This window comes from Microplitis demolitor, chromosome 2, assembly GCF_026212275.2.
Source record: "Microplitis demolitor isolate Queensland-Clemson2020A chromosome 2, iyMicDemo2.1a, whole genome shotgun sequence".
Taxonomy (NCBI): domain Eukaryota; kingdom Metazoa; phylum Arthropoda; class Insecta; order Hymenoptera; family Braconidae; genus Microplitis; species Microplitis demolitor.
This window is the reverse complement of record NC_068546.1, coordinates 4,235,757-4,348,138: the sequence shown is the minus strand read 5'-3', so window position 1 is coordinate 4,348,138 and position 112,382 is coordinate 4,235,757. Positions and strand designations below refer to the sequence as shown.

The following is a 112,382-nucleotide window of genomic DNA, read 5'->3' as shown; positions in this document are numbered from 1 at the left end:
GTTAGAGATAAATCAGATACTTGCATCAAAGTTGAAGACTGTCCCAATGTATCTGAAAACTTGGAGTTCTCTGAAACAATCATCGGCATGTAGAGCGTAACATATAAATGGAAATTGGACTAATTAACGGACTGATAAATTACTAATAAACAATAATTTTGCATATTAACGTATTCGTATTATTCTTCACACCCTCATTTAAACTCTAAATTATTTAAGTACTCAGACACTGCCAAGATTAGGAAAATGCTGATAGTTAATCACAGAAACACGGATTCATTGGTTGAAGAAACTGCCGCTAGGGTAGCTGGCTGCAGTGACCCTGTTGTCTTTTGCTTTCAAAGATTTCAGTCGCATGGATTTAGCAGGGACACTTGGTCAGAACTAAAGTAGTATAACTATTACTATTTATCTGACTCACACTACCTAATGGATACCAAACCAGGAAAACATGACTTCGAAAACTCATACCGAGAACTAATGTTAGCCGCTATCAACGTCCCGGCAGGATATAGGTATTATGATAACACTAATTTGAGTCACTGGTTCAAATTACCCTGATTAAACAAAACGATTTGTGACGATTAAAACTGTTTTAATCGTCACAAATCGTCATGAATCGTCAATTGATGATTAAAAACGATTAAATTTTTAATCGTTTTAAATCGTCGTGAATCGTCAATTGATTATTAAAGAAGATTAAAAACGATTAAATTTTTAATCGTTTTTAATCGTGGTGAATCGTCAACTAACGATTCGAGAGAATTTAAAACGATTAAGTTTTTGATAGTTTTAAATCGTCGTGAATCGTCAATTGACATTTTTGACATTTCGGACTAGTTCCTTAGTGACAATATTAAGCAATGCTTGCGTAAGATTTGCTTACAATATTATTGCGTCATAGTGTTCAAAATTAACTAAAATTCGCTGTAAGAAATTAGTAACACATATCTTGCATATGAATTGTGCAATATTGCTTCATATTTTGATCCAGAAGCTAGCGCCAGAGTATTGCAATTTTAAACCCGAAAGATCATCGGTGAAAGATACTGCTAATGTAACTTGTATAAGACTGCGAATCAAAAATCTTCGTGGTATCGTATGGTAGCGGTGTTACTGTATGTTCATCTCCCCTAATGTCAATCTCACTTTGTATATAGTGACAGTTTTGTAGTTAGAGTTGTTTACACGGCTAATTTGAGTATCGATAGAAAAAAATCCTTTTTTTTCTGTAGTCAATAGGTTTTACTTGCATACAGAGTATTCGTTAACTCGTATATTAGACATAGAACTTTATTCTGCTCTATAAATTATTATTTTACAGAGATTTTTTTGTTAGACAGTTTGGATTCTTCTGACTTTTTATCTCTAAAATACTAGATAATGGAAAATTAAACAAAATAGTAATAGTTGATACTTATTTAATTTATTTAACCATCCAATTTTTAGCAGATAACTGAGAACGAAAGACATACACAATAGCATACATGTTCACGATATATGACATAATGTAACTGATACCAACGACTCCGCTGCAAATAATAAATACAATGCCTTTGCCCACTGATTCACTTCTTGAGGAACTGGATCCATTGGGCACTGGAACGCAGTCTGAAGCTTTAATGCAAACGTTGGCTGAATTCCGCATGTAACCATCTAAGCATCCACAATCAGGCGGAGAAAGCTGGAAAACATGACAATTTATAACGTACGATGTATGAAAATATATAACGGGCGCCACGAGGCGTCAATAGTTTACTTTTATCGCTTTCCGCTTCAAGGTTATAATGACAATAGAATTTATTTGTTACCACGCAGCTATACAACTTTATTTCCGAATTAATAATTAATAGGTCGATGTGAGTTGGTGGCAACAATAGTTAAGGAAAATAAAGAGTTTTACCTTGTATTCGGGATCTGGCTTGTTGTCGTAGCAACGAACTTCCAGAGCTCGCATAGTTTTATTTAAAACTGCATATTTTCCACACAGTAGATAGTGAAGTTGAGAAACTGTCTGCAGTGGTACCCCTGTGGGTCCAAATTGATTCGTCACTCCATTTTGACCAGATTCAGCCGGTAGCGCGCCAATAACTTAAGAAAAAACAACAGTAATGTTAAATATTATCTATTTAGTTAAACCTCCACTAGGAATATAAAGAAGTCAATTCATTGTTCACCATAGAAGCACTGGATGTTTAGATTCTTGTCCTATTTAACAAAGGCAAGCATTTAAACTTCCAAGTGCAGATCTGGTAAAAAACACAATACTCTCTCTATTGGTACAGGTAGGCAATTACACACTCGGATCGGAATGTCCCACTTTTTTTCCTTGGTATGTTGTATACTATTGTTACACACATGATCTATTTATACTTACATGTAATATCAATAGCAGCGAATAAGAAAAACAATATATTTCCGTTTAGTAACATGTTATGATGAGCTTGACGTCCACACAGAGGAATAAATGAATGTTACTAAGGCAAACCCGGTTATGCGGGGATCCCATATCGAGACGTTAATGACGCATGCGCTAGTAATTACGGATTATTAATAAGTTCTAATTGTTGGTGTTAGGCGTTTTATGTGCAAGTGAGTTGACTACTAGCAAATTTGCTACGAAATGAGAAGTTAATGTAATGCTTAAACGCTTTGACCACTTTCTGCTAGCGTAATGATTTACTGTAATATCTATTTAATAGACTAGTGACCAAGGACCTATTGTCCAATGCAGCTGAATAATTATGACCTTTGAGATCCATAAAATTAATGTGTGTATGCATGTGTGTGTATTTGGGTGGGTGTTTACCATAAGAGATTTTGTTGGATGACTGGGCTTTAAATCCTCAAAAATAGACGTAGAACTATTTTATTCTGTCAAATGATTTATTGACAGTGGACCTTCTGTTAGAAAACTTGAGATCCCCGGATTTTTCATCTTTAAAATACCGAATAAAGGACAATCAAACAAAGTAATGATCGATAATGATTATTTATTTTATTTCATCATTTATTTTCTTTAAAAAAAAAAGGCCTTATACCGCAAATAATGGTTGCAATAACCAGAAAAAGTAGGAATCCTGTTTAACAACATGCTGCAGTATGCTCGTAGTCAACACTGAGTTGCTAATAAGTGTAGTTATGGTAAATATTATTATATATGGATTCGATTATGCGACTTCAATCACGCATACAGTCTTACTTTTATAGTATAAACAGCAGCTAACATTAATTTTAATTTTCTGTATTCGATCCTTTATTTAGGCATTCAATGTGCATAAAAACATGTGCGGTTATCCTGTTATTCGTTTACGGTATAGGTTTAAATGATAACGATGCCTACTGGTGGTTTGGACTGACGTCAGCGGTACCAGCTTATCTTGCCTATTTACGTTCTCATTAAAACTAAACAAAAGTTTTCTCTCTTCTATATGTTTTAAAAAACGAAGACTATACTTCTCGTCCTATAAGCTGAAAAAGGAAATAAATTTTGAGTGAAACTTGTTACATAGATACAATATTTTGTAAGAGACTTAAATCTTTTTGGAACACACAGTAATACTATTCTCATTTTATTTGAATACGAGTCCATGACGGTTTTTGATCTGTCTTACTTTATTTAGTCTTACTTTACTGAACAACCATGTTCAAATTCTTCTACACTGAAATTTTCGACTTGACGAACATTACTAGTACCCTATAGCTGGAAATGTATGAAGATTCCATACATATATTGTCAAGCCCTACTAGGAATGGTTGCCAGGCAGAAATTTTCAACATTACAATCTAGGCATCATAAAACAACTCTAACAGATTCCAAATAGATTCTAGTAGAACTCAAGTTTGACGGAAATGTGTTGGAATGATTCTTCTTCATACATGAGAATTATTCTATGGATAATGATAAGAGAAGTCCATGTAGGATTGCATGTTGCTAGAACCTTCCACAGTTCTTTTTGATGGACTACTTATAGGGGTAGTAATGTCAAATACAACAGAAAATCAGATGTCAAATACAAATTCTACTTTTTAAAAACTATTTTTTATTTATCTCTCTTATTGTATTACATGAATATGGTATCGTAATCGTACATTAGTTTACTTATCAACTAGGAAACATTACACTGATTTTAACGAATGATTCTTATTACTATGTTATTTAGACTATTTTACGTCGATTTAAACTTCTGCTGGTGGTTCCTCAGCCGAAGAGTTTTCAGGTTTTCCAAACAGCTAATCAAGAGTTTCTTGATCGATTATTCCGTTAAACTTCTGTGCTTGCGTTTCAGTTTCTGAGGGTTTCTTTTCAGCCGAAGAGTTTTTAGGTTTTCCAAACACCAAATCAAGAGTTTCTTGATCGATTTTTCCGTTAAACTTCTGTGCTTGCGTTTTAGTTTCTAAGGGTTTATTTTCAGCCCAAGAGTTTTCAGGTTTTCCAAACACCAAATCAAGAGTTTCTTGATCGATTATTCCGTTAAACTTCTGTGCTTGCGTTTTAGTTTCTAAGGGTTTATTATCAGCCGAAGAGTTTTCAGGTTTTCCAAACACCAAATCAAGAGTTTCTTGATCGATTATTCCGTTAAACTTCTGTGCTTGCGTTTCAGGTTCTAAAGAGGTATGTGAAACCGAATCATGTGAGAATAATTTTAGATCATCTTCAAGCCGTTTTGAAGAATCATTGTTGGCACTGGATGCTAAAGTCTCTGATTTCTGTTCTTCGTCCTTAAGGCAATCTTCAAGTTTTACACAAATGTGTGATGAATTTCGTATGTAACCCTCGTTGCACCAACAGAATTGCTGGAACTGTAACAAAGAAATAAGTTAGAAAATAAAATTAAGGTAAGACTATAATAGGTATTGTATATGAAGTGAAGATTAATGACCTTATGTTTATCTAATTTTTAATACTTTGATCTCTATGGACTTGTTTTTGGAAATTACTTGAGAGAAACGTACGCATACTTGATTAGTCGTAATAGCAGTACAAAAAATATCTTACCCGGTAGCATAGTTTGTTATTACGATCGTTGCACTCATCTTCACACTCTATCCGCGTGCTGTTGTAATGCTCGTTTTCTCTGCATGTAATGCCTGTGTGTTCTTGATCTTCGTAATCCACGTCCCAGGTCCCTTCACTTCCTTTAGTAGGCATTGCTTCAATCCCTTGAAACAAAAAAATTAAAATAGTTTGTGCTCATCTCTATACCTAAAATATTGTTAAATAATAAAGATATATTTATCACACATATTATTTGTACTTACGTGTCAAGCCGACGAGAGCGAAAAATGCAAACAGGAAAATGTTGTTCGACATGATGCCAGTGTCAATGTACATGCCACTCTGGAGTAATTTAATTCGTCAGGCTATTTATACATGGCTCTTATCAGTTTGTATGAAATCATCAGGCATTACGGTTAATGGTGTGGGGTGCAATCACCAGGGAACAAGCTCGTATTTAGTATACTTTTAGGTATTGTATATTGGTTTGCATGTTTTAGGTTTCCACTATATTAAATTGGTGTTAATACCGTACGATGGACGGTGTGGCTCAATAAGTTATAGATAAAATTGAACGGAATATAGTATAGTGCCGGATAGCTCAACTGGTAGAGCACTCGGCGCGATACCGACATGGTCTGGGTTCGATTCCCAGTTCGGGCTATCTATATTTTTCTCAATTTATCTATAAATTGTCTTATTGAGAAGGTTTGCATGTTTTAGGTTTCCACTATATTAAATTGGTATTAATACCGTACGATGGACGGTGTGGCTCAATAAGTTATAGATAAAATTGAACGGAATATAGTATAGTGCCGGATAGCTCAACTGGTAGAGCACTCGGCGCGATACCGACATGGTCTGGGTTCGATTCCCAGTTCGGGCTATCTATATTTTTCTCAATTTATCTATAAATTGTCTTATTGAGAAGGTTTGCATGTTTTAGGTTTCCACTATATTAAATTGGTGTTAATACCGTACGATGGACGGTGTGGCTCAATAAGTTATAGATAAAATTGAACGGAATATAGTATAGTGCCGGATAGCTCAACTGGTAGAGCACTCGGCGCGATACCGACATGGTCTGGGTTCGATTCCCAGTTCGGGCTATCTATATTTTTCTCAATTTATCTATAAATTGTCTTATTGAGAAGGTTTGCATGTTTTAGGTTTCCACTATATTAAATTGGTGTTAATACCGTACGATGGACGGTGTGGCTCAATAAGTTATAGATAAAATTGAACGGAATATAGTATAGTGCCGGATAGCTCAACTGGTAGAGCACTCGGCGCGATACCGACATGGTCTGGGTTCGATTCCCAGTTCGGGCTATCTATATTTTTCTCAATTTATCTATAAATTGTCTTATTGAGAAGGTTTGCATGTTTTAGGTTTCCACTATATTAAATTGGTATTGTATTGTATATTTTGATAAACCTTATCGGTAAACGAGCACTGGTTTTTCCTTTGTCGGTGATGAGAACTTTTAGTTCAAAAACAATAATACATGTCATTAGTCACGTTTTAATATTATATTTACCGAGCGTTAATATGTAGGTCAAAAATCGACAATTCGAAGAATTAAAGTTAAAACAAAATAATAATTTAGCTGACTTCAAATTTCATCATCCTTATTGACTTATTTGGATGATGTCGGTATTTGTTGAGCTGCAATATGTTAAGCAAAACTATCAAAAAGAAATATGTTTCTTTTAATATCACTTTTCATTCTAGGTCGGTTGTTGAAACATAGTTGGATTTTGAAGATATGAAATATGGCATTACGTAAGCAATGCTTTGTAAAAACCTATCAGCTCGATGAGGGGTAGAATCGAATAGAGTGCGGGTTGCGTTTGCATTGAGGTTATGTAGAATAAGTCAAAAAACACGTTCTGAAAAAATATCTTTATTTAACCATAACTTATAGATAATGTTAATAATAGGTATTTCTTGGAGTTACACTCTACAAAGTAAGCAATTTATATTTAAAAAATTTCTACAACATAAGATACAGATTACATATTGGTTAATGTGAAAAAGCTCTTGGAAATTATGACTAAGTTTCCATGAGTGGAGTCTTGAAGAGTTTTAAAAAAACAATAATGAAAGTACTAAATGATTACGGATCACTCGTAAGAACTATTATTTCCAAAGCCGAATGAGTTTAATGGAATTGCTCTTTCGGATTGACAAGGCTTACGCATGGTACGAAAAACTAAGTATATAATCATTCCAACCGTTACAATCTGGAAGGTTATTAGTATAATGCAATACGGAAAGGCAGGTTTCTTGATATCATTTGCCGAGGAAGTAGTTACATCTGCTTCTTTAGGTTGAATAGTAGATGATACGTTTAGTTCTGCGGACGATGCATTGTTGGGGACATAAACTTTTTCAGTTGGGCTGACAACTGCGTCTTCATGGTGGGTAGTAGTATTTAAGTTAGAATTCGTACTTATATTGAATTCGGATCGACCAGTAATATTTTCATCTTTTTTTGATGCCATTATTTTTCTTATTGCAGAACCTTCATCATTTCTTTCCGGCTGTATAGTACTGTTCAATTCTTTTCTTGTAAGCGTTGAGTTCGTAACATAAGTGGTGTTTGCAGGGTCTGTTAGAAGATTCTGGGAAAGAGAAGACATATATTATAAAATTGTAATAAATACATAGCAAACTCTGTAATAAAAGTCTTTGGTCCTTAACGTAATTGGTTTATGCCATTATTTTCGAAATTGTTCTTTGTATAGTTGATTAGTGAATAAAAATCAAAATAAAGTCTTTCCAATTTCACAAAACTGATCTCAATCGGTCTCTATCTGTTCGAATATTATAGAATCAACACAATAAAACATACACACAAATAAACTACGGACGCTTAGACAAAATCCTGAAAACAAGCAATTATCTATAACATTAAAATGTCACCACTTCATTAAAAGCCGATTGTCGAAAATCGAACCAGGGACAATAACCTCTAGTTATTTAAATCATCAATACTTGCATTAAAAAGTTTAAAATAAGATGTTTTTACCTTAAGATCAGTTCCTGAATCTTCCCCGTCACGTGTAGAGTTAATTGGCTGGCTTTTGGCACTTGTATTGATTTCGGATTGACCAGTAATATTTTCATCTTTTTTTGATGCCATTATTTTTCTTATTGCAGAACCTTCATCATTTCTTTCCGGCTGTATAGTACTGTTCAATTCTTTTCTTGTAAGCGTTGAGTTCGTAGCATAAGTGGTGTTTGCAGGTTCTGTTAGAAGATTCTGGGAAAGAGAAGACATATATTATAAAATTGTAATAAATACATAGCAAACTCTGTAATAAAAGTCTTTGGTCCTTAACGTAATTGGTTTATGCCATTATTTTCGAAATTGTTCTTTGTATAGTTGATTAGTGAATAAAAATCAAAATAAAGTCTTTCCAATTTCACAAAACTGATCTCAATCGGTCTCTATCTGTTCGAATATTATAGAATCAACACAATAAAACATACACACAAATAAACTACGGACGCTTAGACAAAATCCTGAAAACAAGCAATTATCTATAACATAAAAATGTCACCACTTCATTATAAGCCGATTGTCGAAAATCGGACCAGGAACGATAACCTCTAGTTATTTAAATCATCAATACTTGTATGAAAAAGTTTAGAATAAGATGTTTTTACCTTAAGATCAGTTCCTGAATCCTCCCCGTCACGTGTAGAGTTAATTGGCTGGCTTTTGGCACTTGTATTGATTTCGGATTGACCAGTAATATTTTCATCTTTTTTTGATGCCATTATTTTTCTTATTGCAGAACCTTCATCATTTCTTTCCGGCTGTATAGTACTGTTCAATTCTTTTCTTGTAAGCGTTGAGTTCGTAACATAAGTGGTGTTTGCAGGGTCTGTTAGAAGATTCTGGGAAAGAGATGACATATATTATAAAATTGTAATAAATACATAGCAAACTCTGTAATAAAAGTCTTTGGTCCTTAACGTAATTGGTTTATGCCATTATTTTCGAAATTGTTCTTTGTATAGTTGATTAGTGAATAAAAATCAAAATAAAGTCTTTCCAATTTCACAAAACTGATCTCAATCGGTCTCTATCTGTTCGAATATTATAGAATCAACACAATAAAACATACACACAAATAAACTACGGACGCTTAGACAAAATCCTGAAAACAAGCAATTATCTATAACATTAAAATGTCACCACTTCATTAAAAGCCGATTGTCGAAAATCGAACCAGGGACAATAACCTCTAGTTATTTAAATCATCAATACTTGCATTAAAAAGTTTAAAATAAGATGTTTTTACCTTAAGATCAGTTCCTGAATCTTCCCCGTCACGTGTAGAGTTAATTGGCTGGCTTTTGGCACTTGTATTGATTTCGGATTGACCAGTAATATTTTCATCTTTTTTTGATGCCATTATTTTTCTTATTGCAGAACCTTCATCATTTCTTTCCGGCTGTATAGTACTGTTCAATTCTTTTCTTGTAAGCGTTGAGTTCGTAGCATAAGTGGTGTTTGCAGGTTCTGTTAGAAGATTCTGGGAAAGAGAAGACATATATTATAAAATTGTAATAAATACATAGCAAACTCTGTAATAAAAGTCTTTGGTCCTTAACGTAATTGGTTTATGCCATTATTTTCGAAATTGTTCTTTGTATAGTTGATTAGTGAATAAAAATCAAAATAAAGTCTTTCCAATTTCACAAAACTGATCTCAATCGGTCTCTATCTGTTCGAATATTATAGAATCAACACAATAAAACATACACACAAATAAACTACGGACGCTTAGACAAAATCGTGAAAACAAGCAATTATCTATAACATTAAAATGTCACCACTTCATTAAAAGCCGATTGTCGAAAATCGAACCAGGGACAATAACCTCTAGTTATTTAAATCATCAATACTTGCATTAAAAAGTTTAAAATAAGATGTTTTTACCTTAAGATCAGTTCCTGAATCTTCCCCGTCACGTGTAGAGTTAATTGGCTGGCTTTTGGCACTTGTATTGATTTCGGATTGACCAGTAATATTTTCATCTTTTTTTGATGCCATTATTTTTCTTATTGCAGAACCTTCATCATTTCTTTCCGGCTGTATAGTACTGTTCAATTCTTTTCTTGTAAGCGTTGAGTTCGTAGCATAAGTGGTGTTTGCAGGTTCTGTTAGAAGATTCTGGGAAAGAGAAGACATATATTATAAAATTGTAATAAATACATGGCAAACTCTGTAATAAAAGTCTTTGGTCCTTAACGTAATTGGTTTATGCCATTATTTTCGAAATTGTTCTTTGTATAGTTGATTAGTGAATAAAAATCAAAATAAAGTCTTTCCAATTTCACAAAACTGATCTCAATCGGTCTCTATCTGTTCGAATATTATAGAATCAACACAATAAAACATACACACAAATAAACTACGGACGCTTAGACAAAATCGTGAAAACAAGCAATTATCTATAACATTAAAATGTCACCACTTCATTAAAAGCCGATTGTCGAAAATCGAACCAGGGACAATAACCTCTAGTTATTTAAATCATCAATACTTGCATTAAAAAGTTTAAAATAAGATGTTTTTACCTTAAGATCAGTTCCTGAATCTTCCCCGTCACGTGTAGAGTTAATTGGCTGGCTTTTGGCACTTGTATTGATTTCGGATTGACCAGTAATATTTTCATCTTTTTTTGATGCCATTATTTTTCTTATTGCAGAACCTTCATCATTTCTTTCCGGCTGTATAGTACTGTTCAATTCTTTTCTTGTAAGCGTTGAGTTCGTAGCATAAGTGGTGTTTGCAGGTTCTGTTAGAAGATTCTGGGAAAGAGAAGACATATATTATAAAATTGTAATAAATACATAGCAAACTCTGTAATAAAAGTCTTTGGTCCTTAACGTAATTGGTTTATGCCATTATTTTCGAAATTGTTCTTTGTATAGTTGATTAGTGAATAAAAATCAAAATAAAGTCTTTCCAATTTCACAAAACTGATCTCAATCGGTCTCTATCTGTTCGAATATTATAGAATCAACACAATAAAACATACACACAAATAAACTACGGACGCTTAGACAAAATCCTGAAAACAAGCAATTATCTATAACATTAAAATGTCACCACTTCATTAAAAGCCGATTGTCGAAAATCGAACCAGGGACAATAACCTCTAGTTATTTAAATCATCAATACTTGCATTAAAAAGTTTAAAATAAGATGTTTTTACCTTAAGATCAGTTCCTGAATCTTCCCCGTCACGTGTAGAGTTAATTGGCTGGCTTTTGGCACTTGTATTGATTTCGGATTGACCAGTAATATTTTCATCTTTTTTTGATGCCATTATTTTTCTTATTGCAGAACCTTCATCATTTCTTTCCGGCTGTATAGTACTGTTCAATTCTTTTCTTGTAAGCGTTGAGTTCGTAGCATAAGTGGTGTTTGCAGGTTCTGTTAGAAGATTCTGGGAAAGAGAAGACATATATTATAAAATTGTAATAAATACATAGCAAACTCTGTAATAAAAGTCTTTGGTCCTTAACGTAATTGGTTTATGCCATTATTTTCGAAATTGTTCTTTGTATAGTTGATTAGTGAATAAAAATCAAAATAAAGTCTTTCCAATTTCACAAAACTGATCTCAATCGGTCTCTATCTGTTCGAATATTATAGAATCAACACAATAAAACATACACACAAATAAACTACGGACGCTTAGACAAAATCGTGAAAACAAGCAATTATCTATAACATTAAAATGTCACCACTTCATTAAAAGCCGATTGTCGAAAATCGAACCAGGGACAATAACCTCTAGTTATTTAAATCATCAATACTTGCATTAAAAAGTTTAAAATAAGATGTTTTTACCTTAAGATCAGTTCCTGAATCTTCCCCGTCACGTGTAGAGTTAATTGGCTGGCTTTTGGCACTTGTATTGATTTCGGATTGACCAGTAATATTTTCATCTTTTTTTGATGCCATTATTTTTCTTATTGCAGAACCTTCATCATTTCTTTCCGGCTGTATAGTACTGTTCAATTCTTTTCTTGTAAGCGTTGAGTTCGTAGCATAAGTGGTGTTTGCAGGTTCTGTTAGAAGATTCTGGGAAAGAGAAGACATATATTATAAAATTGTAATAAATACATGGCAAACTCTGTAATAAAAGTCTTTGGTCCTTAACGTAATTGGTTTATGCCATTATTTTCGAAATTGTTCTTTGTATAGTTGATTAGTGAATAAAAATCAAAATAAAGTCTTTCCAATTTCACAAAACTGATCTCAATCGGTCTCTATCTGTTCGAATATTATAGAATCAACACAATAAAACATACACACAAATAAACTACGGACGCTTAGACAAAATCGTGAAAACAAGCAATTATCTATAACATTAAAATGTCACCACTTCATTAAAAGCCGATTGTCGAAAATCGAACCAGGGACAATAACCTCTAGTTATTTAAATCATCAATACTTGCATTAAAAAGTTTAAAATAAGATGTTTTTACCTTAAGATCAGTTCCTGAATCTTCCCCGTCACGTGTAGAGTTAATTGGCTGGCTTTTGGCACTTGTATTGATTTCGGATTGACCAGTAATATTTTCATCTTTTTTTGATGCCATTATTTTTCTTATTGCAGAACCTTCATCATTTCTTTCCGGCTGTATAGTACTGTTCAATTCTTTTCTTGTAAGCGTTGAGTTCGTAGCATAAGTGGTGTTTGCAGGTTCTGTTAGAAGATTCTGGGAAAGAGAAGACATATATTATAAAATTGTAATAAATACATAGCAAACTCTGTAATAAAAGTCTTTGGTCCTTAACGTAATTGGTTTATGCCATTATTTTCGAAATTGTTCTTTGTATAGTTGATTAGTGAATAAAAATCAAAATAAAGTCTTTCCAATTTCACAAAACTGATCTCAATCGGTCTCTATCTGTTCGAATATTATAGAATCAACACAATAAAACATACACACAAATAAACTACGGACGCTTAGACAAAATCCTGAAAACAAGCAATTATCTATAACATTAAAATGTCACCACTTCATTAAAAGCCGATTGTCGAAAATCGAACCAGGGACAATAACCTCTAGTTATTTAAATCATCAATACTTGCATTAAAAAGTTTAAAATAAGATGTTTTTACCTTAAGATCAGTTCCTGAATCTTCCCCGTCACGTGTAGAGTTAATTGGCTGGCTTTTGGCACTTGTATTGATTTCGGATTGACCAGTAATATTTTCATCTTTTTTTGATGCCATTATTTTTCTTATTGCAGAACCTTCATCATTTCTTTCCGGCTGTATAGTACTGTTCAATTCTTTTCTTGTAAGCGTTGAGTTCGTAGCATAAGTGGTGTTTGCAGGTTCTGTTAGAAGATTCTGGGAAAGAGAAGACATATATTATAAAATTGTAATAAATACATAGCAAACTCTGTAATAAAAGTCTTTGGTCCTTAACGTAATTGGTTTATGCCATTATTTTCGAAATTGTTCTTTGTATAGTTGATTAGTGAATAAAAATCAAAATAAAGTCTTTCCAATTTCACAAAACTGATCTCAATCGGTCTCTATCTGTTCGAATATTATAGAATCAACACAATAAAACATACACACAAATAAACTACGGACGCTTAGACAAAATCGTGAAAACAAGCAATTATCTATAACATTAAAATGTCACCACTTCATTAAAAGCCGATTGTCGAAAATCGAACCAGGGACAATAACCTCTAGTTATTTAAATCATCAATACTTGCATTAAAAAGTTTAAAATAAGATGTTTTTACCTTAAGATCAGTTCCTGAATCTTCCCCGTCACGTGTAGAGTTAATTGGCTGGCTTTTGGCACTTGTATTGATTTCGGATTGACCAGTAATATTTTCATCTTTTTTTGATGCCATTATTTTTCTTATTGCAGAACCTTCATCATTTCTTTCCGGCTGTATAGTACTGTTCAATTCTTTTCTTGTAAGCGTTGAGTTCGTAGCATAAGTGGTGTTTGCAGGTTCTGTTAGAAGATTCTGGGAAAGAGAAGACATATATTATAAAATTGTAATAAATACATAGCAAACTCTGTAATAAAAGTCTTTGGTCCTTAACGTAATTGGTTTATGCCATTATTTTCGAAATTGTTCATTGTATAGTTGATTAGTGAATAAAAATCAAAATAAAGTCTTTCCAATTTCACAAAACTGATCTCAATCGGTCTCTATCTGTTCGAATATTATAGAATCAACACAATAAAACATACACACAAATAAACTACGGACGCTTAGACAAAATCCTGAAAACAAGCAATTATCTATAACATAAAAATGTCACCACTTCATTATAAGCCGATTGTCGAAAATCGGACCAGGGACGATAACCTCTAGTTATTTAAATCATCAATACTTGCATTAAAAAGTTTAAAATAAGATGTTTTTACCTTAAGATCAGTTCCTGAATCTTCCCCGTCACGTGTAGAGTTAATTGGCTGGCTTTTGGCACTTGTATTGATTTCGGATTGACCAGTAATATTTTCATCTTTTTTTGATGCCATTATTTTTCTTATTGCAGAACCTTCATCATTTCTTTCCGGCTGTATAGTACTGTTCAATTCTTTTCTTGTAAGCGTTGAGTTCGTAGCATAAGTGGTGTTTGCAGGTTCTGTTAGAAGATTCTGGGAAAGAGAAGACATATATTATAAAATTGTAATAAATACATGGCAAACTCTGTAATAAAAGTCTTTGGTCCTTAACGTAATTGGTTTATGCCATTATTTTCGAAATTGTTCTTTGTATAGTTGATTAGTGAATAAAAATCAAAATAAAGTCTTTCCAATTTCACAAAACTGATCTCAATCGGTCTCTATCTGTTCGAATATTATAGAATCAACACAATAAAACATACACACAAATAAACTACGGACGCTTAGACAAAATCGTGAAAACAAGCAATTATCTATAACATTAAAATGTCACCACTTCATTAAAAGCCGATTGTCGAAAATCGAACCAGGGACAATAACCTCTAGTTATTTAAATCATCAATACTTGCATTAAAAAGTTTAAAATAAGATGTTTTTACCTTAAGATCAGTTCCTGAATCTTCCCCGTCACGTGTAGAGTTAATTGGCTGGCTTTTGGCACTTGTATTGATTTCGGATTGACCAGTAATATTTTCATCTTTTTTTGATGCCATTATTTTTCTTATTGCAGAACCTTCATCATTTCTTTCCGGCTGTATAGTACTGTTCAATTCTTTTCTTGTAAGCGTTGAGTTCGTAGCATAAGTGGTGTTTGCAGGTTCTGTTAGAAGATTCTGGGAAAGAGAAGACATATATTATAAAATTGTAATAAATACATAGCAAACTCTGTAATAAAAGTCTTTGGTCCTTAACGTAATTGGTTTATGCCATTATTTTCGAAATTGTTCATTGTATAGTTGATTAGTGAATAAAAATCAAAATAAAGTCTTTCCAATTTCACAAAACTGATCTCAATCGGTCTCTATCTGTTCGAATATTATAGAATCAACACAATAAAACATACACACAAATAAACTACGGACGCTTAGACAAAATCCTGAAAACAAGCAATTATCTATAACATAAAAATGTCACCACTTCATTATAAGCCGATTGTCGAAAATCGGACCAGGGACGATAACCTCTAGTTATTTAAATCATCAATACTTGTATGAAAAAGTTTAGAATAAGATGTTTTTACCTTAAGATCAGTTCCTGAATCCTCCCCGTCACGTGTAGAGTTAATTGGATGGCTTTTGGTACCTTAAAAAATAACCAAAATTATGTTAAATTACCATTTATGCGATTGCAATTTAATTTGAAGTATTAAGAACTTGGTTTGTGATTTATATATGATTTTGTTGCTAACATCTATATATTCTAGGTGGTAAACTAAGCAACGAATTGTCACACGAGAAATCAATGGTCAGAATCAGAATTATTACTTACATGAGAAGCCAATGGCCAGGATGAGAATTATTAAAGTAATTTGCGACATTTTTACAGAGATGGTACAGACACTACTGTAATTATGGTAGCGATATCAACACTAATATGATTTACTCGGTTCGACAGCGCTTTATATACTCCACCAAACCGGGATTAAAACTAGATAAGAATTTTCTTTATCCCCGCATTGTTTTATTGACGAACATGCAAAATAATGTGCAAATTAGGGCAGGGTGGGCCCCTTAAGGAAAATAATTATTATATCGTATATACGTCGAAATATATGTCTACATACATGCTGACATATAATTACGCATCTATTTCTGCATAGATATGTACTTATATGGATGCATATATGTCTTTTATATTCTTATATAAATGTCTAAATATATGAATGCATATACGTAGGTATATATTTTACAATTATCAAAATATATATTTTTTTAAATAACGTAAAAAAATATTTTGCCGCGAAAAAAGAAGTTTCAATGAAGTGAAAATAAGTATCAAGGGTCTAAAAATAAGTAAACGCGATGAAAAAATTAACGATATAATAATTATTTTTCTTAAAGGGCCCACTCTGCCCTAAACTCCCCTGCTACCTATTACTACTTTTAGATACATGCAATACAGGATAATCGCAACGGGAAAATATATGCAAACATATCTGTATTATATATGTCACTTATATAAAAATATACTTCTCGATCAATGTCGGCATAAATGTCTATATTTTTACTATATAGCCACATATATGTCAGGGCTGGCAATAAACTATCGAACAAGGTACTTGCTTACTACAGCGTTGGACCAGGTTCGATTCCGGCATGCACCAATGAATTTTATTTTCACAATACTATTTATGTGCATTACATTGGCAACCCCCTGGTGGTGGAATACTGACGATTTTTCGAGCGAGTGGAACTATAAAAAATTGTCCTCAATGTGACATATATGTTGCATATAATTTTCACATATATTAAGAACTTGGTTTGTGATTTATATATGACTTTGTTGCTAACATCTATATATTCTAGGTGGTAAACTAAGCAACGAATTGTCACACGAGAAATCAATGGTCAGAATCAGAATTATTACTTACATGAGAAGCCAATGGCCAGGACGAGAATTATTAAAGTAATTTGCGACATTTTTACAGAGATGGTACAGACACTACTGTAATTATGGTAGCGATATCAATACTAATATGATTCACTCGGTTCGACAGCGCTTTATATACTCCTCTAAACCGGGATTAAAACGAGATAAGAATTTCCTTTATCCCCGCATTGTTCTATTGACGAACATGCAAAATAACGTGAAATCAGTTCGAATTTCAATACAAAATTATTATTTATGGTATAATAAGTAAAATTCCCGCTACGATTATACTGTTTTAAATGTATCTGATAGGAGTCGTAGGTTACAGGGGAGATTAGGGCAGGGTGGGCCCCTTAAGGAAAATAATTATTATATCGTATATACGTCGAAATATATGTCTACATACATGCTGACATATAATTACGCATCTATTTCTGCATAGATATGTACTTATATGGATGCATATATGTCTTTTATATTCTTATATAAATGTCTAAATATATGAATGCATATACGTAGGTATATATTTTACAATTATCAAAATATATATTTTTTTAAATAACGTAAAAAAATATTTTGCCGCGAAAAAAGACGTTTCAATGAAGTGAAAATAAGTATCAAGGGTCTAAAAATAAGTAAACGCGATGAAAAAATTAACGATATAATAATTATTTTTCTTAAAGGGCCCACTCTGCCCTAAACTCCCCTGCTACCTATTACTACTTTTAGATACATGCAATACAGGATAATCGCAACGGGAAAATATATGCAAACATATCTGTATTATATATGTCACTTATATAAAAATATACTTCTCGATCAATGTCGGCATAAATGTCTATATTTTTACTATATAGCCACATATATGTCAGGGCTGGCAATAAACTATCGAACAAGGTACTTGCTTACTACAGCGTTGGACCAGGTTCGATTCCGGCATGCACCAATGAATTTTATTTTCACAATACTATTTATGTGCATTACATTGGCAACCCCCTGGTGGTGGAATACTGACGATTTTTCGAGCGAGTGGAACTATAAAAAATTGTCCTCAATGTGACATATATGTTGCATATAATTTTCACATATATATTTTTCCATGCGGGCTACTCAGTAGTTCAAAATACTTTAGGTATCATTGTACTTATTTATTGCTCATATCTGGATAATCTGATCAGGATTTTTGTTCATTATTCAGAAAGCTATTAGATTTATCTATCAGTTAAATATTACGTTGGCATCAAATAAGTCTGGTGAATAGTTATCTTATTTGTATGGCAATGGGTTATATATATATCTTACCAATTACAATTGCAAGACCGCAGATTTTTTTTATAATGTGATAAGAATGTCCCTTATGGTTTCCATTTCTGGTTTGATTGCTGTTCAGTAGAACGTTCAGCTGAAAATTATTAGACTTGATCTATCCATTCATTTTATTATGAATTTTTTTTTAAATATCCATCCTTTTTCATAGTAGTGAAATGGGAGGAGTATATATATATATATATATATATATATATATATAATCAATTGCATGACTCAATGCATGAGTTCTGATGTCAGAATATCATAATTTATTATTACTCACCTAATTGTTAATAAAAACTAGGCTTGCTATCAATCCATAATTTTTCTCAATATTTTCTAATTTTTAGGTCTTTCGAAATAGTCCAGTGAGATATTTTCAGCAGTTAATTCTTTTTTCTTTACTAAAAATTACTGAAATTAGGAAAACTAAATAAAAAAAAAACATTACACACTTCATGTTGAATGTGCATTAGGTGTTCGCTTCAATTTCAAAGTAACAATATCAGGACCGGTTAATAATTGGGACATGTGATTATTAAATCATTTAAATATGGTATTAATATTAACTTTATTGTAATATTTATACTGACGAAAAATTGAAATAGTGATAATAACTTTTAATGCATTATTCAAGTTGTCATAATAGTTTCAATTTATTTTAGTAAAATTTTAGATGATTATTTCTTATTTATCAATGATATCTAAGACTCATGGCAAGTCTATTTATTTAATAATAGATACAATTACTAATCAACAATAAAAAATTGCGATATTTGAGACAGTTTAAAGTCTAATTAACTTTTTAGCGCTTGGGAGTCTCGAAATGTCTCAGTATATGTCAAATGGAAAGCACGCGTATCGCATGTAGCAGCAGTACCATAGTTAAGAATGTTTATACACTATGGCCACTATAGTTCTACAACGACCCATCTTAACATGGATTAGAGTTTCAAGACCAAGTGCTAAAAAATTAATGGGTGTCTCCATGAATAATTAGAAAAATTGTTTGAATATCACCGATCACAGTCCGTAGCTGAATGCGAATAACCTCTTTCCACATCACTAGCTCGGTAATCCACCGTTTAATCTCTTAATTGACTCTCACAAATTATTTTTTCAAACGCCAATCTCTTCTGTCTAGTCGCAATTACGCATTTAAATATTGAGGGGCAGAATCCCATCACCACTCGATAGGAATTTTTAGCAAGTCCAGGCTCATTTATTGAAACATCATTCTTATAACAGTGCTTCTCTATTAACGTGACTGAAAGCCCTAAACCGCACACCTACGCCATTAAACTATGATGCGCATGTGCAGATAAATGACACGCGCAATGTATATTACACTTAGATTCTGGCGCGTTTTTCAAAATAACTTTGAAATGCATAAAGCCATTCAATGTAAATAAATTATGATATAATTGTTCAAATATACAACCGATAATAGAGACGATTTAGATGGAGACTCAAGAAAGCTTTAAGAACTTGGCATTTAGTTAAAAGCAAATCGTCTTTAGAAAGCCGCATAATCAACAGTAATACGCAAATATAATTCAACCGCGGAAAATCCAAAAAGAAAACATACAGACAAACAACTCATATGCGACTGATTATTCGATAAGGTTATTGCAACCTTCGCAGCGTACGGTCATCACAAATAACGTTGGGGTTATTGATCCTGTTTCTTCCAATATAAAGGTAGACTGCGTTATAATGTAAACATTAAAGAAAAACTCACTCAACACATTGGACGTCTTTGTTGTGATAACGTTGTGCAAGAAAATGAGTAACTTAATGTGTATCCTGCCAAAGGAATGGGAGTTTTGCCCTCCGCTGTTGATGAAACACGTATTACACACGGACCTTGAAGATTACTTTTCAAAACATCACACGCTGGAGGGTGCCGTGATAACTATCGGTGATACAACAGTTGTTTCGAAGATGTATGAAACCTTCTTATGGTTCCGCAAAATAGAGGATTGGAATGATGCTCCAGTCCCCAACGACTACATTCTTCTCTGTATCAATCGCATTCAGTAACCCATCAATTCTTTCCTGCTTGGTGTTATGAGAGTGATCAGTGTACTTTTTTTTTTGTGTTTTATCGTGAGCTAAGTGAATTTTATGAAATAATGGACTTTTCCTTTTTATTTGTGTAACATCTTTTAGTGCGTCTGTACTAAATTTTGTTGTTGCCCTACTGAAAATATTTAAATGGAAAACTTCTTTAGACTCTGATTGTACACACAATTAAAATATCTACAACAATCAATCTCGATTTACTAAGCCCTGGTGTTGAATTCCTTCTATCTAGAAAATTTCGTAATGACGAACGCTCCTAGTAGCTGAAGACAGAAATCGTATGAAGATTTCATACAAACTTCAAAAAACGGTACTAGGAGTGATCGTGATTAAGAAAATTTCTTAAGGTATCAATTAGGTATTATAAAAATACTCGGAAATATTTAATGTTATTTTTTTGGCCATAATGTGACTAGCCATCACGGCTTCAGTGGCAGAAACTTACGATATCAAGAATAAAATACTCCCGACCTTGTTAACTCATTTATTTATTTCTATTCAATAAACATAGAATTGGAATCTTACACCATTCCGCTTATTAAGTAAATATTATAAAAATAATTTTCAACATCATTTGTATTAGAACTACGAAGTCTTACTGACTAATGTGATTTAGTACGTGAAAAATTATTAGATCTGTTCTTAGAGCGAATTAGTATATTACACACCTAGGGAGGAAAATAGAACATTTCGACCCATGTATGCAGTTTCCTACCCGAACCGAATGCGAGTGTAGCAAACACGCTGATTAGGACGTCCTCCCTTCGTCTATGGTGTGCATACATTTTTTCACCAGACTTGCACCTGAAAATTTACATTTTTGCCTCTGTTTGTGGAAAGAATTGCGTATGTGCTAATTTGTATCATAGGCATTCTCATAAAAGAATAGGACGACTTTTCTTCGTCTAAACAGGGCAGGAATTTGAATTTTGGGTGCAGATATGGTAAAATAAGATATCGTGTGACAAGGGATGAAGCAAAATGATTTGAGAGCAGGGTGAAGTTGGCTGCTATTTACGGGTTGTCATTTACGTTAATGAAATTAATAGTTAATGGTAAGACTATTAAACAAACAACTAAGAGCTTAAATTGCGAAATACTTTTTCTCAAGGGGCGAAACAAGTTTGTTTTCGCCCGCTGACTGAAGGTATCTACAATTCACGCGTTTGCTAATATTAATTCATGGCATTAGACTGAAAGTAGCTTGTTTCGACTGGCTATAAAGATACTAAAACTTTGTTTCGATGCTGGTATCATGAATAAACACTATACAGTACATCAGTTTCTGACTGTACTTTAGCCACACGAAAATTGCAGTTGATTATTAACAAATTAAGTTAAACGTAGACATGCACTATCGATCCTAAATTGACTTGTTTCGATTGACAACTGACATTCAGATCAGATACAAAATATAATATATGATATGGCATTATTACAACTCTAGATTTTGGGTGAAAGCAGCATACCCTTCAGCTCGGACTGTCAACCTCGCTTGTTTTAGATCGTGATGCTTTCTTCCTCGCTATACACTATACTATTTATGACCGTGGAACCTTCTCAACAAAACGGATGATTTTTAGTGCTATATTGGGCGGAGCTCTGGTTGCCTCCAGCCATTGATGGAGATTCCGAAGTCTGAAGATCCACTGAAAAACAAATTTTAATGATTAGCATAAATTTTAAGGGTGTGATGGGTAATAGGTTATGTCTGTCTATGCTAATAGGATTTATTTACCTCGAGAATACTGCGACCCGCTCGAGTAGGGCGATCTAGGATTCTCCATGGTAAGATGTTGAGCATCCAAGGAATCTCATCGAGGTGTATGCTCCACAATACAACCAGCAGAGGATCGAGAAATGGGATCTCCATTAACTGGCTGTTAGAACGCATTGGACTAGGAATGAATGGTAGATTCAGTAGTTCCCGTGGTGATAGTTGTTCTACATCCTCATAGAGATCAATGGCTTGACACAGTAACTCTTGACTTGTCATCTGGGCTACGTCCGAGTTACCAAGAAATGAACGAGAGCTCAAATCATTCAGTATTGCAGTACTCAGTAACCAGCAATGAAACTCAGTTAAATGATTCTCTTGAGAAATTTCGGTGGCCACACGAAATCCAGACACATTCGCGAGATTTTCTAATGATTGTGAAATTCTTCTAGATATCGTAGGAAAGTCTAAGGCTGCCGGTGATGGAGATGCTGGTATTGGTGTGACGGGTGAATTAATCGAGACATCATTTATGCACACATAATCTGGATTCGATGAAGATGCAGGACGTTCTTCTACTCTTCTTCTTTTTGCCACTTGCTGACTCTCAGCGTCGTTTGAATTTAACATCTTCTCAAGAATGCTTTTGTTTCTTATCCGTCTACTTGGATTAGGCTCTTCAATACCTTCCGTACCATTAGCGTCCAAACGTACATAACGAGAATTCTCGGCCATTTCTTCGAAATTTCAAATTTATTGCAGTAAAATATGTAGCAGCTGGGCGTTGCAAAGTACTTGGCAAAGCCGCGAATGCGACGAGAATAAATGAAAATGAATAACACGGTGCTTTATATACTTTTTCAATGCACCTGAATATAAGTATAAATAAATGATAATCCGAATTTACAAACAAGTGCTGGAACAATATTGATAAATTTATTTAAATAGAAACAGATGCTTGGAGCTACTCGTGGTAAACAAGATTAATGTTATCAACGGTTGCCAATGTCAAAGACAATAGCTTTTTTGACCTCAAAGTTGTTTGTGTAAAATGAACCGCCGAACTATGTCAGTTTAATGCAACACTGGACAAGTTTGTAATTAGAAAGTATTATGCAATCTGCAAATTTTTTTTTTTTTAACTCATGAGTAAGTACAGGATTTCATACGACGAATTATAGTAGATTGTTCAGAACTGTCTTAGTATCTGCTTGTTGCTTTAGCAAAATAACCAAGATAATAAAATAAAAAATATGTGACGATAGATACCAAAAGTAAGTTAATGTTATGAGCCAAAGTCTCTCTGAAACAAAACACAACAAAAAGTCAACCGATAAAGACCAATTAACAAAATAGGTTAAACAGAAATGGAAGATCCGAATCATTTTCCAATTTTTTGGGTTGTTGGTTCATGTATATTTAGGCTTATGATGGCTTCTAAATAGCCTTGAGTATTGTTTTCCAGAGACCTGAAAAACTCTATTATGGTCTAAAAGAACATTTGAAAGTCAAGGTATCAAATATTTATACTAATCTATACGCCAACTTACGTCATCTGATCTCGCAGCTACACGAGCTTCATTGGCTTAGTTTATCGTCATAAAATCTGTATTTGTGTTCTTGTAAGGTCATCCTGAAAAAAAATTTCCTTATCATTGATGTATCTTTATAATTCTTGTCTATATTATACGCATTTATATTTTGCCATCAGTAAAAACAATATTTGGTTAAATGTTCTTATCGTTATTTCTGATAGCACATGTGTTTGCAGTAATGGATACGGGACAAGTCACTAGAGATAGGAACAATATTTTTGTACGGTCTAATTAGTAAAACCTAATACGACATATAGACTGCTATCAAGTAAATTGAAGATAATCGGCAACTTACTTAAGTAATGGAGGCCGTAGGTAGCAGGCCATTTTCTTAGATTGGATACACGGCCCTCTGTAGCCTAGCTCCAGTACTTCGTGATAACTACTTCCGCTGATTATTTTTGCCGTGTTGTTACTTCCATTCTCAGGGATCACTATTTCGTAAATATAAACACCAATTGTTTGTCTGGAATAAAAAACAAGTGGGACACTATGTGTTAAGAAAGTGTTTGTAAACACGTCGCAGTTATAGCTATAGAGGTCGCTCGGAAACACTTACTCATTGGACACTTTTTTAAAAATATAACACATCCCATTTATGGCTTCACGTCTGACCAACCGGGCTGGTATATTTGTCACTTGAAGAATGGGGTTCGTATGCTGGCAATGATTTATTAATTTTTCAATTACTTTCAAAAGAAATGTTTCTATCCTGCATATAGGCCATTCTTGAGGAACTAGAATATTAGGTGCCAATTCGACGTACACAACATTTTCACTTTGTTCATCCACCATATTAAATAACTTTAATATGTTATTAAAGTTATTTTGACACGAAGTAAATAACACGACTAGTATTTAAAAATTGTTGTAATTGAATACAGGTCTGAAAATGAAATAGTAGCACTTACATCCGTCTTAGGTCACGATAAGATACAAAAGGTGAGACATTAAATACAGATATCTACGAACTATGCAAAACATGCAATAAGATAATGCTTGCGCAATGAAAAAAACAACATAATTATTTTTTATTACATCATTACCTATTTTAAAGTAGTTTTGAAAAACTTAACCCTTTAACCGTTGGCCTAAAAACCCCGTTCCATTTTTCGGCGGATTGCTGTAAAACTAGAGTAAGTGCGTAGTACTCGCGGGTGGGAATGTTACAGAAAAAAAGATTTTTTTCATTCAATATCCAACTTAGTCATTTTAACAATCCTAATAACGGCGCTGTTGCTGGACACAAAGAAGGGTTGAAAGAAGTGAGAAAGGGCGTAAAGTTACACTACTACTCTTACATTGAATGCATAAAAATCCACGACACTTTTTGATTCGCGCTCTTCCCACTTGACGACCACTGATATACTTCGAGACTCAAGCCCAAATGGGTTAACCCTTTCTTGGTATTTCATCTCGAGGAGTATCGTTGTAAGCTGTTTGGGTATAAAACTAATCACAGTTCTTAGTAAGGCTGTTTGAGTAACGGTTTAATCGTAGAAGTGCATACATGTACCTCCTTCTGCTATTTCTCTTGATCCTTTTTTACTAAGCAGGCTAGCGCTCTTTCATTATGACAAAGACGTACAATTCAAATTAAGAGTAGGGGCTCAACCGGGAAAGGGTTTACTATATCACAAATTATAAGCCTCAAATGCATTGATCCTTTGGCGTTTGAACTTGAAACTCTACTCAATGTTCAGGTGGGCCGGTGCTAAACTAGGTTGAGCGCAGCTTATATACCGAGACGCCCGATGCTAAAGGTTTAATTAGTAAGGTATCGTTCTCAAACATGACCTATGTAGGATTTCATCATAGCGTAGGTTATATTTGATAAATTTCGTTTTGTCGCCTTTCATATCTACGTTAGTAGACCTCAGTATTAAACAAACGAAAAATCACTAAAAGCTAAACCAACCTCAACATATAAACTGTAGTCCATTAGAGCGCTTTTGACCTACTCCACGCACAAAAAATGAGCTGTGGAATCCATTATTAATCACCTGTTTAAACTATCGCGCATAAATATCTAGCTTCGTAACCTTGAATTCATATTATAATGACAAGAGTTCGTTGAACGTTGAGCAAAACAATATATACTTTAATAAATTCTATACAACGCGTTGGCGCGCATTAATATTACCGAAAACATGTGACGGTCGTTACCCCGTTGTTTATTGCTGTAGATCAGTTTAGCGTTATCTTTCGTTGCTTTTTATACACATTACTCATAGACTATTGCGACTAGACATAGTGATCTACATAACCTATCGTAACAATTTATGGTTATCTTTTATAAACAATGATATGAATAAAAAATTTTTTAACGTGGGCGTTTACAACTCAGTGCTGACGTACGCTCCATCGTAACCTTGATGATACTTGAGGGCATGAATGGAAATCAGTAATAGGTTTTTATAGCCATCGCCTAGCGAACGATATTGTACAGTGTTTAGCAAATAAATTATAACAGAAAAAATTGCCGCTAATATTTACATTAAGATAAGAAATAACTGCATTTTTATTACCAAGTGTTGACATAAAGATATGTAAAGGGTATCATATGATTCCAGATACGTAGTAAAATGAGCGATTTAATGGCGGAATAAAAAAAATGACCTAACCACTATCTGTTGAAAATGTAATATTAGGTGCACGCTAACGACACATGAAACATATTCTTTATGACTGTATCAAAGTAGGGGAGGGTGGGGCAGAGCGGCCCTCCTAAGCCAATTATTTTTTTTTGTGGCTTTCAACCATCAGGTCACTTCACTTTTGTCGTATTTCGAACAAATTTATGGACACTTATTTTTTTTTTTAAATTGTTTTCATCATCAAAAATATATTGTTTTCCCTTGACAACTATTTTTAGTTCATATTGCTCAAAAACAATTTTTTAAGGTGTAATAGATCGTTCTCTCGATTAGCTTAATTACTAATTGTTATATATTAAAAAAAAGCAATTCTATATTTCTTATTTGTCATTATTTTGAACCCAAAAAACGTGTTTTTTGATTTTTTAGATTACATATTATTTTGTATTATTTAAAAAATTTTATCAATTGAAAAATAAATTATTATTATTGAATGTTGTTAGTGGCTAAGTTTGCTTCAGCTTTAGAAAATCAGTCGAAAAATGGATTAGTATATTAAATTTTTTTTTTGATTAGAATTTCAGGGCCGTCTCGGCATCAAGGGGCTGCTCTGCCCACCCTCCCCTATAAGAGTTTATTTTTACAACTCTTGGCTGTGATAAATCTGTTATAATATGTTATATCGGCTATATATTTGTCTTTTTATGAGTAACTAACAAATCTCAGATCGAAAGCATATATGAAAGCTTAAAAACATCGGGATAATAAGAAAAATAATCAAATGTATGATATTTGTTTTTATAAATAATTTTAGGATTATCAGTTACGGTTGGCTCTCATAAGATTGCAGACGGTTTTCTAGTTCGCAAGTGTGCAACAAAGTAGCGATGGCGGAGAATGAACATTTTCGGAATGGTATAGACTACGTAGAATTAGTCAACCAAGAAGGACATACTTTCCACTATATCTGCCGCGCGGGGAATATGAACGAGCTGGTGGATATGGCGCCTGTCATTCTTCGAAACCTAGATCTATTGTTCCAGTACGATCACGAGGGAAGACAGTGTACTCATATTGCTGCGGAGTACGACGTTTCTAATGCCGTGATGAAAATTGAACTACTGGTGATGTTGGGTGCAGATATAAATTCACGGGAACTGAAGTTTGGTAATACGTTGCTTCACATTGCTGCAGGTACTGAAAATTACCAATTGGCCGAATGGCTGTGTAAGAAACCCGGTGTTGAACTTGGAGCGATAAACTTCCTTTACAAAACGGCCTATCATATTGCATATGAACGTCAGAATGCAAGAATGATGGAGATTTTGAGGGTCAACGGCGCAGTTTGTGACGATCCTATCGATATTGACGAATCTGACGAAACTTCAAGTGAAAGTAATGAAGGCATATCAATTTAATTTTTGTAAGTGTTAAATGCTCAGTTACCTATTATCTTATTTAACGTCAACTAATAACAAACAACATGAGTGGACAGTTCAAATCTTACGCATGACGTCAACATTGATACCATTTGCCAGACCCCAAATGTATTTCAGTGATAATATTTGATCTGTGAACTTTATAATAATAATCCGCATTGGGTGATAACTTGCTGCTGAGGGATATTTAATGGAACAATAACTGACCAACGAGTCATTTGAGCCAGTGTTCTCAATACGGTATCTACTACTGTATATTGACCCATAACGCAACTTTAATTAGCAACATGTTAGCAAAGTCTGGATTCAAAATTGTATTGAACGGCTGTTTAAACGATAGAGGAGATAATTTAGCGCACTACTTTAGTCGTCAAGGAGACGTCATTGACTTAATAGCCTTGAAAGAGGTTATTAATGACGACAATCGACATCTATTATTAGATTACAATTTCAGTCAGAGACAGTGTGTTCATATTGTCGTCTGTGAAGACAAAGTAAATGCCATCAAGAAATTAAAAGTACTCTTAGAAATGGGTGCCGACATCAATGGCCAGGAAAGGAAAGGTGGCAACACACCTTTGCACCTTGCTGTGCATTCCAACAACTATAAATTAGTTAAATGGTTGTGCAAGCAGCCCTCAATCAACAAAACAGCTCTCAATTATGCTCAGAAGACACCCCATGATATTGCCATTGAACGTATTGAAAAGAAAATTAATAACGCACTGATGGAGCAGAAGAAGTGGTACAAAATTATGCATCCATCAGGTGCTGATTTATCAGAAGAAGAGTAACGAGCACGGTATGAAGTTCCAAAATTTTAAGAGACCAGATTATTTAGTGATGAGTGAAAATGTGTTCTGATGCTTGATTGTAAAGTGACGTAACTAGTTTTTTAGTCTGTTAAGTATTTGTTTTCTGGTTTTCATATGATTTCATGTAAGTTTTGTTGCTCATCTGTGTCTAGTGTAAATGTTTTGTAAATTAACCATGTAATTAGGTAACTGAATATTTCATGCTATAATTATGCTATGTTGTTTGTATCTTAACTCTTTGTGTTTTCGATTATTCTAAGAAATTTAAATATGTTTATTATAAGATTGGTCTATTGCCCGGAAAAAATCGTGGCTGCTGCAGCTGTTGTTAAAATTACTTCAAATTGGTGTAAAGAAATGCTTTTACTCATTTGAAATAACTGGGACTACACATGTAGTGACGCCAACTACAGTTATCATGTTTACTAGAATATTTAGTAGTTAGAGCTGCGTATAATATACCTTTTACTTCATACTGGACTACCCGCTACTACATTGTTTTACCCCAATATTATGGTTTTTAGGCACCACAATTTTTTTCCGTAGTCTTAGTAATTAATTACTCTATAAGAATCTTTAACAACATATATATTTTTTGTCAAAATAAACTTACTAATAACCATTGTTCACTTATTATTTAAAATAATGTTTTATCTTTTTGACATAATTGGGATAAATGGATAAACAAATTTTTGTCCTCCAATTTTGCCTAGAAAATTCGGTAGTTATGGGATAAAGCAGGTGATGTTTTTATTATGACCTCTCAGCGGTCAACTCACTGCACAATTTTTTGCTGCAATTAAAAAACTGGTAAATTGATACTAAGATGGAGTGAGTCCAAGAATATAGATCGACGTCTTACTCACATGTTTATCGCAAGACGCATATAATAAATCGCTTCTATTATTAACTTCTATTATTATTTTGTTTACATTGAAATGAACGATGACAAAACGGGTGTAATTTTTTTTTAAATTTGCATTACTAAATACTTATTGCCCGATTTAAGTTATGGTAGATCAGATTATTGCTCTAAATTAATTAACTTAGAACGCTAATACGTGAGGTAAAAAAAAAGTTGTCTTAAAGGTTTAATAGCTTTTGGAGTTTATAATTAATTTATGGACCATATGTGGTTGGTTAAAAGAAAATATTACGGAACGTTGACTGATTTGTAGAAGGTTACATAAATAAAACAGCTTGTGTAGGGTTATTTTCAACTAATAGGGTATTGAACTGGAACGCCGTCGCCGAGCAGTCTCGGGCGCCAGCCGTGAGAGATTATTTGGCGCTTTAGACGTCGAGTACATGGATTCGAATCTCCACAAGAACAAGATTTTTTTCGGTACATCTCGGGTCCAATGCTTCGGGAAGTCACCACAAAGGGGTTGCCTTTACTCGACCAGGTTTTCTAGGGTTTTTCTGGTCATTGTGGTGGGTTCGTTTACATGCTTAACACAGGCATATGCAGTACAGTATAGAATGACCGCTCTGACTGTAAAAAAAAGTAAGGCGTTAGGTAAAAAAAATTAGGGCATCAAAATGTATGGGAAGAATAAAAAAAAGCAATTTGAGGCTCGAAATCTCTAATTTAAAGATTTTTTTTAAGTCATGCCTATTGCGTAATCCTAATAAATAATTCGAGACAGAAATCTTCTAAGTTCTTTGGTTTTGTTTTTGGGTCTAATAATAGGAAAAGACAATTGAAGACAAAGGTGTAAAAGGTCTCTACAGAGACCGTATACTGCAACTCACTAATAATAATTAACAGGGCATTATCTTTGCGAAATGGATTTTTCGTGATAACGAATAACAATTTAGCGTTATCTCAAAATTTGACAACACATCAGCTATCAATAATTTATTTTCCATTAATAGGTACTTCAAATCTTGCAATATTGTAGATCCTATAAGGGCCGACGAAGGGACATTTTGATTTTTTGTTCCTTTCATTGTTATAATTATAATCGTAGTTTATGTCAACAAAATTTGTTCAATATTTTTTATCATTATTTAGAAAGCTTTAAGACTTTTCAATGACTTAAGAAGATATTGTCGTAGTAATGTAACTTGGATGAAAATTAATTGAAAATGTATTTGATAAGTATCGCGGTTAGCGCAATGGAAACAACGTTGTCATATTTGTTATTATAAATTTGACTGCATACAAAATTTTTAAAAATCTTTAATCTTTTATTAGTTTCAATGGGGGGGGGGTATATATATATATATACTCCCCCCATAGTAACTAATAAAAGATTAAAAATTTTAAAAATCGAATCATTCTATTGTATCATCTTATTATAATTATTCTATTGTCGATAATTCTATATTGATAAGGCTAGTAGTGACATTATTATAATTACCATCTAACACGACAGTCATTAAAACAATTCAATTTGCGGTATAGGCCTTTATTTTATGGAGATCGATGTGGAATTTATATAAAGAATTATTTCATGATTGATAAATAAATTTAATTGTTTTGTTATTTGTAAGCTTCGTTGCAAATACAAGTCCATAAAAAAATACACGTAAACACACACATGAATATATGTGTGTATAAATACACATGAACCTGTACGTGGTAAGAAATAGACAAATAATTAAAAGAAGGCAGTAATAATATTACTTGATAACTCACGTTTAGTCGGATGATTTCATAAATCAAAGTAGAAAAAAATAGTGATAACAGAATAAGATATCTAAGTTTCATATGTCAAGTATGAAAAAAATTTCCCCAATTTGAAATCAATGAATCATCATTTTTTAACTGATTTCAATGTAGCTTAAGAAGAAGGCTTATTTTTTCCTACAGAAACAAGTCTTAACAGCTCTTGCAATATAAGATTGAATCATACGAAAAACTAATGGATGTTTAGTTATTAGAAGAAAGTCTAATAGCTTTCTTAATGGTGAACAAAAATAATGAACAAATATAATTCTGCACAAGATTATCCAAATCAGTAGACTACGTCACTTTGTTAAAGAGTATTAAGATCTATTTCCCGAAACTTACTGAGTTTACAATGCCTTTCGCTTAAAATTTTCAAACAAAACCTGTTTCGCTTCATTTTGCTTTCTATAGCATATTTTATTGCTCATATTGAAAATTTCTTATTGACAACCATTCCTGGTGCGATTTGGGTGATATCCCATACAAATTGTTCGAGTCTCTCGACTAGGAGGGATCGTTATCATGAAATTTTCTGCGTTGCAGATCATTATGGCTAAATCGGTGGTAGAAATTTCCCCTTCCAGGATTACGCTCGATGGTATTGCACTACAGAAAGTAGAAATTTTTACCCACGATCTCTCCATATTGATGCAGATACTTGACGATCAACCTGTCTCCGTTAATGACTTAGTCGATGGTAATTTCGTTTTTCATCAAAATACTTCAAATATAATACACTTTGATTTTTAATATCTATGACACATGTATATATAATCTATCTTAGGCGCTTATCAGGTCACATGTTCTTGATTTTTTTGAGTTTTTATAGGATCAGATAGCCGGTCATTTGGAAAATAACTCTGAAATAACGATAACACCAAATTAAAGTCCAGATTGCGCAAAAATATTATTGTTATTTTTGTTTAATTACTTTTTGTATAAATTGAGCGTCGACATTTAAAAGACCACTTTACTGTCTTCCGTTCGTATAGAAACACACATCTGATTTATTCTTTACGAGGTATGTTTACATTTTTTTATTGCTTCCTGAGACAACCTATCGTTACCATGTCCCCAAGGGTGCTATTATTCTAAGATCGTTGTTAGCGAAAATACAATCCAGGGTTCTGCTTGCTAACCAAATCAATGGTATTAGAGATTTCACAGCAAATTAACCTTTTAGCTTTAGGGGGTCTCGAAACATCTCAGTGTGTGTCGAGTGGGGAGAGCATAAACCAAAAAGTGTCGTGGGTTGACATGCGTGTAATGTGAGAGTAGTAGTGTACTGTGCGTCCCTTCTCACTTATTTTAACCCTACTTTGTGCATAGTAACAGCGCTGTAGTTAGAATTGTTAACATGGCTAAGGTAAACACTGACAGAAAAAAATCAGTTCTCTATAATATGCCGCCATCATGGGTGTTACAGTCCCATTCTAGATTCACAATAACTTGCCTGAATATAGAGTGGGGTTTGAAGATCGAGCATTAGAGGCTTAAGCTTAGTATTTCTTTTTATTCTCAGGGAAAGAATCGCGCGCAGACTCATCTACTGCAGCATCATCTCCCATGGGTAATATAGCTACTGATGTAGACGACATCACACTATTGGTCACAGTCAAGCCAATTATAGAATCTCTACTCAAATACATAAATATTATCGCTGACAATATTCATCATAGTCAGCCCATCAACGTTCAAAATGATGAGAAAAGTAGGGTAGCTAAACTGCAAAAATACAGGTCACTTCGTGATGTGTATCTCAAAATTCTGCAGGACGAGATGATGCCGTACCTTGAGCTCTACAAACAAAAAGTTGAGATTGTAGAAGATCTTGAAGGACCAGTTATTGTTAATAAAAGAATTTTTAATAACGTCATTATTGGACTGGCGCACATAATGATGATGTTGAAAAGAGACATTGAATGAAGAACAAACTCTGTTGAAATTTATTAGTATGTTTATAGACCCGTGTAAAATAGCATAGTTAGAATTGTCAACTCGAGATAAACTGTTTTAATAATAAAAAAAAGTCAAGATATTTTTTTTTTTTTTCGATGTTTTTAATTGTAGAACTCCACGAGTGCAGATTTAAAAGTAAAACAGAACAAGGTCAGTACTGCTAGTTCACTTGCAATTTCGTCGTCGGAACAAGCGAACGTAACCTCTCTTAATTTTACGATATGTCGCAGTCATCTTCTGATAATAAGTGTTTTATGGTTGTGAAGTTTCTTGAATTACCTTTTATGGATGAAAAAAATTTGTATTATTGTGTTCATAGCTCCTGGATAGTTCATCGTACACAAGAGTATGTAATGGTTGCATTTCCATTGCAAAATGAACTATCACCATCGCTTTTTGATATGAAGTACAGACAAGTCCGTATTGGAATAATGGAATACAAAACCGGTAAGTGCCCGTATGAAAAAATCTTATATCCTAAAATTATACTGAATAATATAACACATTTTATATTACAATATAACTATTTATATAAGAAATCATATATATTAAAATAACTATTTTTTTGCCGTTTTAATTATATAATTATATATATTCAAAGTATACAAACATGATACATAATATTATATGTTGACATATATTCAAGCTATATGAACTCCATATATTGAAAATTATATTATAAACACATAAGTCATTTTATAATGTTAATATATAAGCTAATATATATTATCGACTTGTAAAATTTAAAGTCTAAAAGATTTATTCCAAGCCTATATCAAGTTGTAAACCCAAAAAAGCTTAATACAGTTTTTTTAAGTCAGAGTTGTAGATTGAAATCCCCTGATTGAAACGCACACTTACATGTAAACATCTATATGGTCAGATCTACTTAATATGTACTGAGATATCCGATCTTCCTTTATTAATCTGTACCTTTATTTTCTTTCCTGAGTTAAACTGATAAATTGAATGTTCATTTTGCCGATTGAAAAAATATTTATATTATATATTTTTAAGTATATTATCCAATATATAATGCGATATGTTGGAAAAATATAATGAAAATTATTTTTTTTTTATAGCAGTTACTATACTTTAAAATATATGTCTCAATTATATTTCATTATATTGGAATTTATAACCAGCAAATTATATTTTGAAAATACACAATGCTCTATAGTAAAATATATATTTTCTTTTATAGATTATGTTATAAGAAAAAATATACTTTCAAGTTATATGAACACTATATTCAAACATACATAAATTTTCGCCGTTTTATATAATTATATATTTTCCTATATAAAATAAAAATATACATTTTTTTCATGCGGGTGTTTATTTCATATATCACCCGTGGGCACATCCGTCATTTAATGATGTCTGTATGTTAACTTTTTTTTATTATTTTTGTTGCAGATAAATATAAAGATGGATTGAAATTCATTCAGGATAAAAAATTTGGACATCAACTGAAAACAGCTTTGACGTCCCTGCAGCGACTTTCGGAGACGAAATTATCTAAGTAGCCTAAAGTTTTGCACGTGTTCAACATTATTTTACTGTTTCAATGTATTCCTGTATCATTATACTATCAAAATATATGGTAAAATGGAATTTGAAACTGAAATGACTGAAATGTTTTATTTATTTTCCAGTATTTTTGAAATATTATGCGCTACTTAGCATATTCCATAAACAAAACTATAAGAAAATCAAGTTGTCTACATTGCTAGCATTATTCACAAGCCAGTAATATCCTGGACAAGTCGTCTGATCTTAAAACATTTTTAAGTTCTAAATAACCATGTCAAAAATACTGGAAAATAAGGTACGGATTTTTTACTCAGTTACTAGTGTACGTGTTTCGCGCGCGCGAGTAGTTTTTCATATATTTATTTCAATGTATATTTTCGTGTCGTTTGCATATATTTTTTTTGCTTTCGACCAATCAAGTAATCGGAAAAGAGGCTTTATATATTTCACGCCTTTTTTATTTAAGGATCGTGCACTCAGGAAATTACATGATCATGGTTATTATCAGGCGGATAAGCCATCTCTGCAATAATTTATGTAAAAAATTGATAGAACAATGTCCTGATGACGGTCATGGTCACATAATTTTTACGGATTAATTATTTTATTAAATTTAGTGGCTCATCCAAATAATGGTGTTTTTGTATCTTTAGAATACGCCTGATATGATTCCAACAAAATACTTCGTTATACAATTCATTGGAGAGCTTGAGGAATACGGACTAGGATACGTTCCAATTCGTTGGGTAAAATGTCGTGATCCTGAGTATATACTTACTTTATATCCACCAAGGGGTGAAATAATACCGGAAAATTATATTTATAGTAACGAACGACCGTTATCATATTGGAAGCCATATTTAGGAATAATAATGTATGAAACAGGTGAGGTCTTATAATAATTTTAGCAATTAGTGTTAATTACTAACTTTTTGTGCCTTCTTATTGTTATTCTATTTTTGTTAAATTGCACTGCGAAGCTGACCCTGAGTAAAAATCTTGCTTAGTCAATGTCCGTAGTTGTTATTGGCGTCGGGAGCAAATCACAATAAGCTGGTAGTACGGAAAATAATTGTGGTTGCTATCCCAGTAGCTGTAGTTGAGGTTATTAAAAGTTGGAGCTTAGAAATATCACCACCAACTTGGTAGACCTGAAATAACCTCGCCCAGTAGTAGCGCCAACTACAGTCATTAGTGTTTACTACAAATTTAGTTGTTAGTACTGTTTATGTATCACTCTTTAGATTTGTCCTAAAAGAAGAATATACTTCCTGTTTTCACCTTTCTTCAATTAATTATGAAAAGCGCATGCGCTTGCCTGTTTTCGAAACCCTATTTTATTAGAGTGGGAGTAAAAATATAAAACAGATAGTATTTTTATCCTATAATTCAACCGACTCATAGATACTAATTTATGCTAAAGATTTTTTCGATATTGTTATTTTATCTCATTCTCACTCTTTGATGGCCATGCAACCGAGGTCACCTTATTTAAATATTCAAATATTGACATTTGCATTTATTTTTAATTGTATACATTTGGAACTGATAGTTATATATACGAATACATATTTAATACCACTACGTCTTGTGTGGAGAACTAGTTGTTTACTCAGATGTGAAGTAATATCATTGGAGCAATTTGCTGCTAGGAAAAATATATTATTGTTAGAATTTTCTCTTTCAGATATTTTTGAATACGGAATAATCTATATCTTTCACTACAATTATCTCCGTCGAACGAATCTACGGTCATTATATCCCGTTCACCATTAATGTCAGTCTTAGCTGTGAATGTTGTTGAAACAATGACGAAAAACCATTAGAAATTAACGTATACGTTAAATATTTACTAAATTTTATAACTTAAATTTGAGTCTTCAATGTTCACTACTACGTCTTAAGTATCATTAAATCATTGACATATAAATATTATTCGTTTCATTTGACTGACCTTTACATTATTTGCATGCTTTGTTCTGTTGTTACTGCATAATTAAACGAACATTTTGTATTATAAATACCAGTTCCAGTGAAGAATAGTCACTCAGTTATAAATGCTGGAGGAAGAATATTGTTAAAGAAACAACGGTATAATTTTCAAATATTTTTCTGTTTGCTTTACTTTCTGTGCTACATCTAAATTACTATTCATAAATAACGTTAGACTTCGTCAGAAAGGAATAGAGGGACTGCATCGGTCTCGTTCGAACACAGTGATAAAAATAGTTTAGTTTAAATAGGAGCGATATGGAAATGTCTACTCACTGGAAGCCCGAGTCCCTGACGAAGTGAACGTATTAAGTTGCCATAGTATTGCGAGATAACAGCCGATACTACGTAAATATAATAGTAGTATGAAGATAATGTAATCAATCGTATAAAGGAACAGGAACTATTTAATTCTTTTCCACTAACAAATCAGTACTGATGTTCAAGTGTATGAATGGTTTCTTGGACTATTACATCAGGACTATTACGTCAGGTAAAAAGATATTGTGTTGAATACTTTAGTTGTTTTTCATCTAAATACATTATATACCTTTGTTTTTCATTTTTTCAGACAGAAACGATGCAGACTTATCAATATCACGTGGCGAAATTCGCGGAAACACATTATGATAATCTAGATAAATATGTATGCGTGCCAGATTCTTGGATAAGACGGCGTAGAAAAACGAAACAAAAAGTTTCCGTTGTTTACTTTGAAGGAAATCGGTCACGTACGAAGAAACGCATCAAAAGTAATGACAATTGATAAGAAGATAGAACTTATGCATAGATGTTGTGAAATATGAGACAGGTTCGTAACATGTTCCATAAAAACTTATCATTATTACATACTGTTTATGGGCAAAGAATACGCTTATCAAATAAATTACTTATTATACTGTTTTATATCTATCTAAAAAATTGTCAACAAGTTCAAGGTTTATTACTGTCTGACATTACTTTTGAAACGGAAATACTTTATCGGTGCGGCTAATAGTGTTCGGCGTTATAAACATGCTAAATTGACTGTCGTACGCATGCGCAGATCGATAAAGCTTGCGCAGAGAGCGTCCTATTTAATTACGCCACCATTTTCCTTGTGTTTTCATATTCTTTCGAACAAAATAAATACTATTATGCATTCCGAATCTTAATGGCTGACTATTTATAATGTAAACAACTCTTTGAGCTCGATCGTTAATGGCTCTTTGCCTCATTCGAAGTTAAAAACAGGAAAATGATATGATAAACTGAAGCATAGGTCGTCTTATTTTTAGCCTAGCGTAAACATCTGGTTAACAAATTGTTTCTGATCTTTTCCAGATTTCGATGATGATGCAATTATTTATATTAAACGTTACAAGTACGATGGATTTCTAGAAATGAAGTATTTAGACATTAACGAGTGGTAAGAGTTTCGGTATTTTATAATAATAGCTATTCCTAGAATTTCATTGCAACATATTATTTTACAAGTCAAATCTACGAATAAGTAGCAAAAAAAATTGTGTAAGACTATAATTGTATATTTTATGGGCAAATTGATACTGTCATTTGTTTTTGTTAAACGACTGTTAATAATTATCGCAATAACTTAAGATAAGACCTCTTTGAACCCAATGTCATCATTAGATTGAGGTTAGTCACAGCTAATTAATACCAACGCATGTACATTTGTAAACATTATAATTTTAAGATAATGTACTTTTTAATGAAATGTTTACTGACATTAGTTATTGTAATGACAAATATTGAAATTGTATCACAGCAAATTATTTTTTTGGTACAGTTATTTAACTATTGGATTTATATAATTAAGGTAAGAAAGTTATTCTTATATTTTTAGGTTAACCCTTTAGCGTTTGGGAGTCTCGAAACATCTCAGTGTGTGTTGAGTGGGAAGAGCCCGAATCAAAAAACGCCGTAGATTCGTATGCGTACAATTCGAGAGTATTAGTGTTATTGTGTATCCGATGCAACTCATTGTTACCCTACTCCGTGTACAGTAACAGTGCCATAGATAGGATTGTTTACAAGACTCAGTTGAATATTGAATAAAAAAATCCCTTGTTTTCTGTAATACGCCCCTGCCGTGGGTGCTACGCGCTGTCTAGTTCTACTACGACTCGCCTAAACATGGAGTGGGGTTTCGAGGTCAAGCACTAACGGGTTAACTTAGTTGAGTTTTATTATTGTTTAGATTACGCATTTTGAGCCTATAAAACTCTAAGCTTAATTTAATTATTGTTTTTAAGTTGCGTTAATGTTTTAGTTGTTAAGACTTATCACAGTTCGATAATACGGGTATTAATATTTGTTTGTAAGTTTAGAAAGTAAAGATCTATGTTCTGATGTTACCTGGGCATCTTCTAAGGAAGCGGGGAAAGAAACTACGTTTTCTCTTGACCAACCGGCATGTCAGTTGAAACATGGATATAGTGCTATGCACGAATCCTCTCTCCGACATAGAGGAAACCGAAAACTAGGGAATCAATGGGTTCGGATGTGTAGTGGCTGTCGGTTTGGCTCCACACGCAAATGGATTTTTGATCTGACTATTGATCCTAGGGTAACGGCAATGATAAGCTTCTGCTTAATGTTTCGCTTGTCAATTTTATAATGATAGAAGATAAGGATGTACGAAGCGCTTGCGTACTTCAAAGGGTTAAGAAACCATCCCTGTTAAATAGGAGCATTGAAAAATGTCGATTTTCCAATTATGTCTACTACATCCATTAGTTATTCGCATGCTATATTTAAGATATTAAACATACTGTTCTAAATAGATTGATTTCTTTTAATTTATTGACTCCCGAGACCGATACCAATTAAGGTTAACTGAAAGGTCATCGCCACCAATTTATCATTTGAATGTACCAAAATATGATTGGCCTTCACTGGCTGTCAATTATGGCCATAAAGTAGTGAGTTATGGATAGAGCTTCAACAATGAATGGGTTCTGTAGATTTTCGGTACTTTTTTTATTACAATTATTTTAGAACAGAAATGCATGTATGTACATTGGCTGTGCTCTACAAATCGAATCATTTAACCCAAAAACACTCCTAAGCTCTAAGCTTTCTTTATCGTCACTGTGTGTTTGATAAAAAATGAAATATTTTGATTGGTAGTTTAGAGATTGGAGTATTCCTGTTCTTACGGGACTCTAAAACCATCTTTCTCAGAATATTGGCATTAAAAATTAAAATTTAAAAACTGGCTTAGCGAGTCAATGCAAATTAATTATAGACCCATGCGAAAGATGAAGGACCTTAGAAGAATGTTGTGTGTTGTTTTATTCTAAGTCATAGAATATATTATTCAAGGATATTCAATAAATGCAAACATGATTTTTAACATTTTATTGATAATATAAATGCAAACTACAAAACGGTTTTTCCATTATAACATACTAGGCTTTAACTTCTAAATCCTTAATTGCGTCTATATAGGGGCTTGTTGCTGAAACAAAAGAAAAATAATTATTTATATAATTTCAAGAAAGTACAAGAGACATATTACAGTTGGCGGTTCTATCATTCAAAATTGGGTCGTAGTCTAAGTATTCGCAGGTATGTATGAGCAGGAAAATAGTGATCACTATATGATATATCTATTAAATCTTTGAGTGTCTTTTCAGAAAGGCAGGGGAAGGAACCACATTCCCTCTCAGCCTAGTGGTGTATAATAAATGTCATAGTAATCATAAATAAGCATATTTGACTTACAATTCGGTGCAGTAAATACAAGGCATGTAAATAGGATAATATTCTTTGATATCTGGCTTACTTCGTTGATCCTGACATTTGCGCAGCCAGAATTCTTCATTGCAATATTGAAGATATGTCGTTACGCCTTGAATATTAATTTTTATGCCATCAATTGTTTTATATTTATAATAGTGACTGGAGATTTGGTTAAAGAGTATATAACTCAATGACTCCCTCGAGATTTCTAACCACTCACGAGGCACTAGATATACAGGTCTATAAGAGATGTCCATGATCGGTACACACTATGCTCAGTATAAGATGTTGTTTTACTAAATGTGAAATAGAATGGATACCGGCTTTTATAGATTCTAGCTCTTATAATTATTCATAACTATTTTAAGATATTTATGACTCAGATACAAAAAAAAAAACTAAATTGCAAAAAACTTAGCGGTTCAACTTACGGTTCGCGGCAATGGTTACAAGACATGTACACTCCAAAATACTCTCTGTGATTTGGCCAGGTTCTTTTGTCCTGATCCTTGCGCATCCAGGGTTGTTGGTTGTGGTACCGAAGATGTGCTGTCACACCTTCTACGTGGATGCGAATGCCTTCAACTTTCTTGGTTATTTGTTCGCATGATATTTCTTTTTTGAGTATAACTTCCAAAGTATTTGAGTCATAGTACGTTCCCCATTCATTTGGGACAAGGCACACATGTTTAGAAGACATGATTCTAAGAGTCACGTTTTAACGGGAATCAAGGACTGTTTAAATGCCTGCACTGAGTGATGGGCACTCTTATTTATAAAGCAGATGCTGATATTTGAGATCAATTATTTCCAATTGACAGTTATAAGGGTGTGATCACAAAGCTTATGACTAACCTAGAATAACTAAAACTAGAAAAATAAAATTTAAAGGTTTCTAAGCGTTAAGTTAGGCATTTATAAATGGGTTATTAATACTACACTTTCAACTAGCTTTACGTAGTTCTAGATGCAAGTAAACATTGTAAAAGTGTACTTTTGGATTAATTAAGATTTTCAGATGTACCGGCAACACGGTTTTCTGAAAGAAAAAAAACAATAAGGTGCATTAATTATCAATATAGCTTTTGAATTAACTATAAAATACGAAAATTGTACCAACGTGTTCTTGAACCAAAGTTGATTGTTACAAGCTTGTAATTTGGCCGTAGTTTCGTCAATGGAAATATCGGCTCCTAGAATTTTTTTATTTTTATGGTAATAAGACGAAATTTCTCGATGAAGGACGAGTCCCATGAATTCTGATGGATACTGGTCCCATTCAGAGGGAACTAAACAAAGATGCTTGTAAAACATGGTACTTGAATTATTTCTTAAGCACCGGAGACAATAGTCCAATTGCCTGCACTGCTTGAAATGTATTCAAATGTCAAGGTATTGATTAACACTTTACAGTCTCTACAGTCTCAAGTGGTACTTGATACAATTGATTCCCAATTTAAAAATGCGGACTTTTATACGGACTACTTATGTAAAGCTGTTCAGTCTTCATGCGATTCCTACTCCAGAACATCGTCTAAACGTGCGTACTATTAGCCTAGTGAAAAGTCGTTTCTAGAATTCCTAACTGCGGAGCTGGGTAACTCAGTTACGAGTTCCGTTGCCGAATCAGTAAGTGTTTCAAATAATTTCTCAAATAATAGTTCCACTGATTAGTCCAATAATGATGGTTAACCTCCAATGGACATGACAAGGATCCATTTCTATCACCAACCTAATTACAGTAATATTTGTGAGATGTTCGTTAATATTCTAATTGTGAACTATGTCAGATGTGAGCTATGAATAGAATTCCTAAGATATGAAGTTAATTCTACATAAAATAAATCCCGCTCCTTGTTTGTTAATTTCGTAGCCCAGCAACTAATATATTTTAATTAAGCGCCATCGATTTTGACGAAACTTTTATTTGCAGATATTTGAGCATCACCTGAGCTTCGAAGAAAGTCTACCTCCAGAGAACTGCTGATCCCTGCGAAGACTACAAACAATGGCCGATAATCGCAAACCTTCGTCTCAACAAGCCATGACCGGACTAATGAAAGCCTTCCAGAAACTAAGCCCTACCAAGCGACAGTACGCCGAGATTACCCAGTCCAATTCTTCGATATCGTCATCTTCCTCTGGCTCCAAATACAATGATTCTAGTTCCGGAAGATACACACCATTGTCAGAAGAAGGACGAACTTCAGCTCGTGCATCAACCTCAACCCAGGCTCAAAAACCAGCCTCTTCTCAACAGAAGGGAGGAACGTCTTCACGTGAAGATGAACAAAAGCTTCTACGTAAGCTTCAGACAACTTTTGGTGAAGCATCCAACTTGCTTAACGAGTATGTCGACATGCGTAGCCGCAAAAAGTAATCCCTTGTTTTGGATGTCAATTATTGAAAATAAACACTGTTAACATTGACTGTGATTTCATTAGCTATGATCATTAGCAGGTCAATAAATAGATAAACAAGTAATTCGCGTGCTTAAAGGTAAAAGAGCTTGTAGCAATTTATGCGCCCTTTTACCTTTGCAAAGGTAAAAGGGCGCATATTTTTTTTTTATTGCCAATCGAGTAGTAGACACATTCTACGCTTAAAATTGAAAGGTAAAAGGGCGTATGTCTTATATCATTTTTTTTTCGGCCAGCTCACAAAAGAACATATTCGTAGTTTAAACAAACACTCGCTTTTTATTATAAGAAATAATTATTATAAAATTTAAAAACATGAACAATTATCATAAAATTATAATGTTTAATTAAAATAAACATCGGGCTCATTTTGGTACAGTACACGGAAAAATTAAAACCCGACTGGTTCCTGTGCAGCACACGACTGGTCATGGTGCGCACAACTATTATTTAACATTTGGTATAAAAAATACAATTTTTTTTTATGCACCCTTTTACCTTTCAGTAGTAATTTTTTTGAAAGGTGAAAGGGCGTATGTCTTGAGATACGCCCTTTCAGCTTTAGGATACCAACTTTTTTTTTTCACAGATTTTTACGTTTCAGACAATTTCAAACCGAATGGCAAAAAAAAATTTTTTTATACGCCCTTTCACCACAAATCCTATTAAACCTTAGCTATAAGCCCTTTTACCCTTAAGCACGCGAATTGAGCTTTATTTCCCTTTCCCAAATACCTACCTAAAAATGGATCATACATGTTCAGGTATTCATTCATTACTATGCTTCGATAGGAACTAAAACAGTTATAATTTTATAGCAGTTCATTATATTCATCTGTTTTCTTAGTAAACAATAATAGAAGTGAAAATCACAAGGTTGCTCGTTAAATATTCACTTTGAAAGAAGCACCCATTGTAATGTATTAGAGTTAGCAAATAAATTGACATTAATTGAGATTGCATGAATTAATCACTAAATTGACGTTTATGTGTCAATCGACAACATCGAAGATTTATTGTTTGTTAACAAATTAGGTTTCGCTACACCAAGTGAACACGATTTGTTCTTTGGCAACTATCAATTATTTTGGCGTAGTTGATTGATTTGACACCGAGGTCTATGAGTTTAATAAAAGAGTTTATCGACTCCTAATTTGTCACTCACACTTGCTTTGATAAATTCCAACTGATGATTAATGATGTGGTAACAAGATATTAACAGTTTATCAATCAATCGTTGATATTGTGAATGTGTTCACAATCTTACTCTGTGATTGACGGTTATTGAATCAATAGTGCGCATCATTTTGTTTGCTGTTTGCAGTACCGGATATTCCATGAAAACATTATCCTATTAAGGGATGTAGGATAAGAAGGGCTGATAAAATCATATTTTAAGCTTCCAAAGATAGATTAGTCAGCATTTTCGGAGTATTATTGATTAGCTTCCTTACAAATATGGTCTATTCGTGCAACATTTCAACCTTTAACTTTGAAACTGCATTCCATGCTCAGGTAGGTCGTAGTAAAACTACAGTGAGCACGTAGCATACGTAGCAGGGGCGTATTTCAGAAACAAAAGTATTTTTTTCTTTTAATATCCAACTTAACCAGGAAAAGAATCCTCACTACGACACTGTTACTGTACCCAGAGTAGGGTTGAAATGAGTGAAAATAAAACCAAAACATATAATTATGCTGTGCTCAAACTTTCCCTCAAATAATTACAAGAATTTGAATTTTCTGTTGTAGATATGGTGGAGATTAATGTGACCACCACAGACATAAGACTTTAAATGTATGTTTGCCTAACCCTACTGTCAAAGGGTTTTAAATGATACGAAAGAAATAGAATACACAATTTATTACTTCATTATTTTTACGGTACAACACTATTTTAGGTTCTGACTCTAAAATACAAACAGTATTTGAGGCGTCGAAACGCACTTAAAAATATTAGCCTAATTAATTAATGATTATGATGAAAAGAGCAGAATTACAGGTTATTTGATCTGAAACAAAAGAAAAAAGCAATTAATTTATAAATTAAGTACCGACAATGGGGCTTTTACCGGGATCTCTAGAATGATGACATCGTTTTACACCGGGGATTAATCAAATTAGGGTTTTTGTGACTTAGTTAAGTCTAAGAAATGAAAACTCACTTTCGATGCTGTGCAGTAAATGCAATCCATACGCATCCCAAAGTACTGTTTTGGATCGGGGTAGTTTTTGTCATCACCAGTTTTACGCATCCAGGGTTGGTAGTTATAATTAACTAATTTTGCTGTTACGTTCTGTAAACTCATTGTTGCTCCCTCAATATTTCCATTTTCAACCAACTGTTTACATGCGGTCTTCGTTATTGTTTTTTTCAAAGCCGCTTTCGAATTATTGGCCCACTCGTTAGGAACGTAACAGGTATACTTTAGTGGCATTTTTTGTGAATACCAACACAACAAGAAGATTAAAAAACAGTAGGGGTGAAATGAAGATAGCCGTACAAGAACTACGTGGAAATAGTAATTGCAAATTCAAAAAAGTTTGGGATTTATATATGTTAGAACTATTGGCGTCAATAGAAAATATTTAGACCAAATAAGCAAAAAATTAGGGTTGTCTACCATCAAATCAGACTCCGAAACTGGTTGCAAAAAAAAAAACACACTTACCTGGTTGAAAAAGTCACAGATCAAGTAGCATCCTAAAATAGTCTTTTTGGTCCGGGTAAGCGGAATTATCTCCTTGCTTCTTCATCCACAGCTTCAGGTCATAATATTCCAATTTGGTTGAAACTCCTGCAATATTGGTAACGGCCCCATGAATACAGGTGGTTTGTTGCCGATGGCTCTTACAGCTGTCAACTATGAGCTGTTTAAGATTTTTTGACGAATATTCTTCCCACTCTCGGGGAGCGATACAAATGTAATGGTATTTGCCGTTGAGAATCATACTTTTTTTTATTAACGGGCTGTAGTGACAGAGTAAGAATTTAAGATTCAATAAAATAACGGACATCCATACTTTTATAATAATGTTTCAAGTGTTTTCCAATCTAAATTGGCTTTAATTGGTTCATTGTATAAGGCTGTCCGGTGAAAAGTTTTTGGTATTTGTACAAACAAATATTTAAAATTCTAGATTATTATCTAGATATCTAATAACCTACTCAACTAGCTTTAAGTAAAAAGTAATCAAGTAAAATATACTTTAAATAAAGTTACCTTTTTTATTCCAACAGGGTGTACTGATAATTTTATCATTCTTAATTCCATCTTTCGCCAAAGTTCCGCAAGTTTGTTTCAATTACTTAAGAATTTCGCAATGTTACAGCGATCTAATGATTTAGAGGTTGAGTATTAAAACAAGATCAGGTAGCAACCCTAACATCGATAGGGGCCAATAAGAGAGGCCAAAACAATCAATTGAAGTGGGCTTGGGTCATAGTTGACAATTAGCGTTGTTATCGATAGAGTCACCGCATCAATATTGATCAATTGTCATGATAGAAATGTCCCTGATGCATGATGAATTTCAAGAGGGGCTTAATGATTGATTTATCAGACGCAAATGCTGATCATATTGTTTGTATATTTTCGAATCTTATAGCTTTCAAAATTGTTGAAACAAGTAGTAGCTTAATCAAAATTAATGATTTTCTTTTTTGCCTAAGCTACATTTTTCAGCGATTTTGGCCGAATTTTAGAGATCGTTGAAAAAATATATCAGAGACAATCGGGGTTCGAACTCACGCCTGGCCGGTAACTGAGCTTGATTGGCAAACATGCTAACCACTTCGCCACGGAGACCAGTTATATATATATATATATATATACATATATATATATATATATATATACTCCCCCTATTCTGTAACTAATAAAAGATAGAATATTTAAAATAATATTTTCTAATAATCTATAAATTGAATCAAGATTTTTTGATACAGTCGGATTCCATTAACTCGGACAGTTAGACTCCGGAAGAGTGAAAATTTTTTAGAAATTCCGATTCATCGAATGCCTTTTTTTCATTGAAAAGGAAACTACATCGCAAGGGGGCCGTCGTGCCCCGGTATCTCCTATTAACAATAATTGCTAATTTTAATAAGCAATCTAAAAAGCTATTAAAGTTTATCATAAATAAATGACTAAGTCCTATTTAATGAACTTTTTAATCACAATTAAAAAACATGTTAAATTCATGCGCCATAATATATTAAAATCTGTCAAAACAAACCCATAAAATTAGGTAAAGATCACCAAGACATTTCAATCTCAGTGATGTTATGAAAATAGTGATTTGGGTCATTTCTCTTCTTGTTTATAAAATCATTTAGTATTATTGTAGGCAAACATAACGATGAATTCGGTTGATCATAAAAATTGTTGTATCTTTTAAATTCTATAGTAAATAAACATGAGTTTCACGTACAACTATATAGTGCTTCGTGAGTGGGAAAGCCATCCTCGATTTTTCCTAGAATTCATTGTACACGATGAATTATCAGGATTGGCTGGTGTTCAAACGTTATGATAATGCTGTCATAACCATGAAAAGTGTAGCGACCATTTCAAAAGTTTATGGTTCTAATTTGTGGTTACGTAAAGTTAGAGATGGAAGTATTGTACTGAGTTGTGAAGACTACTTCATTATTTATATTTAATTATATGGACTTTAAAGTTATTATTAATTGGAATGGTAAATTTTTTTTCTTTCGTCTAGTAGATCTTATGGATATTATGTAAGTACAGAATTTTCATGAGATTTTGTGTATTATTATTTGCAGCGCATGTACAATTAATAAAAAAAACAAAAAGCAATTTCTCAAAAGTATTTTTCATGAGAAACTAAAATGTCCAAAACAATTTAGAAGGTAGAGGTAAACTATTTTATACTATTAAATAAATCAATAACTAAAAGAGCTATTAATCTTGTATATTTTGTATCCGTACTCTGACTTTGATGTTATCTCTACAAAGTTCATTTGCTGCTTACATTTTTTTAAATGGGAGGTTTCCGCCAGAAATAATATTCGGAATAAATAGATCTTAAACAACGGGATTTTCTTGTAAAATATATGGTAATGAGAAATTTTCTTGTTGACGATCACTCCTAGTACGTACTTAAGCATTTTGTAAGAAAATCCCATACTGAATTCAGTTTAGTCGACTAGGGATGGTCGTCATGTCGAAATTTTCTAACAGTGTGTTATTGGCAGAATTTAAAAAAACTTTGGGTTAAGGATTGAACAAGAAAAATCAAGTCTGTGGATGACGTAATAGTTTCTTGATGCATCATGAGAAAAAAAATAATTTATATCTACGATTATCTACAATAGGTCTACGATTTAATTTTTCCGAACATTAGATCTACGCTATTCGTAGCAGCTGTACCGAGATCTAGTTATGTCGAGTTCCATGGCATTTTTTTAATAGATCTACCAAGATTTGCGGAAGTTCACAATATTTACACATCTAAAGTATTATTGTGCTACCAGAACCCACCTAAATCGAGATTTGACCCAATTGTCACTCGCTAAGACAACTCAACAAAAATCAGACCATCCCGTCAAGTTTGGGACCATCCTGGGACAATGGACAATTCCCAAGACTCCGCTAAACGTAACCATTAGCCTAAGTCTCGGTCTTGGCTTGGCCAGAGGTCAGCTACCAAGGCTTTGAAAAGGACGACAAGAGCAATTTCTACCTAAGTGACATCAAGACAATAATAGCATCAGTCAATGTTAATTTTGTTATGCGGGTTTCTCTATTGTTTCGATTTTTCCTTCTAAATGTTCAACATGAGTCCAGTAACCAAGATAAGAACATTTTCCGTGAATTCGATAAAACGTTAAGGAATGTAGTATGTTATTAATAGCCATGGTGAGCGTTGTTTTTCTACGCCCATTATTTAATATTGACCACAATGTAAGCAATTAAGAGGAAAACCGACAATTGGGCACTTTGATAACCACATCCGGTACGTAATTAGAGTAAAATAAGACCTAATCCATTGTTTGGAGTCAAAGGTTACAGTTATTCGTCGTTGCCTTATCAATGTTTAACTCGTGCTATTAATTACATTCCATTACATTGTAAGCCTTGTAGTTCTTCGGTCCTCTCGAAGGTCTCTAATTGAACTGTACCTTTGTTTTAATTCTACTCAAGTTAAATTTGGGTTTACTCCAGTTCAACACTCAAGTAAGTAATTTACTTTAGATTTTTGTATTTAATTTATCTGTACCAGTCACATGTAATAAAATCAATACTAGCTTTTACAAAAATGGTTGAATAATATCTCTATGAAGTTTCATGAAAAAACATTGATCAGTTCAATTTTAACAGTTGGTAAAAAAATTGGAATCTTATAGACCTCTTGTGACTTATAATACCTGCTAGAACTATGACCGGTGAGATTAAAAAAACTGAAGCTACATTGATGAATAAACATTCTATTTCAGATCTTAAGTTTGCATCATGTCAATCAAAATAATTGTCCCCCGAGAATGGAAGTCTTTTCCTGATTTGCAACTAGGTTGGGAGTTACATCGCATTATTTCTCTGAGACAAAGTCAAGTCCAGACAGCAACAGGCGTTGAAGCTTCATTCAATGGGGTAATGGCCGTATGTACAGAATATTCCTTTTATTTATGGTTCCGTAAAACAGATGACACCAACATAATACCTGATAGTAAATATTCGTTGATAAGCACTCAGTTCTTTGAATCACCTGTGTCTCCGCTAGAAAACATCGCTTACTCTCCTAAGTATAGCACAAATGAATCATGTTCGGATAAAGAGTGCTGATCCACTTGTGGCGAAAAAGTAATTTACTTTAGTTGACATTATTTTATAAGTATTTTGTAAGTAGGTTAACCTGCATTACAACTGGGTGAAATCACCCATATATTATTTTAAGCCGTATTTTATTTTATCATTAGTGTTGTCAAAATATTTATCAACAAGCTGTCATCACAACATTCAATTACGCAAATCAGTTTGATGGAGATATCAATTGATTTATTGCTGCTCCGTAAAACACTGAGAAAAAAGTATCGTCATTTGGGCGAATGAATGAATCATTATACGCATATCAATCAATTAATGTAACGGGCTCAAAGTTCACCTCCGTATTACGGGAGTCTGTTTCCTCACCTATTTTAGGTATGCACGAGCCGAGGATGCTCTTACTTCTTCCCCGAACGACATCCTTAATCCAAAAATATAATCAAAATCCTCATTATGCGTGGTATCTTGTCATAGCCACCATGAGTTCGTAGCTCTGTGGGCCATATACCCCAGCCATCTCAGGAAATAAAGAGGCTCTGACAGAAAAAGGCTTAGAAAAGTCTCCCGTGACACCAGTTCCATCTGGTCCTTCTATTTGTTTACATCCGGTTTTGAACAAGCTATCATCCACTCGTTCAGTCCCCGATGGAGTCTCCGTTATACGCGTATCGTAAAGAGAGCGATAAATATAGCTACCGTCACAATCCATTAATGCCCCATTCATAAACCGAATTGTTGTCAACACTGAGCATATTGCTACTCCCATTAACCTTCAAATAGCTAAATGACTATGGTGACACTCAGAATACTGAACCGTGTTGGTGACGATATTTTTTCTCTGTGAAGGACGGTAATGAACGTGATTCAAATAAATTAGCTGTTATGTAGGAGTGTACTAGTTCTGGCAAAATCTTAAATATGTAAACTTGTAATATTAACCTACAATAAAGTAAAATAGCATCTAAGAATTGTAAACAACATTTTTTGTTTTCAAAGTTGAACGTATTGAACGACAAATCAAAACAATGGAAATACGTCAGACTTATTTTCAGTATATAAACATTGTTAGCGTTTTGTTTTAAGTGCAAATAATAAAATATTTCCAAGAATACAAAATCAAGACGTGCTGGGATAATAAACAACAAGTATATTTGCTTGTATAAAGTTATAAAAATCTTAATTTATAGAGTTAGGTACAATGATAAGGCTATAAAACACGAAGATATATATTTTCTGTGAGTTCCGTGGTTAATGAATGCGAGTGACCTTGAATTGTTATTTAGATCTTAAGGTATGTGTGACTTGACAAGATGAAGTGATATTTCATTGTAATTTAGAAAAATACAAGTACATTTTTGTTGAATCGAATAAAGAGAATAAAATGCGAGATTCAAAAGTAAATATGTTCATTAAAAATTATTTTGCATCCTCTAAATCTAACCTTTTAGCGTTTGGGAGCCTTCAAACATCTCGGTGTACGTCGAGTGGGGGGGGGGAGGTGCAAACCGAATAGCGTCGTGGATTTGTATGCGTGCAATGTAATAGTACACGAAATTATTCTTGTTTGGAAGGCTATGGTGTTATATACATAGTAGTGCCGGACTATGTTGGCCACCTGTCGGATATTGAAATAACCACATGCAGAAATTGCTATGACCATATTAAAATATCCTATGCTTACAGTCATTTGTGATATAATCGATGTTGATTCTAGGTGGCCATAGTAATTTTTGCGTGCTTTAATTTCCATTTCTGACAGGTGGCCAACATGGTCCGGCACTACTGTGACACCATAGCCTCCAAATAAGAACAATTTCTCCTTGTAGTAGTGTTACTACGTCTCCCCAGTCATTGAAACTCTACTTTGTATTTAGTGCTGTAGTTAGGATCGTTTACACGCTAAGGGGAACATTGAAAGGAAAAAAATCAGTTTTTCTCTGTACTGTACCCCTGTTGTGGGTGTTATAGTTGGGCATAGAGTGGGGTTTTAAGGGCAAGCGCTAAAGGGCTTATAATGCCGATCAGACAATGTTACATTTAGTGCTGAGTGATTTATTCTCGCTAAGAGAATACTTCTTTAAGAATGAAACTATTTAGTAACTCTCATCAGTATACAGGTAAATCAGCAAACTACCTGCTAGTTCATTCATTTCTTACTATATATTACGATATTTAATTCAGGGAATAGAAAGAAAGTAACTCAGTTATTCTTTCAATTGTTTTATTTATCACCTTACCTATAATACGATTACTTAATAACTAAACAAATAGAAAAAGTTGTTTCTTAATAATAATCAACTAAATAATATCTTAATAATAGTTAAGACGAATGGACATTGCACATTGACAGCCAAAAGTAGCGCGATGCCATGACGCAGGGTTCATTGTGAAGGCTTATCTGAAACAAAATAAAAAAAATAATTGATATTACCTCACTGTTATGAAATAGATAAACATAGAAATGCTGCTAATGTAAACACGATAAAAATCGGCATTTCCATATGTTGAAATGTCGATGCCAACTTTCTAAGAAAGTTCGTGGTAACAAGAGACATTCCACTAATTGACAAAAGGGTGCCTTCAATTTTTCCAGAAAGTTGGCTACAGGTTGCAGCAGTGGATTGACACCAACGTTCTAGGACAGCTGACAACAAGTTGTTGACCTCGATCGCAACTAATTGATGCTAATTTTCGGACCACGAAGTCTTACTATTAGACTTATGACGCAACACTACTGGCGAATTCCGGATAAGATCAACACCAGATTTGTCAATTGTCAGACTAATGACATACAGAAAATCTACACAAAAATTATTAATAATGAATAACTAATATTACACATATATTACACTGTCAACAAATGCAGCAGAGGTTAATGGCATCTACTTATATGCGCATTATACTGAACGCGTGAGCCGTCCAAACGCTATTTGCAATTTTTACCACGAAACAACATATCATATTTTATAATTCGAGACAAAATAAATACATATACTATTTGTAAACTCCAAAAAGGAATAGAAACAATTAATAATGTATGAAGATAATTATGTATAATGTATTTCATAGATAAAAAAAAAGCATGAGCCGTCACAATCCCCCCCTAGTCCTGTCATATATGTAGGTATAGACAGTCACGCAAGTCAGTAATAGAAATTTCATTCTTTGAAGTATGTAAATAGTAAAAAATAGCCATAATATTTTTAGGTTGGTGAAGTAAGAGTATGTATCACGAAATAGCCTTTTTTTTACATAATCAATTGGCTATGATAACCACCCTATGAAGTGAAAAGTGATATAGTTAAAACATCGACAATAAGTCGCTCACCCACTGTTATCTAACGCACTTGAATAAAACTTTCGAAGCAGGGATTCTATAATTAAATCATGACTGAACAAATGACCAAAACCCTAAAACTTTAGATAAAAACTACTTACATAAATTGGTTTTCTGTAGCTGCTCAAGCAACACCGTTGCTTTTGACTGCATCTTCGTGTTTTGTACACTCATTTGGAAAACCTGTTGAATAATTGAATGACATTACTCACTTGTTCATAGATTTTTACATAAACACTTATGAATCATTTATTAAATCATAAACACTGACCGTCCAATTTCCCGTGGCGAGCACAAGGTATGTTTGTTAGCATTTGCGTTAAATAACACTCCCCACTGAAAGCATAATATTTGATTAGTCCTGAGTTGGCATGGGCAATCAAAGGCCAGGTGACCTTTGAAGTAACAGACTATACATGTTAGCTCACCTAAATCGTGGAGGAATTAGATGGTATGATATCTTGTTATCTCTTGGACAGAAGCTCGTCACGTAATTTGGCCATGATCCTTTTTTGATGCCATTTCCGCGGGTCATCTCCATGTGAATACTGTCTTCTTCTTTAGGCAACACTATGTCATAAACAAAAGAGCCAATCATCTCTCTGAAACAAAAAACAAAAAACGCACTTTGTAAACAATCGAATTTCTATTTCGGACAATTGATAATAAATACAATAAAGTACTTACTCTTTCGACACTTTTTGAAATACATGTAGAAAACCGTTTGTTTTGGTATGTTGCATCAATCTTGTTGGTATATTTTTAACCTGTAGAATAGGACTCGCAAAATCAAATTGGGAAATTATTTTTTCCGCCAAAACTAAAATTAAATTTTCAATCCCTCGAATTGGCCATTCGTAAGGCACATATATATTTTGAGCCAACTCAACGTACACAATAGTTGCATATTCTTCCTCCATTCTAATAATTATATAGAAAATGTCTTAAATAAAAAAAAATCAGAGACACGGTTGCTCCAGACAAGTTGACGCCGCTGAATGCGGTCACGAAAATCGTTGAGAACGCTGAGCGTGTTCGTTTTATCGGATCTACATACGTCATAGAGAGTTACAATATGTATGGTCAATAAGACATGAGAGACTCAGCTATACTGTAGACACACGCTTGAATAACAATGATCTGTTTGCCGCTCTTTGCTTTTTTCATATGAAGTCTGGGTCGATCTACTACTTTAAATAAAAAAACTTCGATATCCGGTAAGATTTTATTCCATGAACACTAAATTAGATACATTCTTCCGGTACCGAGATTGAAACTTTGACACCACGCTCTATGAAAGATGTGACGTATACTGCTACATAATAACTGAAGAATATAGTGCCCATGATGAAGAGAAGCATGAAGGCTGTAACCAGTAAGGTTATACGCGTCGTCAAATGTTCTGACTCATTTCTGGAAGTACAGAGCAAACCGTATGGTCGTACTTCTGGTGGTTGGGCAATCATTCTGCAAAAAATACCCAACTTTGTAATTCCCAAATTACTTTAACCTGCATTTGGAACTTTAAATCTATTAATTGGTCACTGTCCAAATTATTTAAATGAATATTAATACTCACTTGCGTTTTCAGAAGTTAATAAGCTACACCCGATTGTATAGAAATCACAACGTGTAATGAATCAATTTCACTCTTGTTTGCTCAAGACGCACTATCACGGATGCCATTTTATTCAATTAATAGCGTCCGGTTATCGCGGTCTGAACTTGACCCTAAATTATGCAAAAGACCTACATCGAAGCAAAATAGATACCGATGTCAATTTTCATTCATAAATTAAAATGGATAGTTAAATTATCTAAAACAGTTATTGGCGTTAGTTAAACAAACTATGCTCACGTTATTTAAAATAATGTTCTTATTGCACCATCGACCAGAATAATAGTAATAAATATATCAAAGATATCTATAAAATAAGTAATAGTTTTTATGTGGGCTCTAAACGTGTATAAATAAAAAAAAACTGTCAATAAATTCAGATCTTTATCACATAAGTTGTCATTTTGTCGTAAACAAGATTTTCTATTCATTCACACTTCGGTATTAGCTAGTTTATTGAATTAATAAAATATTACGTACTTCACATAAGTTTATTTACGTATTTCAAAGATGCGAAAATGAAACGCATTATAAATTTAAAGGATAACATCAACCTGTTTGTAAAAACTTGTTTGTTAGGTAAGATCAGTACTCCGCAGTGTTTATAGATAAATATACTGAGCTATTACGGAGATTTATCTTCATATTAAAGAAACATGTAATTTATGATCAAAACTCTGTAGGCGTTGTAATGTCATAGTAAAACACGTTTTATTCATTCATAGTAACCTTGTCGTAGTAAGGGCTTGAATGAAAATGAGTACGGAAGACCGGGTATGGTTGACTCAGCGATGAAGAATCGGCATTGAAAGAGAAGTGGTACCTTTGCAATTCTTCACGACAATTACCACCAATGACCGTATTGACAACTACATCCGGTCTCCCCTATACATACACCCAGATAGGAAAGTACGACGGGCCCAGGCTTGGCTCAGGCTTGGTTCAACTATGTTGAACTCTGGACCAAGCTTGTAAGCCAGCCTTGTTCCAGCCTTGGTAGAAGTCTGGAATGATAACTGGGTGCCAAGCCTGGTTGCCAGCCCTGACCCATGCTTGCTTGCCAGACCTGGCCCATGCTTGGTTGCCAGACTTGGCCCATGCATCGAAAAAACACATAAATTCAATTAAAAAAAAAATTTATTATTATTAAAGTACTAGAGTTTGTGATCATTAACGTTTAAACTATTTAAGTGAAGTAAATAACGTGAAAAAAACTCGGTGAAAAGTCTGCTGGGCTCTGGGCGCGAACTGCCGTCCTTCTGATTGCTGGGTTTGAACGCTGGCTACTGGACGCACCTACTAACGTTCAATTGAAACTTTTATATGTTCTACTTGTTCATTTTACTACAACCACTCGGTTTTATGAAATATAAAGAGCAATTTAATTTATATTTTCGATTAAGAAAGAAAAAAATAATTTCGTATTATTTATATTAAAATTACATAATTTTTTAAAATAAACTTTATTAAATTTAATTGATTATTTATCAAGAACCCAGCTTAATTATCTTACTCTACCACCATAATTCCCAAGTTAGGGTGACTCTCGGCTTGGCCAAGGCTAGGTTATCTAGTGTTGGCCGATGTTAGGGTAACCATCCAACGGCCAAAGCTAGGGTATTCAGTCTTGGCCCAAGCCTGGGTAATCATTGGAATGGCCAATACTAATTAACCAGTTATGGCCCAGGCATGGGACAGTATAGGTTTGCCAAGACGGGCTTCCCAATAATGTCCCAGGCATGGCCCCGTCGTTCAACTCGGGGGCTTCCTGTATGGGTAGAAGTTATTCATAGCTGGGTCCTAGCTAGGGTCTACCGTGGAAACCCAGAGCTCGGTGAACTAGTTCTGGTTCAAGCTTGGGCCAATATTGAAGAGCTAGAGCAGGGTTACCCATGACTGGGTCTCGTTTGGGGCCAACAGCGGAAAGCCAGCGCTAGGTTGCCCACGACTGGGCCTTAGCTAGGGCCGACATTGGGAAGCCAGAGCTAGGTTGCCCACGACTGGACCTAAGCTAAGGCTGACATTGGGAAGCCAGAGCTAGGTTGCCCACGACTGGACCTAAGCTAGGGCCGACATTGGGAAGCCAGAGCTAGGTTGCCCACGACTGGACCTAAGCTAAGGCTGACATTGGGAAGCCAGAGCTAGGTTGCCCACGACTGGACCTAAGCTAGGGCCGACATTGGGAAGCCAGAGCTAGGTTGCCCACGACTGGACCTAAGCTAAGGCTGACATTGGGAAGCCAGAGCTAGGTTGCCCACGACTGGACCTAAGCTAAGGCTGACATTGGGAAGCCAGAGCTAGGTTGCCCAGTCCTGGGCCTTAGCTAGGGCCGACACTGGGGAGCCAGAGCTGGGTTACCCAGTCCTGGTCCGTGCTTAGCCCCGTTGTCAGAGCTTGTAAGTTCCTACATGGGCATCCTCGTGATAAATCAGTTATTTAAATAATATTATATACATATATTTTAATGAATGATAACGATAACGGTCTGGAACTTCTGTGATGTTTATAAACAACAGCGTAATTGAAATACTTATCTCTTAATGAGTTTAATGAGCCGTAACAGAGATATATGTTGCTCCCGGATAATGAATAATTGAAAAAACAAAATTTGATTCATGACCGTTCTTATCAGAGGCGTCTTTGTGGCGCCGGATATGGACGTTGTTATCGTTTGAAAGCTTTTTTGTCATGTTTCGATTGCATGATCTCTTTAGCTGTCAGTAACTATTATAAGCCTTTGAGTAGCATGCATGTGATTGAAACTACTTTTAGTTTAGACAGTAAATTTTATTGTCGTAATAAATTCTTCAGTCTCTATTTAACGACCAGCGAGAATAAAAAATCATCAATAAAATTCTTCACACATTGAGAGATAGACATTCTTTCACACTTCATCACAACGCCACTGCGTAGAAAAATTGCGATGGTCGATGTGGAAAATACCGACAATAATGAGAGGTGTACGGATATAGATTGTGATGAGGAAAATATTTCACTGTTTATTCGTGGAACAGGTAACATTTGCGAACTAATGAAACTGATATCTTTTATTAACGATCCATAAAATTTTAAGTACCCATAATTCACTTGAATAACAGTCTATTTATACAGTAGAAGTAGATAAAAAACTATTTGGCTAACAACTAACAGCCGTAACTGTGCGACTAGTTTTTAAGACCCTTAGAGTGTGGTTGGTAATTATTATGGTATTCCGATGGCAAGTAAGCTGGAATTTCGATGACGTTTGTTATATGGAGTAACCATCTAATTGTTGCTTTAACGGTCAAATTTATCAATTATGCATTTCGTGGTTTTCCCTGATTGGTCTGAAAACGCGCCGGAATTGGAGTAAACAAATATAGCTACTATATATGAGTAATCATTGGCAAGAATAATAGCAATTGGCGAACTGGTTTTTCCATGTAGTTTTGTGCGACAATCGTCCGAGCACGGTACTGTTGTGATAGTTTACATGATCTTCGACATTATAAAATAATATTTTTGTTAAACTTCATTCAGTGTTGGATATTTAGTGATAATTAGCCTTATCTGTCAGCAATTAACGAAGAGTTTGTCGCAAATTGAATTGGAAGATAACCTCCCAGCTCTGGTCCATAATACATTGATAAGATAACTACAAACAGTGAAGTATTTAATGGACGTACAACCATTCAGCTTGTCATATCCATTTATACATTTGTTATTCTACTACGTAACATCACTTACTTAAAATACTTCGAACAATGGTGCCTCCCGAAGAAATCGCCTCTGCTAGTAATCCCGACATTGAAGGTGAGAATATACTTCATTTCCTCTGCCGTGAAGGCGATATCACTGATTTGATGGCTTTCAAGAATGTAATCAGCGATGCCAATCGACATCTGGTGCTGCAATTCAACCGACATGGAAAACAGTGTGTCCACATTGTCTCCAACCCAGGCATTGCTGACCCTCAGGAAAAACTAAAACTTCTGATGGAGTGGGGTGCTGACATCAATGGTCAAGAGCGAGTTTTTGGTAATACACCACTGCATATTGCAGCTTATACGCAAAACCATAAGCTCGCAACCTGGCTGTGCAATCAGCCCGGAATAAACATGGGAATATCTAACTATCTATTCAAGACACCGTATTATGTCGCGTGTGAACGTCATGATATAAAGATAATGAACATATTACGCGCGAAAGGAGGGCAATGTAGAATCTACCGGTGCAACGAAGCTTGGTTATTTACTAGAAATTATTAAACCAGCATATTTTTCAAGGTTAAAGAAAACCTTATTAGGCGTTGACCAGCTGTTTTGTAAGTTAAATATGTAATCGGTGTTTTAGGTTGAGCACTTAAAATAGTGAATTAGGAGATTAATCTTGTCATCTATGTTTTCGTTGTTTTTGCTTTATTTTTATGGATCAGTGTCAAATCTTGGCGTAAAATAAATGTAACTGTAGCTATAGGTTAATAATAGTTTCTTGAATTGTCAACGTTATGCTTAAGGACTACATTTTAATATAAAATAGGAACTACAGATTTTTGTAATAAATCTTTTACTTTCAGCAATCGGTCATGACAAATGTACATAGATTGTGGTAGTTATAGAACCTTACATTTAATACATTGTGGGTAAAAAAAAACTGTGACCGAAATAATTTTTCAGGTAATTAAACTTAATGATAATTGACGGCTGTTTCATTTTAAATAGTATTGCGACGTAAAAGTTTCTTTTGTCCATCTTTTTGAATAGTTTGTTCACTTCTCCATGAGATTTCAGGTTTTGCGATTTCTGAACTTGGTGGTCTCCTAGGTATCCTAAGACAAAATTAATTAAATTGGAATGTTCAGATAATGCATTTACAGAGTGCTATACACTTGGAAGGATTTCTACTAAATAGGTCGGTAAACTCAAATCGGAACTGAAATTAGGTGATTTGGCAGTAAAAGTATAATTTTCTTACCTGCCTTCTCCACAGCAGGCACAAAATGCATTACTTCTTTTGCGAATACTTTCCATTTTTAAAAGTCAGGAAAACAGTCGATATTAAGGATTTACAATAAACTTAAATTCAACAGTTCACTACACCCACCTCTTGGACGATAATCAGTTGAATACTGATAAAGGACTGAGGTAAATTTAATAACAGGGAGGAAAATATCGTACGGTATTTAACATTAGGTACTGTTGTTAATTAAATCATGAGCTGCCCGTTATTTTGTTTTCGAGTTTGGTTTTCCTATAGCGGGCGATTATTTCTCGTGATGATGCAATAGTCTCTTCACAGGCCGGATGAATTCCGTCATATACTTAACTCATCCTTATCGTACGCTGAACGTTCAATAACGGATCAAATATGTTCTTATAACATGCCATAAAACACGAACACTTTCATAACTCCTGATTGGAGAATGCCAATTAATCTATATTTGCGCATGCTACCATGAATGAATCAATCATTTTGTTTTGATTTCTTAAGCCCAGATAGCTTCACAAAATATAACATTCATTAGGTTTTTTCGAGCTAGACTGCCTGTTAACAAATAACACAGCCAGATTGTTTGTTCCTTGAACGATTATAAAGTCAGGTTAAAGATTAATAAACTGGCACGTTTAGAAGCTTATATTACATGCGTTGTTCATTATTTATGTTCAATATTTAAAAAGCTATTATACTTTACAAGTAACAAGGTATAAATTCCATTGAAATCGTCGTTAAAATAATAGTGATCATTGATATTATGCTGGATCATAAAATAATGAATATATCATTGTCATTCGAATTCATAACAGATTGTTCGATACCAAATTGTAAATCATAATCTAATATCATAATTGATTATTCTAGACTATATATATCTATATATACATATATATATGCCCCCCCCCCCCCATAGTAACTAATAAAAGACGAAATTTAAAAAAAAATTTATAGCTGTATAATTACAATCACCGAATTCGTTCCGTCAAAAGCCATAATGAGTGACGTCAGCATAAGTGTCATAAAATGACACGACTTTCACTAATAAAACAGGAAACAAAAACTGAGTTTAAAAAAACCTGCGCATGCAATGAAATAGTATATTACTCACCCCGGGCAGTAAATTAAGAAGTGTCTTTAATCACATGAAATTGTTGGCCGAAGAAAAAGATTTATGTCACCATTACTTATTTCTAGGTACGTTGTCGTGCTGGAATGATTCCAGGGGTGCTAATAGACTGTTATAGCAGTTATCCAGATCACTACTAAAATTAAATAAATCGTTTCTTGCACGACACCCCCATAACGATACATTAGATGTTTCCATTCACAAAAATAATTTCAACGATTTTGAACAACGATTGAAAAAGCTACTAAACTTATACATAAATAAATGCATAAATCATAATAAACAAACTCCTTAATCACCATTAGAGAACATGTTTAATTCCAAAGCCGTGGTCATCGATCGCTATTCAAAATTAACCTCTAGAGACAAAGGTCCTTACACAAAAACATCAGGACGCTTCAATATCAAAGATAACACTGGCGAATCATACAGGTCATTCCTCCAAATCCTAATAAAACGGCAGCGCATTTCCATTGTTTGAACATTTCAAATAAGTTTTTTGGAGATATCAGTTGTCAATTATGTGCACCATTCCTCTGTTCTTCGAAAATGTGGAGCTCCAGTTCAAGTGTATCGTGCCTCGCGAGTGGGAGAGCTATTCTCAATATTTCATCCAGCTCATCATACTGAACGACATATACGAGTACTGGCACACAAATCAAAGTTACAACAACGCTGAGATAACAGTAGGAAATGTGAAGACTGTTTCCCAAGTGTACGGTTCTTATCTGTGGCTGCGAAAAGCTGACGAGCAATATATAATACCGCGTTTGGTAGATTACTATATTAATGAAATCCATTATACATATTATTAAATTGTTACAATTAAAATATGCTTATCATTTATAAAAGTGTTTGTTTTGCACACTTCGGAAGTGAAGCGGAGAGGTTTTGCTTTATAACGGATTTGTCGAGATAACGCGATTCTTTCGTATTAAAATGTATATATTTTTATCTATTGTGTGATGTGATGAATATAAGTCACTTAATTACGGAATTTTCGTAAGGAATTAACGATATCATTTAAAGCGCATGTATAAAAAAATGTAAACATGTAAAAGTATCAATGCTCATTGACGCGGCTTTTAAACAAATATAGTCCAAGTTGAAATTTTCTCGATCGCGACCCTCCCTAGTACGGCCAAGAGCATTTTGTTCGGAGATTCCATACAAAATCTCTCAGTGGCTACTAGGAGCACTCGTCATCGTGAAATTTTCTACAACGCCTACTCGGCTTTATTCAAAGACTGAAATAAAATACCCGGTGTTAAAAATTTAAATTTCTCAATGGTGCAACTCATTTCTGACGTAATTATATTCTATACTTAAGCAGATTTAGTCCTGTTATGAGAAATAGTAGAACAGTTAATTAGCTAAATGACTGAGTCAGAATATCGTTGTAGTTTTATTAATTAATTATGTTATCAGGGCGTTATTACAGCTGTTATCTTCGTTGGTAACTGATGTTTTGTTTACATTATATCAATAACTGTATTTCTAAGTATATAAACATGTATATCGATATATTTGGGCGCATAAACTAAATGACGTTGAAAAAAACTGTTATTAATTTATGCAAGTTTGTAGTTACTCACATCCGTTCACGGAAAAAAAAACTTGTAGTTCCCAAAAGCACAATATTATAGTTAAACATTGTAGAAGCGGATAGTCCTGTATAAAGTGAAAGGTACTACATAAGCACTACTGACAACTAAATATCGTAGTAAACATGATGACCGTAGTTGGCATTACTACACGTATGGTTGAGGTTATTCCAAGTAGGTGTTGGTTTTTTTTTTACTCTGCCTAGTAGTTACCTCAACTACAAATTCCTTTTTTGTGCGGCTTACCACTTTCCCACTCGACCACATTTTCCTGCAATGTCGCTGGAAAAACGTCAGAAAACCCAGCCGGTACAGCCACCTAATTGTTGATCTCCCGTTCGTAATGGAGTTACTCAAGCCGGGATTCGAACCCTGGCCCTCACAGTGTCACGCAGGCACCGAGTCCGCTGAGTCACTAGCGCTCGTTTGCTCAGATATGTAAACTAACTGATAACATACAGCGTACATTTGCAGCATGTTAGGAAAAGTAACCTTGACCATGGCTTATCGTACGCATAATAACAAACACTCTGCTTATTGGAAATTCAAACAGGATATTATTGCTATTGCGCACTTCGCTTATTTCATTATTTATTAGCTAAAAATAGTCATTGTACCGGTGCATTGGGTGAAGGTTACTAAATTATTTTGACAATTATTATTACTTTATATTCGGACTGATAAATAAATATTTACAATAATTTCACACGTTTCTTTAATATATTTTTGCAAATAAAAACTTAGTTCGTTTGTTATCGAATTTATTCAATGCAAACCGGTGCCAGTTTTCATTACATCGTGAATCTTTATGTTCTTCGAACGTATCGTGAAACTTTAATTTTAGTACACTCTTATATTTTTTTATAATCTACATAAAGTGAATCTTGTTTTTCGTCAGCTGCATATAAACGTAAGTAATTCAATTTCTAGTGTGATTGAATTTTGAAAATTGTCACGTGAATTTTCTAAACTATGGCTATATCAACAAATAAACTTTTTATTTCAGGATCAAGAGTTAGCATTATGTCTTTAGAACTAATTGTACCGAATGAATGGAACGTTATACCTCGTAGGACATTGGAGACTGAGTTACTTCGTATTATTTCAGCGAAACAGAGTGTTGACCAAACAACATCAGGTGTCATAGGTTTCTATAATGGAATCGTAGCAGAATCTAGAAAGCTTTCTGGTTACTTATGGTTTCGTAAAATAGGCGATCACAGCAAAAAGCCCTATGTTAATTGGTATCAGGTGATGACAATTAAACCCAAGGAATCGCCTGCAACTTCATCAGAAGATATCAGCAGCTGTTCAGACTGTGATTCTGAAAGATTGCAATCGGATGATGGATGCTGTTCCACTTGTGGTGAAGAAGAATGATAACTTTAATTAGGACCTTAACGCTTTAGCGTTCAGGGGTTCGTAAACATCTCAGTGTGTGTCGAGTGAGAATCAAAAAGTGTCGTGGATTCGTATGTGTGCAGTGTAAAAGTAAAAGTGTTAGAGTACTCTTTTCCACCCATTCTAACCTTACATTATGTATAGTAACAATGCCCTAGTTATGATTGTTTACACAGCTGCTTCTGTACGACGGCTCTGCCGCGGGTGCAAAGCGCTTCCTCTAGTTTTACAACGACCCATCTGAACATGGAATTGGTTGTCAGACTCCAGCATTAAAATATTAACTCATAAATAGGCTAAGCTATATTAAGATTTTTAGGATTAAGTCATGGATTCGCATTTGGATACAATTTCAATTGTGGCATGTAATTAAAAGCATCAATAAACAAGGTTGTTTATTATTGAGTAACATTTATATGTATTGTACATTTATCAATTAGCTGTCAGCACAACATTCAATCACCGGAATTAGATTAATGTAAATGCCAATTGATTCCTTGTTATTACAATGAGAGATAGCATCGAAAGTAATTGAAACAAATTAGCCAATATTGCGCAATAGCATACAAGGTCAGGCCAAATAATAAATGTAGAAACTATGAACACAATAACAAAGGTAGTCAGTTCATGACCTGCTTAGACTTTCAAAAGAGATGAGATACTATGTTTCAAAGAGCATGGTCTTTAAAAGTTGGAATAATAAGCAAGATGTGTATTTGTTGATTTAGTATTATATAATATGCACCTAGCTGTGTGTTAATAGTGTACAAGATGGATTGTTTTTAATATACTGAGTGGTAATTGAACTTAGATAGCCTTGTAATGCCAATTTAGGTATTGCGTATGTGCGTCACTACTTGATATGTAGTATTATTGTTATCTAGAAACTTATTAGGTATATATTGCTAAGCCTAATAAGGAGTGTCAAAGTCTAAATAGTATAATTGACATGAGTCTCGACCAAGGCTGTTTCTCTTTACCCAAAAAAAGGAGACTAAAAAACTCAATAACATTAAAAAACTATTTTATTTTTTAAATTTATACCAAAGTACATGAGTACCTACTGCAACAATATCAAAGAAACAGATATGCTTTCTAGTATAATCACAATAATCTAACATGATTAAAAAAATAAACATACGTTAAAATAGGCACTATGATGGATGCGGTAACAGAGCTTCAGGTTTACCTGTAACAAGAAAAATTGACAATATTATAAACATGTAAGGAGCAAGAATGTCCTTTTGATGACAGGGTAGAATGTTTCTTCTAGAATGCTTCCGAGTTTTCCTTAGCATAACAAATTGGAATACAATTCAAAGTGCAGTTTGTTTAGCATTAAAATTAGCTTTGAATGGAACCCGGGACTTCTACAGTAGATGACACAAACAACTCACCCCAGTCTGTTTCTTGTAGCCGCTAAAACACTGACTTTCTGTTTTAATGGTGGCACTTGCGCACTCGGTGGGACGTCCTGTTGAAAAGTTAAATCATATTATTCATGGATTAATCCATCCAGTAAGCATTTGCGGCATCCAAAAACTTACCGTTTCATTTTCCGTAACAAACGTCGCCGCAAAACAAGCTTGTTATCGTCGATGTCGCGTGATGTCTCCTTACTGGAAGTATAATATTTGTTTAACCCTAACCTACCAAGAACAAACATAGGCAAGGTAGATTTCGGAGTAATACACTAAATAAAGGAAGGAACTCACATAAATCGCGAAGGCATTAGGCTATATGACGTCATAGTAATTTCTGAAGGGACTTTCACTGGGTAATTTTGGCATGATCCGTTGTTGATGTTACTTCCGCTGTTTATTTCTATCAGAATGCTATTACCTTCCTTGGGCAGTACGATATTATAAACATAAGCACCGATCATCTCTCTGAAATAAAAAACAAAAAAAGTTGTTTTATTAACTGTCTTAATTTACTTCACAAAATGTAATGAAAATAAATAATAAGGTACTCACTTTTTAGACACTTTTTGAAAAAAATAAGCAGGAGTATTCATATAAATACGTCGGATTAACCTTGTCGGTATATTTTTTACCTGTACAATGGGGCTCAAGAAATTAAACCTTGCAATTATTTTTTTTGCCAAAGTCACAATGAGATTTTCTAAGCCTTCGATAGGCCATTCGATAGGCACAAAAATATTCGGAACCACCTCTACGGATACAACAGTTGCAAATTCGTCTTCCATTGTAACCTTTTTTCACTGAATTTCAGCTGGAAATTAATCAAAACACGATTGCTCTCCACTAGTAAACGCCATCGAATGCGGTACGCAGGACGTAACTGTGGACCTTTATCACAATTATGCTAAAAATAGGCTTATGCGATAACACCAATATTATTTTCGCAGAGTATATTAGTTTTAACGCGACTGAAATGAAAGCTGGTTACTTGAATTTACTTATGTAATAATAATCCTATAACTTTAAATGAAAAAACTGCTTTCTGCTAAGATTTTATTCCATGAACACTACATTACACACATTCTTCTAGCATCTCAAGCGAAATTTTAACACTAGTCTCGATGTAAGATGCGAAGTATTCTGCTATAAGCAGACTTATGAAGGCAGCGCCCATAATGAAGACAATCATTAGGGCCATGATCAGCACAATCATAACGATTCTCGAGTATTCAGACTTATTCATGGGAGTACAAAGCAAATTGTATGGTTGTATTTCAGGTGGTTGGGCAATCATTCTGCAAATAATAGGCCAAATTTTTATCTCCACCCGTCTTTAACCTACATTTAAATCTCTTAACGTCACTGTTAAAATTATTTAAATAATTATTTACACTTACTTGACCATTTAGGAGTTACTGAACTGCAACCGACACTGAAGAAAGCACGATGTCTAATGAAACAATTCGACTGTGATTTGTTCAAGATGCATTATCTTGGATGTTATTTAATTCAATTAACTAAGTACGCTTATCGCAGTTTGAACTTGACCCCTAATTAAGCAGATGACCAACATATGAGCAAAACGAATACCGATATCAATTTTCATTCATAAATTAAAATGGACATTTAAATTGTAATGCGATTTATTAGTATAAGGTATATTGACCAAGTTTGCGCCATTTCAGATAATGTCGCTATTATGCCATTCCCCAAAATGAAAATCACGATGAATATATCATATTTCAAATCTGCTAAATTAGTCGTTGCTAGATTTTGTTCCTCAAATACATTCGGCGTTTGAAAAACAGTTCATAAATTAGGATTTTTATTGCACCTTTCGCAATTTACAAATAAACAGAATATAAGATGACCTTGACTCCTACTCTAGCATTAGTGGGTTCATTGGCTGTTTCGAACGCTACGTAGCAAAACAAAATTTATTTGCCCAACAGCAAGATCCACAAAAACGAATCGTGCATATTGATTTGTGTTAACCATTTATCGGCCATTACCCTGTTGTTTGTTAGGTAAGATCAGTACGGCGCTATTATTTGTTCTGCTATTTTAATGCGTTAGTCATCATTCAAACTAGCTAGATAAGAATACCCGACCTATCACAACTATTTTTTGTTATCTTATTTAAACGTGCAAAGCAATGATTAGAACTAGGTGAGCGTCGGTAATCACATAGTTACATATGTGTTATCTCATGGAATGTTACCTTGACTTACTAAGGGCTTGAATGAAAAATATAATCGAACTGCGCAGCAACGAGCTAGTTATATAGATTACACAGATACATTTTTTTATTTCTAAGAAAGATAAGAGAATATTTTGGCTCCAGTTCTTGCAAAAAACAAAGTAATTGAAACTATTATCAGTTAATGTGTTAAATGAGCCGTATCAAAATATATCATTTGCTCCCGGACAGTAGATAATTGAATAAACATTCCTAAGATAGAGCTGACATATGACCATTGGTATCACAGCAGCTATTAGGCATTTCTTATCACCGGAAACTGGGGGTTTTATCGTGATCAAATATGTTTTTGGCCGCATTTAAACAGCATGTTCTTTGGCAAATGGTAATTGCCTACACGTTATCACTTAGCACCTAGATAGTTGTGTTCAATAGTCGATACTTTTGTTTGTCTGAAACCATATCTAGAACGCGTTCTACGAATTCCTATGTAGTGATCGGAAAGTAACGAAAATAGTTAGTAACGATCCTCTTTTATTGAGTGATAGACATTTCTTCGAGCGACGTCATTCAACGACTGTGTATTACATAATGATGGAAGAAGTTGGAACCGCTGGGAATAATCTAGGAGCTACAGAAATAGACCATGATGAACAGAACACTTTCCTCAGGATCTGCCGTACGGGAAGTATCTACGAGCTGATGGAAGTTACACCATTCTTCGGAGGGGACAGACATCTACTTCACCGTTACGATCGCCATGGAAGACAATGTATCCATACAGTAGCATGGCACGACAGAGCAAATGCTGTGATGAAAATTGAAATACTTATGCAATCTGGAGTCAACATCAACGCTAAAGAACTTGGAACCGGCAACACATTACTACATATTGCTGCCAGTACTGGAAATTACCTATTGGCCGACTGGTTTTGCCAACAGCTTGGAGTAGATCTCGGGGCGAGTAATAATCAGCAGGAAACTGCTTATTATATTGCGTACAAAATGCGAGATCGAAAAATGATGAAGCTTCTACGGGCCCATGGAGTGGCGTATAACAATACTTTAAGTGCGGGACTGTTGTGATAGTTTTCATGATCTTGGATATTATAAAATAATATTTTCGTTAAACTTCATTCAGTGTTGGATATTTAGTGATCATTAGCCTTATCTGTCAGCAATTAACGAAGAGTTTATCGCAAATTGAATTGGAAGATAACCTCCGAGCTCTGGTCCAAATACATTGACAAGATAACTACAAACAGTGAAGTATTTAATGGACGTACAACCATTCAGCTTGTCATATCCATTCATACATTTGTTATTCTGCTACGTAACATCACTTACTTAAAATACTTCGAACAATGGTGCCTCCCGAAGAAATCGCCTCTGCTAGTAATCCCGACATTGAAGGTGAGAATATACTTCATTTCCTCTGCCGTGAAGGCGATATCACTGATTTGATGGCTTTCAAGAATGTAATCAGCGATGCCAATCGACATCTGGCGCTGCAATTCAACCGACATGGAAAACAGTGTGTCCACATTGTCTCCAACCCAGGCATTGCTGACCCTCAGGAAAAACTGAAACTTTTGATGGAGTGGGGTGCTGACATCAATGGTCAAGAGCGAGTTTTTGGCAATACACCACTGCATATTGCAGCTTATACGCAAAACCATAAGCTCGCAACCTGGCTGTGCAATCAGCCCGGAATAAACATGGGAATATATAACTATCTATTCAAGACACCGTATTATGTCGCGTGTGAACGTCATGATTTAAAGATAATGAACATATTACGCGCGAAAGGAACACGATGTGGAGTCTACAGGTGCAGAGATGCTTGGTTATTTACCCAAAAATACTAAGTGCGGTATGTTTTTTAAAAACAAATAAAACCTTATCAGGTGTTGACCATGTGTTTTTGTAGATTAACTCTGTAATGAACGTTAGGTAGATCAAGCTGTTTTCTTCATAAACGTTGTTATATGACGCATTGGAAAGTAGTTAATTAAGCGATTAATCTTACCATCTATGTTTTCGTTGTTTTTGCTTTATTTTTATGGATCAGTGTCAAATCTTGGCGTAAAATAAATGTAACTGTAGCTATAGGTTAATAATAGTTTTTTAAATTGTCAACGTTATGCTTAAGGACTACATTTTAATATAAAATAGGAACTACAGATTTCTGTAATAAATCTTTTACTTTCAGCAATCGGTCATGACAAATGTACATAGATTGTGGTAGTTATAGAACCTTACATTTAATACATTGTGGGTAAAAAAAAACTGTGACCGAAATAATTTTTCAGGTAATTAAACTTAATGATAATTGACGGCTGTTTCATTTTAAATAGTATTGCGACGTAAAAGTTTCTTTTGTCCATCTCTTTGAATAGTTTGTTCACTTCTCCATGAGATTTCAGGTTTTGCGATTTTTGAACTTGGTGGTCTCCTAGGTATCCTAAGACAAAATTAATTAAATTGGAATGTTTAGATATGCGTTTACAGAGTGCTATACACTTGGAAGGATTTCTACTAAATAGGTCGGTAAACTCAAATCGGAACTGAAATTAGGTGATTTGGCAATGAAAGTATACTTTTCTTACCTGCCTTCTCCACAGCAGGCACAAAATGCATTACCTCTGTTGCGAATACTATCCATTTTTAAAAGTCAGGAAAACAGTCGATATTAAGGATTTACAATAAACTTTAATTCAACAGTTCACTACACCCACCTTTTGGACGATAATCAGTTGAATACTGAAAAAGGACTGAGGAAAATTTACAGACAGGGGGGGAAATATCACACAGTATTTACCATTAGGTACTGTTGTTAATTAAACCATGAGCTGCCCGATATTTTGTTATCGAGTTTGGTTCTCCTATAGCAGGCGATTTTGTTCTAAACTCGTTATTAAATAATGTGGGTTCAGGACGGATAAGGAAGGAAACTGACATGCAGTAGTTGTACGCTGTTATCGGCGAGTTTATTTTTTCCGTGATGATGCAATAGTGTGATTACCGGCAGGATGAAATCATCATATATTTTAATCACGCCTATTGTATTTGTTGTGACTAATCATGGTTTAAATGTTTCCTCTTTTATGAATTAAAACAGGAATTATATTTAGCTATTTTACTGTTAAATATCTACGACGTTACTAAGATTACGTCATACCCTCTGTTCACTCTTTTTGTTCAAAATTTGGAAAGCTAATAGATTTCACATTGGAAGAACTAACCACCAATAAAAATCGTAGTGTGAAAGAAAATTATCAATACTATGGTTATTTTATAAATGAACAAATGTACATGTAACACATTTATATATATATATATATATATATATATATATATATATCCCCCCTGGCTTTGACTAATAAAATAATAAGTTCTGAAAAAAAAAAATATTAAATAGAACTTCGATCACATATGTTGAGCCAATGAGTATAGAGTCACTGTGTATGATTAAACTTAATATCTAATAGCACAAAAGCGACACTGCAGACAAAATCACTTAACAACATACTGAAAGTATTTCATTGAAAATATCGTTCTGCAATAGTTAAAGCTTTTACAAAAACAAAACAATTTTCAGAACTGACATACAATCGTCAGGTTATTTGAGTGTCGCATTATCACCAATTAAATAGCTGCGTTTAAGCTTATCGATTTTAACTACGTTTTCAGCAGATCTTTCACGATAAAGTGACACATGGTTGTATTTGCCGCTGAAAATATTCACAAAAAAATAAGTGTGAAGTAAAGTAAAATATATTGATGGTCTAATTCTCGAACATCTTAATACACATTTACGATCATTTGAAATCCATACTGCAAAGCTAATAAAATTTTTAAGTGGTTTTAGAAATGATTCCGGAACCAAATTCATAATACAATTGTAATATAGTGATGTCAGTTTTTAATGTCTCCTATATCAGCACTGCTTAGAGCTCAATTTAAACCCAGTTATACTGCACGATGGGTGAAGTAATTCATCATATGATTTTTTTCAGAATATATATTGTTTTATTAGTTATAAGACGGGGGGGTATATATATATATATATATATATATATATATATATATATATATATATATATGTATAGACGACCCTTTAGGTTTAGATTGAAGCAATCTCTGCCTAAATCGCTACATACCAAAGAGTGCAACGTTGTGAATGATAATGAGGATAGGAGCGATGGAAAAATGTATTTGTGGGGTGAGAGGCATTTCGTCTAAGTATACGATAGCTGAGACTCCTCAGTTAGGTGTATCTCTCGTATACCCGACCTAAGACGCCGAGTTGGAAGTTACACGTTGGAAATGTTATATATTGAAATAGGTGTCGGGACGAGGTATTGCAAGAGGCAAGTTGTACAATACCATCTCGCAGAGTGAAGCCGAACCACTACATATATATATATATATATATATATATATATATATATATATATATATATATATGTAGTATATATATATATATATATATATATATATATATATATATATATAGTCCCACTTATACTTTGACTAATAGAAGAACGAATATTTAAAAAAACTTATTTAACAATCTGATTTGAAATAGTATCAAGTTTCATGAAAATGTTACGAGTCATAAGTTAACGTGATTTATTTTATTATCCCGCATAAAAAAATATATACTACAGCAAAATTCTATATATGTGGCTTACATCTTAAGTATTATCTCATGTATGCTATTTTGCCGGCGTATATTTCCGGATATCTATTTTTCGTATGCAATATTGCTTAGGGACTCCAATAGAAATACAAATACTCTAAACGGATCAAGCTACGTAATAAACGGAGGTAATAATAGTAAAATCACACTATATTGATTGAATAATCTTATAGCTTTTTGAATGGTGAATAAAAATACTGAACTAAGTTTCCAGATGCAGTATTAATATTATGGCGTCATCCACTAAAAAAAATTGTTAAAATGACATCAGAAATGCAAAGTCTTTTTGTGGACTTTATTATGCTGTGTTAGAAATTTTCCGGTTGGCAAACACTACTAGTAGGAGTTTGCCGAAGTTCTATGTATTTTGTATCGGATTTTGAATGATGCCTACTTGGAACGTTTGTTATCAGGAAATTTTCCATTCGCATTGCATATGGCAAAAATATTAAGCAAGGCACTCTTAAGGGACATATGTATTCAGTTTTGGCGGAACGACTTTTTTAAAAGAATAAAATTGAACTTTTTTCTATCATTAATTTCGTTGCTAACTTCAGAGAATTTTACGAAAATTGAATAACTGATAAGGATTCAAAACAAGTGTCTTCAGTGTACACTCGTAAATCTTATCGATCATAAAAACCATTGTCACGAATGTTTTTAATGTGCATGTACTACTAATTCTTTTGTTAAGCTTCTGCCGTTTTTAACATGAATACAAATCAGTTAGTATTACATGCTAATAGTGACAAAACTATATATGTGTTATTTGATTTCCAGGTTCAACTATTTTGGATTGACCTCGATAGCTTCATCCAACGAATTGTGATTTTATTCCTGTTTTAGAAAAAAAAGATTATGTCATCGATCCGGCTGAATGCCGCTGTATTAGCTCAGTTGGGCTCAGATAGGCTCGCCCGATTCAAGGTGAGGAGCTATTAAAGTTATTGTTTTTTTTCCTTTGATTCTCCTATATTTTAATTTCGAATGCTTGTGCCAACAAAAAACGGTGGCTAATCCATAAACGATTATGTATATTAACTTTATATAAAGAAGCTACTGGTATTGAAACCGGTTTCTCTCAATTGTTGCCTCTTCCGTAAGTATTTCCTTACCTATTTTGAGTATACGCGCGATGCTAGAACCACTGTCCTTTGCTAAGAAGACATTTCTAGTCTGAAATATAATCATGTGACCAAGGGTGGACAATTCCTAGACATTCAAAGAGCATCCTATTAGCATATCGGATTAAACCACATCCACCGCCAATCCAAACTCTGTAGACCTACATCCCTCTTATCTGAGGAAATAGAGCGACTTTAATCAGGATGGACTTAAAAGGATCGTTCGTGGCGCCAGTTTTCTATATGAGTCATGAAGCCGCTTTGAAAAAATGATAAGACGTGGTCTGACCATATTTTCTAGAAAGAGTTTTTTTCCTTCACAATCAATCAAGTTTAGAGTAAACTATTATCCACGTACTTGGTTTTCACGTAACAAACTATTTTGTAATGGTTCAGTATTTGATCTATCAAGTGACATCAGAGCTGAAAACAGCTTATGCGCAATTATAGATAGTAGTTTAGATCTTCTCAATATCGGTTATGAGTTATTTTTGAAATTCAGCTACACTATGAACGCGATCTCATAAACAAAATGAGTCATTGTATAAATAATATGATAAAAGATATTTTGTTTTCACTATTTTGTACTTCGTATTTTCAGTTCTCATTTTTAAGAGATATTTATTGAATCGGTTCTTATCTAAGAAGTAAAATAATTTATTACCTTCACAGTTCAAGCTTATCAGTTATTAGGTCAATGCTTCTGTGCATTTATTACCTTTTTTTATTTTCATAAGATGTAGTTTTTCACATTATTCATTACGTCCTTAGCCACAGGCCGATTCGGTAGTCTGGATTACTAGATTCCTTCATTCTATACCAGCAGTCATTGAAAAGTGATAGTAAATTTTAAAAGTACACGTAAGTAGTAACGTCTTTATTGTTTAATAACTACAATGATTCTTAAGTTTTGGCAATATGTTTTATAAGATTATTAAGTGTTCAAAAATCATAATTAGGATTTTTCTTTTATTCAGAATGAGTGGTATGAGAGAACGCACCCACGCTATACGGACCAAAGAAGATAGGGATAAGTAAGTTAGAATTCTTATTCTTTCTTTACCAACTGGTTTAAAAGCCTCAATTTCAAAGCCCGTTCAAAGGGCCAAAATAAGCCAACAAGGACAATCCGATGTAATGGGTAAAAATGGGCCCTTCTTTAATGTGAATGTATGGCCTGAGCCACAGATGTTTGCGACAAATACGTCGAGTGAGATATCCTAGGAGCCTTTTTTTGGTTTGCAAACTATTCAACATTAAATCGTTAACAGAAAGTTTAGTTTTGCCATTGTTTTGGTTTTTTCATTTTCATTTAGTAATCTATGACTAATGTGCAACTTTCTGTTATCTTAACCTACTTTTTTATTTTACTCTACAGCTAATTACAATTTAAATTAAGTTTTTTTTCTCATCACACAGATTCGCGGACATTGCCCGTCAATGTAGAGAAAAAAGAGATATCAATGCAGTCACAGACCAGCTGGTGAAGCTGAGTCTGGACTCATCGAAAAATCGTTACGACCCGTCCCAAAAGGCGTCATGCTCTTACAAATCTTCTAAATAGAATAAGTTTCTTTTTCTTTTTATATCATGATTAATGCTAATAGATGATGTAGAAATAATGATGCTGTGCATATTATTTTAATCTTACCTGTAGGCTATTAGGCAACACGCAAATCATTTTAAAATAGTCATTTCATGGATTTTGTGCTTGTAACTTTCTTATCAAGCGTCTTTTTTCATCAATAGTTTTAATATAAGATCTGAAAATCTTGTTATAATACCGAACGAGTATTTGTTAGTCATCGGTGTTATGATTTATGACCTGTGACGTAACATTCCTCCCCTAAGAGCATGAGCGACTCTAATATTGTTAATTGCAACCTTAAACTATTTCTCCTAGTCGAAACAGTCTGGTATCTATAAATAAAAATATCAATATGCATAACAGTCTAATACCAAGTGAATAGATAAGTATTGTTACTTATAGATGACTTCTTCAATTTCATTAGTGGGGTTATCTCTAAAAGTAATTGAAATCGTCACCCCAATTATCAAATTTCAAAACAGTTGACGGCTTCAATAACAATCTCGCTCGTAAAATTAATTTACAGATAAGTCGGGTTACAAAAACATGGTAAATGACATTATTATTGAAAATGTTTGGCAGAGCGTCAAGTAAGTCAAACTCTTGCATTTCTACGTCGAATTCGTGGTGTTAGTTTAGTGCGCGATTCCTTAAAGTTTTAAATCAATGTTACTGAGTAACAAACATACTTCATTTTTCCGTGGTATGAGTTTCACGGTAAGTAACTCAAACATTTATGTCTTATTGGATTCGATAATAAGCGAAATCGTCTGTAAAACAATATTAATTGATAGCAGTAAGAAAAAAAAACCTAGGTGAAATATCTATTTTAAAACACTGATTTATTCGTTGCTTGCTAACAAAAAAATAAGCATGCCGCCGCATCTAGATGCTTTAGGCAGTCTAGCTAACGCAGTGTAGTGAGACAGTAGTCCAAGTGAGTTTCAAGCTTCAAATAAAACTTTATTATTATAAAAACGTGACCCAGTTAATACAATGAGCGTCTGTTTAAGGTAATTGATAACAAGTTTTTTTTTTTGCTACCATTAATTTTAATAAGCATTCCCAGTTTTTATGTGAATTCCATAATTAATCCTTCTGAAAAATATAACGATTAACTGTTTTATAAATACAAGCTTATCAAGAAGTGGTTCGATGCATACATAGTGCTTATTGTTCTATATAATAAGTAAAGCTCGCGATAACTTATTCAGTATGTACTAAACCACTGACTTGTATACTAGTTAATATCATTAGTCTCCACAAATTCTGGATCAGTGTCTGGATCAATCTTGGTAGCAAGTACGATCAAACATACATAAGAGTTATTTATTTAATTAGAATGTTAATGTGTTTCGATATTATAAACAGATTGTGGTATTTTATTTTCAGAATGAGTGGTATGAGGGAACGATCTCGTAGCATCAGCACGCAACAGGATAGAGAAAGGTATTTCAATAACAATTATTTACTATCAATTTAAAAGTCGTATTTGTTCACGACAAATCTTAGATAATCATACGTTTTCTGTTTACAAATCAATCAGTGAGCTGTATTTATACCCTTGGAATTAGGTTTCAACGGTTTGGATTTAACTGGCGGCAAATATAAAAATTCCAAGTTATAATGGCAGAAATTGTGGGAAAAAACGTCAAGTATGAGATACAACGTAATAAAGTTACGTCCATTGTCTTTGTTCCGATGCTGCGTCATTCGACCTTCACCCTGTCTGGAACTGTTCCTCTCTATTTTTTGTCAATATTACCGTTTTTAGCTGTATTTTACTTTAATAGGGAAAATCAAATACTTTCGGCTGGATTTTTTTCGGAAACAAAATCTCTCAATACAAAACATAGACCGCACTTTGATACATTACTGTCTAATCTGGTGAAGTGCGCTTTAATTATTTCATAACATCCGTTTGTTTAAAAGAAAAACTTGGCCAAAGTTTCCATTTACGGTACAAGTGCAACAAAGATAGTATCGTTCGTGAACTTGAGAGTAACAGAGAAGTTCAAACCCCTGTTAAAGCCAATTACGATTATGATTACTTCTTTTTTTCTTATGCAGGTTGGCGGAAATAGCCCGGAATTGTGTAAGGACAAACCAGATCGACGCGGCGATTGAAAAACTGGCGAAGGTTAACATTGACACATTAAAGAACCGACACGAAGTGTCGAAAACGCCATCATACTTTTACAAACCTTCCAAATAGTATACAAGTAGTTTCTATAAGTTTATTTCTATATTTTATACCTAGACTGTATTTAAAATAAATAAATCTTGATCTCTTATTTGTTTATTGCATTATTTGCATCCCAAAACTATCATCCCAGACAAGTTTAAATGTCAAAGAGTATTGATTAGATGGTATGTCCATAAATTGCTTTGAATGTCACTTTTAAAATGGTCTTCATTTTTCAACCACTTTTCTGATTCATTTTAATGAGAATGATATTATAATAAAGTAATATTAATATCGATAAATTATATCCTATAACTTCAAATGCAAACAGGTCATCTTCTCAATTTGAATAAACCATATGAACTCTTACAATTCAGTATTTTAGTTTTACATTGACAAACAATTAGCATTTATTTCACTGCGTAGAAAATAGTGACGATGCATTTGAATAGACCTATCACACTTGTCTTATCTGAAGGTTTGACGTAAATAATAAATATGCTTCTACGTTTCAATCAACTGAATCTCAAAAATGTTTTCTTCAAAGTAATATTTCGTTGCATTCAAGATTTTCATGTGTGGGCTATTATCGCTATTTATTATCGTTATGTTCCGAAATCACGGACACGATGTGTGAAAGCACTAAAAAATTTCCTCGAAATAGTCTGCTATCTTGTTAACAACTTCGTGTTAATACACGTAGTCTCACGGAAATAATTTGTTTGCTCGTCTAGCATGCGGCAATCGTCACACTGAAGTCTAAATTACAGATTCTAAATGCTGATTTTCAATTCCCTTTACTACAGTACTTTAAATATCAATTTTCCATCAGCTCAATTCAGAAATAGTTACAAGAATAAATCATTTGCCATAAGTTCTAACCTACGTGAGTCACGTCACTAATTAATTAACGGACAAGCCCATTACAGTAGGTCATACACATATGTTAAACTCAAGTAAAAGACTACTTTAACCATTAAGCTGATAAGTTTTAGTTGATAGCATAGCAACACAAATAACGACCACAGCTATTATTACTACCTTCAGTAAGAACATGACGTAATTCTATGACTTCAATTATTTTAATTATAATATTGATAAACCCCCATACTTTCGGATTCGGATATACAATAGAACATCCACCATTGATATTATGAGGTAAAGTATTTAACAAATTGAATTTTTGAACTTAGGACGTAACATTCCCCTTCCTATTAAGTTTTTATTTCTCATGTTCATAATAACTTCATATCTTATCTTACTCGTAGACTCTCAGTCTGGCATAACTACATACTGTATTAGTAATCATAATAGTCTAATGTTGCATCATTTGTACGAATATTATCGTTTGTTGCTAATCTACATTCATATAAGCGGGGTTATCTCTAACAGTGATTTAATGTCACCACCAATTAATTAATAGGGAGACTGCCGAAAGATCCAGTTATAGACACGTGCGTGAAATTATTTCATAGATATGCCGGTTATACAATACAAAAATAAACTACATTATGATTGGAATAGGTTGTTTTTTTGCTTTCCCAATGCCAAAGTAATCTCTATAGCTGTTATTTACGTGATTCAAGTGATCTGATTAAAGTATATAATATCGCTATTGCCGGTCGTTGAACTTCTAACATTTAATGCCAAAGTCAAGGGCGTTTGTTAGGCGTATTACCTATTTAATCTTTCGGTCAGATTTTAGCGAGGAGTGCTCGCTCACAGATCAGTATCATTTATGTTTAGATAACGATAAGTATTTTTAAACCAAAACGTCTTGAATAGTTGGAATTCACCATATTGACCTTGGCCGTGACTGCCGACTAATAGCTTTATCATAGACTCCGACTAGACATTTGTCGGCTCAAATGATAATTAACGGCGTCACGGTCATGCTCGGACAGATCAACGTGATTTTTAAACTGCCATTTTGTGGCTATAAAATAATTGAAGAAGTGGACTAGTAGGTGAATTATGAGCTTGCCTGGCGACATATTGAAAAAAGATCAAACCTGTATTTAAGCATGCACAACGACCATGACAATTTGCATATAGATGCGCCACTGGCTAGGTTTTAATGCTTCGATGGCAAAGTACAAGCTACCAAATTGTTTAATCGCATAAAAACGTTTAAGCATATTGATTTGTTTATGTGATGTAGTTGTAAATTACCTTCAACGTTCATTTCCTGCGAAAGGAATGACAGATAAATGAATTTCTAAATACGTGCAGTTGACGGACAAGATTTATGTGCCAGTTATAGATGCGCCAATGCTAATTTTTTTATTCCACGTCTTTCTACAAGGTAATGTACGAAATACCTAAGTGATTACTCGCATAAAAACGTCTAAAAATACTGATTTATTAAGGTGATGGGGTTATAAATTAGTTTCAACGTTCATTTCTTAGTAAGGAAATGCCAGATAATTTAGTTTCTAAAGACGTCCAGTGATGGACGAAGCTTCAGAGCCAGTTGAGAGGCCTCGGTAGGGGTTAAATAGCTCCTTGGACTACTCGGCCAAAAAACAATCGGATATTATAATCTGTCAAATGGGTCGTTTTGAGTAAAAAATTTACCCACGAAGTTGGTACAGCGCCAAATAAACGCGGAAAGAATTATTTCTTTGAAAACTTTATTTTTATGACTATGTTCCTCCGTCTCGTATATTCGGTAATGTGGACAGATTTATAAAGACTAATGATATTTCTTACTCGTTTTATAGAGCTAATGGACGTGTACCTCTTTGAAGTTAAATCCAATAAATAATGAAAAGTATATTAAAATAGTTAAACTTTATATTCATGAAAATATGATAGGTGTGATCAAAATAACCTTGAAAATAATTTCAGAAATTCTTCAGAGTAAAAATACCGTGCAATCACATCATTAGCTGACTATGTATACCGACTTTCCAGGCTGGTAATAAAATGGTTTTTTATCTCGCACCAACTGCGCAACTACAAGTTATAGCGCAATTAGGTACTAAATAAACAAGAAGTCTTTAAAGCAGACAGTAAACTCACTATTCTATTTTCGGTGCACGGGCATTACTCTCTGCCGAAAATTCCTAACGTACATTTCGACAGCAGCAGACAAGGATTAATGTATGAGAGTTATTGTTGGGAAAATATACAATGAGAGTACAAATATCTAGACTCTTAAGATTGTTTGTATAAAATCTGGAAATATTACGGCTATTTATCATTTCTTATCGCCTATTGCGCACTTGGGGTCGATAATGGAATTCATGATAACGTGCACTCAACGATCGCTGAAATTTAAATAACCTCTTGCCTGCATGATCTCATGTAAAGATAAAAGCGTGTGTTTTTAATCCATCATACAGCCATCGCAAAATCATCCAACTGTTTATACATGCTGATTACGTTCCACTCAAGATAAGTAAATAAATTGAAGCGTATTGTTAACATATTACTTTTTTTTGCTCCTCGCTCCAGAAGTGGACTGAGCGCTGATGTCATGTTTCTGTCTGTAGCCATTGCGAAACATATCTTTTTATACTGATTTCAATCCGAAACTAAAAAACGTTCGATCCGAAACTAAAAAACGTTCGTAAGAATAAAAATAGCACGATGAACATACGAAAAAAACTCTGTCGACTTATTCAACGGTTTAGATAATTATGATCTTGAATTGTATAGTAAAAAAATGAGAACCTTTTTTAAATGCAACCGGTGTTTCGACTTTTTTTTCTCTGACAGAGACAAGTTATACAAGTCATGAACGATTTACGCCTGACTTTCTCAATCATAGATTCATGTGGGGGAAGTGTGCACTGTGGGTTAGCGTTCGCAAACCCATTTAATATGGGCTGAAATGCATGGATTCGCGCACACTTGTTTCACGTAACTGTATAATATCCATTCGCAAAGTGATTCATTATATTTAAATTGAATAGTAATTAATATGAATTATTAACAACTGAGTAAACAAACACCGTCATTTCACTTTACCTAACTTATTCAAGTTCTTTCATTTCTATATCGTAGGTAATTGCTACCAATAACTAAAAACAATTGGATCAAATGTATTGAATGCATTTATTTTTTTTATAATCGTATATTACATTGTTAACACTGTTTTACTTTTTTGAATTATTTGACTTGAAGCAGCTACTTTTCGCATACGATGAATTTTTTCCTTCAATCAATGAAGAGCTTGATCCACTTTTAGAAAAACTTGATGTAGATGCCGAGCCCATTGCGGAATCGGATGTTGATGGTCCGGAATGTGAGGTTTTATTCACTATCTTGGATTTTGGTGGTACTGGTGGTGCATCCATAAGCGCCATTTCTTCGAAATTCACTAAAAATTATAAAAGAATAGTAAAAAAATCTGATACCAACACTAAATTATTCAAAAGCTATTAAAATTATTACCAACTCACAAGACGACTTCTCGACAAGTAAATCGGAATAGGTCACTCATGATTATGTTCAGTTCATTAAAATAATCCTGTGGTCTCTTTTTAATCATAAACATAGTGATAATAGCTATTAAATATTCAATTAAGACGTTAATGTGTCCCAGTTATTTCAATTGTTTACTTTATGATTACTGGGGTGTACATATTCTCTAAGGGATTTTCTTATATTTAACATTGTACTTTTCAGCTTTCAATAAAAGGCTCTATAGAATAACACCAGGACTCGCAGGAGACGCTTATAATCCATGTTTAACAATTAAATCGATAAAGTAACATTCAAGTACTTTTATTTAGTGCTTTCTCTTCCCTACTTGATTAGTACTGTAAATTTTTCCTACTACTGAACAGATAAGGAGCGTTAATAATCATCCTATCGATCATTTATGGACATGCATTTATTTCCGATTTTATCTGATAGACAAATCAACGAACAGTAATACATGTTAATGCCTAATTTATCGACATAACGGCGCCACCGGTTTTCAAGCCGGTTTCTTTTGATGTTCACCTCTTTTAGAGTCGTTTCCTTACTGAGGTTTGGTGTACATACGTTCTAGGTGACCTCAGAACGAGGAGTAGGTTTTCAGGGTCAAGTGATAGAGGGTTAACTGTCTCTAGGCAAGGTGAATCGATAGGCCTAACAAACGCAATTGCTTTTCACAAATTTTTTTTTAATATGTGTTATTTTCAGATACCGGGAAGACACATCTCATTAGCATTTATTCCGTATTAATAAACAAAATTTATAGAACTGTCATTAACGACCGATAATGCTAATTAATTATGTTAATCACGAATTTTATTAGGAATTCTATAAAATAATTATAATGTCTTGGTTTTGTTCGCTTTTATTACAGCCGCCACTATTAAAAAAGCTTTATTAGGTCATAAAATTCTTAAAAAAGCTATATTAGGAAGAATAAAAATATCACATAGTATCGTCTTCGTGGATTTTATCACGTTCACATAAAGATACAGTAACTGCATTCCTGCTAATAAGGAAAAAGTAGTAAACGAATTCAGTTTATGTGGTATAGTATTCAGTACGTTACGTAGAGGTCTCAGAGCCATCTGACGTGTTGTTTTTAGAACAATACAATCGATCGCTGCAGTAATAGTCTAGTAGATAAATAATGCACTTTGTTACTGTAACTATACAATCTACTTTTGATAGCTATTTTTTTTCCTCCGTGTACGTATTATTCTTATTTATTGCTTTGAGTTCACTATTGTATCGTGTCTTGTAAATATAATTTTTATGCGTAAGACCTTTTAACTTTCTACACTTTAAACTTCAAATAAAGGTCAAACAGTGAATAATAATAAGCGAAAACGAATCCTAGAGATGTACTGTCAGAATGTATTTTTACAGATATTTACGATGATACACTATTCTACATTAGACAGTACTCGTCTATTGCATCTACCAATGCCGGTGCATAAAATTGAAGCTAAAACATTTAAGCATGAACTTTTGTTTAGAATACACGAGACTTTTAGCAAAGCTGCTCGATTACTGGAGATAAACATAGCTCTAAGAACTGGTGTTAACTGAAATGGAATCAATGTTTTTTACTACTTTATCATTTAAGCGATGGTTTTTCGAATAATTGCTCATAAATCTGTATATTGTCAACAATTGAAGTCACTCATTTGCATGAACTGTATTGTTTTAAAAAGGATTTCCGTATGATTAAGTTACAAATATAGATATTTTTTTAATATGCGTCATTCTACTGATACCAGAACGATACAACTCATTGCCATTTATTATGTACTGTTTAATGGACGTGATTATAAAATAACTTTAAAACTCCATAATTTGACAAGATTTATAGTAGTGCCATAAACAGCTCATAATGTAAGTTAATTATGTTAATTATTAACTATCAAAAATTGGAAAATACATTTTATTACTTTATTTTGTTATATTTTATTGCAGATGGCACCAATAAAAAAGCATTTTTATGTCATAAAATTCTTAGAAGTGCCGTATTGGGCAGAAGAAAAATACAACGTAGTACCGTCTTCGTGGATTTTGTCACGTTCACATAAGGATACAGAAGCAGCATACCCGCTGATAAGAAAAACAAAGCTATTAAAGTATGTTAGAAACAGGAAGCTTCCTAATTATAAATGGCCAGTATTTCGAGTCACTATCGAATTTAAATCTAGTAAGTACTATTATTATTTATTACTTTAAGGGCAATGGAGTAATCTAATAAATATAGATTTTATATGAAAGATCCCTTAAATTTTAACACTTCGAACCATCTATTAAGGCCAAACAATGAATAGCGATAAGTAAAAAGGAATTATAGTGATGTGATCGTAAAATGTTTTATTTTTACAGATGTATATGATGACGCTGTACTCTACATTGAGTTTCGACAAAATACCAATATGTTTGGTGATATGATAGAATTGTTTAAGCCGAAAAAAGAATTACCTGCGGTTCGGAAATGCAGTGTGATAAATGGTGACGTTAAAACTTTTGGAAAAGCTTATAATGATATCAAATTAGCAGGGAAAGGATCAAAGTTACTAAAGCAAACGAGTGACTTTTCTGATGAAAGCAGTCGCAGTGATTCTTCTTCAGTAACAAATGAAAATGAAGTCTCGAAAGCAGCCAATACTCGTCTATTGCATCTACCAATGCCGGTGAATAAAATTAAAGCAATAGCATTGGAGCATGAACTTTTGATTAAAATGCGCGAGATTTTTAGCGAAGCTGCTAAATTATTGGAATCGTATGTAGCTTTAAGAGCTAGTGTCAACTGAAATGGAATTAACTCATAAATCTGCTGATTGTTAACAATTAGAATGACCTATTTGCGTGAACTGTGTGGTTTCAATAAATATCAATTTCAATTCCATTGCTTAATAGAGTATACACTAGCTTGTTGATCTATTAGAAAAAAGACGCGGCACGACACATTAATATCAATCATGAGCCACTTGACAACTTATTAATAGCCCCGATAAAAATCAATTTCAAGCACACAGCTGCTTTAGTTACTATGGCAACTAATTATTACTGTATGGCCATGCGCATTCGTTAATTTGCAATCTTTCCTTTTGTAAAATCTAAATAATACATTAATCTGAAATAATGTGAGCACTTGATTATTTTAGTTTTTTCTCCGGATTTAACTGCTAACGAATATTCAATTATTTTTATGGCTAATTTAGCGTCAAAAAGGAGACAGAGGTCGAACCTACAGATTTTTCCTGGTTGTTAGCTCTAGATTATACTTTTATGTGGCCCCTCAAACGATTATACCTTGGGGCCTTAATCTGCCTTTGAATTTGAAACGAGTAAATTGATCATCACTTACCTCTTATATTGTCCTGCTGGTTTTCAGTGGCTAGACTGTCGCTGTGCCTCGAAGGATTGATATTATATACAGAAGGACCAGGAATAAAGAATGAGGTTCCATACACTAGATGAATGATAAGTAGCCGGATTTTTCGAAATAGTGTTACTTGATCATTGAAGAATTGGCCCGATAGGTCCATAGAGCCTAAAGAATAACCTTCTTTGAGCTTAAGATAGAGTTTAATCACGACAATCTTCCGAGACTCTTTGGTACTCGTTAGTTTTGTAACCTTCGATGCAATCGTAGAGGGGACATATGAATTGTTATTATTGGCTAATATGTTATGTTTGCCAAAAGTATTTCCTGATTGGATCGACCGGTGATGATGCAATTTGAGTTGTTAGTCGTTGCTATCGACTCACAAAACGGAAACTCTGCACTTTGCGTCATCTTAACAACAGGGCCTCCTTTTTATATGGGACAAAGACTTAAAAACACTAGCATGAGCCCTTCAAATATTTTTTTAACAAAAGGTGTATCTCAAAGAAAAATTACCCACTTTCTGAACACGACACTTAAAAATAAAACAACATCATACAATTAAAAATCAGACTTTATTCACAGCGTAATTTCGATAAGAGATTCTTGGTATGGCATTATCTGAAACAAAGAAACAACTTGTTGAATGTACAATCGTCCTTTATCAACAATAGCATATTATAAATTAAGTTAGAGATAAACGAAACCAATTGAGCGCTTAGATTTATATTACCCCAACCAAATGCAGAAAAGCAACAGAGCGTGGCGGAATTTTGTGGCCGCTAAGAAAAATTCCACTCAGTTTTTTAGATCTTCAAAACTACGTTATGACTTAATATAATTCTGATGGCAATCCATCTTGACAGCAGATGTGTCCAAAAATTGTGATGTTTACTACTTTTTCACCAAGAGAACAAAGAGCTTAACTTACAAAATTATTGAAGCGCTATTTCTATGCGCATCTTAAAGTAGGTGCCATCTGGGTCGTTGTTTATGTCATTAATTCTGCGGAACCAAAACTGCCGTTGATGGTCTATCATTTCAGCTGTCACATTTTCGATGGTAATAAATGTCCCATGTAATGTTCTGTAGTTATTCCATTGGGTTTTAATGTCATTATACAGCACAATTTCTATCACATCATTTGAATAAACTTGCCAGTCATTTGGCAAAATACACAAGTACCGCAATGGCATATTAATCGTTTTGAATAAACTAGAAAAATAGACACTGTTTTATATCACGTGTTGAGTGGATGAGATCCAGATGTTCACTCGCAAACATAGTATTGAAAAAACCTAAGTGCAATCGTAAAAATAAACATTTCGTTGGCAATAAAAAACAAACCTTATCAGACTACGTTGGATTCAAAGTCATCGGAAGGTCTTGCATACAGTAATACGACTTGCCAATATATAAACCCGGAATCTTTATATTTTAGTCTTCAAACTCTATGAGTCAGAGATTCTTGATCTCCTGGCGAAATTGTGTTCCATTATATGTAGTGTCCTCTGATTTGTAGAACCGTATGAAACTGCCGTAGTCCCGCAGTCGTACACGCGCTCCGAGCAATTGCATGGATTCTCCGTTTATTGCACGGTAACGTTTAAAATATTTTTGAACAACTTTCACAATCGTTTTTTCTAAAGTCGAGATTGGACACTTTTTCCACTCGTTTGGCACCATACACAAACCGTGAATACAGCGGTACTTGAAAACACGTAGAGTCATGGTAAAAATGTATGTTACCCGAATAACACTTAAGATTCAAATAAAATCCAGCAGGAAGACTGATATCAACTCCCATCTGCATGATATGAAGAAGAGACTATTCGGGACATTCCGACAATAGGTCACGCGCCGGAAAAACAAAAACAAATTTTAGGGAAACCCGATTTTTATGCTACTGTTCTATATTCGCACAAAACCGCACACGCAATCAAAAACTTATCCTTCAAACAGCAATGGGTGTCATTGTAACCCTCAACTATTTTCAATCGGGTTTCTTTCATTTTTTAACTGGAAATAGAACCAGCTTCGTTATCTATCGTCAATTGGGACCAGCTTACTTCTTTGAAAAATTCACTGTTCATCTTTCAGACTAAAGACTTGTATTGACAAAACCACTCACGGACTCAAAATAACTTACGTGCAAAAGTAAAAAGAAGGTTCCACAATTTATTCAACAATCTATTTTGTAAATTCTTGGTGTATTGGTCATTTTTTCACTGGGATTAGAATGTGGCACCATATGTCACAATTTCATCTCACAGACGTGTCTCATTAAAAGGTTAATAGTATCATTTGAAGTGATAACAATAAAACGTAAAACTTTATCTAATAGGTATCGAACATGTTGTTTTTGAGAGAACCATAACGAATTTCGATAGTATGTAAGCGTCACAAGTTCATGACTCAAAACATAAAATCGTTGTGTAATTAACTTTACTAATATTTTAGACATTAAAATCTCTGGTCTAGGAGTCTCAGATCATTAACTGAATTGTTATGATGATTAAATGATGTAATAATTAAAAGCTATATGCTTTCTAACCGTTCATTAATTAAAAAGTATATTAGCTTTTCTAATTGTAAGCTAGAACTATGAAACGAATGTGAAATGTGTTATAACACTGGCACATCCAATCTAAGATATCGATATATTCTAATATTGTATTAACTCGGGAGCTGAAATTGAAATGAACGATTTTTGCATACAAAAACAAGGTTTGAGTCTAGTCATGAAAGGGCGGTATTAATAGAATATCGACTGCGTCAACTGAAGTTTTTTGTCATAATTTCCATCAGGTTAATAAGCACAGAAATGGTGACTTAATACGGTCTCCGGATGTGAGTGATGCAGTGTACAATGAGTAGGATTCAACCGCAGAAAGAAATACCAGATTACGATTACGTAGAAACAAACAATATGAAAGTTAATCATTAGCATTAGAATGAATCAACGAAAAGACAGAAGTGTTAGTTGTTGACACGAGCTGCACTGAATAAATTGTTTTGTAACAACAAAATAAGATTACTGACCGTAACAAATGCCAGCATTGAAATACGGTGATACTTTTCTTATTTGTATCATCCATTCTCATAACAAATCCATTTGCTAATTATGATGCAATTTCATTTGTTACCATAACAGTTTTAGTTATTACCGTAAGCTAATCATTTTTGTCACTATGAAAAAAACTTTGTTATTCCATCTTTTGTTATGATGATGAAACTCTTTATTTTCGTGAATACTTACAATCAATAATTATAAATACTTACAAAAAATAATTATAATATTTTATTATTTATTAGTTACACCATACGGGGGGGAGTATGTATATATATATATATATACTCCCCTTTGATATAACTAATGATAGAATAAACATAAAAAATAAAATTAAGCCAGATAAAGTTTATTTTGTGCCTTGTAATATTCTAGCCCATAAATCATTTTATTATTGTTCTGTTCATAAATATAAGTGCAAACACTACAATGCTGAATTTTCAATATTATGTAGATAACATCTGTATAATATTGTAATGATGTCAGGTGCAACAATATATTCATCAGAATTAAAATGAAAAAGCCGACAAAATTGAGCTTATGTCGACAAGCGCTTGAAAAGAACGACAAAGTTCTGACAAATCTGAATCGTCTTATTGCATCAAAGATGATACAGTAAAACACAATGAATTTAAACAAAACTCTTTGCAGCTTGTGAAATCTTACAGCTTTCTGAATAATGAACAAAAATATTGAACAAAGTTTTATTATAAAGTACTTAAAGCGATGACATCATCTGCTAAGAAAAAATGACTCTAACAAAAGTAGTAGTATTAATTCACTTTTTAAAGCTTGATAGTCTTATGTAGAAAATTTCAACATAGCGATCGTCCCTAGTACGAACTTCACATGGCTCTATACAAATTGCAAAGCTTTTGTTAAAATACTTACCAGGAGTGATTTCTTAGTAGAAATTTTCAATTTAAAAATTACTTGGCAGTAATGTTTACTTACCAGATATTTCTGTTCAGACATTCTTATCTCCCGCGGAAATCGATTTATTTGTAAGATATTGCCTTTATTGTCTGCGAACTGTACTGTTGTAAATTTCATCTAAGTACTTCATACCGGCGCAAATTTCCGAGACATTTGTTTAATTTTTAAAGAACCATCATGATGCGGCATACATTTTAATTTCTACATTATTTAAAAAACATAACCGAAATTCTGATTTTTCCTACTAACTTGATAATTATTATGGAGCAATAACCATTTAAGTTACGTATCTTCTAAATGTCAAGATAGCCTCTGATCTCGCATTTAAATCGGAGTGGTTTATAAATAAGTTATTACACAATGACAAGAAATTTCGATGCATCATTTTTCTTGGGCATAGGTCACGTAATCATAAAGCGACTTGTTTTTCTTCAGTAAGTACTATCCAGTCAATTAGTTCACACGTTTATCGTTTCTTCCCATTCAACGTGATGACTCAACCAGTCTTATATAAATATTCTGTAATACAATTCCCCGGGTCGTTTGATTCATCAGTGCATAACTCATACGTTTGTATTCCTAATTCATGGATCATAAATCGTGACGAAAAGAAAGTAATAGTCGCGGTTCCATCTAATGAAGAAGTACCAGTGTCAATGAGCTGCATCCTCAATAATGGACCACCATCATCGCACTGGAAAACGTATGCGGGCACACTGAAATATGAAACTGGTAAGTCTAAAATTTTATTTACATTCTTTAAATGTTCCTATCAATTATATAAAATCCTGATAGTTATTGATAGCCTGCAGCTAACTGATCCCAGCAATTTTATCCCTCAAGAAATGATGTCACCAACGATTCAATAGATTTTAAAGGCAAAAAAACTAAATCAAATCACTACTGGCGAGGTTTGACCATCTATCGAGTAGATGAGATGTCGGATTGTTTGTCGCAGATCAGTTAACATGGTACCTCATTGCTACTTGTTTTTTATTTGCAGATAACTTTGAAATGGCACTTCAGTTTATAGTATGGAAATGTAAGTCTACATGTCAATTGAGCCAATCTACGGGTGGATTCCGTGCAGATTTGACTACACTAAACAGAATTCCGGAAGCAAGATTACCGATGACGAACGAAGCTAGTACATCATTTTCATCCACTGATGCAATCACAAAATTAAATTTCGTCACGATGTTACAGATAGTAAAACCGATGATCGTCAGCTTGTTGGGATACGTCGATACGATAATTGAATACAATCAAAACAAATCTTTGTTTAACCCCGAAAATTATCGTGGTGAAAATAATAATAGCGATAACTTAGTCAATTTCACTCAAATGTCCAATACGTGCGTAACTTTGTTCCAGGAAATCATGCAAAATTATATTAACTCACATAATTTAAAACTGATGTCAAAAAACTCAACACCAAATGAAATATTATCGCTGGAAACTAATATTTACAAAGAAATTATGTCTTTTCTTGATCTAACAATAATGATGATGAAAGGTGACATACTAAAATAATTATTTACTGTAACCTTTTATTCAATCCAATCTTTGTCCGAAGTTAAGAAATAAATATATTCTGCAAATTATTATTGTTTTATATTTTCAATAAGATTTTTCCTTATCTTGAAAAGAAGACAATAAGAAATAAGAGTCAACCACCTTGTTATTTTAGTTTCATCAACATACCTATCAAATTTTATATATTTTTGCTTATCACATAAGCATTTGCATCAAATGAAAAGATGTAAAAGCGTGATTATTGGAATTGCAGTATTATCCAACCAATGTTTGGTAAATGATAAGATTATACAGAAAAACACACCGACGCTCAACTGACCTTGTTATTTCGGCGGCTATAATTATACGTGATGCACTGTAGTTCTATTAAATTCAGTACTCTTTCGAAGTCCTACAACGCGGCACATTTTCGAAGTGTAAACAATTCAAATAATTTGTTTGTGAAAATAAATACTATGTGTGAAAATTCAGTGAATCAGGTAAAGTTCTAGTTTACAGTGTCACTAGTAAAAATCACAAGATATCACACGAAAAAATATCATTGCCAAAATATTTATATTGCCTTTTTACTTAACTGAGAATTACATTCTGTTATTAACAACATTGAGTAATTGGCATGGATTACGTGACAGTATTGAGTATTTCTCACACAAGGTTGCTTAGTGAAAATGTCAAAATATCACGTAAAAGAATATCACAATGTTATTTGTCATCTGTCAGAATATCACATGTGAGAATTTCACAGATTGTTAACGCATGCGTGAAAAAAATCGTTTATACCTACAGCGAAAGTAGTAAATGTCGTTGTATATTTTTTAATGGCATGATATGACGGCAATATATTGTCGCGTGATAATATGCTCATGATATTTAGACATTATAACAGACAGACAGTATAATTTACATGTTAATTTAAATTCATTTTGGTCACGTCCAGTTAATTAATGTGCGTACTAAAACTTTATATTGTTTTATTTGTAGAATCCAGTTTTAGTGAAATTGAAAATATACTATGTGGTAAAAATAATTGGAATGCCGGGCAATAAATATTGGTTGAGATGTGTTCCAAGTCATTGGGTTGAGCATCGTCACGGCCAATACGTACTAACTGCATATCCACCACAAAGTGAAGTTCAACGAACGATAAATCGTGTTCGTGATTATGAGAAGCCATTGATACACTGGAAATCATATCCAGCAATAATACTTCATGAATCAGGTAAACTTCTTCTCCAGCTGATTAATATTTTTTTCCATACTTTCTGAACCATTGATTGTGTATCGTATTTTATAATTGCAGATTCGTACCGGACAGCAATGATATATTTGATAGAGCGTATTAAGAAATCTCTAATGAGTCGATCACTGAAGAACTTGGTACCAAACCCAACTCAAAATAAACAGAGAAAGAAGCAAAATTTATCAGCCAAAACTACCAAGGGAGTAGATAAGATCCAAGTTTTGAAGATTATTCGGCCATTAATCGCCAGTGTCCTAGAAGTTATAGATAGACTTGAACATAATGAAAACGTAATGGAAACATTGCGACGCAATAACATCACTCATAATCAACTAAAAGAGATTGACAACTTGTCATCTCTAACAGCTGTTTATTTGAATTTCTTTCGTAAAACAATGCACAGCCACCTGAATTTTCACAAGACTAATAAAATCTTAATGTCACAAATGCCAGTATTCGGTTTGTATTATGCAGATAAAGTGAACAGTGAAATTTATTTAGAGGTTCAAGCGGCTATTGTACAAATCCTAATGATTATGAGTGGTACATTGGATTAACAAGTTAAAGTCATCCATGTTCTTCTAGCTCTTTGCAATAATCGGTTAATCATGGAATCGCGTAATTCATTATACGAACTACTTAAAATTCTTTCACTGTCCCATTAATGAACCATTAATGGAAATGATAAATTACGCTGTATAAAATTATCGCTTACCAGCCGTTCTCGCGATAATCGTATCCGTATTATTCACAAAAACAAATAATAAAACGTGACCGCAAAAGGCCTTGAAGCTTGTCGCTTCGCAACCAATTCAATAACAAGATAATTGAAAACAAACGTTTTTTGTTGTTATGCTAGTAAAATTGAAGCCGGGTTTTATTAAAGAAGCTCAGTGAGTCTCAGCGAATACTAATCGTGGGATTGATCTAGTCTTAGTTTATTTCAAGCAATTTTTTCGTGATGAAAGGAACCAGGTAATCTTTTATGTCAGAACGTATTCTAATTCTTGTGTGCTATTTTATTGGATTCTATATCGTTTAAGACAGCAAGACGTGTCATGGCCAATACACTGACATTCACCGATAATTATCTCGAATGTGCAACATAGCACATTAGAATTCAAAGCCAATCGGTAGAACAAACATTGTTTTTAATAAACATTCATAGTTAATATGATGCCAAAGTGTGTTTTCGTTCCCTAAAAATACAAGTTTTATTATTTGTGTTTTGTTGATCATTTCCAAGATTCAAACCAATTTAAGATAAAGAGTTATAATTTTCAAGTCGAAAAAAACAACTGACGCAAAATTTCTATACATTTCTGAGTGATACATTATACATTCTGATGTGAGATCATTATATTGTGATAATAAATCTAGTAACAAAAGTGATGTTGGATTTTTTTTTTGCGACGCACATGAGTTCATTCTAGAACATCATGCTGAATAGTATTAATTTACTCAGCTTGGAAACAAAGCCAACGACTTTGGAACCGAGTTATATTGTCTAGATATGTAAATAAATCAAATACGCTCACGTTGTTAAGTTTATTATTCACCCTTTTACTTTCCCGATACACAATTTGACCCAGAAAGATTTTGAAAATTACATGGAAAAAAAATTCGTTTCAAAAAGATTCATACCTATAAACCTTCAAATTTGTGACCTTTCTGATTTTTGGGTTGATGATTTTTTTAACTTTAAAAAAATTTAGTTTTGAATTTACTGTTTAATTTTTTTTCAAATATAAAAAAAATAACCAACTTAAAGTTCAGATTGTCCTCAAATTTGGACGATCACTGTTTTGAGCTTTTTTGAAACGAGTAGTTTTTACACGGATATGATCCTATGTAAACCATAATTGTTTCTTGGTATCCTGAGAACAAGGAAAACAACAATAATTGTCAATAGCATTGTTATTCAAGTTCCATAAACGTAATTTTCGGTGTAAATGGTCGTGGTTAGTCACGATAACGTTCGAAATGAAATTAATGCTCCTATGGGGAATGTAAACACGTAGTAGCTATGGATAGACTTATACGATTTTACACGTGGGTAACTTGTTTGTGTTTGCGAAGCTCGTACTTCCGTGTTTACCCATTCCCCACCCAAAAAAGCGGTTAAATGTCAAATAGTCTATAGCCAGCTACCGTATGCATGTATATTTTGCCCTTATTAGTCCCTCCTTTGTTTAACCATCTGTTATTGTTGCATATACCTATGACTACCAAGAACTTCAGTTATGATTGAACAGAAATTTTAGTCAGCCATATTGGACACAGGGTCACTATATTTGAGAGCAAAAACGCATAGTCGTTCTTGAGAATTTTTATAAAACGACACTCGTGGAATATGTTAGCAACTAAAAACAGTTGCCAATCAACAAAATTTCTATGCTTAAAACTTCTGCAAATGTCACAGTATCGTATCAACATACGATACTGTGACATTTGCAGAAGTACATAGGAAGTTTGTACATAAGAAAAACATACGTCTAGCGTTCTAACATTCTTGTATTAAGGAAAAAGAATAAGGATAGGATGGGAATGAGAAGGATAAATAAATACTTTTTTTATGAACTGTTTTTAGATCAATAGAGAAAAATAATCACAAAAAATAATATTCCGAACGGAATTAAACCATGTCAATAACATGTGACACATTTTTCCAGATGAGCTATCGGGGCCAATGAAGTATAATAAGAAACATTACAGAATAAATATATTATATGTGTATATGCTTCAAGAATTTTTCAATAAGCAAAGTATTAAATAATTTATTATCGTTATTTAAATAAGAAAAACGTTCATTGAAAAGAACAAAGGACGTGTGATGACACAAATAAACGTAACTTTATTCTTCACAAATTATTCGTCTGGTAATTATTGGCGTTCTGTAGCTTATTGATATGCTTATTGACTTTCTTAATTAGTTTTGGCGATGGTTCAATAGAAATTTTCGAATCAATAACGGGCAACTTCAGAATTTTATTTCATGCAAAAAACTGACCTCACTACCTGATATTTATAACTAGTTTCGGAAAACAATGTCAAGAACTACATTGTTGTTTCATCAGTAATGGAACAGAAATGAAAACAATGTGGCAAAAACAAATTCCATGCATAAAATAATGTTTTGTTTGTACGAACGGTATTACCTTGACTGGAATTAGAACTGTTTATAACAACAGTTACTGACCGGTCCTCGATAACATGTTTATGCAATAAAAATAAATCGATTGAAGTATTTCGTAGGGCAGCAGAGCTCGTTAAAGTATCACGCGTTCTCTAGCTCGCAGCAACGAGCTTGTCGACAGTATATAAGCCTCGATTCTCGGACAAATGCTCATTCACTGTCGACTTTGACGAGCGTGATGCCGACAATAAATGATAATACTTTGGCCGAATCATATATTTGAGGATTCACATGATACTAAAAGAATAACTAAACAGTAGTGAGGATCAGGATACATTACTATTGATATGACAGAAAAGTTTTGAAGACTTAAGGTACGATTTAGTTTCCAGTTTATTTGAAATTCATTTATGATTTTCCGCCCGTTCGCATTGAGGCCTCTCAAGGGCAACTGATATAGTAATAATTAAAGTACTTTGCTGACTATAACGTCATATATTTGAGTTCATGAGTCATGCGAAATATGTGATTCTAGTTTTGTTTCTTTTCTTTTTAGATGAAACGCATTGGAAAATTTAAGTATTATGTGATACAATTTTTGAAATTACCCTACGAAGGTATTGATAAGTATGTATGCATACCGTGGTCATGGATAGTAATGCCTAGACAAATGGATCAAAAAGTAATAGTATCGTATCCTGTCGAAAATCCATCAGAAACAGCTAAGCGTGTTAAAAGAAGGCAAAGATGTTCAGAAGATTGGAATTTATATTTGTCTCTTGTGGAATATGGCACTGGTAAGGATTTTTTTACTTGTCTTTGAGTATTTCAGTTCAGAAATAGTGTAACATAATTGATAGTGAGAAACTTTTAATTGTTGAGTGCAATTGAAATAAAATGATATTTTCTTTTGCAGATGATTACGAAGACGCGGAAATTTTTATCAAAGGAAAGATAAATGATGTGTACTATGAACATAAATGCTCGAATCCAAAGAATGGAGGTACATATTATTAATTCTAATCTTTGTTTGAGTTCAGTACTATAACTATTTTTATCGGAATCCATGAAATTGTATAAAAATAATGGTTCCAACGAGGATGTTTTAGATAGTGTGTTCGATAGGTCATAAATATCAATTCGCTGTCGAAATAAATATTACCCGGGAAAAAAAGTTTTTATATGATCATTTATAAACATATACAATTTATATATGATCATATAAGAAATATATAAAATCATATATAATTACATAAAAGCTTATATGATCTTATAAAATTCTTATAAGAATTCATATACTCTTATAAGGACTTTATAAAAATTGATATGATTTTATATAAAGTTGTATATAACTTTATTACCTTACTAGATAAAATTGGATATGCTTATATAAAATCATATATCATCATATAATAGTTTATATGATCTTATAAAAATCTTATAAGAATTTATAGTGTTTTATGAGGATTTTATAAAAATTGATGTAATTTTAAATAAACCCAGGAAAAAGTTCTTATATAATCATATACAAACATATATGATTATATATGATTTATATATGATCTGCAAGAAATATATAAAAATCATATATGATTATATGGAAGCTTACATAATCTTATAAAATTCTTATAAGGATTCATATACTCTTATAAGGATTTTATAAAAATTGATGTGATTATATATAAAATTATATATTATTTTATAACATTACAAAAAAAAAGTTTCATGTGCTTATTAGGGTGGCGCAAAAAAACCGACTATTTTTTTTTCGAGTCTTTTATGAAAACTTGTTGGTTTACGATGTTTTAAGAAGCCTCTCCAAAAATCAGCTCGATAAAAATTTTTTAAGAGGTCGCTCACGAATTTTGAAAATATCAAAAATGATTGAAATTCGAATTTTTAATTTCTAAATTTTTTCTTTCTCGTGGCAATAATAGTTTATATTTGTGAAGTCGTGAAGCGTGAGCTACTTGAACGTCTGCGAGCGGCACTTTTAGTTGAACGGGAACGAGTTCCAGAAGAAGAAGAAGAAGAAGCAAACGACGACGGCGACGAAGAAGATGAAGAAGAAGAAGAAGTGGTTGATCCCGAAGGGGATAATCCCCCAAACCGACCCCAGGTTCAGGAAACTGACGACGAAGAAGGTGCTCAAGGAACACCGCTTACCCGCTGGCCTCAAGCTAACCGGCAACGCGTGCTTTTGACATTCAAGGACGTTGAAGGTACATTAAAGAAGTTCAGTGGTGACGACCATACCGATATACGACGATGGCTCCAAAAGTTCGAGGAGATGGCCGAGCTGTGTGAATGGAACGACGTTCAAAAGGTCGCGTACGCTAAACGACTCCTAGATGGTTCCGCGGAATTGTTTGTGGAGTACGAAGGATGCGGCAAAACGTGGGCGAAGCTGAAGAAGGCACTGAAAGAAGAGTTTGAGCAAACTGTTGATAGTTTAACTTACTATTGTTTAAAGCTTCACAACATTTTTTGTATTTGATTTAGGACGAAAACGCTTTAGAGATCTTTCGTAGAGATATAAACTTCCTACTGACAATGTACTTTGATTATACAAAAAAATTCCAATACCTTTATTTGTATAAAACTAAAAATAGCTTTTTACATGTAATTTAAACAAAAAAAAAACGAATATTAAAGCCACATAAGTTTTTATAGGACCAATTTTATTATAAAAATTTATATGATTTTATAAGCCACTTTTATATGATTTATATATGATCATATAAGAACTTTTTTTCCCGGGTAGCATACAAAAGAAAGGTTTGAATGTCTTTCCCGCACAATATGTAAAATAATAATAATTTTCGGTTTTAGATCAAGAATTACTGACGATGGTGAAAAAAAAAACACGCAGACCTAAACGAAACTCGAATTCAAATAATGAGATTGACAAACCTCTGAATTTAGTCGTAACCTCGAAAAAGGATGACAAATCTGAAACGAAAAAACTAAAACGAACGACGCTGCCTACCCCAGACATAGAAACTCCTTCGAAACGGTCAAAAGTTGTTGAGCCAAATGAATCTGTTAGTGACGCCGCAGAACAGCCGAGTCAAGCATCCGAATGCTTGAGTGAAACTCAACCCTCACCAACTCGTGAAGATTTTCCGATTCAAAATTTGTGTTCATCAGAAGTAAACGTTGACGAATCTAACGACAGAAGTTGTGTTGAAGAAATAGAGCCCGTCGACGACAGTGAGCAGGAGCGACCATCTGTTATTCAGAACTATTCGAAATTAACGAATTCATTGTTAAATCCTCAACCTATGCTTGACCCCACATTTTTCATAGAACTTCTTACGGTCTTACGGAATCTGCATGCAGTTTCTGCTAACTCATACACCCTGGTAAATAACTTACGTCAAATAATAATTGATAATACAGCAACATTGAAAGATCTAAAACAGTTAATCGTCAATAGCCGTAGTCCAAACAGCGATATTCCGACTACATCTCGATCAACAAACATTACAGTGGAAGTTGAGGAGATATCCGAAAAAAACAACAGCAATCAAAAGCAACGAGATGAAGAATACAATGACCATAGTGATAATGAGACTGATGAAGTTCCTAAGAAAAAACGTTATCAAAAGCGAAAATTTGTTTTACCTCCAGAATACGATGAAAATGACTCAAGATGGACCTTAAAGCATCGTCAAATGGCTCCGGGACTTGTAGAAATCATGCCCCATACCAATGTCTACATCAATGCCATAAAACTTAGTAATTGCAAGAGATTGTCAAAAGATTGCAAATCATTGGCTCGATTGTTATTGGTCGAAATTTTTACTAAGAGTGCATTGACCATCTGTTCATTAACCGGGTCAAGAGCTAGAGCTTACGATGTCGAAGGAGCAACTATCAGACCAGGATTAGATGAAAATGCAAGAACAGTGTTGCTCACATATGTTGAAGAGTACGGCCGTGAGAAAGGTTGGATTACATTAGACACTCAATCTATTCAGAACAGTATTCGTAATAAAATGCAAGAGTTTAGATTTAAATATGGATAATAAGTTTGTTATTGCACGCAGCCATTATTAGTATTATGTAAACATTTACGGGTATTCGTTTTAAGTGTATTCATTTACTAAGAACTAGTTTGTGTTATTAAAACATTATTTGCAGTCTTGTAATATAGTTATCTGAATTTAATCTATGAATATAATTAGTAAGTTCCGATGTTTATTTTACCTTATGCCTTTTCCGAGAACACTTTATCCTTGTTTGTGGTTCATTTAATAAAATGATATCCTTATAGTTCTTTGAATTCAAAAATCCTCGAATCCCGATAGTTTACAAATTAATATTCACAGATGCAATGTTCTATCTAAAAATATTGTATTAGTCAATACTCAAACCATGCTCGTCACTAAGTTTATTCACCTCAATTCCATTAGGTAGTACTGGAAATCGTATAATATACGGTTCCCTATGAAAATGAATTGCCAGAAATATATAGAGAATAAACATTTAGACTATCAACCAATCTATAGGACTATTGTGTCGAGTATCATTGACACAATTATTTATAATTTAAGACCTTATGAGTTCAACTAACGTTCATTGACTTACTGAGTTATTTTACTTCCATTATAACTCAGAATCATAATAAGAGTGAAAAATCGTTTGTGTAATGTGAGTAGTATCACTTACATTTTTACGACCCGACATAAACATGTTTGTGTTAAAACCAGAACTAGGTGTGGGCGGAAATGACATCATTTTTAATAATAGTTTTGCAAAAGTATTAGTTGGTTGCGTTATTTTATCCATTGAGAGAACTCATGAAAATATCGAATTTTCAAAAACTTTTAGATATGCGCACTATTTATTTGACGTAATAACAAGTTGAAAATTCCAAATTTTGATATCTGTTATCTGCATTTGTCGTCCAATCAGCACATGTTATTGCGAGCGGTTCACATTATTCGATAAGAGAAAAGCCCTATTCCGTTTTTCTTATCAATTGGAGTCATAGGTTATATATGAACAAAACAAACAACAGTATCTTATCATGAGTCCCAACCGTCGATGACATTTTGTTGGTAGACTATTATCTATTCGTAGTATCAGAAAATACTATCAGGTTTTACGTTAATATAAATCATCTCTGAATATCTCAAAATGAACGCCAGGCGGTTCAAGGACTCGGTTCCAAATTTAAGCGATATGTTTTCGCAGTTTTACGAGCTCACTCAGTTTTCAACAGTAGAGTAAATTTGAACAGATGTTGTTACTGAGGTACTTTATGATCCTGTTTTGTCTATGGTTCTGTAACGAACTTTGCGAATCTCCATTTGTTAGCTTCTTTATCACAACAGACTGCTATGAGACCTAATTTATTTCTTACATGATAAAGATTTTGGCAAAATAAAAGAGTTGAAAGCGCCGAGAGGTTTTATTGCTCTCATAAAGTCTTTTTTTAGAAAAAATCCATCACGATTACAAAAATGAGCAGTTAAAATAAAACGTTAGAATCATTAACGTTCAGTTTCAGAAATCATAAATGTTTTGCAGCGCTGATTGCGAAACTACTCTACCGAACTACTAGACGCATTTGAATATAATTCTGTCGTGAAAAAATAAACAAGATGGTAAGAAATAAAAACTAATGAATGGGCCAAAAAATTATTATTTTTTAGTTAATTATGAATTTAATAAATACCAACGACTGAATTTTATTTGACGCCTTCATTTTTAAATCGTCAGCGCATGACATAAATGAAATAATATACATAGAACAGTTGCTTTATCTTTTGGAACCGGTTCAAAAATCTTAATAAGACTACAAACATAATTAACGCAATAAATTAATTGTAACATAAAAAAAGTTGTAATGTATTCAATTTCAAACACACGTATAATGATTTATGCCACTTTCTTTAATCAATTGTCTAACCAGTATTCAATGGTCGGGAATAATGGGCAATTGTTTTAATATGCTGCGGACGTCATGATTGTTACGAATATTAAGGCTAAAAAAGTACATAGAGGCGCCAAACAAGACCGTAGGTTTGAATGAGATTGTGAGCCATGAATAGATAATAACAATAATTATAAGTATACAGTGAGTTGAATTACATAAAACTTCAAATAATGAATTACTGTGATATTGAAAGTTTATTAATTCAATATTAATTGACAAATATAGAGCTTTTATAATTCTTCATCCCATGCGTAAATAGTATTTAACATTAGCTATGATAAACGTAAGGAAATGGCAGTAATTTTGAGTAGTAGGACATACCTCACACGAAAAAATATATGTCCAGGAATACCTGCCGGCATAATAGCATATATATGATAATACTAAAGATATAAGTCACGTATTAACTATTTTGCAGAGATATATATTTTTTCATTAGGGACATCACTTAGTCACGTGGTCTTCAATGTCTTCGTCTCGTATTCATTATAAAAGAGTAGATTTTCCTACTCTGAATTAAAGTTATAAACTCATCAAAATAGTATATTATACAGTTGCAAATCATAATAGTGATTTGGAACGTTCAAATTACTTCATTATTTATTAGTTAAGATAGAAGAGGAGTATATATATATATATATATATATATATATATATATACTCCCTTTATGCTATTACTAATAAATAACAAACTACTATAAATCATTTACTCCCGAATAAAGTGATTAAATTATTTAAGCTTTAATCGATTATATTTATTACCACAAGAAAATTCAGTATCGACAAACATTGATCATTTCTTCAAGTATCTTTAAAATGTCAACTGATTCTGACAAAATAATTTTTCCGAATCTGACATCATAATAATATTATTCATCGATTATCACGTACCGTTACAAATGTTGTACAGCAATATTTGCATTGTTATCTTCAAATATAACCATAATAAAATGTTTGATAGATTAGGTTATTAGCATACTCACAAAGTGAATTTTCATATAATTCCATTTTTTCGAATTATTTTGTATTTTATTAGTTATAGTATAGGGGGAGAATATATATATATATATATATATATATATATATATATATATATATATATATATATATATATATATAATCCCCTTTGATATAACTAATGATAGAATAAATATAAAAAAAAGAATTAAGCCAGATAAAGTTTATTTTGTGCCTTGTAATATTCTAGCCCATAAATCATTTTATTATTGTTCTGTTCATAAATATAAGTGCAAACACTACAATGCTGAATTTTCAATATTATGTAGATAACATCTGTATAATATTGTAATGATGTCAGGTGCAACAATATATTCATCAGAATTAAAATGAAAAAGCCGACAAAATTGAGCTTATGTCGACAAGCGCTTGAAAAGAACGACAAAGTTCTGACAAATCTGAATCGTCTTATTGCATCAAAGATGATACAGTAAAACACAATGAATTTAAACAAAACTCTTTGCAGCTTGTGAAATCTTACAGCTTTCTGAATAATGAACAAAAATATTGAACAAAGTTTTATTATGAAGTACTTAAAGCGATGACATCATCTGCTAAGAAAAAATGACTCTAACAAAAGTAGTAGTATTAATTCACTTTTTAAAGCTTGATAGTCTTATGTAGAAAATTTCAACATAGCGATCGTCCCTAGTACGAACTTCACATGGCTCTATACAAATTGCAAAGCTTTTGTTAAAATACTTACCAGGAGTGATTTCTTAGTAGAAATTTTCAATTTAAAAATTACTTGGTAGTGATAGTCGCTTAATTGAGACTTGAACTGATACTCTCATTTTAAGCGGAAATAGATCCGTTGACAAGTTATTAATTGTATTGAATGCGTAGCGCCCGAGTGGAATTCCAGTTCGGTATGCCGAAATACCAATTCGGAAAGAATGAGGCTTCCTAGAATACGGCGATTTAAATTCGTACGAAGTTCCGTCTTCATCAGGAAAACCGAAACTCGACATACCAAAACATTTCCAAACTTGGTTGTCGTTAGAAAAGTTTCCGGCATATATACATACACGCCACCGTTCATCATACGGTTTCGAATAAAATTAATCTACTTAGTATTTAATTTACAATTCAAATTATTGAAAGATGATAAATGAACTGATACATAATCGTAAAGAGCGCTATCTCTGTGTAGATGTCTCAATTTATTGTTTAACGGGTCTTATATCAGATGTCATGAACACGTATCCGAAGATATAATGTCACAGGATATAATGACGTGGATATAACGTTGCAAGAATTCTGTGACGTATAACCAGTCGTTCAATTTTTTAAGAATCATCGTAACGTAGCATGACATACTCATCTATCGGACTAGCACATCTAAAAATAACATTTTCACTATTTATTTCCCAAATAATTATTAGTACGTTGTGTCTATGTTTGCTTATTATATGACATTTATCAAAACAGTCATTGACCTGTTTATCTTAAACAAGCGAATTTAGTATTTCATAAATAAACTATATACCGATATAAAGGTTAGTTGTATAGTTATTATTTTCCATTGGACTTCTCACAGTTTAGACAAATAAGAAAACAACAGTTTATTCCGACGATACATTTTTATTACTTCATTATCTATGAATCAATAATGGAAAGTTGTGTAACCAACATTTAATACTAAGAAATAAATCGTATGTTTACTGATTAGAGCCGGACCTGTTTTTAGTAATGCGTAGGACGATATATGATGTGGAGGGAATATTTCTATCTCTCTCGCTCATGATAACGAATACTCCCTCTAGCATATATATAAGTTGGCTGCTAAAGAGATTGGATATTCAACCCTCAACTCGCGAGTGTAAGGACAAGTTTACGGGAGTTTAATGTCAGTTGTATTGAAACCTTACATGATTTATGTAAAATAAAAAGTATTGGATTCTTCAAATTGTTGATTTATGAATGTTGGAACGACTGGAACATATCGAAGACTTCAAGGTAAGATATTATTTTTAGTATATTTCAAAATCATTAATAAATCTTCGTCTGTTCGAATTGAGGCCTCCCAAGGGCAACTGATACAGTGATAGATAAAGTACTTTGATGACTACGACATCATCTATTGGAACTAATCAACTGGCTCGCGATATGTAATTTTAATTTTGCTTTTATTATTTTGAGATGGAACGCACTGAAAAATTCAAGTACTATGTTATAAAATTTTTGCAATTGGAATAAAATGATATTTTCTTTTGCAGAAGTGTACGAAGACGCGGCAATTTTCATCAATAAAGATGAATGATGCGTGTTATGAATATAAATGTTCGAATATGAAGAATGGAGGTACATATCTTGAATTATAATCTACGTTTAAGTTCAGTATCATAACTATTTTTAATGGAATCTATCGAACTTTAGCAGTACCTACACGGGTGTTTCTGATCCGTCAAAAATTTGACTTTACTATCGAAATGAGTATTAGTAGCATACAAAAGAAAGGTTTGAATGTCTTTTCCGCACAATATGTAAAATAATAATAATTTTCGGTTTTAGATCAAGAATTACCAACGATGGTGAAAAAAAAAACAGGCAGACCTAAACGAAACTCGAATTCAAATGATGAGATTGACAAACCTCTGAATTTAGTCGTAACCTCGAAAAAGGATGACAAATCTGAAACGAAGAAACTAAAACGAACGACGCTGCCTACCCCAGACATAGAAACTCCTTCGAAACGGTCAAAAGTTGTTGAGCCAAATGAATCTGTTAGTGACGCCGCAGAACAGCCGAGTCAAGCATCCGAATGCTTGAGTGAAACTCAACCCTCACCAACTCGTGAAGATTTTCCGATTCAAAATTTGTGTTCATCAGAAGTAAACGTTGACGAATCTAACGACAGAAGTTGTGTTGAAGAAATAGAGCCCGTCGACGACAGTGAGCAGGAGCGACCATCTGTTATTCAGAACTATTCGAAATTAACGAATTCATTGTCAAATCCTCAACCTATGCTTGACCCCACATTTTTCATAGAACTTCTTACGGTCTTACGGAATCTGCATGCAGTTTCTGCTAACTCATACACCCTGGTAAATAACTTACGTCAAATAATAATTGATAATACAGCAACATTGAAAGATCTAAAACAGTTAATCGTCAATAGCCGTAGTCCAAACAGCGATATTCCGACCACATCTCAATCAACAAACATTATAGTGGAAGTTGAGGAGATATCCGAAAAAAACAACAGCAATCAAAAGCAACGAGATGAGGAATGCAATGACCATAGTGATAATGAGACTGATGAAGTTCCTAAGAAAAAACGTTCTCAAAAGCGAAAATTTGTTTTACCTCCAGAATACGATGAAAATGACTCAAGATGGACCTTAAAGCATCGTCAAATGGCTCCGGGACTTGTAGAACTCATGCCCCATACCAATGTCTACATCAATGCCATAAAGCTTAGTAATTGCAAGAGATTGTCAAAAGATTGCAAATCATTGGCTCGATTGTTATTGGTCGAAATTTTCACTAAGAGTGCATTGACCATCTGTTCATTAACCGGGTCAAGAGCTAGAGCTTACGATGTCGAAGGAGCAACTATCAGACCAGGATTAGATGAAACTGCAAGAACAGTGTTGCTCACATATGTTGAAGAGTACGGCCGTGAGAAAGGTTGGATTACATTAGACACTCAATCTATTCAGAACAGTATTCGTAATAAAATGCAAGAGTTTAGATTTAAATATGGATAATAAGTTTGTTATTGCACACAGCCATTATTAGTATTATGTAAATATTTGCGGGTATTTGTTTTAAGTGTATTTATTTACTAAGAACTAGTTTGTGTCATTAAAACATTATTGGCAATCTTGTAATATAGTTATCTGAATAAATTCTATGAATATAATTAGTAAGTTCCGATGTTTATTTTACCTTATGCCTTTTCCGAGAACACTTTATCTTTGTTTGTGGTTCATTTAATAAAATGATATCCTTATAGTTCTTTGAATTCAAAAATCCTCGAATCCCGATAGTTTACAAATTAATATTCACAGATGCAATGTTCTATCTAAAAATATTGTATTAGTCATCACTTAAAATAAGGTCATCGTTCAGTTCATTCACTTCAATTCTATTAGATTGTACTGAACAATAGATAATGTATGGTTCCATATGATGAACTGTTCTTAATTTATACAGACTAAAACATGAAATTGTCATCTAAGCAATAGACAATTTTGTTGTCTCCCATATGAATAATTATTTTGTTATTATACGCAGTTGTCATTACTATGTAAACATTCCCACGTATTATTTGTACATGTTTGTTTTTATTTTAAAGCTACGTTAGTCATGAAGCAAACTTTGTCATTTTATTAATGCTACGTTTGTATTTCATTTAATGATCCAATCAATTAACTACTTTTCATTGTCCTCGTTACACTTTCCTGTTTTAAATATGTTACCGCATTTGTAGTAAATTCATTTATTCAATTATTCCCATATTACGTTGAACCCGAAAATCCCCGAACCCGGTTATGATTTTCAATTGGTAACTACAGTACCAGTTTTATATATAGCACAAAGTATCAGACAAAAGTTATAACAAAAAAAATAATGTGTATAGTTATATTCTGAACAATAACAACTATACATTTGAGACTAAACATAAACACGTTTCCCGAAGATAAGAGTCGAGCACGGACTGCTTTGTTATTTCTCGAAGCGACTACATGAATTGACAATTTCCGGTTACTACTCTGATAACAGAGGGTCATAAAGGAAATTGATATGGAATAACCACTAACATGCGCAGTAATTATTATATGTGATAAAAACCGGAAAGTTCTGCAATATTTGTGATAATTGTGGTTTGTTACTGGCTAATTATGAACGGTAATTAAGAGTTGAATAACAACGCTGTTTGTGAGACGGTAATAACTTAGCTATTGTTTAACGATCAATTGAATCATTACGTCATCCATCAAGCAAACGCATAACCATCAGTCAAATAAGTTAAAATCCTCATCGAAACCAATACTTTTGGATAAAAATCTTCCCGACTAGAAATTTTGGTGAGGCTTGCCGAAAAATCAGTTTGGCTCGAACTAGGCTTGCCTAACTAAGGTAAGCCTAATTCGTATCTTGTCAGAACTTTATGAGGCAAAACGAACATTGGCATGCCGAAAATTTAACGTTTGTAACAAGTTGCACTCAGGCCTAACATTGGAATTCCTGACTGGTAGGTAGCAATGGTAACTACACTCTATAAATATATATATATATAGAGAGAGAGACAATTGTCACTACTTTTTCTGTTAGAAATTGATGTAATCGGCCAATACATTTTTCAAGAATATTATATTGTGCGTTTTGGGATTCCTGTCAATATTTTGACAAGTCATAACATTTCACAAATTGTTGATTGCGTAAAAAATAACAAAGCTTTTCATATGTTTGGATTTTTATTATAACTTTTTGACACTATATTACATACATGGAAAAAAAATTCCAATTAAATTTACGATGCTATCATCTTCATTTTTTTTTATTGATTATTGTAGTGTTAGACTATCTTGCATAAAAAAGCTATATATAGCTCATCATATACCTAGAATTATACTTTGCATATATAAAAATAGATAAAAGTATATATGGGCAAAAATATAAAATTTTGCCGCTTATTAAATATATTAGTCATATATAGATTATTCTATAGTATTTCTATTATATTTTATTTTTTAAATTATCAAAATGACATCCGCAGCGGACACATGTGAAACAGCTAGAATTACAGATAAGTTTCTATGGGCACTTTTGAAGAACACCAAACGCTCTACTATTTGCGATCAAAACCGCGACGATATCATAAAACGCAGCTGAGTATTAGAAAGTTAAAAAAAAAGTAATATAATTGACGTGTATTTGAAATGGGAAATCTTGGAAATCGAATGGAAAGTACTAAGGATTGGAACTAAGAGCTTAAACTCGGCAGAAATTTTTGTTTTAGCATAAAAAACAATGTTTTGCTTGATGAGCAACAAAAAAAATACTTTCGCTGGATACGAAGCACCCTAATATATATACATGTAAAGTTGCTAATTTTAACATTAAATAAAAATTTAATCTAGACTGAGGCATTGGCCAATGGTCAAATTGCAAGGCTCGGCTTGACTAAAATTAAACTATCGGGCCCAGCCTCGGCCGATCCTTGGGCTAATGGCCAGCGGCCGAGGCTTGAATTAATAAAAATCAAACCATAGGGCCTAGGTTTGGACCAGGTCTGGCCCCTTGGTCATTTTCAAGGCTTGGGGTAACAAAATCAAACCATAGGGCCTAAATTTTAGTGGAATTTTCGTTCCACGTATATTATATTATGAGTAATGGTATTTCTAGAAAAATACGAAAATAGATAAGTGCTGAATGATTTTTATGATCATAAAATTTTATGATTTTCTTTGGCACGTTGAGATTATGAACGTTCGCAATAAAAAGAATATAAAATCGCTGGCACTTCTCAAGTTCGGATCATTTGAAAGAAGTATACCAACGAGGGATTCAAACCGCTTACTTATTTGTCTTATTGAACGTACACTGTAATAAAAGCGGTGCTGAATCCGTTCATTTTAACACTGATCTCGGGGTCACATTTAACACCTACAACTTTAGCATAGAAAGTGCGTGGATTGACAACGCGTTTTTCTACAACCTATCCATATTAGCAAATAATGAGTATACAGAATGGATTGAATTAAATGACACCTCATATGATGACTTATTTAAGTATTTAATAATCATCAGTCCATTATTGATTCATCTATATTAAAGCTTATGTGATTTTTATTTAGATGACAAAAAGTAGTTTGAATTATATTAACATGGAAGTATCACAAATTAATCATAACTAAGTTATGATAGTTACTAATGTACATGCAAATAAATTTTAGTAATGTGTCATGTGTTTTTTAATGAACATAATACTCTGTTATATGAAATAATCATCAATTATTTTTTTCTTCATAACTATTTACTTAATGCTAATTATGATCCTGATAAAACCGTAAGGAATTTTTTTTTTTTAATTTTATCACTCTTATTAGTTACGTACAGGGGGGTGGTATATATATATATATATATATATATATATATATAGGATTTGCAAAATTCATTTCGCTGAGAATCCTAGACAAATCCTAGATATATATATATATATATATATATATATATATATATATATATATATATATAAATGTCCGTGTATGTTGGAACTAATGAAAACTTCCATAAATATTAAATGACAAAACATTACACGTGATTTTATGACAATTACCGAGCCAAATCAATAATGTTTTACCGTACATGAGTAATATCACCAATTGTATATTTATATCTCTGTATAGTAGGTGATAAAACACGTCTAGTATAACAGCAATGTCATTAAAAAATAAGGTATCCATGACAATCAGAATAATTTACTATGTTATTAATTGAAAAATCTAATAGCTTTTTCAATAATGAACATAAATACTGAACAAAGTTTCAGGCTATGGTATTAGCAATGACGACGTCGTCCGGTAAAAAAAATGTATGAAATAGTATCTACAGAACAATCTTTCGTTTTATTGCATACTTAATATAATTTTGAAATTTTCCAGTTGACGTTCATTCCTGGTAGCCTCTGGTAAAATTACTATGCGAATCCCATACAAATGCTACTTTCTTAGACCAGTGCTGATTGCCAAATAGAAATTATCTAGTTCATATAAAATTATCTATCATATAGCTTTTGAAAATTAGTGTATTGTTAGCCCCTGGGCACTTGGGAGCCTTGAAACGTCTCGGGCTGTGCTGAATGGGGAGAACGCGAATCAAAAAGCGTTGTATAGAATCGTATGCGTGAAACGTGTAAGTAGTGGCAGTACTGTATGCCCCCTTTCATTTATTTTAACCCTACTTTGTAAGCCGTAACTGTGCCGTAGTAGGATGTTTTCATTTCGGTTGAATGTTGAACGAGCAAATGCTTTTTTTTCTACAATATGACCCTGCCACGGTTGCTACGCACACACTCTAGTTCCACAAAAACCCGCCTGAACATGAAATTGGGTTATAAGATCAAGCCTTAGAGGGTTAGCTCATTTCATGATGAAATATTATCTAATTTCGGACTTAACTTAACATTTAGTTATCAGGTGTTGACTACCTCAACTTTGAACCCACTTTTGTATCACGACAAACAAATTTGTTATGCTAGTAATTATATTTTTACAACTCGCATGTGCAGAGTACGTGGTATCTGTTTATGAAAAACAATTTTAATTTATTCTAATGCAATCAGAATAACCCCTGACATTATTTTTTTTTGTCTTAGTATGCTAAAATGCGTATATAAGTTCAAGTTTATAGTCAAATTGAATTTATTATTTTGCGGTTTTATTTTCGATTGTGTTATATTGTGATTAGAGTAATGATTGGGCAGAAAAAGTTCATAGCTGTTAAGCTCATTAGGGCATCAAAACCCTATACAAATTCATTCAAATGCTTCCCGACTGCATGGGTCAACGTCAATGAATCTAATAACGTAACAGTCCCCTACCCAACAGAGAAACAATTGCCGTCGTCATTTGGTGGCATTATAAACTGCGATCCACCATTAGGACAGTGGATCAATTATTCAGCTACGACTGTACGAGGAGTAAGTAAGTACCTCTTTCTAAACAATAACATGAAAAAGTTCGATCCCTGTCATCTTTTATTTGGTGAATTTAGAAAAAAGTTTTTCTTGCAGATTCATACAAAGCAGGCTTACTTTTAATAAAACAGCTGGATGTCAAACGATAGAAAGAACAAGGCCATAAATATTCAAGTTGTGATTTGTAGTTTATTCGATCGCAATTGATTTCATTTCTATAAGCTCTTGAAAAATAAATACTCTATGATTTTCTAATGACTTTGCTATTTTATAGAACCTGATATTTCGAGTCGACAAAAGTCTCAAGCTTTTTAAACATCACTCGTAATTAGAATCTCACTAGTGTTTGGACTGTATTAGCTGGTTTTTCTGTACGGTTTTTTAAGCTTTTGCAGTAACCCTAATCACTCCTGCAATAAATTCAGATAAGATGATACATAAACACGTATTAACATATTCTATGATCAGAAACAAAATAGAACCTACAAAGCATCCCTCAAACAGTTACACACTATCTGCGTAAGCTTTAATTCTAATCTGTAGTCCCTTTTAATGTTTATCTTATCAACAACAAAATTATTTATTTTAAGAAGTATCAATGAACCTACCCACTATGATTAGAAGATAAAATTTGCCCATCAATTATCTGATACTAATTAGATAACGCGGAACTGCTAAATCGGCTGTTTTGTAAGATTAGCAACATAACAATTAATTTACAAGCATTGTTATGTTAGCGCTCTAGTTTATAAACAAGATTGAACACTATCATAGAAGATTGATGCCTTATTGAGGTCAAGTTCAATGAAAAGTTCACGGATTGCAATTTATCATTCGTCTATGTGTGACCGCGATTGATGTCAATTGGCTATTATTCAAGATAACAGAGAAATAAGCAAAGTAATTATTCTGTCATTATTCTTTAGGTTCCGTAGATATTTATATTTTTGTACATATCGATGGCAACAAGATGAAAGCAAATTGAACAGAAAGTATGCCATAGAAAAATGATACCAAAATAAAGTAGGATATCAACTATATCTTTATTTTGATGTTACTGTTCTAGGTATTCTCGTTCGGATTCTACAATTTTTTATGATGCTTTTATCATTGGAATGCTATGTAGGTGTTAGGATAACTATCAAGAAAAAAACATTCATAAATGCACGGTATTTCTTATTTATTTCTTTGTTAGTTTCAGAAATAGATGTTTTTACATTCAAAATCGGTGTTACGTGCTCCGATGAACCGTATTGGTGATATAAATTATGAAAATAAAACGACGTCAGAACGTGTTGTTATAACAAAATCGTGTGTAGTACTTGAACTCATTTATTTCAAATTAGAACTCGTTATCTGAATAATATAAGTTCTGGCGTGATAGTTACGATTTAGTCTGAGTACGACTTGTATTCTAGAACATTGTCTCGGGGTGCCACCCGGCTAGTAGATACTTTTAGAATAGATAAATAGTGTTTACGGTAGTTTGAACTATTTTTACAACGAAGCAGCAGTTGAAGCGGTGAGTTATCAGTTCTTTTATTTTATGAACAGTTTAATGGGTTGAAGTTATGATTTAATGAAGACTTAACCTTTTCGCTTTATCCAATAGAATCATTTAGATGAAGAAACAATGAGTCAGTTAATAATGATAGCCTTATTCTATTTTCTTTTCGACGTTAAAAAATTTTCTCGTTCATCTTGTGTTATAGCATTATGCCTGACCGACTGATTTTGAATTTCTTGTTTCTTTGAAAATAACCTGGACCATGGGATGGTTTTATTTTCTCATAGTAAAATAGAATAATAGTATGTGCTTAGCCAATTTGAATAAAAACTATTTTTTTACAGATAAACAAAGTTGTCAAACAGAAAACAGAGAAAATTTCTTAACTACGAACATCGATGAAAATAATTTAAGATGGCTGATAATAAGAAATCAATGTCTCGAGCGATATCAGAAGATTCAAATCTTTATAACAAGATCAGCGGAACCAAAAGAGC

The 112,382-nt window shown here is 33.3% G+C and overlaps 23 protein-coding genes and 1 long non-coding RNA gene across 34 annotated transcripts; 14 read left to right on the top strand and 10 right to left on the bottom strand.

Moving 5' to 3' along the window:
• Positions 1-2,976: 2,976 nt before the first annotated feature.
• LOC128668989 (uncharacterized) lies at positions 2,977-5,821 on the bottom strand. The gene is made up of 3 exons (XM_053742876.1): positions 5,263-5,821; positions 5,000-5,163; positions 2,977-4,803 (listed from the first exon to the last, which is right to left on the bottom strand). The coding sequence occupies exons 1-3, from the start codon at positions 5,333-5,335 to the stop codon at positions 4,234-4,236; spliced, it is 807 nt and encodes a 268-aa protein (XP_053598851.1). The 5' UTR covers positions 5,336-5,821; the 3' UTR covers positions 2,977-4,233.
• A 404-nt stretch (positions 5,822-6,225) lies between these two features.
• Positions 6,226-8,286, bottom strand: LOC128667321 (uncharacterized). Its single transcript, XM_053736957.1, has 2 exons — positions 8,035-8,286; positions 6,226-7,627 (listed from the first exon to the last, which is right to left on the bottom strand). The coding sequence occupies exons 1-2, from the start codon at positions 8,284-8,286 to the stop codon at positions 7,127-7,129; spliced, it is 753 nt and encodes a 250-aa protein (XP_053592932.1). The 3' UTR covers positions 6,226-7,126.
• Positions 8,287-8,609: 323 nt separating this feature from the next.
• On the bottom strand, positions 8,610-16,023 carry LOC128669046 (uncharacterized). The gene is made up of 13 exons (XM_053743222.1): positions 15,975-16,023; positions 15,727-15,788; positions 15,086-15,319; positions 14,445-14,678; positions 13,804-14,037; positions 13,163-13,396; positions 12,522-12,755; positions 11,881-12,114; positions 11,240-11,473; positions 10,599-10,832; positions 9,958-10,191; positions 9,317-9,550; positions 8,610-8,909 (listed from the first exon to the last, which is right to left on the bottom strand). The coding sequence occupies exons 1-13, from the start codon at positions 16,021-16,023 to the stop codon at positions 8,619-8,621; spliced, it is 2,742 nt and encodes a 913-aa protein (XP_053599197.1). The 3' UTR covers positions 8,610-8,618.
• A 3,910-nt stretch (positions 16,024-19,933) lies between these two features.
• On the bottom strand, positions 19,934-23,288 carry LOC128667317 (uncharacterized). Its single transcript, XM_053736950.1, has 2 exons — positions 22,207-23,288; positions 19,934-22,117 (listed from the first exon to the last, which is right to left on the bottom strand). The coding sequence occupies exons 1-2, from the start codon at positions 22,918-22,920 to the stop codon at positions 22,010-22,012; spliced, it is 822 nt and encodes a 273-aa protein (XP_053592925.1). The 5' UTR covers positions 22,921-23,288; the 3' UTR covers positions 19,934-22,009.
• On the bottom strand, positions 23,285-24,612 carry LOC128667320 (uncharacterized). Of its 2 annotated transcripts, XM_053736954.1 has the most exons (4): positions 24,340-24,612; positions 24,076-24,246; positions 23,736-23,818; positions 23,285-23,654 (listed from the first exon to the last, which is right to left on the bottom strand). In XM_053736954.1, the coding sequence occupies exons 1-3, from the start codon at positions 24,573-24,575 to the stop codon at positions 23,764-23,766; spliced, it is 462 nt and encodes a 153-aa protein (XP_053592929.1). In that variant the 5' UTR covers positions 24,576-24,612; the 3' UTR covers positions 23,285-23,654; positions 23,736-23,763. The 2 variants fall into 2 exon arrangements, with proteins under 2 accessions (XP_053592929.1, XP_053592928.1); XM_053736953.1 differs by having other exon boundaries at positions 23,285-23,818.
• Positions 24,613-26,981: 2,369 nt separating this feature from the next.
• On the top strand, positions 26,982-27,796 carry LOC128667318 (uncharacterized). Its single transcript, XM_053736951.1, has one exon. It carries the CDS (start codon positions 27,265-27,267, stop codon positions 27,793-27,795), a length of 531 nt encoding a protein of 176 aa, XP_053592926.1. The 5' UTR covers positions 26,982-27,264; the 3' UTR covers position 27,796.
• Positions 27,797-28,087: 291 nt separating this feature from the next.
• On the top strand, positions 28,088-29,558 carry LOC128667319 (NF-kappa-B inhibitor cactus-like). Its single transcript, XM_053736952.1, has one exon. The coding sequence runs from the start codon at positions 28,104-28,106 to the stop codon at positions 28,608-28,610; it is 507 nt and encodes a 168-aa protein (XP_053592927.1). The 5' UTR covers positions 28,088-28,103; the 3' UTR covers positions 28,611-29,558.
• A 4,070-nt stretch (positions 29,559-33,628) lies between these two features.
• Positions 33,629-37,454, top strand: LOC106694102 (uncharacterized). Its single transcript, XR_001345369.2, has 3 exons — positions 33,629-33,714; positions 34,687-37,288; positions 37,367-37,454. It is a non-coding gene; the product is annotated as an uncharacterized LOC106694102 (long non-coding RNA).
• Positions 37,455-37,559: 105 nt separating this feature from the next.
• LOC103579101 (uncharacterized) lies at positions 37,560-43,017 on the top strand. 3 transcript variants are annotated; one of them, XM_053736956.1, is made up of 3 exons: positions 37,593-37,606; positions 38,119-38,433; positions 42,476-43,017. In XM_053736956.1, the coding sequence occupies exon 3, from the start codon at positions 42,551-42,553 to the stop codon at positions 42,920-42,922; it is 372 nt and encodes a 123-aa protein (XP_053592931.1). In that variant the 5' UTR covers positions 37,593-37,606; positions 38,119-38,433; positions 42,476-42,550; the 3' UTR covers positions 42,923-43,017. The 3 variants fall into 3 exon arrangements, with proteins under 3 accessions (XP_053592930.1, XP_008558625.1, XP_053592931.1); XM_053736955.1 differs by having other exon boundaries at positions 37,560-38,203; XM_008560403.2 differs by having other exon boundaries at positions 37,560-38,433.
• LOC103579100 (uncharacterized) lies at positions 38,427-41,379 on the bottom strand. Its single transcript, NM_001414760.1, has 3 exons — positions 40,974-41,379; positions 40,902-40,920; positions 38,427-40,811 (listed from the first exon to the last, which is right to left on the bottom strand). The coding sequence occupies exons 1-3, from the start codon at positions 41,240-41,242 to the stop codon at positions 40,521-40,523; spliced, it is 579 nt and encodes a 192-aa protein (NP_001401689.1). The 5' UTR covers positions 41,243-41,379; the 3' UTR covers positions 38,427-40,520.
• A 7,822-nt stretch (positions 43,018-50,839) lies between the features above and the next one.
• On the bottom strand, positions 50,840-55,636 carry LOC103579094 (hypothetical protein). The gene is made up of 7 exons (NM_001414763.1): positions 54,718-55,636; positions 54,343-54,557; positions 54,214-54,274; positions 53,778-54,011; positions 53,519-53,692; positions 53,362-53,426; positions 50,840-53,273 (listed from the first exon to the last, which is right to left on the bottom strand). The coding sequence occupies exons 1-7, from the start codon at positions 54,774-54,776 to the stop codon at positions 53,215-53,217; spliced, it is 867 nt and encodes a 288-aa protein (NP_001401692.1). The 5' UTR covers positions 54,777-55,636; the 3' UTR covers positions 50,840-53,214.
• A 494-nt stretch (positions 55,637-56,130) lies between these two features.
• On the top strand, positions 56,131-59,132 carry LOC103579092 (NF-kappa-B inhibitor cactus). Its single transcript, NM_001414757.1, is given in 2 exon segments — positions 56,131-56,801; positions 57,010-59,132. A coding segment is annotated over 1 exon segment (504 nt). The 5' UTR covers positions 56,131-56,801; positions 57,010-58,451; the 3' UTR covers positions 58,956-59,132.
• Positions 59,133-59,400: 268 nt separating this feature from the next.
• LOC106694101 (uncharacterized) lies at positions 59,401-59,717 on the bottom strand. Its single transcript, XM_014444276.2, has 2 exons — positions 59,662-59,717; positions 59,401-59,515 (listed from the first exon to the last, which is right to left on the bottom strand). Exons 1-2 carry the CDS (start codon positions 59,715-59,717, stop codon positions 59,401-59,403), a joined length of 171 nt encoding a protein of 56 aa, XP_014299762.1.
• Positions 59,718-62,796: 3,079 nt separating this feature from the next.
• Positions 62,797-63,800, top strand: LOC103579076 (hypothetical protein). The gene is made up of 2 exons (NM_001414752.1): positions 62,797-63,322; positions 63,419-63,800. The coding sequence occupies exon 2, from the start codon at positions 63,436-63,438 to the stop codon at positions 63,790-63,792; it is 357 nt and encodes a 118-aa protein (NP_001401681.1). The 5' UTR covers positions 62,797-63,322; positions 63,419-63,435; the 3' UTR covers positions 63,793-63,800.
• Positions 63,801-64,903: 1,103 nt separating this feature from the next.
• On the bottom strand, positions 64,904-66,304 carry LOC103579078 (uncharacterized). Of its 3 annotated transcripts, NM_001414758.1 has the most exons (5): positions 65,790-66,304; positions 65,529-65,702; positions 65,383-65,432; positions 65,211-65,287; positions 64,904-65,002 (listed from the first exon to the last, which is right to left on the bottom strand). In NM_001414758.1, exons 1-5 carry the CDS (start codon positions 66,020-66,022, stop codon positions 64,937-64,939), a joined length of 600 nt encoding a protein of 199 aa, NP_001401687.1. In that variant the 5' UTR covers positions 66,023-66,304; the 3' UTR covers positions 64,904-64,936. The 3 variants fall into 3 exon arrangements, with proteins under 3 accessions (NP_001401687.1, XP_014299758.1, XP_008558595.1); XM_014444272.2 differs by lacking the exon at positions 64,904-65,002 and having other exon boundaries at positions 65,215-65,287; positions 65,361-65,462; positions 65,790-66,288; XM_008560373.3 differs by lacking the exon at positions 64,904-65,002 and having other exon boundaries at positions 65,215-65,287; positions 65,361-65,432; positions 65,790-66,288.
• A 249-nt stretch (positions 66,305-66,553) lies between these two features.
• On the top strand, positions 66,554-68,538 carry LOC103579080 (uncharacterized). The gene has a single exon (NM_001414753.1). It carries the CDS (start codon positions 68,029-68,031, stop codon positions 68,521-68,523), a length of 495 nt encoding a protein of 164 aa, NP_001401682.1. The 5' UTR covers positions 66,554-68,028; the 3' UTR covers positions 68,524-68,538.
• A 245-nt stretch (positions 68,539-68,783) lies between these two features.
• Positions 68,784-69,521, top strand: LOC103579081 (NF-kappa-B inhibitor cactus). Its single transcript, NM_001414754.1, has one exon. The coding sequence runs from the start codon at positions 68,802-68,804 to the stop codon at positions 69,303-69,305; it is 504 nt and encodes a 167-aa protein (NP_001401683.1). The 5' UTR covers positions 68,784-68,801; the 3' UTR covers positions 69,306-69,521.
• Positions 69,522-69,629: 108 nt separating this feature from the next.
• LOC128667307 (uncharacterized) lies at positions 69,630-107,874 on the bottom strand. Of its 3 annotated transcripts, none has more exons than XR_008403326.1 (2): positions 105,623-107,874; positions 69,630-69,901 (listed from the first exon to the last, which is right to left on the bottom strand). XR_008403326.1 is itself a non-coding variant. In XM_053736899.1 (2 exons), the coding sequence occupies exons 1-2, from the start codon at positions 70,100-70,102 to the stop codon at positions 69,787-69,789; spliced, it is 171 nt and encodes a 56-aa protein (XP_053592874.1). In that variant the 5' UTR covers positions 70,103-70,782; the 3' UTR covers positions 69,630-69,786. The 3 variants fall into 3 exon arrangements, 1 of the variants encoding a protein (XP_053592874.1); XR_008403325.1 differs by lacking the exon at positions 105,623-107,874 and adding an exon at positions 98,977-101,758; XM_053736899.1 differs by lacking the exon at positions 105,623-107,874 and adding an exon at positions 70,047-70,782.
• LOC103579083 (uncharacterized) lies at positions 71,946-74,911 on the top strand. The gene is made up of 3 exons (XM_053736898.1): positions 71,946-73,069; positions 74,038-74,300; positions 74,686-74,911. Exons 2-3 carry the CDS (start codon positions 74,185-74,187, stop codon positions 74,828-74,830), a joined length of 261 nt encoding a protein of 86 aa, XP_053592873.1. The 5' UTR covers positions 71,946-73,069; positions 74,038-74,184; the 3' UTR covers positions 74,831-74,911.
• Positions 83,277-85,465, top strand: LOC103579084 (hypothetical protein). The gene is made up of 3 exons (NM_001414759.1): positions 83,277-83,348; positions 83,430-83,661; positions 83,841-85,465. The coding sequence occupies exons 2-3, from the start codon at positions 83,430-83,432 to the stop codon at positions 84,266-84,268; spliced, it is 660 nt and encodes a 219-aa protein (NP_001401688.1). The 5' UTR covers positions 83,277-83,348; the 3' UTR covers positions 84,269-85,465.
• On the top strand, positions 85,474-90,399 carry LOC103579085 (uncharacterized). Its single transcript, XM_008560383.3, has 2 exons — positions 85,474-89,584; positions 89,856-90,399. Exons 1-2 carry the CDS (start codon positions 89,344-89,346, stop codon positions 90,383-90,385), a joined length of 771 nt encoding a protein of 256 aa, XP_008558605.1. The 5' UTR covers positions 85,474-89,343; the 3' UTR covers positions 90,386-90,399.
• On the top strand, positions 91,201-93,260 carry LOC103579086 (hypothetical protein). 2 transcript variants are annotated; one of them, NM_001414755.1, is made up of 3 exons: positions 91,201-91,281; positions 91,370-91,607; positions 91,689-93,257. In NM_001414755.1, exons 1-3 carry the CDS (start codon positions 91,246-91,248, stop codon positions 92,183-92,185), a joined length of 771 nt encoding a protein of 256 aa, NP_001401684.1. In that variant the 5' UTR covers positions 91,201-91,245; the 3' UTR covers positions 92,186-93,257. The 2 variants fall into 2 exon arrangements, with proteins under 2 accessions (NP_001401684.1, XP_008558609.1); XM_008560387.3 differs by having other exon boundaries at positions 91,221-91,294; positions 91,689-93,260.
• LOC103579087 (hypothetical protein family 5) lies at positions 94,117-98,968 on the top strand. Its single transcript, XM_014444268.2, has 3 exons — positions 94,117-95,561; positions 95,681-95,767; positions 97,597-98,968. Exons 1-3 carry the CDS (start codon positions 95,321-95,323, stop codon positions 98,793-98,795), a joined length of 1,527 nt encoding a protein of 508 aa, XP_014299754.2. The 5' UTR covers positions 94,117-95,320; the 3' UTR covers positions 98,796-98,968.
• On the top strand, positions 101,819-107,185 carry LOC103579088 (uncharacterized). 3 transcript variants are annotated; one of them, NM_001414756.1, is made up of 4 exons: positions 102,319-103,687; positions 103,948-104,032; positions 104,243-104,368; positions 104,681-107,185. In NM_001414756.1, exons 1-4 carry the CDS (start codon positions 103,652-103,654, stop codon positions 105,439-105,441), a joined length of 1,008 nt encoding a protein of 335 aa, NP_001401685.1. In that variant the 5' UTR covers positions 102,319-103,651; the 3' UTR covers positions 105,442-107,185. The 3 variants fall into 3 exon arrangements, with proteins under 3 accessions (XP_053598741.1, XP_053598742.1, NP_001401685.1); XM_053742766.1 differs by having other exon boundaries at positions 101,819-103,687; positions 104,243-105,629; XM_053742767.1 differs by lacking the exon at positions 103,948-104,032 and having other exon boundaries at positions 101,819-103,687; positions 104,243-105,629.
• Positions 107,875-112,382: the final 4,508 nt, after the last annotated feature.

Bases quoted from the DNA above. Each gene is read 5' to 3' on its own strand.
- LOC103579084 (NM_001414759.1), top strand. From the start codon at position 83,430: ATGGCACCAATAAAAAAGCATTTTTATGTCATAAAATTCTTAGAAGTG. The intron at 83,662-83,840 runs GTAAGTACTATT...TTATTTTTACAG, and splicing joins CACTATCGAATTTAAATCTA to ATGTATATGATGACGCTGTA.
- LOC128667319 (XM_053736952.1), top strand. From the start codon at position 28,104: ATGTTAGCAAAGTCTGGATTCAAAATTGTATTGAACGGCTGTTTAAAC.
- LOC128667318 (XM_053736951.1), top strand. From the start codon at position 27,265: ATGGCGGAGAATGAACATTTTCGGAATGGTATAGACTACGTAGAATTA.
- LOC103579094 (NM_001414763.1), bottom strand. From the start codon at position 54,776: ATGGCATCCGTGATAGTGCGTCTTGAGCAAACAAGAGTGAAATTGATT. The intron at 54,558-54,717 runs GTGATTTCTATA...TATTTTTTGCAG, and splicing joins AAATTGATTCATTACACGTT to AATGATTGCCCAACCACCAG. The intron at 53,427-53,518 runs GTGAGCTAACAT...TTATGCTTTCAG, and splicing joins CTAATTCCTCCACGATTTAG to TGGGGAGTGTTATTTAACGC.
- LOC128669046 (XM_053743222.1), bottom strand. From the start codon at position 16,023: ATGTCGCAAATTACTTTAATAATTCTCATCCTGGCCATTGGCTTCTCA. The intron at 14,679-15,085 runs GTAAAAACATCT...TCTCTTTCCCAG, and splicing joins ATTCAGGAACTGATCTTAAG to AATCTTCTAACAGAACCTGC. The intron at 8,910-9,316 runs GTAAAAACATCT...TCTCTTTCCCAG, and splicing joins ATTCAGGAACTGATCTTAAG to AATCTTCTAACAGACCCTGC.
- LOC103579101 (XM_053736955.1), top strand. From the start codon at position 42,551: ATGGCCGATAATCGCAAACCTTCGTCTCAACAAGCCATGACCGGACTA.
- LOC103579100 (NM_001414760.1), bottom strand. From the start codon at position 41,242: ATGTCTTCTAAACATGTGTGCCTTGTCCCAAATGAATGGGGAACGTAC.
- LOC128667307 (XM_053736899.1), bottom strand. From the start codon at position 70,102: ATGGATAGTATTCGCAACAGAGGTAATGCATTTTGTGCCTGCTGTGGA. The intron at 69,902-70,046 runs GTAAGAAAAGTA...ATTTTGTCTTAG, and splicing joins GCCTGCTGTGGAGAAGGCAG to GATACCTAGGAGACCACCAA.
- LOC106694101 (XM_014444276.2), bottom strand. From the start codon at position 59,717: ATGGAAAGTATTCGCAAAAGAAGTAATGCATTTTGTGCCTGCTGTGGA. The intron at 59,516-59,661 runs GTAAGAAAATTA...ATTTTGTCTTAG, and splicing joins GCCTGCTGTGGAGAAGGCAG to GATACCTAGGAGACCACCAA.
- LOC103579076 (NM_001414752.1), top strand. From the start codon at position 63,436: ATGTCTTTAGAACTAATTGTACCGAATGAATGGAACGTTATACCTCGT.
- LOC103579081 (NM_001414754.1), top strand. From the start codon at position 68,802: ATGGTGCCTCCCGAAGAAATCGCCTCTGCTAGTAATCCCGACATTGAA.
- LOC128667317 (XM_053736950.1), bottom strand. From the start codon at position 22,920: ATGGCCGAGAATTCTCGTTATGTACGTTTGGACGCTAATGGTACGGAA. The intron at 22,118-22,206 runs GTAAATAAATCC...TTTGTTTTTCAG, and splicing joins CGGGTCGCAGTATTCTCGAG to TGGATCTTCAGACTTCGGAA.
- LOC128667320 (XM_053736953.1), bottom strand. From the start codon at position 24,575: ATGGTGGATGAACAAAGTGAAAATGTTGTGTACGTCGAATTGGCACCT. The intron at 24,247-24,339 runs GTAAGTGTTTCC...TTTTTATTCCAG, and splicing joins TTTAAAAAAGTGTCCAATGA to ACAAACAATTGGTGTTTATA. The intron at 23,819-24,075 runs GTAAGTTGCCGA...ATTTTTTTTCAG, and splicing joins CTACGGCCTCCATTACTTAA to GATGACCTTACAAGAACACA.
- LOC103579078 (NM_001414758.1), bottom strand. From the start codon at position 66,022: ATGGAAGACGAATTTGCAACTGTTGTATCCGTAGAGGTGGTTCCGAAT. The intron at 65,703-65,789 runs GTGAGTACCTTA...TTTTTATTTCAG, and splicing joins TTTCAAAAAGTGTCTAAAAA to AGAGATGATCGGTGCTTATG. The intron at 65,288-65,382 runs GTTTGTTACGGA...ACTTTTCAACAG, and splicing joins CAAGCTTGTTTTGCGGCGAC to GACGTCCCACCGAGTGCGCA.
- LOC103579088 (XM_053742766.1), top strand. From the start codon at position 103,652: ATGTTGGAACGACTGGAACATATCGAAGACTTCAAG. The intron at 103,688-103,947 runs GTAAGATATTAT...TTTCTTTTGCAG, and splicing joins AACATATCGAAGACTTCAAG to AAGTGTACGAAGACGCGGCA. The intron at 104,033-104,242 runs GTACATATCTTG...TTTCGGTTTTAG, and splicing joins TTCGAATATGAAGAATGGAG to ATCAAGAATTACCAACGATG.
- LOC103579087 (XM_014444268.2), top strand. From the start codon at position 95,321: ATGAAACGCATTGGAAAATTTAAGTATTATGTGATACAATTTTTGAAA. The intron at 95,562-95,680 runs GTAAGGATTTTT...TTTCTTTTGCAG, and splicing joins TCTTGTGGAATATGGCACTG to ATGATTACGAAGACGCGGAA. The intron at 95,768-97,596 runs GTACATATTATT...TTTCGGTTTTAG, and splicing joins CTCGAATCCAAAGAATGGAG to ATCAAGAATTACTGACGATG.
- LOC103579085 (XM_008560383.3), top strand. From the start codon at position 89,344: ATGACTCAACCAGTCTTATATAAATATTCTGTAATACAATTCCCCGGG. The intron at 89,585-89,855 runs GTAAGTCTAAAA...TTTTATTTGCAG, and splicing joins CACACTGAAATATGAAACTG to ATAACTTTGAAATGGCACTT.
- LOC103579086 (NM_001414755.1), top strand. From the start codon at position 91,246: ATGCTCATGATATTTAGACATTATAACAGACAGACA. The intron at 91,282-91,369 runs GTATAATTTACA...TTTTATTTGTAG, and splicing joins GACATTATAACAGACAGACA to AATCCAGTTTTAGTGAAATT. The intron at 91,608-91,688 runs GTAAACTTCTTC...TTATAATTGCAG, and splicing joins AATAATACTTCATGAATCAG to ATTCGTACCGGACAGCAATG.
- LOC103579080 (NM_001414753.1), top strand. From the start codon at position 68,029: ATGATGGAAGAAGTTGGAACCGCTGGGAATAATCTAGGAGCTACAGAA.
- LOC128667321 (XM_053736957.1), bottom strand. From the start codon at position 8,286: ATGTCTTCTCTTTCCCAGAATCTTCTAACAGAACCTGCAAACACCACT. The intron at 7,628-8,034 runs GTAAAAACATCT...TCTCTTTCCCAG, and splicing joins ATTCAGGAACTGATCTTAAG to AATCTTCTAACAGACCCTGC.
- LOC103579083 (XM_053736898.1), top strand. From the start codon at position 74,185: ATGTTTTATAAGATTATTAAGTGTTCAAAAATCATAATTAGGATTTTT. The intron at 74,301-74,685 runs GTAAGTTAGAAT...CTCATCACACAG, and splicing joins ACCAAAGAAGATAGGGATAA to ATTCGCGGACATTGCCCGTC.
- LOC128668989 (XM_053742876.1), bottom strand. From the start codon at position 5,335: ATGTACATTGACACTGGCATCATGTCGAACAACATTTTCCTGTTTGCA. The intron at 5,164-5,262 runs GTAAGTACAAAT...TTTTGTTTCAAG, and splicing joins CGCTCTCGTCGGCTTGACAC to GGATTGAAGCAATGCCTACT. The intron at 4,804-4,999 runs GTAAGATATTTT...TCTTTGTTACAG, and splicing joins ATAACAAACTATGCTACCGG to TTCCAGCAATTCTGTTGGTG.